The 144,179-nt window shown below is 41.4% G+C and overlaps 2 protein-coding genes across 7 annotated transcripts in view; one reads left to right on the top strand and one right to left on the bottom strand.

Moving 5' to 3' along the window:
- Window positions 1-15,874, bottom strand: part of CHCHD6 (coiled-coil-helix-coiled-coil-helix domain containing 6) — a 250,194-nt gene extending 234,320 nt beyond the window's left edge. For 3 of the 6 annotated variants that reach the window (XR_006891462.1, XM_046681054.1, XM_046681069.1), the window contains exon 1: window positions 15,714-15,874. Coding sequence is in view for 2 of the 6 variants with exons in the window: in XM_046681054.1 (XP_046537010.1) it covers window positions 15,714-15,800 (87 nt within the window). In the remaining 4 variants the exon portion in view is untranslated. The other 3 variants (XM_046681079.1, XM_046681089.1, XM_046681096.1) reach the window with 3 other exon arrangements.
- Window positions 15,875-59,650: 43,776 nt separating this feature from the next.
- On the top strand, window positions 59,651-135,065 carry TXNRD3 (thioredoxin reductase 3). Its single transcript, XM_046674053.1, has 16 exons — window positions 59,651-60,069; window positions 79,569-79,629; window positions 80,623-80,732; window positions 82,666-82,770; window positions 83,012-83,084; window positions 84,774-84,893; window positions 90,556-90,698; window positions 92,124-92,239; window positions 93,075-93,300; window positions 94,488-94,580; window positions 105,350-105,426; window positions 105,997-106,153; window positions 110,247-110,354; window positions 131,306-131,401; window positions 133,902-134,036; window positions 134,253-135,065. The coding sequence occupies exons 1-16, from the start codon at window positions 59,911-59,913 to the stop codon at window positions 134,313-134,315; spliced, it is 1,842 nt and encodes a 613-aa protein (XP_046530009.1). The 5' UTR covers window positions 59,651-59,910; the 3' UTR covers window positions 134,316-135,065.
- The last annotated feature ends 9,114 nt before the right edge of the window (window positions 135,066-144,179 follow it).

The raw sequence follows: 144,179 nt of genomic DNA, 5'->3' as shown, positions 1-144,179 counted from the left end.
TTTAAAGATTGGCACCTGCACTAACATCTGTTGCCAATCTTTTATCTTCTTCTTCTCCCCAAAGGCCCCCAGTACATAGTTATAAATTTTAGCTGTGAGTGCCTCTGGTTGTGCTATATGGGATGCCACCTCAAGATGACCTGATGAGCGGTGCCATGTCCACGCCTAGGATCTGAACCAGCGAAACTCTGGGCCACCGAAGTGGAGTGCATGAACTTAACCACTCAGCAACAGGGCCGACCCCTGAACAAGCTTTCTGCTCCACTTTCCTTCTCTTCTCCTGCTTGAATACCTATAATCCATATTCTGCATCTCCTAATTGAGCCAGATATTTCTCAGAGACTTTCTTCATTTCTTTTTAGTCTTAGTCCTCTCTCCTCCTCCATCTGAAGCATTTCTATATTTCTGTCCTCAATGTTGCTGATTCGCTCCTCCATGATATCAGCTCTATTGTCCAGGGAATCCATATTCTGCTTTGTCTCATCCATTGTGTTTTTCATCTTCAGTATTTCTGATTGGTTCTTCTCTATAGTTTCAATCTCTTTTGTGAAGTAGCTCCTGAACTCATTGAATTGTTTATCCACATTCTCTTTTAACTCGTTGAGTTTTTTAACGTTAGCTATTTGGAATTCTCTGTCATTTAGGTTACAGATTTCTGTGTCTTCAGCATTGATTGCTGGTGCTTGTCATTTTCCTTCCGGTCTGGGGATTTAATATTTTTTTTTTCATACTGCTAAAGGGCATGGATTTGTGTTTCCACATTGTGGTGGTATTTGATCAGTTTCCACCTGTTGCCACTGGAAGGGGGTCAAGAACTGCATATTCTGAGCCTGCTGGGATTTGCAGGACAGCTCCCAGGTGCTAGGCTGGGGCATTTGGGAGGAGGGAGGGGTGCTTTCTCTCTCCTGCATGATCTCAGGGACCTCTTGCCTTGCCCTATCTGCTCTCCTGGGATATTGGCTTGATGAAGACACCCCTGTGATAGCTAGTCACCTCTGTGGGTGACTTTCCCTGGGTTGTGAGTGACCTTGGAGATCTATGGCGTTCCCATGGAGGGCTGTCACTCTCTCCCTGCTTTCCTCCCAGAGGCTGTGTGCAGTCCCAGGTCACTGTCCTTCCATGAGGAAGAGAAGCGTTCTCTTACCTTGTTCCACTTCTTCAGTGGGGAGGCTCCAGCACCTCCACCTTCTGACATATGGCAGCATGGGTCTCTCAAACGTCTTTTGTGTTGCATGGATGTCTTCTGTTGGAATATGAATGTCCTTTTTGTTGTATCTTTGAGGGGAGAGTTTACAAGGAGAGCTCACTGCACTATGATGCTGATGCCACTGCTCTAAAAGGATAATTTTCTTGAAATTTAGTCTTCTCTTGACAAAAATGACTATGAAACATTTTCTTTGAGTAGTCTATCAGAAGGGTAGGGATTTTATGTTTTATCAAAATAAATGTCCTTTATTGTTTTTATCAGGTCTTTAATCACAGGTGCTAAGGTTTTTTCTTACAGCCATTTAATTCTCTGCATTCACTTGAAAAATTTTAAATGGTTAAAGATTGTTATCCATGGTTAAATAGACAACTAAGCACTTTTGTAGGGGCCTATGATATTATGTTGGTAAATGTTATTGATGTACGTGTTTTAAGACTTATATAACATTCCTAAAATTCTGATCTGTCCTGGTTATCAGTCATAATTCTAGTTGTTATTTTAGTGTTGTATGTCACAGAAATAATCAAGTTTGTTGACTGTCATTTTAAGTCTTTTATCATTTATAGAGAGTTATTGTTTTATTCTGATGCTTTTGCAAATGTTTCACCTTCAAAAGAAATTCATGGAAAGGACTCTGACACTCTGAAGTATAGGTTTCTGACAAACTTTCAGATCATAAAACTGACCTGAGTAAAACAAATTACAGAACTCTAACAGAGAAACCGACAACTTCATGAAGCTGCTAACAAAAGATCAAGGTCAAGGGGCTGGCCCTGGGGGTGCAGCAGTTAAGTTCACACATTCCACTTCAGCAGCCTGGGGTTTGCTGGTTCAGATCCCAGGTGTGGACATGTGCACTGCTTGTCAAGCCATGCTGTGGCAGTCATCCCACATATAAAGTAGAGGAAGATGGGCACGGATGTTAGCTCAAGGCCAGACTTCCTCAGCAAAAAGAGGAAGGTTGGCAGCAGATGTTAGCTCAGGGTTAATCTTCCTCAAAAAAACAAAGATCAAGGTCAACAGTTGATTACATGCTGCTAAATGAACTGATGAGGATGATTTTAATTTTTATGATGTTTTTGTTAAAAAAATTTTTTTGATGAAGAAGATTCACCCTGAGCTAACATCCATTGCCAATCTTCTTCTTCTTCTTCTTCTTCTTCTTCTTCTTCTTTTTTTTTTTTTTTTTTTGGCTTGAGGAAGATTAGCCCTGAGCTAACATCTGTACCAGTCTTACTCTATTTTGTACGTGGGATGCCTCCACAGCATGGCTGATGCGTGGAGTAGGTCCATGCCTGGGACCCAAACCCACAAACCAGGGCTGCTGAAGCAGAGCATGCAGAACTTTAACCACTTGGGCATGGGGCCAACCACAAAATATTGCCATTTTTTTTTATTCAGATTTAAGGAAACTTCTTTCTCTTTCCTCTTAAGGTAACTATGACAAAACAATTTGCTAAATTACACTTTTGTAAACAGAATTGAAGGATTTATCTTTTTCTCCCTATCTGATCCCACCAGAATTTGAAAACTCTTAGTGAGTATTGTTTTCATGGCAATATAGTTATTTGCATAAGAATCTGTTCTCCTTAAAAGAGGACACAATTGAAAATATTGTTTATATTACCAAAGCTTTGAGTGGGATGTCATATTTGAGAGAAACTGGCATAAACTCAGATATGACCAGACAGTTATTGAGAAATAAAGATTAGATTTTATGAAATAAAGCCACTTGGAAATACTGGCTTACTACCTCGTTTACAGGGTTCCCAGAAAATTTACCAGGTAAGTATGGAAGGTCACTTAACTGGGAAGTGCCTGGAACCTCAAAATATTTTGGGGACCTCAAGAAGAGAAGAATTCACCCAAATCTGTAGGTGTTACAGGCCTATTCTGATGACAAGTCATTGGTTTGGCTTTCCTGGCCTCAAGAGGCTTTTACATTTCTATCTGAGTTTCATTATAAAAAGTTCCAGCAGGGGCTGGCCTGGTGGCGCAGCAGTTAAGTTCGCACATTCCGCTTCTTGGCAGCCTGGGGTTCACCGGTTCATATCCCGGGTGTGGACATGGCACCGCTTGGCAAAAAGCCATGCTGTGGTAGGCATCCCACATATAAAGTAGAGGAAGATGGACAGGGGTGTTAGCTCAAGGCCAGTCTTCCTCAGCAAAAAGAGGAGGATTGGCAGTAGTTAGCTCAGGGCTAATCTTCCTCAAAAAAAAAAGTTCCAGGAAAGCAGATTTAAAAGAGACTATATCAAGGCTGGCCCCATGGCTGAGTGAGTAAGTTCACACACTCTGCTTCAGCAGCCCAGAGTTTCACTGGTTTGGATCCTAGGTACTGACATGGCACCGCTCATGAGGACCCATAACTAAAATACACAACTATGTACTGGGGGGATTTGGAGAGAAAAAGCAGGGGGAAAAAAAGAAGATTGGCAACAGTTGTTAGCTCAGGTGCCGATCTTTAAAAATAAAAATAAAAAGAGCCTTATATCGGGGCCAACCCCATGGTTGAGTGGTTAAGTTCACACACTCTGCTTCGGTGGCCCAAGGTTTCACCTGTTTCGATCCCAGGCGTGGACATAGCACCACTCATCAGGCCATGATGAGGCAGCGGCCCACATAGCAGGGCCAGAAGGATCTACAATTAGAATATACAACTATGTACTGGGGGGCTTTCGGGAGAAGAAAGAAAAAAAAAAGATTGGCAACAGTTGTTAGCTCAGGTGCCAATCTTTAAAAAAAAAAATTAAAAAAATAAATAAATAGAAGAGCCTATATGATCAAGTGCTATTCTTGCTGCTCTTATGTAAATAATTGGGCCAAGCTTATTAAAACTAGAGCTACTATACAAACCAGTTAGTCTTAATTTGGCTATCTTTGGGAAAAATGAAGGTGATTTTAGAGAGAAAAATTATGTTTCAGTAATAAAAATATAGTACACATTTGTGGATATTAGATTCTAGTTCTGTAAATTGTCTTCGAGAGTTTTGTTTTCTACCTATAAACTGGACTGGATCCTGAACTCTTCTAGTTTCCTGGAATATCTGGCTATAAATCTCCAAACTAACATTTCAATTTTTTTCCCATCATTTTCATTTGAAATCACTGAGAAATGAAACCACACTTTTTCCTAAAGCCCTGCAAACCAAAGCGGGACAATTCAATATAAACTTAAGGGAGATCATTACAATAGCATGCTTGTTACTGTGTAAGCCTCTCAAAAGATACCTGAACACATGATGACATCATCTGAGACATTTCAAACTGCAAAAGATGCTTTGACCCCGACATCTAGAAATCTTGACTGACTGTCCTCTGGACTCAGAAATTGGCTTATAATTTGCTCCAACCATTAACCTTGCTTTTCGTTTTGTTTCCATAGAAATCTTCTTATTAAATACCTGATTGCTTGCTTACATGATATAGGCCTAACTTTGGGAGCCCACCTGCATCCCTGCCTCCTGAAATGAATTTAACTGATTATCAGGACTAAGAAATATGTTCAGTGAGATGGAACAATCTACCAACTCAGGTTCTGGACTATGAAACTTCTTAAAGCTTCAGAGGTAGGACTGTGGGGGATCAGAATTGGCCATCCAAAATGTGTCTCTGCCTTGATTATTTTTAAGAACAAAAGACTCTGAAAGAAAATTTGACCTTCTTCCCCTTTGAAGTCCCAAACCATTACCCCCAATATCCTCTTTTGTCTTTAGCTGAAGATGATATTTAAGGTGGCACCCTTGGCCATTCTGGCAAGTTCCTCAGTTTCCTCAGTTTCGCCCACGTATACATGTTATAAAGCTTTGTTTGACTTTCTCCTGTTAGTGTGTCTTATGTCAACTTAATTCGTAGACCAGCCAGAAGGACCTAGAGGGTAGAGGAATTGTCTTCATCCCCTACACAAGGCTCTGAGCTAGGTGCATTCCCATTTTACAGATGAAGAAATCAAAGGCAGGAGGTGAAACAACTCGCCCCACATCACAGGAAGTCTGAAGTGCTGGGGCCAAGACTCAGATTCAAGCCCTGGTCACCTGACAGTGACCCTCACACAGTAAAGGCAGTAACACAGAGCCTCTCTGGGGTGACCAACAACCATGTCCTTTTAAAGGCCAATTCAAGAAAAAATAAAATGTTTGCAAGTCCCATTTCTCCCCACTTATGGTACTCTATTGAACCTGGAGCCAGCCCTGGTAGTCTAATGATTAAGATTCAGTGTTCTCACTGCACAGCTCAGGATCATTTCCCAGTTAGGGAATCCCACCATACATCTGTCAGTCATACTGTGGTGGCTGTGTGTTGCTGTGATGCTGAAAACTGTGCCACCAGGATTTCAAATACCTGCAGGGTCACCCATGATGGACAGGTGTGAGCAAAGCTTCCAGACTAAGACAGACTAGGAAGAAGGACCTGGCCACCCACTTCTGAAAAAATGGGCCATGAAAATCCTATGAATAGCAGTGCAGCATTGTCCGATACAGCACTGAAAGATGAGAGGATGGTGCAAACAGATGGGGTGGTGTTCTGCTCTGCTTTCCACAGGGGCGCTAGGAGACATAATTGACTCGACAGCATTAACAACAAAATTGAACCCCAGAGTAAGGGGTGGAGGGAGAGCATGTATGCACTCATAAAACAGACAGCCTACTTAAATTAAGAGAATGTCGACATGAAAATTAGCACTTTTTAGCCTTAAAATGTTACTCATCTAGACACGTTTGAGAAGCAGCAATGTGGAGGCAGCCTCCTAAGCATTATTCTTTCCATTAACGAATGCTTTGATGTTCACAAATGAGTTCACAGCATCAGCTTGCTTACAGGCAGCAAAGGCATCCTCTTCCTCATGTAAGGATGGAGAAGGTTTGGTACAGAGAAGCAGCTTGCCCAAGGTTACACGCTGAGCCAGCAGGGAGCAAGGCCTGCACAGCCACTCAGTGCAACATTTTCTGAGGACCCAGTGGATGCCAGGAGATAAACTGCAGCTCACTGCTCTCTCCCAGCTGGGCCTAGGGTTGCTCCAATCAGCCTGAGCACCCAGGGCAGTTTCCAGAAGAACCAGTTTGCAGGGAGTCAGGTCTGTCAGCAACTCACAGTGCCTGGACACGCCAAACCCCACAGAGGCACTGCGCAACCCTGTGACTCTAAAGAGATTCCTCTCCATGCCTCAGGCTGTTGCCTTGGAGATTCTGTTCACTAGTCCTTCAGTTTTCCATGAGCTGAAATTAGGTCCACCGGCTGCTTACCACAGACTTAAATCCCAGAATGTAAGAACAAGAAGAGCCCTTGGGGACCTCCTGAGCATGGCTACACAGATGGCCACAGGGTCAGGCAAGTGACAAAAATGAATAAAATGGTCCTGGTAGGTGACAAAAAACAGTGCAAGAAGAAAGTGGTGGGGACAGTGGTGAGAGCATATGCCCCCTAAAGAGGTCAACTACCTCATAACTCCAAGAAAGTGTCACCATATGGGTATGTGGATCAGACTTTCGATTTTTTGTCCCAAAAATGCTAAAAATTGAATTTATGTAAAGGCTTCAACTTTTAAGTGTTGGCAATTAATTTCAAACTAATTAATACCACAAAGTTTCTGGACTCATGCTTAGGGGCAAGAAAAACTGAGCCAGTGGCTTAAAATTCTGTCCAACAAGGATTTTGCTGACCTGTGTCCAGCTCTGGGCTAGATGCTAGGGACAGAGTTGAAGAGACATGGCTCCCACTTGTGGGGAAGTAAGGGAGTAAGTGAGGAAGAGATCATCTCGGCCCAGAGAAGTAAGCACTGTGATGTGAGCAGAGTCTTCAAGACCCAGGACAGTGACCATCAACGGGTGGGGGACAGACATGACAGAAGGCACCCTTCAGATGGTAACACTTGAATTGGTCCTGAGGATGAAGAGAAATTTAGCTAGTCAGAGGGAGACAAGATACTGCAGACAGAGGAGAACAGATCACAGGCGCAGGGCATGAAACAGCTTAGTTACAACTGGACCAGGCATCGTCCCTGCCAGGGTGCACAGTGACAGGCAGAAAGTGGCATCAGCAGCACACAGAGGGCCTCGTGAGCCAAGCCTGGGAATCTGCCTTGAACTTAGAGGCAACTAGAAGCATGTAAGGATGTGAAGTAAGGGAGTGACACAATCAGCTTTAACTCTTAACAATCACTGACACGACAAGCTAATAACAGGGCTGCCTCAGAGCAGGACTGACAAACAAGGTGGAAAGGAGATGCACCTCCTTGTGAACTGTCACAATTCTATTACCATTTGCCTGAAGCCTGTTCAAAAGTAAAATTTACCTTTTAAAAAAAATTACTCTGCTAGCAACAGGAGGTATAGATTTGTGGGAGGCAAGCCTATTGGGAGAAAGAACAATTTATCAGACGGTCAAGGGGAAGACAGAATGGGCCTGAACTGAGATAAAGTGTTAGTGAGGATAAAGAAGAGAGGATAAAACAGAGAAATGGTTGGAACGGAAAACTCAAGATTTGTCATTAAATGTAGAGAAAAAAGGGAATGCAGGATCCAGCTTTCTGGCTGAGGGACTGTCTGTATGGAGCCATTCACAAATAAGAAACAACAGTGATTTCTAGGGAGGCAGAGGAGGGGACAGGGGTGAGTTCCACTGGATGCAGTGAATTACATGCGCCCATGGGACACGCGAGGAGACATGGCCAGCCACGTTCGGCACAGCTCTGGGTTGGCTATTAAGAACCCAGAAATCCTCAGCTCACGAATAAGGATGAAAGAGAATGGCAAGGGACAGGGTGCAGAAGGGAAAGAAGGGCTGAACTAGGAAACATTCTGAAGCCTCTACCAGCCACAGAGAAACGGCAGAGACTGCAGGCTAGATCCCGGAAACCAGAGCTGTTGCAGCAGAGCATGCAGCAACCTCCCTCCGAGAGACAGAAAAGGCAGCACTGGACACCGAGGGACCAAAGAGGCCTTTTAGGGCAGCATCTTTACCTCCCAAATGAGGGACCAAGCCAGAAGAACTTAGTAGGAGCTACTGCTAACCGCTATCCTTATATTTACACTACTTTGTAGATTTATCCTTTACATAGAAAGATCTTCAACACTACACTGTGACATAGTTAGGGGATATTACAATGGAATTTCATCTATATGAGGGTTATATTCTAAAGTGAGAAGGCAAGGTGGAAATCACCTTAACTCTCACATCATTTACATTTTATTACTGATTACACCATAGTAGGATTAAGAGAAAATTTAAAGGATGTTCACATAACCTTTGCAAGTTGCTAAATCTGCCCCTAAAGTACAGCGTGGTTGTGCAGCCAGCCCTTTACTGTCCTCCTCCCACACAGTGAATCTGGGAACCCCTGAGCCAGATGAATGGACGGCACCAAGGGAGAGTCCACACACAGCTGCCTGGGTCTTCGTACCATCCCGTCTTCAGGATGACTCTCTACTCCTCAGCAGCTGAGGGGGAACGCAGAGAGACCTAAAGTACTCTACTTCCCTGCAGAACTGGCTCCATTTCATTTTCTGATATCTCATCATGTGTCAGAAGATGCGATGTTTGGGGACCATCAAAGAGAATAACACCTGAGAAAGCACCTAGCCCAGGACTGGCACACGGTGTGTGCCAGCAATGTGTGCTGGACTTGACACCCAGGTCCCCAAATGCCATTCACTAGAAAGCTGTAGAGAACTTGGCCCTCTGTTACTTGGCTTTCTAAGCTGGCATTTCCTGTTATGGCCCCACCAACTGCACTCACCCAAATGGCCAGGCAGGTGGAGCATTAAAGCTGGGGAAGAATGGTGAGGACTTGTGACCCAGCCCCTTCAAGCTCCCTACACTAAACAGGTGTACAGAGGTGCTGCCACATACCTCCATCTTGCAAATAAGAAGAGAAACTTATCCCTTTGAGTGTCAGGACTCAAGTCCAGGTTTTCTGAGATCTTTTGTTCACCACACTAACTCTAAACAGTCAACTAACATGAAGGATGTAATGTAAAAAGTATGATAAGGAACACTGATGTTCCCGCTGAAATATTCGAGAAGTATATTGCTGGACAACAGCAAGGTGAAAAAGGAAGTTTTCTGCATACATATGGAACAGGTTTGTATTAAAGCCTTGAAGAGTAAGAAGCAGAAGTGTAAGATTCTCACACACAGCTGCCAGAGATCACCAGCTTGGCTAAAAGAAAGATTGCCAATTCATTAACCCAAGCATGCAATCCAACGTGCACATACTAACGAGCCAGACTGTAACAAATAAGAGAGTCTCTGCACTCCAGGAGCTTACAAAAGAAAAACAGGATATAAGGGCAGAGAGGAAGGGGTGATGGAGAATATTAAAAAATAAAGTCATCAATCTGATAAAAGGCAACTATGAAAAAACTACAGCTAACATACTTAATGGTGGGAAATTGAACATTTTCTCTGTAAGTTCAAAAGCAAAGCAAGGACATTCACTTTCTATTCAATGTTGTACTAGAGATTCTAGCCAATGCAATAAGGCAAGAAAAAAAAAGAAAGGTCATTCAGATTGGAAAGGAAGAAGTAAACAAATGTGTCTTTATTTGCAGACAGCATGATCTTATCTGTATAAAATCCTAAGGAATCCACACACAAAAACTTAATAGAACTAATAAATGAGTTCAGCAAGGTTGAAGTATACAAAAGCAATATACAAAAGTCAATTGTATTTCTTTATATTAGCAATGAAGAATACAAAAATGAAATTAAGAAAACAATTCCATTCATAATTCAAAAATAATAAAAGACTTGGGAATAAATTTAATGAAAAAATGCAAGACTTGTATACTGAAAGTATAAAACATTGCTGAGAAAATGTTTAAAAAATCCAAATAAATACAGAGATTTCATATTCAGAGATTAGAAGACTCCACATTGTTAAATACAGCAATGCTCTCCCAAGAAATCTATAGATTCAATACAAACCCCATCAAAACCCCAATAGGGTTCTTTACAGAAGTTGACAAACTGATCCTAAAATGTAAATGGAAGTACAAAGGACTCAGAAGAGCCAAAACAATCTTTAAAAAAAAAATTGGAGACCTTATACTCCCCAATTTTGAAACTTACTACAAAGCTGCAACGATCATGACAGTGTTGTACTGGCATAAAGATAGACGTACAGCATACAGATCAATGGAACTTTCAAAGAATTGAGAGTCCAGAAATAAACACTTATGTTTATGGTCAACTAATGTTCACAAAGGTCCCAATTAATTCAATGGGGAAAGGATAGTCTTTTCAACAACTGGGTTTGGAAAAAATAGATATTCCATGAAAACAGGATGGATTTAGATCAGGGTTCAACAAACTCTAGTGCTCAAGCCAAATCCAATCCAGTACTTAATTTTATAAATAAAGTTTTATTGGAACATAGCCACATCCACTTGCTTACATATTGCCTATGTCTGCTTTAACTCTACAGTGACAAAGTTGAGTAGTAGTGATAAAGACCTTCTGGTAAGCAGAGCAGAAAGTATTTACTATCTGGTCATTTACAGAAAAACTTTGCCAACCCTGATTTAGAGCCTTGCCTCACAACATACACAAAAATTAACTCAAAATGGATCATAGACCTAAATATAAAAGCCAAAACTATAAAACCCTTAGAAGAAAACACAGGAGAAAATCTCTATAACCTTGGGTTAGGCAAAGATTTCTTGAGATATGACACCAAAAGCACAATCAATAAAAGAAAAAAATTGATAAAACTAAACTTCATCAAAATTACAAATGTTTGCACTTCAAAGACACCACTAAGAAAATGAAAAGAGAAGCCACATATTAGGAGAAAATATCTGCAGATCATAATATGATAAAGGGCTTATAACCAGCATAAAGAGATCTTATAACTCAATAATAAAGACAACCTTATTAAAAGGGGACAAAAGATCTGAATACACATTTCACCAAAGAAAATATATAGATGGCAAATAAGCATATGAAAAGATGTTCAACATGATTAGTTCCTAGGGAAATGCAACTTCAAAGCACAAGGATACCATTTCACACCCACTAGAATTGCTATAGTCAAAAAGACAAACAATAACAAGTGTTGGTGAGGATATGGAGAAACTGAACCCCTCATATACTGCTGGTGGGAACATAAAATGGTACAGCCATTTTAGAGCAGTCTGACAGTTTCTTAAAAAGTGAAACCTAACAACTCACCAAATTCATAAACAGAATAACCCAGCAATTCTACTTCTTAGGTATCTATCCAAGAGAAATGAAAACATATGCCTGCAAAAAACTGGTATGCAAATGTTCATAGCAGCATTATTCATAATAGTCAAGAACTGGAAACAATTCGGATGTCCATCAACTGGGGACTGGATAAACAAAATTAGTATATCCATACAATGAGATACTATTCAGTAATAAAAAGGAACAAACTACTGATACATGCTACAACATCAATGAACCAATACCAAAAACATTATGCTAAGTGAAAGGAGCCAAACATATAAGATGTATGAGTATATTTACATGAAACGCCCAGAGAAGGCAGAAGGATTAGTGGTGAGCTGGGAGTGGGAATAGTGACTGCATATAGGCACAAGAGATGTTTTTAATTCCTGTAAATGTGCTAAAATCCGACTGTGATGACAGTTGCTCAACTCTGTAAATTTGCTAACAGATCACTGAAATTGATGAATTTTACATGTAAAATACATCTCAATAAAACTATTTAAAAAAAAAAAAACAGAAAAATCACCATCATCAGATAAAATCTTTCCAAAGCTCTACTCCTGATCTGAGAATTGCAACGTTGGCCCCAGGGTAACCAGTAAACAGCCCTGGCTGGCAGTCAGCGCCCACCAGCTCTCCAATCTCATCACCCGGCCAACTTTCTCCAACATCCCACCCTGTGTGGCTGCCAAGCAAATGGGCTATGGAGTTGGGACATCTGAGCTTCCAGCTCTACCTCTAACCCCCTGTGACCCTGGGTTACTTCACCTCCTTGAACCTGTTTCCTCACCTCTGAGGAGGAGACAATATCTCACAAGGTCAGCATGCGGAATATCTGAGGCAGTGCTCTTCGAACACGCAGCACAGAGCAAATGTGTGCACTCTTCCCATGGCTGGCTCAGGCACATCTTCCATGTCACCTCCTCCCAGAGGCAGCATCCGACCATCCCACCACCAACAAGTAGCCCATTACTCTTTGCATGCTTTTTGTTTCCTTCATAGCACTTGCAGGTCTTTTTTATTTTTGCCTCTTTTTTCTTTCTTTTTGTCTGCTTCCCCGGCCTGGGCTGAGGTCTCCGTGGGGGTAGGGACCTTGTGCTTTGTCCCTTGTTGTCTCTGCAAGGCCCGGCCCAGTGCCTGGTAAGTAACTGGCCAACTTTGGTATTCCAGCTGAAGTTGGTTGCTTGTCAGCATTCAGACTCCTCACACTTCTCCAGCCTTTTCTCCTTCCAACTGCTTGGCTCCCTCCTACTCTCCCTGTCACTTCCCGAGCCTGCTGCTTTAGCTGTGTCCCCAAGCTTGTTACACCCTCAAGGCTGCTCACCTTTATACCTGTGATGCGAGTCTGGACCACTGCTGAGGGGAGGACCAAGGAGGATGTGGTAAGACACACAAGAAACAATCCCAAAACATGCCAGTGCCAGAGAAGCTGTATGCCCAAGCACTGCCCCCGTGACTGCCATTTATCCGTCACCTCAGCAGATGCTGTGAATGCTTACATGGGGCAGAGAAGAGGAAAAGTGGACATACACAGGACATTACTGCCATGTGTATACCTTCTCTTACTGGAGAATGAGGCTAAAGGTACTGGTTGAAATGAAATCTTTATGTATTTCACACACGCTTGCTCTGAAAACTGAAGTTAAATATAATTACAGCATTTTGCATTAATTAAATATCTTTTACCTTCCAAGGAATTAGAGTTTGGACTCAATACGTAAATTTATGCAAAAAAATGTGCAAACTAGCAAGGCCATGGCATTTAATTTTAAGGGAATTAGAGCACTTTCTAGGACTAGGCCTGGGGGAACTAATTACAAGTGGTCTTTAAGAATATTTAACTTTCTCTGAAGGAGCTGGGGCATTTTCTTCTTGGGCATCTACCTTCTATTAAACTAATTTCTCATTGGTTCATTCAGTGATCTTTTCTACTGATTTTTCACTTGTCTGGCTAAAGACATGGTGGACTCCTCAGCCTTCAAATAACTTTGCTAGCAGAAAAAGCCCCTACACCAAAGCACTTCACTGCAATCACCTCCTTTCTGTGCTCTCCCTCTCAGACCAGGCACACAGGTGGAAGGAAGAAAGGAAGGGGCTCTCAGAGCACGGGGCTGCCCACCCACTGTGTGTCTCTAGACAAGCAGTTATTCTCTCTGATGAGTTTGCCCAGCAGTGAGTCAGAAAAACTCCCTCAAGTTTATAGTGTCTGGTAGAACTAAGTGGGCGCCAGCACCTGCAGGCCAGGTAGAAGCTCTGTCACAGAAAGTTCACGCTGCCTTGCACGTCACTGGGGGATGGGAACTTGGAGTGATGAGAAAAGGCTGTTGCTGGAACACAAAGGTCTGGACGAAAGTCCCAGAAATTACTGAGGTAACATTTCGGACAAATTTCTTAACCTCTCCAGGCCTCATTCTCCATCTTAAAAGAGAATTTATACTTTGCAGAATTGTTAAGAGAACTAGAAATAAAATGCACCTGGTCTGATACACCCAAAAAAGATGATGTTCCTGTCAACTTAGAGGAAGTCACCTTCAAAGGGACTCTCCCCTCAACCTAAAAGACTCCAACTGACCTATCTTGCCAGCATCCCAAAAGCAGGACATCACGTGACAAAGGGGGGAGAGCACCCAATCAGAGCCAAGGGTGTCTTCCTAAATGCCAATTCAGGCTCTTGCCTCTCAACCCTCCAACACAAGCCACCTCCTCCCTATTTTGTCTTTGCCAAGAGCCAGGTCAAGACTAGATAACACCTAGCAAGCACCAAATGGGCTAAGTACTGTGCTAAGAATAGAGGCTCTCACAAAATAATCTATACTTTTTCTAAACACCTCCACACACATCATCTCATCAGGCAGCACCTAGGGTTATCACACCCTCCTCCCATTTTTTAAAAAAATGTGGTGATTGAGACTCAGAAGATAAGCTGCTAATCTTATCTTACACAGCTAATGAGCATTTCCTGAGGTTAGACCTCCTCATATCTTTTTCTGAGTCACCTCCCTAATTAACTAATTCACCTACATCCAGCTCTGTGCATTCCATTTAACCTTGGTCCCTGTTTCACTGGGTTCCTCCATTTAATTACTCAACAATTATTCACAAAGCACCCACTATGTGCCAGGCACAGGTGGAGGAAAGGAAGCATTTAATAAGCAAGTCCTGGACTTGGCTTATTTCAATTCCAGCTCTCCCACTTGTTACCTAGGTGACCTTGGATGAGTTACTTCATCTCAGTGCCTCAGCTGACCTTATCTGTAAAATGGACAAATAGAAATCTCCCTCACTTATAGGGCTGTGGAAAATGAGAGGATACCTGTAAAGAGTTTAACACAACTCATGGCTCCCACTGAGCACTCACATGTGAGCCGCTCTTATCGTTCTCCTAGGTTCCGGCGCTGGAGCCGGGAACCAGACAAGAGCTTGAGTCTCAAGGAGGCTACACTGTAGTAGGAAACACAGTGACCAGCTTGTTATCAACAGAAGTTTCAAATGGTGACGAGTACTACAAAAAAATTAAAGGTGTGACAGTGGGGATGGGAAGCTCCTTTAGACTGAGCGGTCAAGGAAGGCTATTCAGATAACATGTCAACTATAACAAGAATGGTAAGAGCTAGATATAAGAAAAGCTGGACAAGAGCAAACAGCGAATGCAGAGGTTCTGTGCTTGGAGCAAGCTGGCAACTTGCAGAGACAAGAAGGTCCTGAGGCCAGTGAATAGATGGGGAGTGGGAGTGAGGGTACTGGCATGAGCTGTGGTCAGAGAAGTCGGCAGCACAGCTTTGTAAAACAAGGTAAGGCGGTCCCTCTTCAGTTTAAAGGAGCTGGGGATCCAGTGGAGGGTTGTAAGCAGAGGGACGGGTATATGATGATTCACGACTTTCAAAGCGCCCCTTGGCTGCGGCGTTGAGAGGCTGTGGCAGGTGTCCAGGATTGGAAGCATCGCCGTACGCAGAACACGATGCGCGCACTAGGGCGGGGGACAAATTCAGGTCTGTGATAAGCCACCTGGCGCTGGAACATGGCCTCCCCACCTGTCCCGTTCTCCACTCCTTCTCCCCGAGGCCAACCTGATGCCAGGGTGGTGGTGAAACCTGCCGGGGACCACTAGCGGCCGGGGACCCCAGGCATCTCCGAGCCTCACCTCCCTCTTCTACACGGCGGAGGGACAGCCGCTCGCCACCAGGGAGTCGGGAGGACTCACGGGCGAGACCGCCCGCTCTCCGACCCGCACCTCCCTCACCGGCCCGGCCTCCGCGCCCGCCGCCCGCCGGCCCAGGCCGTGCTCGCTGGTCGCGCCCGCCGGCGGCCCGCTCACCCGGATGCCCTGCAGCACCCGGACCCGCTCCTCCTCATCCATGCCGAAGGACACCCTGCGGCCCTCGCTGCTCTCCGTGCTGCCCATGGCAAGAGGCGGGCAAAAGGAAGCCAACTGGCTCAGGAACACAGGCAGACGCCCAGCGGCGGCTCCCTGCGCGCCCTGCGCTTGCCGGGGGTGCAGGGACACAAGCCAACAAAGCCGCTCCTTATTGGCCGCCACTGGAGGCTCAGCCAATCATGTGGCGTGGGCCCGCGGGGCATTGTGGGAGTTGTAGTCTCACCAGCCCAGCTGCCCTTTAAGAACCAGGGATCGCGGGGAGGCGTGGTGCCTGAGCTGTGGGAAGCGTTGGAGGGAAGCTGAGAGTGGGTACGGGCAGAGAGCCTGGAGTGGTAGGCTAAGGAGCAGAGCAGAGGTGGTGAATGCTCACTCTGGAAACCCTGTTACCGGACCAAACGTGGGTCCCTTCTTGGGAGTTAAATTGTGCCAGAAATAGTTGTTTCACAAAGTCGAATTTTTATTTGTTGCATGCAGCAAAGATGATGGAGATCATAGGGAATAATTTCACTAGGGTATGCTTTACCCACCCCCCAGCACAGGGAGGTGGGTATCTTTATTTGGGGTAGGAAATGAATATTCAAAGGGGAAGTTTCCATATTACTTGCAGAGATGGGCATAAGCTTGCGCATGCGTGGTCTGAAATCATGCGTCTACATACATCACAAGACCTAAAAATGGCTGCTTGGCCCTTCCCAGAGGGGAGGAATTTAGGATGACGGCAGGTTACTTTAGTAGAACTCTCCGCCTATCAGTGCAGTTGCCAGTATTGTGGTTGCAGCCTGGGCTGACCTGGCCTGATTCAGCGCGGCTGGGCCCATGACAGTGGTCGCTTAGAGCTTCTTCCTGGAACATAGCTGAAAACCACATAAGCTCAACGCCCTGAGGTGTTAGATGAAGGAACACCGGCGCGTTTCAAGAAGACAAGAGAATTAGGTCAAACATAAAGGTTAGATTTTTAAGCAAGACGAGAGAAGCGGGTTAGGGCCCATGCCTGGTGACAAGACCACCCTTGAAGCAGAGCCATGGTGATGGTCTGAGGCCAGGAGACCACCGAGGAGGCTGAGCTGAGCATGCGGAGGTGCATTTCAGATGGTTCCCTGATTGGTTCACTCAGCAAACTTGCACTGAGCAGCGCTCACTAAGCACCGGGTAAGCATTGACCTGGCCACGGGGAACACAACAACAAACAAGCCATGGCCTGCCTTGATGAGGTTTAGATACAGTGGAGGAAGCAAATGAAAACAGAGACCAGCAAGCACGTAAATGAACTTACTAACACTGTGATAAGTGCCATAAACGGAAAGCTACAACATCATGAGGCTCTGAGAGAAAATAATAAGGGGGGGGGGGGTCTCCTTTACTTTGAGAGGCCAGAGGAATCTCTTTGAGGAAGAAGCATTTGAACTGAGCCCTAAGGACTAGTAGGAGTCAGCCAGGAGAAGATGGGGGAAGAACTTTGCTGGGGACCAACCAGTGCAAAAGCCCTGAGGCAGGAAAGATCTTACCGCATTCACAGCCCAGCTTCAGGACTGCAAAGTGAGAAGAGAGCAGAGGAGAGCCAGAGGCAAAGTGCTCACAGGAGCAGGAAGGGCCCAGATCATGTAGGGCCTTATAGGCCAGCATCAGTGTTTTATTTTAAATGCCTTGGGAGGACAGTGAATGATCCTAAACATTTAGGAGACATTGTCCAAGGAGCATACGCACCATGCATTGAGCGCAGCATGCCCGGCATTGTGTTCATGTTTCTTACATAGGATCATGTGTGTAATGGAAGAACACAACTGGTTGCTATTCACAGCCACAGCGACCTTGACTGAAGGCCCCTTTTGTACGTCTGACTTGCTGAATGGCTTTGATTTGCCAGAGTGGGCCTGGAGCTGAGTGTGGAATTTTGGAACTGGGGAACATTGGATTACTACACGAAATAGCAAGAATCATTTAGAGCTCCTTTTGGAAACCTGGAAAGGAAAGGGTGAGGAGGAGAAAGTGAATGAGAGAGACCAGTGAGATGCTCTGACGTGAGAACAGCTTGGGTGAAGAAGTCACTGAACACTCCAGAGGCACGGGGGCCAGAGGATTGTTACGAACAAGGATATCCGCTAGTTTCAATCTAAATACTTTTTTGCAACTCTCCCTCCATCCTTTCTGTCCTCCATTTCTTCTCTGTAAACAGAGCCTGAGGAGGTGATTCTGGTGCAAGTGATCACTGGGGGAGTGCCTCAGGAGAAAGGAAGTGAGGTGACAGAATACAGCAGGGGAAAAAGCTAGGTAAAGATGTGGTCAAAGCTAGAGACTGGTTTCGGCCTGATCCCACAGGGGATTCTGGAGCACAAAGTACATCCAAAATTAGTCCCACTTTGAGTCAAAGGGACAGGCCTTCTGTCCCCCCACAATAGTCAGTCATTGGCAGCCTAGGACATTTCCCCAGCAAAGGGGGCATCTGTGAGCTGTCAACAGCCCACACCCACAGCGGCTGGGGAATGGCCTCATCAGCCTGTAAAAAAAGCTGGGTGAGGCACTTTCAGCATTCATTACACGCTCCAAATATTTTTCATGGTCTCCTGGACACGTCTTCTGTGACCGTGTGTGGGGGGGGGGGGGGGGGGGGGGGAGGGTCGTAAAAATTTAGGAAAGGGCTGGATTTCACTTCTGGGTTGAATGCTGAAATAATTAACTCACTGAACTAACTCAGCAAAACAAGAGTCAGAGTCATGGGTGACCATGAGACTGTGTGTGGTCTCCCCCTCCCCCTACTGCGTGCAAAATCCTGGGAAAGATTTGGAACTCCACAAGACAGAGTAAGCGTTATACTGACAGCAGCATAGCTGAGCCCCATGACAACCCAACACCTTCTGTATCCTCATTTCTCAGACAAGAAAACTGAGGAGCAAACAGGCGAAGATAATGTGACATTATAAATCCAAAGTAGGATGAAGATTTGAATAAAGGTAGTGGCAGAGGAAAGGAGAGGAAGGGAAATTCATGTATTGGGAGCACCTTCTTTGTGCCAAGCTCTACAAAACAGGCACACATGCATTTCATGCAGTTAATCCATGGCGAATTCATTTAGTCCTGGAAATCATCCTGAGAGAGCTCTCACCCATCCAAAGGCCAGGACACTGAGAGTTTGGGGAGGGAAGTTGTTGTGACAGATCCACCAGTTACTGCCAGGTACCCATCTTCCCTTTCCTTACAACAGAAGCCTTATTCCCTTCAGTGCAACAACATGCCTGGTTAGAAAAATTGCCTCCTAAGCTCGCACTGGCCAAACTTGGGACAAGTTGAGCATTATAACAATTTGAGTTCATAACACATTTAATTTTTTTTTGAAATCCAATCATCCATGTGTTGAAAGAGAGAAACGATGGAAAAAGAGTGGAAAAATCTTATTTACAAAAGAATGCCAGCAAATAAATGTGAGATTTAAAACTTGCCATTTTGCAACCCTCGGTGAATTAACTGAATCAGGCAAAAATCATCAATGGATACTAAAGCTATTAGGTGAAAGGTGATTGGGAAACAGGATGTTCACCCAACCTCCCACTCTCACTACAGATGCCTTAATAACTGCAAAGGGAAAACTGTGCTACAATGACAGGACCTGGAATTCACTGCCTTAGCCAAATGGCCAAATTCAGCATCGTGAAAAGTGGGGACGACCTGACACAATGTCCCTCCCAATGCGATGCAGTAAGGAGCACACAACATCCCCTGTGGGGTGTTGTTCTCAAAAATGTGTGACCTGAATCCAATCATGAGGAAACAATCAGACAAATCCAGAATGTGAAACATCCTGCAAAATGACAGTCCTGGACTCTTCCAAAAGGTCAATGTCGTGAAAACCAAAACAAAACAAAGTTAGTTTAAAAGAGATGAAAGAAGCATAAAAATGAAATGCAACAGTGAATCTTGATTAGTCCTGGATTAAAACGATAACAGCAACAACAACAACAAGGGTGTGAAAAGGTAATTGGGACAATTGGGGAAGTTCGACATGTGGACTATTGTCCTAGATGATATTATTGAATTAATGTTAGTTTTCTTTTCTTGGGAGATGCATGCTGATGTATTTGGGCTGGAGTGTTATAGAGTCTGCAACTTGCCCTCAAAGATTCAGGCAAAAAATGTTAACAATAGGTGAATCTAGTGAAATATATACTGGAGTCCATTTATTATTCTTTCACTGTTTTTATGACTTTGAAATTTTTCAGAATCATAATTAGGAATAAAATAAAATTCTTCACTTGGGGAAAAAATACTTCCCTCTCCAGATTCCCTGGTCCTTTGCAGCTAGAAAGGACCCTGTGACCCAACTCTGGCCAAGGAGGCTCTTGAGCAGTGAGGTTCCCAGAGAACAACATGTTGCTGAAGAGAGCAGTAAGATGTGCCAATGTGAGATGGGGTGCAGGGCTGAGGGCTGCCTCTTTCTAGACCTCCACCTCTGGGCAAGTTATTGAATCTCCTTGCACCTCAGTTTTCTGATGGATGTAAGAGAGGTGCTGACATGACATGGAGTACCCAGAGCTTGGCACTTAGTGAACTCATTCAGTGACAGCTGTTATTAATGCCAGCCCTGATATCAGTTCCCCTACATGAAACCCAGGATATATGGGGTTAAAACCAAAAGCACCCATCCCCTCTCCCTGCTTCTCCAAGTTACATTCATCTGTAGATATCTGTTTCTTTAACCTTTGTATCCCTGAAGTTTATTACAGGGAAACTGATATCCAGAGACTGTCAAGAAACTGAAGCTTCCCAGACCTCAACTCCTTGGCTTCCTGGCACCAGAATCCACCATCCATCAATGGAGACAGACAACCAAGGATATCCACATCCAGATTCCCTTTTCTCGCCATCCCCTTTTCTGCAAGCAGCCTCACAAAGCCAAACACAGGCTGGTGGGAAGGCGCCAACCAGCAAGGCCACATACTCCCCCTCCCCCACCTAAAACCTCAAATAAAAACCCCTACCTTTTTTACTTCAAGGAAGTGGATTTGAGTTTTAGGTCCAATCTCCGAATCTGGCCGCCTTTCGATAAAACCCATTCCATGCTATGAGCCTGGGGTGCCAGTTTTTACTTCGGCCCATCTTGGTGGGTGGGTAAAGAACCAGTGTATTTAGCAGACAACACTTTGGGGAGCCAGCCAGGAGGCTCTTTGCCTGTGGATCCATGGCCCCAGGCCAGCTGGGATTTCCTGGGAAGCAGTCTAGCAGCTGCCTAGGTGATTTGCCTTAGGCACTGTCCCCACTACTTTCCATGTGACCTGGCACCACTAGCCTAGACACATTTTCTTGTCACAAGGAAACAGGCTCTAGATTTCTTTGTTTGTTTATTTGTTTTTGCTTCTGGTGAGTCAACCAGTTCAGTCTGGAATAAGGTAAGTCACCTTGGGGATGCCTGTGAACTCCCTTCCCCTCCATCTGGGGTCCTTCCATTTATGGCAGGGCCATCTGGGGTCCAATAAGACCATCTGGGCGTGCACTTGGAGTGGGAACAGTTGTAGGACTTTCTACCATAAATCTTGGAACTAGTTCACTGGTGTTTGGTTTTTCTGGATCTGGATCTGTGTGTCTGTCCATTTCTGTGTGTCAGAATGGAGAACATGTTGTCTGTCCCCAAGCGCAGCCCACTGGGACTGATTCTGAGTGGTCTAATTATAGTTATAAGCCCAATGCTTAAAAAAGTGTGATTTTCTTTTGTAACACCACATGGCCACAATATTCTTTAGACTCTGGAGAGAAAATGGCCAAACACTGAATCCTTAAGTTGGAAAAATTTTTAGAGAGCTCTGATCATAAAGAGCTGTTTTATTGGTACCTATTAAAAGACCAAATTAAAAGGAAAATACAATGACTAGTCTTGAGAACTTAATCAAACTTGGAGTATCAGCTTCTTCTCATGGTCTTACAGATGCTAATAGAAACAATAAGTTAACAAAGAATCAAAAGAAGCTGAGGAAAAAATAAAGGGACTCTTCAACAAGGTGGAAATTTTTAAAGGACTTTTACATAATAATAATAAGGTAAATAAGACAAATATTAAAGGAGAAAAAAAAAAACAGAAAAATCAGAAAGGGAAGAGTCACAGGACTCATCCCAGCGAGGTGGAAATCTTTAGCTAGTCATTGCAATGGACACTGGGATAAACAGGACAGACCTGAGTGAAGTTAAAACAAAGGTGTTAACAAAACACTGCCTAAGGTTGGGTGGGCTGAAGGGACCCCCTATGCCCCCCCTCAATATTAGAGGACCTCAGACAGGCCTGTTCTATTCACCCCAGTTCAAGAAAATTTAAAAAGCCAGGAGGCAGAAATCACAATGAGAAACCTGACCAACAATTATTTGGGGCAACAGCTAGGCTACAAAGGTTGATAAGACTATAAAGATTTAAATGTTTAAACGAACAAAATGTAAAGAGGTTATGTCAACTTTGCCTGAATGTTTTTATAAATAGATGTTATGTCTGGCTGGAAATGCTTCCCCTACACAATATTATAATATTGAAACTTGTTAATGGAGTACTAATAAAAATTATAATTTAAGGTATGAGTTGAGAAAATTAAGACAAACTTTTGTAAAAATTGGTATATTTAAATAGACTTTATATAAAATTATTACATCTCTTTTGCCTGATTGTATTGTAAGTTATCTTATGGGGATAAACATTGTGTCTTCCTGGGGAATGTTTCCCCTGCCTGATTATAAGACAACATATAAATCTGCCCTTCAGACAGTGTTAATTAAACGTACTAAACGGAAGATGATAAAGTTGCCTGAGCCCACACCATGTGAAATAAAACTAGAAGCTAATATCAGGTGCTAAAGGTGCTAAAAAGATAATGAAGGCCCCCTGACACCAGGGTAAATTGGTCTGGGGTTAAATTGTGCACTTAGAAAGTGGGCCTTTGTTAAATGCTTGGTGCAAACTTTTAAAGGTGGGGTGCATTGTCCTAGAGTTTTAAAACAATAACTGTAGAGTCTTTGTGTGTATGTCTGTCTATATATATATGTTATATACATATATATATGATATTTTATGTCTGGATGGTCAGAATTAAGGGCTCTGCTTAATTGGCTTAAGATAAGCACTTACATAAATTATTTTTAAATATAATAGAAACCAACCCAAATGTCTTACAATTTAATGTGATATAAAATAATCTTTGGTAAATAACAACTTAAGTTTACTGGTTTGATTAAAATAGACATGTCCTCATGATTATCAGCATTGGATATGATGCAGACATACAACCTGAATTTACTAGTCAAGCAAGCTCATGTTATCCCTGTTATAAATTTGTCCGCAAAATAATAGTTTAGAATGATAACTATTTTGTCTGATGTCTCAATGTCTTCATATGCAATCTAAATAATTACTGAAAACAGGTAAACTAAAGAAATGTAAAAAAGGTAAAAGTTTTTTGGGAAAACTTTTAAACAATGATTATGTATTACCACGCATGTACTTAAAACAACTTCAGATGACTGCTAACTGCTCTAGTGTCACAGGAAGTTTTTGTGAGTAATCTAAATATGACTGTTACAAGCAAACGGTCTAAATGTAGGTGACATAAGAGTTTACAGATAAACTTTTAATGACAACTATAGTTTATGACATGAGTACTTAAAATAGCTTCCAAAATGTCTGGTAACTTGAAACTTTAAAGTTTTACTAGGTTAAATTGAATGATAAAAATTCATTGAGTATCTAAATCATTTCCAAATAAAATAAAATGTTAGACAATTATTAGATCTCGTCTATCTACTTTTGGGTTCTCATTACAGAGAAACTTAAATATATTTGTCTATTAATTAATATGTCTTGTATTTTATTAATGATGGTACTGTAAAGTAATATTTCTAGAAATTATGAAAACTGTTTATAAACTTGCCAAGCCACAGAGTACTAATATAAAGACAGTTTATAACTTACTTCTTAGTGTTCACTAAAAATTAAGGTCTGTATGGATTAAAAATTCAAATTAATAAATGTGATTAAAACTACTAAAATTTAATATGGAAAACATATTTTTATTCAAGAAAAATAAGATATATGTTTTTAGTAAAGAAGGTATAAAAATGAAAATTTTTTTTATTGAAGTCATAATAGTTTACAACATTGTGAAATTTCAGTTCCACATTATATTTTGTCAATTACCATATAAATGTGCCCTTTCACCCCTTGTGCCCACACCCCAACCACCTTCCCCCTAGTAACCATTAAACTGTTCTCCTTGTCCATGGGTTTGTCTGTCTTCCACATATAAGTGAAATAATGTGGTGTTTGTCTTTCTCTGTCTGGCTTATTTCTCATAACATAATACCCTCAATGTCCATCCACGTTGTGGCAAATGAGATGATTTTGTCTTTTTTGATGGCTGAGTAGTAGTCCATTGCATATATATGCCACATCTTCTTTATCCAATCATCAGGGCACTTGGGCTGCTTTCACAACTTGACTATTGGGAATAATGCCGCAATGGACATAGGGGTGCATAAATCTCCTTGAACTGTTGATTTCAAGTTCTTTGATAAATACCCAATAGTGGGATAACTGGGTCATATGGTATTTCTATTTTTAATTCCTTGAAGAATCTCCATACTGTTTTCCATAGCGGCTGCACCAGTTTGCATTCCCACCAGCAGTGTATGAGGGTTCCCTTTTCTCCACAATGTCTCCAACATTTGTTGTTTTTTTTATCTTGGTGATTTTAGCCATTCTAATGGGTGTAAGGTGATATCTTAGCACAGTTTTGATTTGAATTTCCCTGATTAGTGATGTTGAACATCTTTTCATGTGCCTGTTGGCCATCTGTATATCTTCTTTGGAAAAATGTGCGTTTGTATCCCTTTCCCATTTTTTGATCAGGTTGTTTGTTTTTTTGTTGTTCAGTTGTTGTTGTTCACAGACAAACCCATGGACAAGGAGAACAGTTTAATGGTTACTAGGGAGAAGGTGGTTGGGGTGTGGGCACAAGGGGTGAAGGGGCACATTTATATGGTAATTGACAAAATATAGTGTGGAACTGAAATTTCACAATGTTGTAAACTATTATGACTTCAATAAAAAAATTTTCATTTTTATACCTTCTTTACTCAAAACATATATCTTATTTTTCTTGAATACGAAGATGTTTTCCATATTAAGTTCCTTATATATTATGGAGATTAACCCATTGTTGGATATATGATTTGCAAATATTTTCTCCAAGTTGGTGGACTGTCTTTTCATTTTAATCCTGGCTTCCTTTGCCTTGCATAAGCCCTTTAGTCTGATGAAGTTCCACTTGTTTATTTTTTCTTTTGTTTCCCTTGTCAGAGTATACATGGTATTCAAAAAGATCATTCTAAGACCAATGTCAAAGAGTGTACTGCCTATATTATCTTCTAGGAGTTTTATGGTTTCAGGTCTTACCTTCAAGTCTGATCCATTTTGAGTTAAATGTTTACGTATGGTAAAAGATAATGATCTACTCTCATTCTTTTGCATGTGGCTGTCCACTTTTCCCAACACCATTTATTAAAGAGACATTGCTTTCTCCATTGTATGTTCTTAGCTCCTTTGTCAAAGATTAGCTGTCCATAGATGTATGGTTTTATTTCTGGGTTTTCAGTTCTGTTCCATTGATCTGTGTGCCTGTTTTTATATGAGTACCATGCTGTTCTGATTACTATAGCTTTGTAGTATATTTTGAAGTCAGGGATTGTGATGCCTCCAGCTTTGTTCTTTTTTCTCAGGATTGCTTTTGCTATTTGGGGTCTTTTGTTGCCCCATATGGATTTTAGTATTTTTTGTTCTATTTCCATGAAGAATGTCAGTGGGATTCTGATTGGGATTGCATTGAATCTGTAGATTGCTTTAGGTAGTATGGACATTTTAACTATATTTATTCTTCCAATCAATGTGCATGGAATGTCTTTCCACTCCATTATGTCATCATTGATTTCTTTCAATAATGTCTTACAGTTTTCATTGTATAGGTCTTTCATCTCCTTGGTTAAATTTATTCCTAGATATTTTATTCTTTATGTTTCAATTGTAAATGGGATTGTATTCTTGAGTTCTATTTCTGTTAGTTCATTACTGGAATATAGAAATGCAACTGATTTTTGTAAGTTGATTTTGTACCCTGCAACTTTGCTGTAGTTTTTGATGATTTCTAATAGTTTTCCGATGGATTCATTAGGATATTCTATATATAAAACCATATCATTGGCAAACAAGGGGAGTTTCACATCTTCATTGCATGTTTGGATTCCTTTTATTTCTTCTTCTTGCCTAATTGCTCTGGCCAAAACCTCCAGTACAATGTTGAATAAGAGAGGTGAGAGTAGGCACCCTTGTCTTGTTCCTGTTCTCAGAGGGATGGCTTTCAGTTTTTCCCCATTGAGTGTGATGTTTGTTGTGGGTTTGTCATATATGGCCTTTATTATGTTGAGGTTCTTTCCTTCTATACCCATTTCATTGAGAGTTTTTTTTTTTATCATAAATGGATGTTGGATCTTGTCAAATGCTTTCTCTGTAACTATTGAGACGATCATGTGATTTTTATTCCTCATTTTGTTAATGTGGCGTATCACATTGATTGATTTGTGGATGTTGAACCATCCTTGAATCCCTAGTATAAATCCCACTTGATCATGGTGTATGATCTTTTTAATGTATTGCTGTATTCGGATTGCCAATATTTTGTTGGGATTTTTGCATCTGTGTTCATCAGCGATATTGGCCTGTAATTTTCCTTCTTTGTGTTGTCCTTGTCAGGCTTTGGTATCAGGGTGATGTTGCCTCATAAAATGTGTTAGAAAGTGTTCCATCTTCCTCACTTTTTTGGAATAGTTTGAGAAGAACATGTATTAAATCCTCTTTGAATGCTTGGTAGAATTCTCCAGAGAAGCCACCTGGTCCTGGACTTTTGTTTTTTGGGAGGGTTTTGATTACTGTTTCACTCTCTTTGCTTGTGATTGGTCTATTCAGATTCTCCGTTTCTTCTTGATTCCATTTTGGGAAGTTGTATGAGTCTGAGAATTTATCAATTTCTTCTAGATTGTCTAACTTGTTGGCATATAGTATTTCATAGTATTCTCTTGTAATCCTTTGTGTTTCTGTGGTAACTGTTGTAATTTCTCCCATTTCATTTCTAATTTTATTCATTTGAGCCTTCTCTCTGTTTTCCTTTGTGAGTCTGGCTAACGGTTACTCAATTTTGTTTATCTTCTCATAGAACCACCTCTTAATTTCATTGATCCTTTCTACTGGTTTTTTGTTTATTTGTTTCAATTTCATTTATTTCTGCTCTGATTTTTACTATTTCCCTCCTTTGGCTGACTTTGTGCTTTCTTTGTTTTTCTTTTTCTATTACTGTTAGGTGTAGCTTAAGATTGTTTATTTGAGATTTTTCTTGTTTGTTAAGGTGGGTCTGTATTGCTATGACTTTCCTTCTTAGCACTGCTTTGGCTGCATCTCCTATGACATGGTATGGTATATTTTCATTTTCATTGGTCTCCAAATATTTTTTGATTTCTCCTTTGATTTCTTCAATGATCCATTAGCTGTTCAGTAGCATGTTGTTTAGTCTCTACATCTTTGTCACTTTCCCAGCTTTTTTGTTGTAGTCGATTTCTAGTTTCATAACATTATGGTTGGAAAAGATGCTTGATATGATTTCAATCTTCTTCATTTTATTGAGGCTTGCCTTGTTTCCAAACATACAGTCTATCCTGGAGAATGTTCCATGTGTACATGAGAAGAATGTGTATTCTGCTGTTTTGGGATTTAGTGTTCTATATATATCTATTAAGTCCATCTGGTCTAGTTTTGCATTTAAATCCACTATTTCTTTGTTGACTTTCTGTCTGGATGATCTATCCACTGATGTGAGTGAAGTATTGAGGTCCCCTACTATTATTGTGTTGTTTTAATATCTCCTTTTAGTTTTGTTAATAGTTGCTTTGTGTATTTTGGTGCTCCTGTGTTCAGTGCATATATATTTATAAGTGTTATGTCTTCTTGGTGGAGTGCCCCTTTTATCATTATATACTGCCTCTCTTTGTCTCTTGTTACCTGTTTTATCTTGAAGTCTACTTTTTCTGATGTAAGTATGGCAACATCTGCTTTCTTTTGTTTGCCATTATCTTGGAGTATCATCTTCCAACCCTTCATTCTGAGCCTGTGTTTGTCTTTAGAGCTGAGATGTGCTTCCTGGAGGCAATATATTTTTGGGGCTTCTTTTTAATCCATTCTGCCACTCTGTGTCTTTTTATTGGAGAATTCAATCCATTTAAATTTAGAGTGATTATTGATATACAAGGGCTTAACGCTGCCATTTATTTTATTTTATTTTATTTTATTTTATTTTATTTTTGAGGAAGATCAGCCCTGAGATAACATCTGCCACCAATCCTCCTCTTTTTTCTCAGGAGGGCTGACTCTGAGCTAACATCCGTGCCCATCTTCCTCTGTTTTATGTGGGACACCTGCCACAGCGTGGCTTGACTAGAGGTGCATAGGTCCCCACCTGGGATCCAAACTGGTGAACTCTGGGCCACCAAAGCAGAACATGCAAACTTAACTACTGTGCCACTGGGGCAGCCCCTAATGCTGCCATTTTATCACTCCTTTTCCAGTTCTTCAGCACTTTCTTTGTTTCTCGTTCCATGTATTTCAGACAACAAATTTACTGTGGTAGTTCTCTATGATGGTTTTCTTAGTTTTCTCTTTATTTGTCATTTGTGTCTCTGTTCTGATTATTAGTTTAGTGGTTTCCATGAGGTTTGTATAAAAAAATCTCATAGATGAGACAGTCCATTTTCTGATAGCCTCTTTGGGACTAAGTCTGTTCTCTCCCCTACCTCTTCCCCTTCTATGTTATTTTTGTCACAACTTATTCCATCTTGTGTTGTGGGTTTGTGGTTAAAACAATGAGATTATATTTATTTTGGTGTCTTCCTGCCCTTATCTTTAATGTTACAATTAAGTGTTTGCTAACCTTTTCTGATAAAGAGCTGCAATTTTCTGATTGTGTCTACCTATTTATGTCCTTGCTCAAGGCTTTGTAACCCCCTTCTTTTTTTTCAGGTATGAGGGCCTTCTTGAGCATTTCTTGTGTGGGGGTCTGCTGGTGATGAACTCCCTCAGCTTTTGTTTATCTAGGAATGTTTTTATTTCTCCATATCTGAAGGATATTTTTGCTGGAGAGAGTATTCTTGGCTGAAATTTTTTCTCTTTCAGAATTTTGGATATATCATTCCACTCTCTCCTAGCCTATAAGGTTTCTGCTGAAAAATCTGCTGAAATTCACATTGGGGTTCCTTTGTAATTTATTTTCTACTGCCTTGCTGCCCTTATTATTTTTTCTTTGTCATTGACTTTTGCCAGCTTTAGTACTATATGCCTTGGAGAAGGTCTTTTTACATTGATATAGTCAGGAGACCTATTGGCTTCTTTCACTCGTGTTTCCAGCTCCTTCCCAAGGCTTTGGAAGTTCTCAGCTATTATTTCTTTGAACAAGCTTTCTGTTCCATTCTCCTCTTCTCCATCTCGAATACTGAGAATCCTTATGTTGCATTTCTGAATTGAGTCAGATATTTCTTGGAGAATTTCTTCATTTCTTTTTACTCTTAGTTCTCTCTCCTCCTCCATCTTAAGCATTTCTGTATTTCTGTCCTTCAGACTGCTGTTTCACTCCTCCATTATATCAGGTCTGTTATTCAGGGAGTCCAGATTTTTCTTTGTCTCATCCATTGTGTTTTTCATCTCCAATAGTTCTGATTAGGTTTTCTTTCTACTTTCAATCTCTTTGTGAAGAAGTTCCTGATTTCATTGAACTATCGGCATTTTCTTGTAACTCATTAAGTATTTTTATGATAGCTTTTTGAATTCTGTCATATAGATAATAAATTTTTGTGCCTTCAGAATTTCTTTCTGCGTGCTTGCCATTTTCTTTCCGATCTGGAGATCTAATGTAGTTTTTCATGGTGTTTGTTGGCGTGGATTTTTCCCTCCGCATAGTGATAGTGTCTGGTTGCAGCTTCCACCTGCCACCAGTGGGTGGGGGGCAAGAGCTGTGTATTCTAAGCCTGCTGCAATCCATGGGTCACTCTTGGCTGCTGCTTTTCTTTCTGTGCTGTGCTCTGGCTGACCAGCTGGGCTGGAGCACCGAGTCAGGGGTGGGGGGGCTCTTTCTTTCACCTGCACAATCCCAGCTCTGTTCTCGCTCTCCTCTATCTGATCTCCTGGAGTGCCATCTTGATGAAGACCCCCTGACGATAGCTTAGTCACTTCTGAGTGGGGCTTCCCCACAGGCTTTGAGGGAACTTGGATAGCACAGATGTTCCTACAGAGGGCTGCCCCTACCCTCTCTTCTCAGGGAAGTCCCAGGGTCGCTGCCATTTGGAAGGAAGAGGAGATTCCCTTTACCTCCTTTCCCTTCCTCTGGGGGATCCAGCATCTCCTTCTTCAGATATATGGTTGTGTCGGTTTATCATACATCTTTTGTGTTGTGTGAATGTCTCTGTTGGTATATGAATGTCCTTTTCATTGTATCTTAGGGGGGAGAATCTAAGGGGAGGTCTCAATCTGCCATGATGCTGAAGTCACCCTCCTTCTTTCCCTTTTTCACTTGCCAGGATATCCATTAACACTTCAAAAGCAGCTGTCAGTTTAAAGAAGTACCTGGTCATCATGAGCTCTTTGGGACACTTTCCATTTAGTCATACCTGCCACCATGCCCAGCATCTCTCCTCAGTGGGCCACCATCCTTCAGCACCTCAGGTCCTGGAGCCCTCCAACTGTGTCCTCTTCCCTCACCTTGTGGCTTGCTGCTGGCAGGCAGGCTGGGAGGCTGGCCATGAGCAGGAAGGGGAGGTGGGAAATAGTGGGGAGGCCTGAAAACATTTTTATTTATTTTGTTAAAAAAGATAAATTTGTCCTATAGTACTAGGGGAAAGAAAAGGAAAGAAGACTGAGGCAAATTCTGAATCTAAAAAGTAAGTGACAGAAGGTTGGAAATAAAACCTGAGGAGTTTTTTACATGGTCAAATTGGCTAAAAGTGAAATAAATTTAATCAAGTAAATAAGTTTAAATATCAAAAGTAAGCTGGTACAAAATTAGAATTTGACTTTCTCTCTTAAAAAGATAATTTTCTTTAACTTTTTGTCTGCTCTTGATAAAGAGGTTATAAAGGTTTTCTTTATTTTTGAGTAAGCCTACCTGAAATACAGAAGATCTATGTTTTATTAAAATCATTTCCTGTGTTCAAAAGTCTGAGATCTCTCTATTATGGTTGTTTTGGACTGTTTTAACTCTCTGACATCTTTTGTTGTCACTTTGATTGAATAAACAACTGAGCACTGTTTCCTATTTAATCAAGTGTTTAAAAACTTTTTGATATTTTTGGTGAACTTCTCCCAAAATTTAAGTCTTTCTTTTGACTAAAACAAAAAAAAAGGAACTTTAAGAATTTCCAGTCAGCCCTGGGACTTCTCAAAGAATTTTTACTCCTTCTATGAAGAGAAAGATATTAAACTAATTAGGCTTATTTTGTATATTAAATTATGTAGGAAGCATTGTGAAATAATGATAAACTTTTCTAGGTTATACCTTACCTAGGTTATAATGTGTGGATAAATATTATTAATATAACTTGGAAAAAATTATATAATATTGAAAAATTCTTATCTTTCCTGGTTGTCAATCATAATTCTAGTTATCTCAAAGTGTTGTATGTTACAGAAATAGCCAAGTGTCTTTGTCAATTGCCATTTTTGAGTGTTTTGTTATTCTCAGACAGTTGTTTTACTCTGATATTTTTACAAATATGTTTCATCTTCAAAACAATTCATGGAACGAACCATGACAGTTACTTTAAATACAAGTTTCTGGTAAACTTTCAGATTATGAAATTGAGCTAGATAATAAATTACAGAACTGCAATGGAGAAACTGATGGCCTCATGAAACTGCTAACAGAAGATCAAGAGTTGACATCCTGGGACTAAATAAACTAATAAGTATGATTATAATTTTTATTACTTTTGTTTGAGACATTGCTGATTTTTGCTGTTTTGTTTTTCCAGATTTAAGGAAAGTTTTCTCTCTTTTATCTTAAGGAACTATGACTTATAGCAATTTGTAAGAAGAATTGAAACATTTACCTTTTTCCCTCTACCTTTTCCCTCCAGAATTTGGAAACTCTTAGTGATAATATTATTTTCATGGCAATATGGTTATTAACATAATCTGTTATCCTTATAGCAGGACACATTTGGAAACATTGGTTATACTACCAAGGCTTTGAGTGGAATTTCATATTTGAGAAAAACAGTATAGACTCGGATATGACCAGACAACTTTTGAGGAACAAAGATTGAACTTTATGGAATAAAGCCGCTTAAAAATATTGGCCTGGTACCTTGTTTAAAGGGTTCCCATCAATCTTACCAGCTGAATAAAGAAGGTCACTTCTCCCGCAGGTACAAGGAACTCCAGAATATTTGGGGAAACCTAAAGAAAAGAGAGGAATTCACCCAAATCTGTAGGTATTGCAGGCAGAGTCTGATGAAAAGTCATTGATCTGGCTTTCCTGGCCTTGAGAAGCCTTTAAATTTCAATCTGAGAGTGCTTATTAAAAGTTCCAGGAAAGCAGATTTAAAAGAGCCTATATGATCAGTCATCATTCTTGCTGTACTTATGTAAATAATTGGGCCAAGTGTATTGAAACTAGACTTATCTTGCAAACCAATGAGTCTTAATTTGACTATTTTTGGTAAAAATGAAGGTGATTTTAGAGAAAAAATATGTTTCAACAGAAACTACAATACACGTTTCTAGTTCTGTTAATTGTCTTTGAGGGGTTTTTTTTATACCTGTAAACTAAACTGGATCCTGAATTCTTCTACTTTCCTGAAATATCTGGATACAAATATCCAAACAAACATTTCCAATTTTTTCCATCATTTTTCATTTGGAATCATTGAAAACTAAAACCACCCTTATTCTTGAAGCCCTGCAAACTGAAGCTGGACAACTTGATATAAACTTTGCAGAGATCACCACTGTAACATGCCTGTTGCTATGTTAGCCACTCAGAAAGATACCTAAACACCCAATGACACCATCAAAGTCATTTCAAACTACAAAAGATGCTTTGACCCTGAATTCTAAAAATCTTTTTGACTGGCTGTCACCTGGGCTCAAAAACTGGTTTATAATTTGCTCCAATCATTAACCTTTTTTTTCTTTTTACTTTTCTAGAAATACTTCTTATTAAATACTTGGTTACTTACTTGCACAAAATAGACCTAATTTTAGGAGCCCACCTGCATCACTGCCTTACTAAGAGACTGGTTCAAGGAGATGAAACAACTTACACCCTTTACTAGCAGATATCCCCAGAGATACCAGGTCCAGACTGATTTTCAGGGGTGTTTTCTTGGATTCCCCAAAGGATTAAATCTATTCTTCAGGAACTGTTAAAATTTGGGTTGCTTATACTTCTTCTCCTTCTGGTCAGACAACTGATTATAAAGTGTGCCTTTAGACATTGTTCCCAAACTGTTAGACAAGGTACAAATATTCTAATAATACAAAATGCAGACCTAAAGCCAGGAATGAGGAAATATTTCCAAGTCAATACTAAATAGTCTCATTCCTCTAACCCACATCTATGCCCCAATTCAGCAGGAAGTAGCTAGATTGGTCATTGCCCTGAGTCCCTCAAGATTGAGGAATGAACATAAAATAGGGGGGAATTCATGCCAGCCCTGATATCAATTCCTGTACATTAAAGCCAGCAAATATGGGGTTAAAACCAAAAGCACCCATCCCCTTTCCCTGCTTCTCCAAATTACGTTTATTTGTAAATATTTGTTTCTTTAACCCTTGTATCCCTGAAGTTTATTATAGGGAAAATGATATCCAGAGAATAACAAGAAGCTGAAGCTTCCCAGACCCTAATTCCTCAGCTTCCTGGCACCAGAATCCACCATCCACCAATGGAGGCAGACAACTAAGAACATCCACCTCTGGATTCCCTTATCTTGCCCTCCCCTTTCTTGAAAGCAGCCTCACAGGGCCAAACAAAGACTGGCGGGAAGGCACCAACTGGCAAGGCCATGTGCTCCCCTCCCCCACCTAAAATCTCAAATAAAAACCCCTATCTTTTTTCCTCCAAGGAGCTGGATTTGAGTTTTAGGTCCCATCTCCTCATCTCGCTTCCTTTTAATAAAACCCATTCCTTGCCGTAAGCCTGGCATTCCAGTTCTTCCTTGGCCCATCTTGTGTGGCAGGTAAAATAACCTGAGTTCATGTCCCGTGATATTATTATTGAAAGATTTGGTTTTTGTAAACAACACTTTCATGACCAGTATTGAGGGTGGGTTGGAGGGGGAGTTGTGTGAGGTGGCTTCTCTTACACTGGGTTCTCCAGAAGCAGATAAGAAGAAAAGAAGGGCTGGTAGAGCAGAAAAGTAAGAAAAGTAATTTGCTTTGTCCATGTTAAAAGCTAAAAGGAGGCTCTCCCCCAAGATCAGGAATAGGCCAAGGATGGCTGCTTTCACCACTTCTATTTGTACTGGAGTTTCTAACAGCGCAGTTAGACCAGAAAATGAAATGAAACTTATCCAGATTGCAAAGGAAGAAGGAAAACAATTTCTATTTGCAGATGAAATGATCTTGTATGTAGAAAATCCTGAAGAATTCACACACACACACTCACACACACACACTAAAGCTAATAAGCAAGTTCAGCAAGATTGCAGGATATAAGATCAGTATACAAAAACACTTCTATTTCTATACACTCTCAATGAACAATCCAAAAATGAAGAAAACAATTCCATTTATAATAGCATCAAAAGGAATAGAACACATGCAAATAATTTTAACCCCAAGAAGTACCAGATTTGTACCCTGAAAACTACAAAACATTGTTGCCTAGGAAGGGGGATGAAAATTGACAGGAAAATAACTGGTTTGTGGCTATGTGAAATATACATTTATCAATGCTCACCCAACTGTACACTTAACATTTAAGCAATTTGTTATATAAAATTATACCTCAGTAAAAGTTTAAAATATTTTGGGGGGGTTAACTTCAAAATATTTATTTCTCACTCAGGCAAATGTGGGTGGGTGGGACTTAGCATTCCTGGCTACCAGAGGCTTCAGCATGCTTTAAATGCACCATCTGGCACACATGGCTTCCTCAGTCAACTCAGCAGGGCAAGAGTGGGCCTCGGAGACTAGAGAACCTAACCCCATCTTTTCCCTGCCTCAGTGACTCTCACTTCCATTCACATTCCACATGTTGTCACACAGCCCTACCCAGCTGCAAGGGATGAGAAGTGCTGTCTTAGGCTCTGAATAGAAGGACAGAGGAAACTGCTATCTAAGCACTATGAATGTTGCACACAATTGGTGAACAACTCATCAACCCCTTATTGTTTTCTGACAAGATTCATACAATAAAAATAGATTGATAATAACTGATAAATTTCTGATGCTGAAATATCACATAGACACAAAATCAAAGTCCATTTTTTGAACAGATGTGTTGTGATAAAAGCATTTATGTGTCTACTGTACAATAACTATATTCCATGGATCTTCCACCTTAAGAACATGTTTCTTGGGTGCTAAAATTGTCACTCAGCAATGCTGGCATGTATATACTTTGAAGGCAAATTGTTTTTGCTGCTCTTCACGTGCCCTTACTTTTTTCATTTCACTGTGCACTAGGCTAAAATTTGGAAACCACTGGTGAGGAATGGAACTCCATCAGAAAGGGAGGAGGTAGACTAAAGGATGTTCACATATAGGCCAGCAGAAGGCACCTGCTGGAGGATTGGGTGGACCCAGGACCCAGGAGCTACCAGGAGGAGTCATGGAAGGAGCAGGGTCCCAGTGGTGGGGGTAGCATCTCCTACCTTTCTGTGACTCTTCTTTCTGAACCTTGGGCTCCTTGTACATAGGATGGGAATTTGAGCTCCTTCTTTCCCCTCCCATAGGCCTGAAGAATGAGAAGCAGCTGGATTTGGGGGTGTTTGTACTGTTGGGACTGTTCAGGCTAGCCATTGAGGCTTTTGTTGAGAAGGTTGCAAGCTGGATGGGTTTTGAGAGGTGGAGGTTGGGGGTGGGGCAGTGCCAACTTGGTTGAAGGAGAGTATGGTTTGGAGTGAAGGAAGAAAAAAAGACAGAAACCTGGTAGGAAGAGGAAATTTGGGAAAAGAGGTTATGGTTAAAAGTGGCAGATTAATAGGTTTTGTTCTGAGATATGTGATAGAACCTTCTCTTCCATCTCTATGTAAACTTCAATAAAAGGTATGCCTGACTTCTAGAAGAAAATGTAGGCAGTACACTCTTTGACATCAGTATTAAAAGGATCTTTTCAGACACCATGTCTTCTCAGAGAAGGGAAACAATAGAAAGAATAAACAAATGGGACTTCATCAGACTAAAGAGCTTCTTCAAGGCAAATGAAAACAGAATTGAAACAAAAAAACAACCCACTAACTGGGAAAAAATATTTGCAAGTCATATATCTGACAAAGGCTTAATATCCATAATATATAAAGAACTCACACAACTCAACAACAAAAAATCAAACAACCCGATCAAAAAATGGGCTGGAGACATGAACAGACATTTCTCCAAAGAAGATATACAGATGGCCAACAGGAACATGAAAAGATGCTCATCATCGCTGATCATCAGGGAAATGCAAATCAAAACTACACTAAGATATCACCTTACACCCATTAGAATGACAAAAATATCTAAAACTAATAGTAACAAATGTTGGAGAGGTTGTGGAGAAAAAGGAACCCTCATACACTGCCAGTGGGAATGCAAACTGGTGCAGCCACTATGGAAAACAGTATAGAGATTCCTCAAAAAATTAAAAATAGAACTACCATACGACCTAGCCATCCCACTACTGGGTATCTATCCAAAGAGCTTGAAGTCAGCAATTCCAAAAGTCCCATGAACCCCAATGTTTACTGCAGTATTATTTACAATAGCCAAGACATGGAAGCAACCTAACTGCCCATCAACAGATGAATGGATAAAAAAGATGTGGTATATATATACAATGGAATACTACTCAGCCATTAAACAGAACAAAATCGTCCCATTTGCAACAACATGGATGGACCTTGAGGCAATTATGTTAAGTGAAATAAGCCAGTTAGAGAAGGACAATCTCTGTATGACTCCACTCATATGAGAAATTTAAAAATGTAGACAAAGAGAACAGATTAGTGGCTACCAGGGGAAAGGTGGGGTCGGGGGTGGGCACAAAGGGTGAAGGGGTGCACCTACAACACGACTGACAAACAATAATGTACAACTGAAATTTCACAAGATTGTAACCTATCATTAACTCAATAAAAATTTTTTTTTAAAAAAGGTATGCCTGAGTCCTGAGAACTTTTGAATTGGATTAGGTGGTTCCCTGAAAAAATGTTTGGGGGGCCTGGCTTCAAGTAATCTAGGTGGAACTCCCCCAAATTCATCCTTGGACCATTGTTAAGAACGCTCTTCTTAGAGAATGGTTGGCCAGTGGTAGACCTAGGGAAGGTTGTGACGGGGCCTAGAGTACTGAGAGAATGAGGAGTGGTGCAGGAAAACTCTAGAAAGTGTGTTTGGATCAGAAAGATGGAAGCCTTGCATGACAGGTCGAAGACTTGCATGCCTTGACCCCTGAGGTGGTGGACAGTGAAGAACTCTTGACTTGGGGGCTGGGGAGGGATCGAGCCCCAGCAGTGCTTTGGGAGCTCTCTCTGAGCCCAGAGTGGGGGATGGTCTGCAGAGTAGCCCTGGAGATGCTGGTGATGAGGCTCATCGCTGAAAGACAACCTGGTCAAAATGTGGAGAGCACCACAGGATCTTCACTCCATCTGAATTTGTGGGAAATCCACACCACCCTCCTCCCTGCCTGACCCCTAGAAGACATTGCGGGTTGGGGGGCCCTCCTTTCTCCAGCCTCGTGTTCCCACAAGAAGAGACATCATCAGTGTAACACTCTTGGCCTGTCTATGACGGGTAGAATTGCACAGAGGAACTGACCTGTGACACGTGGCCGCTCCCTCCTCTCTCTTTGAGGTCTGACTGCCAGCATGGAGCATGCGCCTCTCCATGAGGGGGACTTAGTGGTGAGAGTCTGGCTCTGCCAAGGATCGGGGCTCTTCTCATCTTTCTGCTCAGCATGTTGGTGACGCCTCCCCTCATGGTGTCAGGATGTCAGCCTAAGCTCCGAGAACTGCATCTGCCCGCCACAGTCTGCTGAGCTGGAAGAAGGCAGGTGCGCAAAGCATTTCTTGCAGCACAAAGGAAGTCTTTCCCAGAAGCCACCAGTGGTCTTCTCCTGGAGTCACACTGATGGGTCATGGGTCACCTGTCCCCCAAGACCAGGCCCTGGCAAAGGGGGTGGGATGGCCATGACTGCTTTAGACCAGCAGGATCATTCTTGGGGCCTGAGGCTCCTCCTGACAGAAGCAGTGCCACCCCACCTTGGTAAATAGTCCCTCTATTAAGGCCTCTTCAAGTACCCCAATTGAGAAGCCATCTGCTTCCCGCCAGAACTGGCCTCTTGCAGAGCCACTGCATGTGCAGTTCGGGCGTGCTGCAGAGGGTGTGTGTCGTGTGGTGCACACCGTGAATGAGTGTGTGAGTGTGGGTGAGTGGGTGTGTGTGTGTGTGTGTGTGTGTGAAGCACAGAAAGGGAGAGAGCAAACTCAGATGATGAAGCTGCTCCACCCATTGCTCCCAGGCCCGCACTCGGGTCCCCGCCTGCTCTCCCAAAATCCAGGGAGTCCCTGGCGGGAAACAAGGCCTCCAGATGGAAGGCATCCACTGAAAAGCATGAGTGGCTCATGCAGAAAGGCGGGATCAACTTCCTTGGCCCCAATTTCCTCTTCTGCTTCTCTGAGTTTTCAGCTCAGCTTCCGCCCTGGATTTGACTGTTCAGCCGCACAGGCAGGAAGGGGCTCCCTGCAGCCAGGATTCTCTGCACCTTCCCGTGCTGCAGGAACGTCCCCCACCCCCCCCCACCGCCCCCCCCCCCCCCCGTCACGATTCTCCTAAGCAGGGCTGGCTGACAGTGCAAGCCACAGGGAACATGGGTGGCCCAGGATGGCAGTGGGAAGAGACAGAAGTTGGCTTCACAAAGCCGGGTAGGCCACAGAACTCTCATCAAAATAGCTGCGAGCAGAGCTCGTTTCCTCTTTAATTATTCTCCCTACACACGCTCACAAACACACATAGACTCACACACACCACTGTAATCTGGAAGGCAGGCCCAGACTCAGGTGGAGGCTGGGCTTCCCACGGAGGCTCCAAGGCTGCTCCCCTAAGGCTCTCCAGCACATGGCCAGCGGGCCAGGGCGTGGCGCCCCGGCCCACAGAAGCTCACCGAGCCGGCTGGGGAATGGCCTGGAGCACTGCCAGGGTTCACAGGCACTGGGCAGGAAAGATGGGCCCAGACCAGAGCCGGCGGGGCCTCAGGGAGTGACCCCCTGGACCTGCCCTTGCTGCTCCTCGTCACCCAGGTCTCAGCTCAGGTGTCACCTCCCCAGCCAGGCTGTCCCTTCCCACCTCTCCTTATTGTGTTTTATTTTCTTTTACTGTGTTTTATTTTCTTCCCTTGTGAAAGAAAGCTCACTCCCTGGATATTTGAGGCTTATTTATTTGGTTTTGGTCGGCCTCCCACCAATACCACCCACAGCACACACACAGAGTTCCTGAGATGGAGGCTTCAGAAAGGAGGGCCGACATCTGTTCCATTCATCACTGAATTCCAGCACCTAGCACAGGGCCTGGCCCAGAGTAGGTACACAAGAAATCACTGAGTGACTGACTGAACGAATGATTGAATGAATGAATGAATGAATGAAGGTGGGCTCCTCTATGTGTGAGTTGCTCCACGTTTAGAGAGGCAGGAAAATGAGTGATTAAGAGTTAAAGCTCTGGAGACAGGCGACTGGCATTTCAATCCCAGCTGTGCTACCTGTGTGATCTTCAACAAGTGACTTCACCGCTCTGTGCCTCAGTTTTCCCATCTGTAAAACAAGGACAAGAATAGTACCTACCTAGAAGATCGATGTGGGATTTTGTGAGTTAATACACGTAATAGACCTAGAATAGTATCTGGCAAAGAGGAAATTATCAGTACTCAATTAAAAAGAGGAAATTAAACTACTCAATTATCAGTAGACATTATTATGCTATTCATCATCCCAGAAACCGGCCAAGTTGGATTATTTCCCTTTTCAGATGAGGAAACTGAGGCTCAGACAGGGGATGTGACTTGCCTGAGGTCACACAGCAAGAGGGTGGCAGAGACAGGATTTGAGTTCTGGTCCAAACAATTCAGAACGTGGAGGAGCCCTTTCTAGGGCCCCACCTGGCCGTGGTGCACCCCCTTGGAGTGTGGCCTGCCTGGCCCTTCGGTGTGGGACTGTGGGGCTGGAATGAAGGCAGCCTGATTATCGGCCCACAGGACCATGGCCATCAGGGCCTGAGGCTCAGGAAGGGGTGTGGGCGTGGGAGGGAGAGAGGGGCTGCTGGCTGGGAGGCCTGGTACACTGTCAGCCCGGGAGCCAAGCCCTGTTGGGAAAACCATCCTGGCACCAGGTCCCAGCCCCACACACGATCCCTTCCACCTGTGCAGCTCAAATGTGAAGTCACAGAGCTGCACCCCTCCCACCATGGGATTCTTACAGTTTGAGTTTTATGAATTCATTAAAATACGCATGCAAACTTTAAGGAAATAACATTATGGTGTAATAAGAGCTACAAATTGACAAGATTCCTTTGAGAGCTCAGTGGTAATCCTAGTTGCCTACTTGGCCAAATGGTTTCCCAGCCTTTTGCATCTATTAGCAGAGGAAGGGAGGGACCAACCTGTGGGTCCCACACGAGCGCTGAGCAGCTGCAGGAGCCTCACTCAGAGCAGCCTGTGGGATGGCCAGGCTGGAGGGCACAGAAAGAGCCACCTTCTCGGCATTCAAGGCCATGATCTGAGTCCCACATAGAGCAGGGGCCACTCCAGAGGGTAGCTGGAGGAGCTCTGCCCTCCCTCCGATGACCTCTACCACCCCTGCTCAGCCATGCTAAACAAAATGCCCCCCCAGCAGAGACGTTGGTGTGCACTGCCAACAAAGCTTCAAGACAGGCTTCCCACAGCTCCTCCCCATAAGCCACCGTGTGCTGGCACGGTTCTGGTCCTGCTTGCATTGATGTCTGTCCCCCAAAACATGACTACAAACTCCCAAAATCAAAATCCACATCCGATGCATGTCAGAGCCTGGAACCCGACAGGAATGATCTATGTTTGCTGAGTGACTTGCAGACACAGCCCCATGCCGGTGGTGGCCCTGCAGCAGAGCTGCTGCACAAGGGCCCCAGGGTCCCAAGGAGCATGAAGAAGGGTCTCAGGAGTGATGGCCTCCAGAAGATGGAGAGGGGACAGGCCAGACAGAGCACCTGGGAGGGTCAGGAGACGGGGGAGCCTGAGAAAGACCTGTGAACCAGGATGAGGAGTGGGAGGTTGTCTGGTGTTTTCTGGGTAGACTTTAAGCAGAAGTGAAGGTGGGCCTCTTACCAGACTCCTGATGGTAGTTGTAGTTATCATGATAATGGTAAGGCCAAAGGATAAGAACTGTTAATGTGGTTTTCTCCAGTCTTTCTGAGGACACAGGCCGAGCTGGCTTGAGCTCTCCTCTCATCCTGCTGATCTCTGAGGAGCATGCTGCCTGGCCAGACAGACCCTTTCCCAAGTCTTTCTGACGGAGACTGGGGAAGAAGAGAGGGGCGTGTTTGGGTGTGGTCTGGTTAAATCCTCAAACAATCTGATGCCGTACTGTTGTTATCATTCCAACTTTAGGGATGACGACCCTGGTCAGGAAGACCCAATCTGTCCACAGCACACAGCTATAATCAGCAGGGCCAGGACAAGCCAAGAGGGACCACCACTGGGAGCCAGCATGCTGGACACACCACACTCCAAGTGTGCTGGGACCACACGCTCCTCCACTCGCTGGACACACTGCCTACCAGTGCCCTCCTCCCGCCTTTGGTGGACGGTTGTGACTAGTACAAATGATGCTACAATGAACCCTCTCGTGTCTTTAGGCACATGTGCAAGTGTTTCTGAAGAACAGATTCCTAGAAGTGGAACTGCAGCTTCCAACCATAGCTACCGCTCAGTTGCACTGTATTAATACTCCTACCTACCACTGATGTCTAAGAAGGTTCATTTCCTCACACCTTTGCCAGCACTGGGTATTACGATTTAATTTTTGCCAGTGTGAAAAGGAAAAAAAATTCATTTTAATTTTCATTGCAATTCCCTAAATTAAGCATCTTTACATTTATTTCCTGGTAATTGATATTTCTTTTATCTGTAAATTACCTTTTCATATACTTTGCCCACCTTATTTGTTTTATTTCGTGTTTTTTTTTTTTAAGTCTTTTTGATTTGTAGGAACTCTTTATATGCTCTGGATGTTACCCCTCTTTTTGAGATGCTATAGCTATTTTCTTCCAATCTACCACTCTTAATTGGTATTCATGATATTTTTGACAAAGGAGTTTTAAATTTTTGTGCAAATCTCTAATTCATGCCCTTTTTTGGTTGTAGATTTTATGTATTAGAAGGAAGTTTCTCCTAAGATTGTAAAATAGTTGTGTTTTTTTTACATTTACTTTTAAAAATCATGTGTAAATTATTTTTGATTATGCTATGGGATTATACTTAATAAGATTTTCTTCATATAGATAGTTAATTGTCCCCCCTTATCATTTATTAAGTATTTCATTGTTTTGCCACTGAATTAAAAAGCCAACTTCATGGTAAACTATTTTTCCATATGTACACAATATGTTTCTGAATTTCCCTACTCTTTGGCTATTTCTATAACAATTCGCCACTGATTTACCTGCTGTAACTTTATAAGATATTTGGGTATCTGACAAGGGAAGTTATCTCTCTCTTTTTTTTTGTTTACAATTTTTTTTTACTACTTCTGGAAATTTCCCTCACAAGGGAAAGATATCATCTTATCATATATCATTAAAAGATTTACTGACATTTTGATTGAGATTCCATTGAATTTCTAGATTAATTTATGGGAGAACTGATATATCTAACTCTTCCTGAAGGCCATTCAGTAAATTTTGGTAGCTTTCTTTACATAGTTGTTAGACGTTTTTATTAGGTTTCTTTCTAGATATTTTATGGACTTTGTTGCTTTTAAGAATTAATTCATTTTTCATTTCATTTTCTAATTACTTTTTGCTAGTATGTAATTAAGCTATTGATTTTTCTGGGCTGATCTTATATCTGGCTACACTGCTAAACTCTCCTATTGGTTTGTCAATTGACTGTCTGCAGAATTTTCTAGGTAAACAATCACATGGTCCTCAAATAACCTCAATTTTGTCCCTTTTCCCAAATGTTAATACTGTTTTCTCCTCGTATTATATTATTGACTAGAATGTCCAATAAAAATGTTGAATAATGCAATAATAGTAGTATTGTTCCTTTTTATTTCATTATCAGTTATGATAGTTTCTGCAGAGTTCCAATGCCCTTTACATTAAGAAAGAACCTAATTTGCTAGAAGCTTGGCTTTTTATCATGAAAGTATGTATGTTGAATATTTTCAAGTGTTTTTGTTCTCTGTCAAAATTGTCACGTGATGGTGTTGCTTGTACTCTAGTAAAACAATGATTTCAACTGGTAAAGTTTTTTCTAAAGTTGAACACATACTTGCATTCCTGAGATTTTTCTAATATACTGCCAAATTGAATTTGCTAATTTTTAAAAAATAAAACCTCGATTTAATTTTAAAAGACAATACCGTAAAATGGTCTGTTCATCTTAACTTAAAATTAAGAATAGGGAGCACATTCAATTAATAAAATCGTAACACTTGCTTAATTTTGATACTTTTACCAATTAAGGGAAAGAGAGAAGAAAAAAGATAAAAACAAAAGCGGAAATACACTTTCACAGAAACATCTAGGTACAAAGAAAGAAACAAAAAAATGTAAAACTAAAGAAAAAAAGAAGATTACAAGAGAATGGCCAAGAGACTCACAAATAAGCATATGGAAAAGACACATCCAGAAAAAATGAAAAAGAGATGTATCCACAATCACAGAAAGAGGGAGGAAGAGATAAAAAGGGAGGGAGAGGGAGAGAGAGAACGGGAGAGACCGAAAGAAACAGAGAAAGACAGAGAGACAGAGATATTGAGAGCGAGAGGCACACAGAGACAGAAAACTACAGAGACTGAAACACACATGTATAGAATGATTCTTAGAGAGTGAGCTTTTGGGGTGACCCCCCATCCTCCGTGTGACCCTTCAGATTTCTGCTCTGTATGGTATTTTACTTAGGAGTCTTGCATCTATGTTTACAAGCAAGATTGGCATATAGCTTGATTTTCCTAAGCTGTCTTCTTTCGTCTCTTGAGGCAGTTATTTCATTGATCAACTGCATTGTTTTCGTCTGTATCTTACTAACTTCTACTTTAGTGTTAATTCCATCATCTTACTTTTTGGAATTTTTAAATGGTTTTTTAATAGTTTCTTGAGTTGAAAATTTAGCTCATTTATCTTCAAACTTTTTTTGTTTTCTAATAAATGCATGTAAGCCACACTTTCCCTTTGAGCAATGCTTTGGCAGGAAAACACGGATTTTGTGATATGGTGCTTCTGTTATCATTCAGACACAAATATTGTCCATTACATATTTTTATTTTCCTTTAAGAGCTATTAAAATGTTTTAACTTCGAATTTTACTGCATTTCAATCAGGGAATATGACCTAAATAATAGCAGCTTTTTGGAATTTATTAAGATTTTCTTTATGGCCTTGCACATGGTCAGTTTTTCAGAATATTCCATTTGTGGTTAAAAGAATGCATAATTTCTGTTAATTGAGCAGAAAGTCCTGTGTGCGTGTGATTAGATCAAGCTCATTAATTGTTTTATTCAAAGCCTCTTTCTATTTACTTATTTTTGTGAGAGTTTTGTCAAAATTGCCCAGTGAGATCTTGAGGATTGGTTTTTTTCTCCTTATGATTCTGTCATATTTCTGCTCTGTGTATTTTGAAGCTATGATTTAAGTGCAATAAAAAACCATTATTATTTGTTACCCTGTGATTGTTCTCCTTTTCAATATGACATATCGCTTTCTTTGTCTTACTAAACACTTTGACTCTGAATTTTATTTCATCTGAATTTAATATTACCATCTTTCTTTGTTTCATTATCATTTTCATTCCTTTGATCTTATTTTTCCTGGATTCTTTCTCTTAAATATGTCTCACATAAAAGGAATACAGCTGGTGTTTGTATTTTTATCCAACCAGAGTCTTCTCCTTTTCATTAATGAGTTCAACACATTCACATCTATTGTGATGACTGATATTGTTAGAACTATTCCTTCCATTTTGGGTGTTTTTTGTGTGTGTATTATGCTTTTGAACCATTTCTTTCCTCCTTTTCTTACATTTTGTTATACTGATTGAATTTTCTTTGTTAAATTTTTTTCACCTTTTAAAAATGTCAAATTAAAGTTACATTTAAAAAACACTATCTGTAGTTCAGTTACCCCCACAAAAGTCAACCAACACAGTTCTACTTCCCTCCGCTCCATTTACTGCTTCGCTAGAATTTTTGTTCCGTGATTAATTTATTTTATTTTTTTCATTAAAATGTAACACATATTTAGTAACATGCCCAAACCTTAAGTATACAACTTGATGAACTTTTCCAAGGTGAACGCACACCAGCGAACACTACCCAAAGCCAGATACAGGACATCAGCAGTACTCAGAGAGCCTTTGTCGAGCCTCCCAGTCGTCCCGCTCTCACAGGGAAAGCACAGTGCTGACTGCATCACCATAAATCCGTCTGTCCTGTTCCTCAACTCTATATATTCAAAACCACACTATCCATTCCTTTGTGCCTGACTTCTTTTGCTTGGCATGATGCCTCTGAGACTCATCCATCCACACAGAAGCACACAGCACTGGTGCTTTTCCTGTGCTGCTTAGTATTCCATTCTATGACGATATCACAAGTTACCTATTCTACTATTGACGAACATTTGTGTTGGTCCCAGTTTGTGGGGGTTGCAAATAATGTTGCCATGAACATTCTAGTACCTGTATTTTTGGTACAGATATCTAAGCATTCCTTTTGGATACTTACCCAGGAACAGAATTGCTGGGTCATAGAGTATGCATAGATTTAGTATTTGCAGATACCGTCCGTTTTCCAAGTAGACTGCCCGCATTGTTATTTAAAATTTCTTACTTTAAACAACCAATACTTATTTACTCTTAAAAAATAGCTTTTAGGGGCTGGCCCCATGGCCGAGTGGTTAAGTTCGCACGCTCCCCTGCAGGCAGCCCAGTGTTTCGTTAGTTCGAATCCTGGGCGCGGACATGGCACTGCTCATCGGACCACGCTGAGGCAGCGTCCCACATGCCACAACTAGAAGAACCCACAACGAAGAATACACAACTATGTACCAGGGGGGCTTTGGGGAGAAAAAGAAAAAAATAAAATCTTTAAAAAAAATAGCTTTTAATGTTTTATTTGATCACCACTGCTTTTTGTACCCTATTTTTTTTATGTCTTTGTTTTTCTTCTTGCTCCTCATCATCTAGTATTTCTTTTTTTTTTTTTTTCAGAGAGTGTCTGTGGGCCTGAAATATTTGGCTTCTTGCATGCCTGAAAACGTCCTTATTTTGCTCTCACAATGAATGACAGTTCTGTAATAGTTAGGCTTGGTTATAGGTTCCAAGTGATTTTTTCCCAGAACTTTGAAGATATTGTTTTATTATCATGTTGATCTCTTGAGGGGCCCTGTCAATCTCAGCATTCATGCATTTCTTCAGTTTGGAGAGAATTTCCTCTATTATTTCTTGGAAAATTTCCTCCTTTCCATTCTCTCTATTTTCTGTTTCTAGAACACTTATTTGATGGCTTTTGCAATTTTTCTATCCATTTTCCACGTCCCTTAACTTTTTATCATGCTTTCCATTTCTTTGTACTTTCACGATAATTCCTTGGTTAGGTTTTCCAGATTACCAATTTCATCTTCAGCTGTATTCATTCCATTTTTCAGCCCATATATTGAGCTTTTGTTTTTCCTAGTTTAGCAATCAAGCTTCTAATATCCTTACTTTTTTATGAATGCAATGTCCTTGTGCATCTCTCTGAAGCCATTAACCATACTTGTTCAAAATTCCTGCTCTGCTTTCCCTGTTGAATCTGATTCCTCACATGCACATTTTTGTTGATGGAATTTGGTGACTCACTTTCACCATGTTAATATTTATAGAACATGGTGGAAAGGCTTTCTCACTACTCATGCTCAGATTCTCAATCATCTCACAGATTTGCAAACAGATCTGAGCAGTCAGCAGCACTGGTGCTAAAATGGAGATTGATCAGAGATTTCACTCTAGCTGTGTCTGGGGAGAATAGTGGCAGCTTTGGAGGCCTACAATACCTTTTCCCTTCTACCCTCCTTTCTTTCCCTCTTCCCAGGCACCTCTTGCCACTGCTCCAAAATGGTAACTCATTGACCTCTCTTCTACAGGTTTGTTTGGTGGGCCCCATTAGGAAATCAGTTGGTGGGTTGTTGGGAGTCAAAGCCAGGTTGAGTTGTCCTCCCTGGGGGGAGAAGGAGGAGGAGGAGGAAAAAGCCAGGAACTGTGAAACTTCCTCCAAAGTGCCAAGGATTCAGCCAAGAAAATAAGATCAGTTGACCAGTCCAATATGAAGAAGTGGCTGAAAATGGAAAACAGAGACTGGGAGAAGAACCAGCATGGTGAATGTGGCAGGCAGGCGGGTCAGGAAGTCTGCTCAGGTGGTGTCTGTTGAGCGTTCATAACTGACCCTGCTGGGCCATTGGGAGACTGAGTGTGGATGGGTTGGGTTGACTCAAAGGTTCTTGGTGGGATGGATGGAAGCTTCCAGTACCAGCTCTACTCCTACAGGACAGGTCCTGGAATCCCACTCACTGGACTCTCGAGTCTTCCTCCTCCTACTCTACATAAGAATCAGGCTTTGTGTCTTTTATTTCCCTGTGACTTGGAAAAATACAGGATAATCCCAAATTCACAGACTTTGTAAATGGAGAAAACTCAAGCTCTTCCTCCAAGCCCAGCCTCGATACCTCTGCAACTTAGAATTTCAGTCTTGTGTGTGTTGTAAACACCTTGTCTGCCAAACGTAAGAAATTCACCCTCACTCTCTGGCTGGTTGAGTTTTCCTCCCTGAGTCTATAGATATCCTTCATCACAACTTGACAAAAGGGAGGTGCTTTAAAGCCTGTTTTATAGGTTTTCTAGTCTACAGGTTTGCTGCCCATTACTATCATCTGTCAGACTCATAAAGCAGTAGTCTGTGTGCATTCCTGATGGTTGATTTTATTTAGACACTAATCCTCATAGCTGTTAAAAGAAAGAAAGGCAAAGACAGGAGGAGCCCACTCAGACCTCCTCTCAGAACAGTCTCAGGCATCACAGTTTAGGAAGAGAAGTACAAATAATGCTGCAAGATAAATAAATAGATAAAACCAACAATTACTGGTCTCCCAAATTAGAAACTGGAACTTGCAGAAACCAGTCACATCTCCGATAATGATTACTCTGCATCTTTAACCAGCAGACAACACCTCTACAGTTGAGGGATAAAATAAATTCCTGTAGGTGAAATGGTTCTTGCAAGTGAATAGAAACCACACTGGAGAGCCCAGCTTGCTGGCTCCAGCTTCATGAGGCCATTTCCCAGTGCCTGGGAGAAGGGGAAGAGAGGAGACTCAGAGAGGGAGCCTTGGGTGATCTCCCCTCGTCTGCTGACCAGGTCCACAGCCAACTCTGTCACCTCCTGGTCACATCCCTGAGACAGCCGTTCCAGTGAAATAGGGTTGCTGCACTTAGATATTTCACAGCTGGAAAGCCGCTAAGGCCGCATCAGAAAGGATGTAGCCCCAAAGATATTGTCGATCTTGTTCACATTTTTCCTCTGAACACTTTGTACAACCAGTGAGCATCTCTCTAGCTCCTACATGCTGAAAGGACACATCAGTACTCTGGGAGAGAGGCAGAGAGAAGGAAGGGCTGAGATAAAAGAGACGATGGTGCAAACTGCACCTCCAAGGCCCCTCAACCCACACCCTCCTCAGGGTCGACCTTTCTGCTGTGTTTCATTTCATTCTTATCACTCATGAATGTCAGCCATGTGCCAGCATGTACTGGGGTGCTGATGACACACAGCATCCTCCCTGCCCTCATGGACATTAACAGATAGTCATACAAATACAGCATTATAAACCATGGTAGGTGCAAGGGCTCTGAGAACTGTAACAGTCTAGGCTGGTAGGAAAGTGTGGTTCAAAGCTGTCTGCAAAGGGGAAGGGCCCTGGGCCTGGCTCCCAGAGGGCACAAGGCCTCTCTGCCCAGGCTTCTGGGGAGAGGGCCACCCCATGATTGTGGCCTGTGGCTGTGGGCTGTGGCCGGCATCCTTTTCCCCCCTTTCCTACCCCTCTCTCACTTTAACTGGCTCCCTCCAGTGTCTCTTCCCGTCCTCCACCCCACCCGCCCCCTACTCCCACTCTGCATCCCTCTTGGCCACTTACTAAGACATAGGCTCCAGCAAGTCACAACTTCCCTGGTCCTCCGTTTCCTCGTCTGAGAAACTGGCATAATCAAAGCAGCTCCTGCAGAATCAGAGAGGTGTGGTGGGTTTCAATGAGTCAATACACGCAAAGTGGTCAGCATGCAGTTTTTAGCGTTCCCTCCTCACAACGAGGACTTCGGAACTTTTCGCTATTCACAACCGTCAACATGCCTTCCTGCCCAGGATGGGGTTCTCAGGAGATGACCCAGAACATTTCTCAAGAGTAGTGTGCCTCTCCTCTTCTTCTCAGTGTCCGCAACAGGCACCTCCCCCGACTCTTTAGAGTTCACACTCTAGCGCTCACATTCATTCGCTCGGTGAGCCCATGTCGGGCTCCCTACATCCTTTAAAAAGACATCAAGAGCGGGAGCGGTAGAGGCACTGAGTGGGGAGCCACTCTAGATAGGGTGCCGGTGCAGACCGACCCACAGTGGTCCAGAGGCACGTGGCCGCCCCTCCCCCGAGCGCCCAGGTGCGCAGCGGGGACGCACGCACCTGCGCCCAGGCAGCTCCGCGAGAGAGACCTGCGCGGCCCACCTCGCGAGCGGCCTATTGCCACCTAGTGGCCGACCTCGGAAGAGCAGGCCGGGACCCCTGGGCTCGGGGCTCTACTGCGTCTCCAAGAGGCTGCCAGACTCCACCGAGAGCGCATCCCTGTGAGGCTGCTCCGCCGGAAGGGGAGAAGGCTCTGGAGCCTGTTTCGGAATGCGCTGAATTCACGCGAGAATCTTCTAATGCTGCTAGGCCCTGGGCCCTGCTATGGGGGAGGGAGAGAGACGACTGGGGCCTTGTGGCAGGCAATAACAGCACCCACCTTAGCCCTAGGGGATTCCGGCAGACAGGGGTGAAGGGCAGACGGACAGCCTCCACGTGAGGCCCACTGTATCGAGTGCTGAAATCTGAATGGGAACAGCTCAGCCACTCCACCCACCGCACAGCTCTTGTTGTCCACTGACAAATAAAAATGGCAAGCAATAGGATATATTGGAGTATATGAGGAAGCCATTTGGTATAAACCTAATTCGGCCTGACTGTTTTTCCAATAGGGCCTGACTGTGGCTATTGAGCACGCATTGTATATCTGCTTAGACATTTTGAGACAAAGGTGCAACTTCCCTCCCCCTCCCAACATTGGCATATCCTTAAAGATTAAGCATCTTTCTTTAGGCTGGGAACTGATTGCAGCGCTCACCTGTGACCGCCCAGCTTGAGGCAACAGACCTGCCACCCTGAGGGGTTCACTGAGACAGCAGGCCTATCTGCTGTTTCCATCAGTCGCTGTGCTGACAGAGCAGCCTCATGACTATTGTAAAGGGACATTTCAATCATATGTGAAACATACTCTTTGAGGGTATATAACCACCCTGTATACCCTCACTTCTTTGGAGTGCTCTGTTCCTTTGTGGAAAGACTCTCCTGGGTTATAATCCTCAGATTTAAGCTCAGAATAAACTCACTCAAATTTTCTTTTACAGATTGGTTATGGATTATTTTCGTCGACACCACTGTTCTGCTTTACTCCCTAGCTTGCTTCAGTTGGCAGAGATTCTGCATCTCGGGCTTGAAACCTTCCCTCTCAAGTTGTTTGAGAATCCCCAGGGCTGTGCAGAGACAGCGCCTCCCAGCTGGGCTCTAAGATGAGAGCTCTTTGAATGTTCAGCTGCAGGAAGGGCCACAGTCCATTGAGGACCCTGTGGCTGGCATGGCTGGGCGGGCCACCTGACAGGCAGACTCTGCCCTTCTTTTGCAGAAAATTACCCTAGAGGGTCGTGGCCACCCTTTCCTGCTAGGGGACCTCAGGGAGGGCACACCAGTCTCTGTGAGAGGGTCTGGTTCCAATAAAAGGAGAGCTCAAGTCCCAAACCCCCTTTTCCTAGCAGGCTGGTGGAGCCTGTTCGGATTTGCCGCTATCCCCTCCCTGGCCTAGTATATTAAGGACTCTTTGGAGAGGTAGGCATTTCTGAACCAAAGAAAGAGGGTCCATTTACACTCTTTCTCAAAAAAGAGCAGTGCCAGCTTGCCTTCATTTATATAACTTAAGGAAAGTCAAAAGATGATAAGGCAAACCTGTTCCCAGGTGACTTAAGGTCTCCATTCATAGACAGGGGAGCAGCTGCATAATTTTCCGTTTCCGCCTGAGCAGGCACTTCCATTACCCTCAGAACCTCCATGTCTGGTCTCTGGAAAGCTCAGCTCCGGGAGGGAAGGGGGGCCCTGGCTCTTCCTTCTCTTGAGAGCCTCAGTCTGACCCTCTGCTGCCTCCATGCGTTGGAGGGGGAAAGCGAGTCTCCCCGTTCAATACTCTGCTCCAGTGGTGAACTGAATTCCACTCTCGTGGCGTCCCTTAGCTCAGGGGAGCCGTGTGGGGCTGTCCAAAGGCCTCTCTACATGTGGAATATAGGGAAATGAACACAGCAAAGCCTGAACTACACTGAACGCCTGGAGTTCTGAGCTGGGAAATGGTCCATCCATGCCCGGGGCACGGAGGAAAGGAAAAGAGATGCCATAGGAAAAGAGGTACCATTTTGCTACCTTTAAAAAATCCTTATTTTCATCTCTCTTGGTGGATTGATTGCAAAAGTAGCCCTGATTTTTCACCCCTCCCTGTGTCCCCGTCCTCAGTGATGTGATTGTGCAGCTCCTCCCATCAATAAGTGCAACGTATTTCCCAGCCCTTGAATCTGAGCTGGCCCTTTGGCTTCCTTCCATCAACAGAATGGAAGAAATGAAGAGCGGCAGAAATGAAAGTGTTCTCGTTCTGAGCCTAGGCCTCAAGAGGCCTTGCATGCTTCCTTTCTCTCTTGGATCTCTGGGCTAGCCTGCTGTAGGTGAGAGACCACCTGGAGCCAAGTGAGTGAGCCCAGTTGTCCCAGCTGAGTCTCCAGACACGTTATTTTATTTATTCAATATCTTCTTTCTTTAACAACTTAATTAAGATATAATTCACATACCATACAATTCTCCCATTTAAAGTGTACATTCAATGACTTTTAGTATATTCACAGAGTTGGGCATCAATCACCACAATCAATTTGAGAAAATTTTCATTACTTAAAAAGTCAATCAATCAATCTTCTTAGCCATCACTAAGCTAAGAAGTGATGCTTCTGGGCCATCACTCTCCATGCCCTCCTATTTTCTCCCCCACTGCTTAGCCTGAGACAATCAGGCTGATCTACTAATTATAATCTACTTTCTGTTGCAATATCTCCTTGGCTCTGTCTATCTGACTTCTTATATCTGTCTTCAATTAATTAAGAACTTATAAGGGATAAGAGGTGATTAATTAAACCATATCCTGTCCTAAAGACATATATAGAAGAAAAAGATAAGTGGAAAATATGATGATATGTTGAAAATAAAAGGATGAAAAATGACACATGTACAAATGAAAGTAGATTTGACCACAGTAATATTTGGAAAAAATAGAATTTAAGGACTAAAGAGTTAACTAGGACAAGAGAGTTATTTTATAATAATATTATATTATATTAAATATTATAATAATATTAAAATAATAATATTAAGAAATTAAGAGTCATGATTTTTTCTGCATTATAACCTTGAAATATTTTTATTTCTTAAGGTGCATTTCATTGCAAGTAACAAAAAACACAACTCAAGCTGGCTTAAATAATGAGAGGAAAAAATGTTAAGAGACAGGGCAGTTTTCAGGTGAGAGCTGGTCCAGTGGCTCAGTGAAGCTCCTAAAGACCCCATTTCTTCCTCTCTCTCATCCTCCCTTTCAGGGCATTTATTCCACCTAAAGCAATCTCTTCTCATGAGAAGAGGATGGCTGCTGGTAGCATCTGGAGTCAAAGATTTCATCATTAGCATCTAGTCTGAGGGGTATCTCTCCCTTCAACTATCCACCAAAAAAAAAAAAAAAATCCTGAGCTACTATATTCATGGACCAACTTAGGTCATATGATCATACCTGAACCAGTTCATGCAGCCAGAGGAATGACAGAAGTGATTGGCTTAGACTTGGCTTATGCAAAATTCTGAAAAAAAAAAAATGGAGCAAGGTGGAAAGTATTCTTCAGTTATCTGAGACCATCATGGCCCATCCATGGTGTGATATCAATTGTGTCCCAAACGCTGGAAAGTGACACAGTATAGAAGAGATGGGACAAATCCTAGGGAGCCAACCACATGTCCAAAACTTATATGAGCAAATGGATTGAATAAGTGACAAATTTACAATCACAGCGAGAGATTTTCAACATTCCTCTCGTGAATTAAGAAAGCAAAAATAAGTAAGGATGCTGCAGCATGAATTACACAATCACAAGCTTCTACTTTGTATACAACATACCAAAAAAGCACATTCTTTTCAAACAGTCAAAGAGCATTGGCCAAAATTAATTGCTACAGGCCAAACTATGAAGAGAATCTTAATAAATTACAAAAAGTAGAAATCAGAAAAGCCATATTTTGGGACCATAATATAATGAAATTGGAAATTTGCAACAAAGGGAAGTGCTAACAGTGACAAAAATCTCTTCATTTGCAAATGCTAAAACATGTCTCCCAAATAACTATGTCAAAGAGAAAATTAAAACCAAAATTTAAAACTATTTAGAAATAAATGACAATGACAGCAAACAGATTGAAACCTATGAAATGTTGCCAAAGCAGCATTTAGAGTAAAATTCATAGCTTTAAAATATATTTATCATGGGCAAAAGAAGAAAAAAGACCTTGTAGCTAAAGATGATAAAGTCAATTATACTCTCTTCCCTCCCTCAAAATCCACCAAAAATACTAGTACAATGTTACTTCTGGAAAGAGCACCACCCCAGAGGTAAATGAACCAGGATTCAAGTCTCAGTTCTTCCTCTTACATCTATGTGACTTTGGGAAAATCATGGTCTCTTCTTCATCCTTTCTTTTTGCTCCTGTGAGATGGAGAGAGTAATCTCTTTTTTATGGGACTGTTGGGCAGAGTCAATAATGAGATTTTCTGTATGTACTTATTCAATGCTAACCATATGCTGATGCTACCCTAAGCACTTTACGTGTATTGATTCACTTAAAATTCACACCAACCCTCGAGGTAGGAACTGTTATTAGTGTCATTCTACAAATGTTGCCTCAGACGACTGACTAGTAAGTAGTGAAGTTGGAATTTAAAGCCAGGCTGTGTGGCTCCAGAGCTTGCGCATTTTTAGACCTTTACAAAAATACAGAGTTTCCTCTAAACAGTGTCATGGTTCTGAATGGCTCATCCAATGACACTTTGATGGATCAACTAGATGTAAGGGCATGTGCAGGATGCAAAGTAAAACAAGAAGTACCCACAAGTGGGGGAGCAGACAGGGAAATGTGTTACCCTTTCTCTCAGTGACCTGGCCTCTGACCAAGGAGACTACCAGAGGGCAAGGATGGCAGAGGAACTGATGATAACTGCGTCCCAGCATACAAAGTTTCACGAAATACTGAGGCCTGACTGTGAGCTCTTGAATTTTGAAAACTAAGGTTAGATATATCCTCAGAGCCAAGAAGATAACAAATTTGGCACATGGGTACTGAAGACAATAAGCCTAAGTTGAAGCTGTGGGCAGCCCTTTCTCTGCTTCTTATTATAATATTTTACCAGCATAAAGTCAATTCCATGGAATGATAAGTGATACTTAGAAAGGAACCTGCAAAGTTCTGTGAGTAAATGGTTAACATCAGGCCTGGACTGGCCTTGGCTTACTTGGGAAAATGACCTCAGGTCTCTCATCTCTTGGTACCATCTCCTTGGAAATTATAGAGGGAAGATAAACACATAACGTTGTGTCTGCTTTCTTTGCTGTTTCTCCCTGATCTAGGGGTCCATACCTGAACTAAGGGAGCTGTGAGTTGGCATGAGGCTTTGGGCCTACGTGACCAGAATAATATAAAGAGTTGGTGAGAAACTGAGGTGACAGCTTTTGTGCAAGGTTGCCCATGTGCATTTTGTCTCTTGTCTGCAGCAGCTATACATGTCCCGTGTGGATACGGGAGCATCAGAAGCTGTGTACCTCATAGATGTTGGGACACTCAATAAGGTGAAGAGGTGGTACATGCTGACTATCCTGTCCTTATCCTTCTATAAAGCTATCTAAATTATAAAGCTTGTATTAGATTAGAGCTTATTGTGGCTTATGAATTTGAATGCCAATCTGAACCCCTTATAGCTGTTGGTGACACTACAGCAGCTATGCATAAAGGCTCCCAAAAAAGGGATGAGGAAAGGAGCATGTAAGCGAATTGTAGATGAAAAGCACATGGCACAGATGAATCAACCCAACTAGGCATTGGAAGAATTCATACAGAATTCTCTATAATTTCAAATAAGCTAGAGAAAACATGCCCCATGGGAGGAGCTGCATCCTGTCAACACCATGCGCAAGGCTGGAGGCAAAGTCTTCAGCCTCAGGCAGTAGCCTAATTGCAACCTCACAATGACCCTGAGCCAGAATCATCCAGCTAATCTGTTCCCAGATTTCTGACCCACAGAAACTGTGAGAGAATGTGTATTTTGTTGCTATCAGCTACTCAATTTTGAGATAATTTGTTCTACAGCGATGGTTAACTAATACACGGTACAAGAAGGAAAATGTTATTCTCAGAATTTTCCACATCCATGCTTTATTTGAGAAGATAGGGAGCAAAATCTACAAAGTTCGGAGGGAAAGAAAGTATGATCCGAGAATTTTAGACCTAGCTGAGTTGTTCATGCAACAGACTCAAATCCCCGAGCACGTAAAAACTCAGGGTAGACAACAACTGCGATCCTTTTGGAAAAAAAGTTACTTGAGGTAATTCAAACCAAACAATGAATAAGAGATTAAAATTCTAAAATTCAGGAATACAAGAGGCATGGCAATATTAGTGTTTGACATCAAATTCACTTAGCTATACACTTAAATAAATCAGACTAAATTGGGAGAGGTATAGTTACCACACAAAATGCAAATATTATAGACCTGACAATGTAAAAGTAATAATATAATTCGTAAAATTCATGAGTAAGAGAAGAGACAGGAGAAAACGTGTGTTCTAATTTCTTCATTTTTCTTACCAGGAAGTAAAAATATACAATTAAAAGTTGGAATTTGTTAAAAATTAATGAGCTCAATCTCATTATTCATAATCATTTTTCTTTAAAGAGATTTTTGAGAAACTAATATCTTCTCTGGAAAAAATGTCTGAATAATTCTTACAATTTCACTTCAGCTTTTTTCTTAAAGTTTCATTTACATTTTACTTTAACATTAGCATGACCATATATTATAAAATTATATATCTCTATATACTTTTATGTGTTTAAATGCCTACAGAGATATCTGGAATGATGGTTATGATATATTAAAAATAAATTTTTTATTAGACTTTGGGATGATTATTATCCTGTATTTAGTTTTATTATTTCTACTTTTATATATCTCTTGAGTTTTTTTGAAAAAACTTAATGAGAATATATTATTTTTGCTAAATTAATATTTATTTTTTAAAAAACAAGGAAAGATGAATGAATTAAATGTACACCTTAAGGAACAGGAAAAAATGAAAAATGAGCTCCAAGAAAATTTTTAAAAGGCACTGACAAAGGTTAAAGCAGTTCCTCCCCACAGGGACCTCACTATAGTTTTCTTGAGTGTCTAATGGTAAGTGACTCTGGATGAGCAGGGTAGGAAGGAGAAGGATTTGAGTTCCCAGCTTGTCTTGTGGGGACAAGAAAGGAAGCAAATTATGGTAATATATATGCTGCTAACTTGTGACATGTCTGAATCACTCATTCATTCATTCATTCATTCATTCACTCACTCATGTGTGCCAGCTATGAGGCAGGCACTGCCATAGACTCTGGGCATAGAGCTGTGAGAGAGAATGATTAAGTCCTTCCTTCATGGAGCTCACATCTTGGTGGTGGTTTGGGGGGAGAAGGGCACAGATAATAAACCAGTAACTATCGAAGATAATCGCAAATAGCAATAAATGTGTCCTGAAGGAACTAGAACACCTGTGATGTGACGAAGACAGGGGGCTACTTCATTTTGGGTGGATAGCAAAATGTTCTGTAAGAAGGTACCTCTTAAGCATCTACCTAGATGACAATGTCAACTTAAAAATCAAATTTACCTACTATATCTCAAAACGAGTTTGAGAATATCCAAAAGAATTGCTATTCAGGATGTGCATGCTATGGTGAATCACAGGCAAATCCAGAGAACAAAGCAGGGGAGCTGCTTTTATAGAGAAAAAGGGGGAGTGGGTGGGGCTGTTCTAAGAAAAGTCCATTGGGGGAAAGTAACAGTTTGGAGTGGCAACAGCTTCTCATTGGCTGAGCTGTGGTGTTTCTGATTGGCTGGGCTGTTGCTAGGTCGGGAGAGAAATCTTCCTTCAGTAATAAAATAGGTTTACTTCCCGGCAGAGAGGCAAGGGCTGTCTTTTCCTGTTTGGTGTAATTAACGGTGTGCCGTAGGGCATGACAGCTCTCCCTACAGGCCTTTCCAACTCCAATTTACTTAAGGTTTCTTTTCTTGATTTCCACAAGAAGGAGCTATATTTGCTGGAGGTGTGGAAATATCCTAGGCTGAGGAAGCAGAAAATGCCAAGACTCTAAGGCAGAAATGGGTTTGATATATCTGAGACACGAAGAGAAAGCCAGGGTGGCTGAAGCACAGTGATCCAGAGGGAGAGTCAGGAGATGACCCCTGAGAGGGACCAGGCCACGCCTGCTGGCCTTGTGGTTGAGCCTCTCTCTTTATTGGGTTTTTATTCATTCTGTGCAGAGCAGGGGGCTGTAAACCAAGTTCAGCCCTGAGATTCTCCACTCACCCACCCACCCAAATGATGGATACAGGACTCCGGTCTGGCACAGATGATTTCACAGTCCCTTTGTTAGAGGGGCCTCCAGAATTCCATGTAGTAGGGACTGAGGGGTAGCCACCAACGAAACATTTTGAAACTGTATTGCAATAGGAAACTGTTTTGTTTTGCGGGGTAAAATATGTTCAGAGACTGAGAGTGTCTTTGCCAATATTTTATTTCACACGGGTTCATTGAGGGATTTATAACAGTTTCACAGGCCAATAGCATACAGGAAAATGTCTCTTAACAAGCCAATAAAGAAATAATATAACATACTCCAAACTAATGATAGATTAATCACACTATTGTTCCAGGCAAGGGCAGATGAAAGGAATAAAGTTGACATTTAGTTCAAGGGGTACTTTTTTATACAAGTAGGCACTTGGGAGGGATGGCTTGACCAAGCGAGAGCTGATATCCACCTGCTAGCGCAAAACACATGTGAAAAGTGCCCTGTTGTCGGAGCACGTTGCCAGGGAATGACGCTGTCGGTGTTGGTGGGCATGATGCTCTTGGAGGGGCCATGGCAGGTTTCACCCCTGACAGTAAAAGAGTTGCCTTTACCCCTGCAGGAGCTAATGCCCCAAAGGTCTTCGGAGAGCTTATTTGGGTAAGCAGAGTCGCCTTGCCCAGACCGAAACTCTCAGATATTCCTCACAAACTCTGGGTATTTATTGTCTAAATGTCCCGTGCCATAGTTGCTTCTCTACATGTTCTTATCAGTGAGCCTCCAGCGGGGCCCTCAGTGGCTGGGCTACTGAATTCTTATCAATGACAACAGATAAGACGATGACATCCAGGCACAGCTTCATTCTTAAATCAAACAACAACTTCTTTGTTCTTTGTCATAAGTGTATTAAAACAATTTCACTTGGCATAAATAGATTTGAAATCCTATGAAACTAATACACAACAGAAGCGTAGTACTTTTACTTAGTTTTTGGGATATAAACTTTAAAAAGAGAGTCATCTTTCCTAAAGATGGCTTTATTTAGTCACACTTTGCATAAGATTGGGACATCTACCCTCATTAAAGAATATGTATCTTTTTAAGGTGGCTTGAGGGGCTGGTGGAGATTATAAAGCGTGGAAAGACCTCCACAGGGGGCCCTGCTGGGCGGCATCAGGGAGACTGGGCAGGCCCGGGATGGGCACACAAAGCTGGGATAACCGGGGCATGCACCTTGGCCACCACCCCTTTCCCAAGGGCAGGTAACGCGCCCTGGCTGGGGAGCAGCTTATTTCGCATGCGCCGGGCGGCGCCGGGGGCGGGGCGGCGCCGGGGGCGGGGCGGCGCCGGGGGCGGGGCGGCGCCGGGGGCGGGGCGGCAGTTCGGCGGGCTGGAGGCGGTGCGTGGGACGCGCGGTGTGGGGCGCCTCCGCCGTTCCTTTGCCGACCTCAGTCCGGGCGCCGCCGCCCGCCTCTCCATCGCTGAGCAGCCCCGGCCCGGCCGCGGGGCGACGCCGAGGCCCTGGCGCAGCCGCCGCCCCCATCGTCCCCGCCGCGGGCGCAGACGTCGCCCGGGCCGGCGAAGGTGGGCGCCGTCCCCAACCGCCGCCTGGGCAGCGTCCGCGGAGTGCCCATGTCGTCGCCGCCGGGGCGCCGGGCCCGCCTGTCGTCCCCCGGGACCGGCCGCTCGTCCTCCGAGACGCGCGAGGAGCTGCGGCGCCGCCTCCTGGGCCTCATCGAGGGCAACCGCGTCATGATCTTCAGCAAGAGCTACTGCCCGCACAGCACGCGGGTAGGCGGCGGGGCGCCGGCGGCGGGGCTCCCGGGGCTCGGCTGGGCCTCCCTCCCGCGCCCCCAGGCCCGGGCTTGCGCCACCGGTCCGCCCTCGGACGCGAACCCCGGAGGCTGAGCGAGCGCGCGGCGGGCGGGACTCGGACGCGTTCCCGGGGGTGGTGACACGAAGCCGGGCCCGGATTCCCTTGCTCGGCCCCTTGGGCACCGCGGGAGAGGGGGCCACGCGGCCGGCCCGCCCGGAGCAGCCCCACCGGGGGCCCCGACTGCCCCGAAGTCGAGGGGCCGAACCTGCGGGCTTAGCTGCTAGTCCTCTCCCTCCTGCCTGTGAGCCCGATGTTGGCTTGTTGATCAGGGGAGAGAAGAGGTTTCTGAAGTTTTCCCCGGGTTGGGAGTGGTGAGAGAAGCAGCAGCTGGGGGCGGGGCGGAGCTGGATTCCGACCGCGCGGCCTGGAGGAGGGTGTGGCGACGGTGCGAGGCGATGGGTCGCTTCACCTCTATTGCGCGCTGCCTTCACTTTTGGGGGCTACTGCAAATCCAGCATTATTTTTGTGTGCAGATTTGTTCTGAGTTAAAAATAACCCACTTAGAAATGAACCTTTGGAAGATAAGTCCATCTGTATGATGGGGACTTTCAATATTTTGAACTATACTTCACATTATTAGAAGATTGAATACATGGAATATGCAAAAGCATAAACTGTTGGGTTACGTTCATGAAATTATAGCCTATGTTTTAAAATTTATTTTTAAAGTTTGCTTTGCCTTATATATTGTTTCATAAAACATGTATATTATGCATATCCATTTTAAAGAATAATAAAAGAACACTAGTACTGTGGCTGCCTCTTTGGATGTCTCTCCTTGATTCCATACTCCTCCCTGCCCGCAGGGTTAACCACCACCCCAAATTCCTTGCTTTTCTTTACAGTTTTGCCAAATACATAAATATCTTTAAGCAATATTTTGTTCCTTTTGGCCTGTTTTGGTACTTTATGTAAGTAGAGTCATGCATATGTATTCTTCTGCAATTTTTTCTCAACAGTTGTGTTTTAGAGATTCACGCATGTTAGTATCTGCATTTGTGCTTTCTTAATTTTCATCAGTGTAATCCTAGGATGAATCATACTACGGTTTGTTGGTGTACTGTTTCTGGTGTTTTGCTCTTAAAAACAACAAGGCTCTGCCTATTCTTGCACATTTCTCCCAGTGCACTATGCAAGCCTTCCTTTAGAGTAGATGTCTTAAAGCTGAATTGCTGGACCATAGCGGATGCACGACTTCTGCCTTAACTGGGTGAAGCCAGAATGTTTTTCCAAGTGGTTATACCAATTACCCTCCCACTGGCCGTGTATAACACTTCCTCTTGCTTTGCATCCTTGCCAACAGTTGATATATTTAATTATTACCATTCTGGCAGTTATGAAATGGTATTTCTTGTGACCTTAATTTTGCATTTTCCTGATGAAATTTGAACATCTTTTCATGTGTTTATGGGTCACTTGAGTTTCCTCTTCTAGGAAACGTCTTGGTCTTTTGCTTATTATTCTATTAGTTTGTTTTACTTTTTTGTGCTGATTTGTAGGTATTTCTAATATATTTTGGATACTAGTCCTTTGGTATTGGAAAATCTCCCAGATTTGACTTTTCATGCTCTTTATGGAGTCTTTTGGTTAACTGAAGTTTCAAGTTTAATGTAGTTGAATCTGTCACTGTTTTCCTTCTGTGGTTTGTGCTTTTTGTGTCTTATTTAAGGATCTGTTTCTACTCTGAGGTCATAAAGATGCTCTCCTGTTCTAGCTCCTGAACATTTTAGAGTGTGCTTTTCACTCACCTGCCTTATTGCACCTGGCCCTGATGCTGGTGATCTGAGTCGGGATCTGGTTTGGTTTTTTTCTTCGTGACTTATCAGTTGTCCTTGCTTCAATTATTCAAAACCTTTCCATGCTGATCTGAATGCCCATGATCATCCATCAGGTTCTCACATATGTGTTGGTCTGTTTGCAGGCACTGTCTTACGTCTCTGTTTTTTCTGATGTTGTCCTTTGGAGCTTATAAAAAGGTCAAGAGATCAGAGCTGTGCCTGTCCACCACTGATATCACTAGTGCCTACGATAGTGTCAGGCATGTAATGTGAGTTGAATGAATAAATGGTCTTAGATCCTTCTAGTCAAACCTTGGCCCGTGCAGAAAATCTTAGGACAAATGGTTCTCCATCCTGTGTTTGTCAACATTTCCAATAATGTAGCCACTACTTTCAGTCCCATTACATAATTGGACAGCTCTGATTGTTAGACTTTTTAAAAAAAATTGAGCCAAAAATATGTTTCCCTGAAACATTTACTCAATTTTGGAGATGAGTGTTGCTCCAGTGCACAGAATTAAGAACCCTGCTTCTACCTGGATGACACATATTTTAGTATTTTCCCTGAGCATCTTTCTTTCCTGGCCAAGAAGCCTGGTTTTTTATGTGTTCATATCATTTATGTTTACGTGTGACCCTTCACTAACTTGATTGTGCAGTAGTTTGACCATGAACCTCTTAAATGTATCACCCAAAGTTAGACACCATATTCCACGTATGTCCTTACCTGCGCACAGTCAAGTAGAGAACTTTGTTCCTTGATTGGGCTGCTAATGTCATTCAATAAGCATTATTGCGTGCTTATGTTGTGGGGACACAAAAATGAATAAACTGTGGTCTTGCCTCTCAGGAACTCATGATCTAATTGAGCTGTAATGAGCCAGCTCTCATGGACCAAAAGAAGCGCCTGTGAAAAACAAGTACTGTGGGAATGAGACAAAGACAGTTGCTTCTGTTGGAGTTCAGAAAAACTTCAGGAAATTATATTTAAACTGGTCATTGTCAACCTTCAAAAAAAATCCAGTTATTTTGCCAGCAAAATGAGTTTATTCAGAAATAGCCAAAGAATTGCAATTTGGGATGTCCATGCTATTGCGGACTATAGGCAAATCCAACAAACAAGGGAGAGGAACGTTAAATTTTATAGAGAAAAAGGAGGGAGTTGGGAGGGGTTGTTTTGAATGAAAGTCCATTGGAGAAAAGCAAGAGTTCAGGGTGGCGATGGTTTGTCACTGACTGGGTTGCTGGGGTAGTCATTCCTCTTGGGTGTGCAATGTACATTTCTTCCTCTAAGTAAGGATTCTTTCTTGTTGCTTTCTATTGTGGTCTGTAATTGACTCTCTTTCCTGTAGTTGGCCTTGAGGTCGTGCATGGGAGCTCCCCCTGCTGGCCTCCTGACTCCATTTTAAATAAGGTGTATTTTTTATTTACTTATTTTTTTAAATGATTTTTTTTTTAAAGATTGGCACCTGAGCTAACATCTGTTGCCAATCTTCTGTTCTTTTTTCTTCTTCTTCTTCTCCTCCCCAATGCCCCCCAGTACATAGTTGCACATTCTAGTTGTGAGTGCCTCTGGTTGTGCCATGTGGAACACTGCCTCAGCGTGGCCTGATGAGCGGTGCCATGTCGGCGCCCAGGATCCAAACCTGCGAACCCTGGGCCGCCGAAGTGGAGTGCATGAACTTAACCACTCGGCCACGGGTCCAGGCTCGAGGTTTATTTTTATTAATTTTCACATCTTTGAGGGATAAGTTGGATGTCTGTAGGTAAGGAAGAGCATCTAGCTAAGGAATTATTATAAGCAAAGGTAGATGGTGATGAAAGGAAAATAGTGTGGCTGAACGTAGAGCATGTGAAAGGACATCAGGAGAGTAAATTGGAAAATAGCTCAAAATTTAGTTTCAAAGTCATATTGAGGAGATCTTAAAATGCTCGCTGGTAAGTGTGGACTTGATATAGGCAAAGAAAAGTCATCTGAGACTTTTGAGAAGAAGAGTGAAAGGGTTTGACCTGTGGTTTGCAGTCTGGTAGTCGTAGGAAGGCTAGGCTAAGCGTGGAGGCAGATGGACTGGTCAGGAAGTACTGTTGTAGTCAGAGCAAGATAATGGCCCAAACTAAGTAGTGAAGAAAAGGTCCTGATTTTTTAAAACCCCTTCCCCACATTAATTTTAAGCCGCGTTTCCCCAATCTTGAATTCATACACTGGTGGATTAAAAATTTATACTTCCATTTGTCAGCTTTTTTTCTATAGTAAAATATACGTAACATTAAGTGTACTGTGTTAACTTTTAAGTTCAGCAGCATTAAGTGCATTTACATTTTTGTGCATCCATCACCACCGTCCGTCCACAGAACTTTTTTCATCTTTCCCAGCTGAACATCTGTCCCCATTAAACACTGATTTCCCGTCCCCCTCCCCTCTGGAAGCCACCATTCTACTTTCTGTTTCTGTAAGTTTGGCTACTCTGCTTGCCTCATGTAAGTGGAATCATGCAGTTGTGTCCTCTTGTGACTGGCTTATTTCATTTAGCATAATGTCCTCAAGGTTCACCCATGTTGTAGCATGTGTCAGAATTTCCTTCCTTTTTAAGGCTGAACTCCATTGTATTTATAGACCACATTTTGTTTGTCCATTCATCTGTTGATAAAGACTTGAGTAGTTTTCACCTTTTGGATATTATGAATATTGCTGCTGTAAACACGGTTGTACAAATACCTATATGTGTCCCTCCTTTCAATTCTTTTGGGTATATACCCAGAGGTGGAATTGCTGGCTCATGGTATTTCTATTTTTAGTTTTTTGTTTTCAGTTTTCCATAGTGACTGTACCATTTTGCATTCCCATTAAGAGTGTACAAAGGTTCCAGTTTCTCCACATTCTTGTCAACGCTTGTTATTTTCTGTTTTTTGTTTTGTTTTTGTTTTGATAATAGTTATCCTAATGGGTGTGAAGTGGTGGCTCATTGTTGTTTGATTTGCATTTCCCTAATAATTAGTGATGCTGAGTATCTTTTCGTATGCTTGTTGGCCATTTGTTAATGTCCAATATCTTCTTTGGAGAAATGTCTATTCGAGTGCTTTGTCAATTTTTTAATTAGATTCCTTGTTTGTTGAGTTTTACAAGTTCCCTATATCTTCTAGATATTAGCCCCATATCAGATATGTGATTTACAAATATCTCTCTGATTCTTGGAGTTGCCTTTTTACTCAGTTGTTAGTGTCCTTTGATGCACAAGTTTTTAATTTTCATGAGGTCCAATTTGTCTATGTTTTGTTGCCTTTGGTGTCCTATCCAAAAGCTTGCCAAATCCAGTGTCATGAAGCTTTTGCCCTGTGTTTTCTTCTAAGAGTTTTAGCCCTTACGTTTAAGTCTTTGATCCATTTTGAGTTGATTTTTGTGTATGGTATTAAGTCAGGGTCCAACTTCATTCTTTTGCATATGCCTATGCCTTTTTCTCAGCACCGTTTGTTGAAAAGACTATATTTTCCCCATGGAGTGGTCTTGGCACCATTGTCGAAAATCATTTGACCTTACGTGTGAGGTTTTATTTCTGGGTTCTTTGTTCTCTTCTGTTGATCTATTGTTTATCTTGTGCCAGTACCACACTGTTTTGGTTACTGTTGCTTTGTGGCAATTTTTGAAATCAGGACGTGTAGACCTCCCACTTTGTTCTTATTTTTCAAGATTTTTTTTGGCTATTCAGGGTTCACTTGAGATTCCATAAGAATTTTAGGATTGATTTTTCTATTTCTCTAAAAGTCATTGTTGGGATTTTGATAAAGATTGCACTGAATCCGTAGATGGTAGTATTGATATCTTAACAATATTAAGTCTTCTAATCTATGAACATGGGATTTCTTTCCATTTATTTGTGTCTTCTTTCATTCTTTCAGCAATGTGTTGTAGGGTTCAGTGTACAAGTCTCCTCCTCCTTGGTTAAGTGTATTCCTTCCGAAGTGTTCTTCATGCTATTGTAAGTGGAATTCTTTTTTTAATTTCCTTTTGGATTATTCATTGTTAGGTTGTAGAAAAGCAGTGGTTTTTGTGTGTTGATTTTGTATCCTAGAACTTTGCTGAAATTTTTTATTCTAACAGTTTTTTTGTACAATCTTTAGGGCTTTATGCATGTAAGCTCATGTTGTCAGTGACAGAGATAATTTTACTTTTTTTTTCCAATTTGGATGCCTTTTATTCCTTTTATTTCTCATCTTATTTCTCTAGCTAGGACTTGCAGTACTATATTGAATAGAAATGGTGAAAGTGGGCGTCTTTGTCCTGTTCCTGATCTTAGAGGAAATGCTTTCAGTCTTTCACGGTCAAGTATGATGTTAGCTGTGAGCTTTTCATGTATGGCCTTTATTATGTGGGAGGTAGCTTCCTTATATTCTTAGTTTGTTGAGTGTTTTTATCCTGAAAGGGTGTTAAATTTTCTTAAATGCTTTTTCATCCATTGAGATGATCACGTGATTTTTTCACTTCAGTCTGTTAATGTGGTGTACTACATTAATATATTTGTATGGTGAACCATCCTTGCATTCTAGGAATAAATCTCATTTGGTCATGGCATATAATACTTTTAATATGCTGTTGAGTTCATATTGTTAGTATTTTATTGAGGCCTTTTGCATCAATATTCCTTACAGATATTGGTCTGTAGTTTTCTTATAGTGTCTTTGGTAGCAGGGTAATGGTATACTCATAGAATGAGTTTAGTAGTGTTCCCTCTTCAAGTTTTTGGAAGAGTTTGAGGAGGATTGGTTTTCACTCTTCTTTGTATGTTTGGTAGAATTTATCAGTGAAGCTGTCTGGTCCTGAGCTTTTCTTGTTGGGAGGTTTTTGATGACTCATTCAATCTCCTTACTAGTTGTAGGTCCAAACACATTTTCTATTTATATGTTGTTTGGTCTTTGTAGGTTATGTGTTTTTAGGAATTGATCCAGTTTGTCTGGGTTATCTGATTTGCTAGTGTACAGTTGCTCATAGTCCTGTCTGGTAATCCTTCCTGTTTCTGTTAAAACAGTAATAATGTTCCTTCTTTCATTTCTGATGTTAGTTATTTGAGTCTTCTCTGTTTTTTCCTTAGTCCTTCTAGCTAAAGGCATGCCAGTTTTGTAGATCTTCTTAAAGAGTTAACTCTTTGTTTCTTTGATTTTTCTGTATTGTTTTTCTGTTCTCTATTTTATTTATCCCTGCTTTATTCTTTATCATTTCCTCCTTTTTTCTAGCCTTGCCTTTTGTTTGTTATTTTTCTGGTTAAGGTGTAAAGTTAGGTTGTTGATTTAAGGACTTCTTTTTTTAATGTAAGCGTTTATAGCTATAAATTTTCCTCTTATCACTACTCTCATTGCATTCCATAATTTTTGGTATGTTGTTTTTATTTTCATTTGTCAAGATATTCTCTGATTTCCCTGATGGCTTCTTCTTTGATCCATTGTTTAAGAGTGTGTTTAATTTCCACATATTGGTGATTTTTCTAGTTTTTCTTTTGCTATTGATTTCCAGTTTCATTCTACTGTGATTAGAAAAGATCCTTTTATGATTTGAATATTTTTATTAAGACTTATTTTGTGACCTCGCCTATGGTCTGTCCTAGAGAATGTTCCATGTGTACTTGAGAAAAATTTGTATTCTACTTCTGTTGGGTGGAGTGTTATGTAATATGTCTGTTTGGTCCAGTTAGTCCATAGTGTTCCTCCAGTCCTCTGTTTCCTTATTGGTATTCTGTCTGGTTGTTCTGTTCATTTGAAAGTGGGGTATTAGTCTACTATAATTATAGTTCTGTCAGTTTCTCTCTTCAGTTTGGTCAGTGTTTGCTTCACATATTTAGAAGCTCTGAGGTTTGCTGGATATCTGTAATTGTTATATCTTTTTGGTAAGTTGAATCCTTTATCATTATGTAATGTCCTTTTCAATTTCTTGTAACAGTTTTGGCTTAAAGTATGTTTTGTTTTATATGAGTGTATCCATTCCTGCTCTTTTTTGGTTACTATTTGCATGGAATGTGTTTTCCATCCTTTCACTTTCAACCTGTGTTTATTCTTTGCTCTACAGTGATTCTCTTCTAGGTAGTATACTGTTGGATCCTGTGTTTATCCGTTCTCCCAATCTATGTCTTTTGTTTGGAGAGTGTAATCCCTTTACATTTAAAGTAATTATTGTTAGGGAAGGACTTACTTTTGCCATTTTGTTGTTTTCTGTATATCTTACAGTTTTTTGTTCCTCATTTCCTCTCTATTTCCCTTCGTGTTTAGGTGATATTTTTATTGACACTTTTTGATTCCCTTCTTGTTTCCTTTGTGTGTTTTTACTAGATATTTCTGTGGTTACCATGGGGATTACATATAACATCCTAAAGACATAATCTGTTTTAAACTGATACCAATTTAAGTTCCATTGCATAAAAAACTCTACTCCTTTACAGTTCTGCGGCCCTTTCTGTTGTCCATGCCACAGATTACATCTTTATATATTGTGTGCCTGTTATCATAGATTTATAGTTGTTTTATTTTTGTCTCTTAAATCCTAGAGGGGAATAAAAAATGTAATTATGAACCAGAATTACAATAATACTGGTTTGAATGTTTGTCCATATGTTTTCCTTTATTGGAAAACTTTGTATGTTCATATGGCTTCGAGTTTTTGTCTAGCATTCTTTCATTTCAACCTGAAGGACTCCCTATAGTATTTCTTTCAGGGCAGGTATAGTATTAACGTATTCCCTCAATTTTTGTTTATCTGAGAAAATCTTAGTTGCTCCCTCATTTTTTAAATTGGGTTCATAATAGTTTACATCAATGTGAGATTTCAGTTATACATTATTTCTTGACTGTCACCACATAAGTTCACCCGCTGTGCACCCCCACCCCCCGCTTCCCCTGGTAACCACTGAACTGTTTTCTTTGTCCATGTGTTTGTTTATATTCAACATATGAGTGAAATCATCTGGTGTTTGTCTTTCTCAGTCTGGCTTATTTTGCTTAGCATAATTCCCTCTAGGTCCTTCCATGTTATTGCAAATGGGATGAATTGGTCTTTTTTTCTGGCTGAGTAGTATTCCATTGTATTTATGTACCACATCTTCTTTATCCAATCATGGGTCGATGGGCACTTGGGTTGCTTCCATGTCTTGGCTATTGTGAATAATGCTGCAGTGAACATAGTGGTGCATATGTTACTTTGGATTGCTTATTTCAAGTTATCTGGGTAGATACCCAGTAGTGGGATATCTGGGTTGTATGGTAGTTCTATTTTTAGTTTTTTGAGGAGTCTCTGTACTGTTTTCCATAGTGGTTGCACCAGTTTGCATTCCCACCAGCAGTGTGTGAGGGTTCGCTTCTCTCCACGCCCTCTCCAACATTTGTTATTTTTAGTCTTAGTGATTATAGCCATTTTAACTGGTGTAAGGTGGTATCTTAGTGTATTTTGGATTTGCATCTCCCTGATGATTAGTAATGTTGAACTTCTTTTCATGTCTTTATTGGCCATCTGTATGTCTTCTTTGGAAAAATGTATGTTCATCTCCTCTGCCCATTTTTTGATTGGGTTGTTTGCTTTCTTATTGTTCATTTGTGTGAATTCTTTATATATTATGGAGATTAACCCCTTGTCAGACATATGATTTGCAAATATTTTCTCCCAATTGGTGGGTTGTCTCTTTGTTTTGATCCTGGTTTCTTTTGTGTTGCAGAAGCTCTTTAGTCTGATGAATTCCCACTTGTTTATTTTTTCTTTTGTTTCCCTTGTATGAGAGGACATCGTATTTGAAAAGATCCTTTTTAGTTCGATGTCAAAGAGTATACTACCAATATTATCTTCCAGAAGTTTTAGTTTCAGGACGTATCTTCAAGTCTTTGATCCGCTTTGAGTTTATTTTTGTGTATGGTTTGAGATAGTCGTCTACCTTCATTCTTTTGCATGTGGCTGTCCAGTTTTCCCAGCACCAGTTATTGAAGAGACTTTTTCTCCAATTTATGTTCTTGGCACCTTTGTTGAAGATTAGCCATCCATAGATGTGTGGTTTTATTTCTGGGGCTTTCAGTTCTGTTCCATTGATCTGTGTGCCTGTTTTTGTACCAGTACCATGCTGTTTTGATCACTATGGCTTTGTAGTACATTTTGAAGTCATGGATTGTGATGCCTCCAGCTTTGTTCTTTTTTCTCAGGATTGCCTTAGCAATTCGGGGTCTTTGGTTGCCCCATATGAATTTTAGTATTCTTTACTCTATTGCCGTGAAGAATGTCATTGGGATTCTGATAGGGATTGCGTTGAACCTGTAGATTGCTTTAGGTAGTATGGACATTTTAACTATGTTTATTCTTCCAATCCATGAACAAGGAATCTCTTTCCATCTCTTTAAGTCATTATCAATTTCTCTCAGTAATGTCTTATAGTTTTCTTTGTATAAGTCCTTCACCTCCTTGGTTAGATTTATTCCTAGGTACTTAATTTTTTTAGTTGCGATTGCAAATAGAATCATATTCTTGAGTTCTCTTTCTGTAAGTTGGTTGTTGGACTATAGAAAAGCAACTGATTTTTGTAAGTTGACTCTGTACCCTGCAATTTTACTGTAGTTGTTAATTATTTCTATTAGTTTTCAAATGGATTTCTTGGGGTTTTCTATATATAAGATCATGTCATCTGCAAACAGCAAGAGTTTCACTTCTTCACTCCCTATTTGGATTCCTTTTATTCCTTTCTCTTGCCTAATTGCTCTGGCCAAAACCTCCAGTACTATGTTGAATCAGAGTGGTGATAGTGGGCATCCTTGTCTTGTTCCTATTCTCAGAGGGATGGTGCTCAGTTTTTGCTGATTTAGTATGATGTTGGCTATGGGTTTGTCATATATGGCCTTTATTATGTTGAGGTAATTTCCTTCTATCACCATTTTGTTAAGAGTTTTTTATCATAAATGGCTGTTGGATCTTGTCAAATGCTTTCTCTGCATCTATTGAGATGACCATGTGGTTTTTATTCCTCAGTTTGTTGATGTGGTGGATCACATTGATTGATTTGCAGATGTTGAACCATCCCTGTCTCCCTGGTATGAATCCCACTTGATCATGATGTATGATCCTTTTGATGTATTGCTGTATTCGGGTTGCCAAAACTTTGTTGAGAATTTTTGCATGTATGTTCATCAGTGACATTGGCCTGTAGTTCTCCTTTTTCGTGCTGTCCTCGTCAGGCTTTGGTATCAGCATGATGTTGGCCTCGTAGAATGTGTTAGGAAGTGTTCCATCCTCCCTAATTTTTTGGAATAGCTTGAAAAATTTAGGTATTAAATCTTTTCTGAAAGTTTGGTGGAATTCCCCAGGAAAGCCATCTGGTCCTGGGGTTTTATTCTTTGGGATGCTTTTGATTGCTGTTTCAATCTCTTTCCTTGTGATTGGCCTATTCAGATTGTCAGTTTCTTCGTGACTCAGCTTTGGGAGGTTGTAAGAATCTAAGAATTTGTCTGTTTCCTCTAGGTTATCTGTTTTGTTGGCATATAGCTTTTCGTAGTATTCTCTTACAATCCGTTGTATTTCTGTGTGGTCTGTGTAGTCTGTTATTTCTCCTCTTTCATTTCTGATTTTGTTTATTTGAGCTTTCTCTCTTTTTTTCTTTGTAAGTCTGGCTAGGGGTTTGTCAATTTTATTTATCTTCTCAAAGAACCAGCTCTTTGTTTCATTGATCCTTTCTGCTGCCTTCTTTGTTTCAATATCATTTATTTCTGCTCTGATTTTTATTATTTCTCTCCTTCTGCTGACTTTGGGTTTTGTTTGTTCTTTTTCTAATTCAGTTAGGTGTAATTTGAGATTGCTTACTTGGGTTTTTTCTTGTTTGTTAAGGCGTGCCTGTATTGCAATGAATTTCCCTCTTAATACAGCTTTTGCTGCATCCCATATGAGTTGGTAAGGCATGTTATCATTTTCATTTGTCTCCAGATATTTTTTGGTTTCTCCTTTAATTTCTTCAGTGATCCATTGCTTGTTCAATTGCATATTGTTTAGTCTCCACATCTTTGTCCCTTTCTCAGCTTTTTTCTTATAATTAATTTGTAGCTTTGTAGCATTGTGATCAGAGAAGATGCTTGTTATTATTTCAATTTTTTAAATTTATAGAGGCTTGCCTCGTTTCCCAACATACGGTCTATGCTTGAGAATGTTCCATGAACGCTTGAGAAGAATGTGTATTCTGCTGGTTTTGGATGGAGTGTTCTATCTATATATGTCTATTAAGTCCAGTTGTTTTAGCTTTTCCTTTAGCTCCACTGTTTCCTTGTTGATTTTCTGTCTGGATGATCTATCCAATGATGTGAGTGGGGTGTTGAGGTCCCCTACTATTACTGTGTTATTTTTAATATCTTCTTTTAAGTATGTTAATAGTTGCTTTATGAACTTTTGTGCTTCTGTGTTGGGTGCATAGATATTTATAAGCGTTATTTCTTCTTGATGGAGTATCCCTTGGATCATTATATATTGCTCCTCTTTGTCTGTCTTAACCTGCCTTATCTTGAAGTCTACTTTGTCTGACATAAATATTGCAAAACCTGCTTTCTTTTGTTTGCTGTTAGCTTGGAGTATCGTCTTCCACCCCTTGACTCTGAGCCTGTGTTTGTCCTTGGAGCTGAGATGTGTTTCCTGGAGGCAACAAATTGTTGGATCTTTTTCTTTAATCCATCTTGCCACTCTGTGTCTTTTTACTGGAGAGTTCAGTCCGTTTACATTGAGGGTGATTATTGATGTATGAGGGCTTAATGCTGTCATTGTATCATTTGTTTTCCAGTTTTCTTGCATTTTCTTTGTTTCTCGTCCTGTGTGTTTTGGTCTACCCATTAATTGTGTAGTTTTTTGTGATGTGTTTCTTTGTTTTTTCCTTATTTGTTTTTTGTGTCTCTGTTCTGCTTTTTAGTTTAGTGGCTACCCTGAAGCTTGTATTCAGAATCTCATGTATAAGATAGTCCATTTTCTGATGGCCTCTTATTTCCTTAGTCTAAACTGATTCAGTCCCTTTCCTCCTCCCCTCCTGTTATTATTCTCATATCTTATTCCAACTTCTGTTGTGAGTTTGTGATTAAAGTGACAAGATTGTCTTTGTTTTTGGTGTTTTCCTAGCTTTTAGCCTAATGCTATAGTTGAATATTTGCTATCCTATTCTGATTCTGTCTGTCTCCTTACTCTGTGTTTTGTGGCCCCTTTCTCCCTTTTTTCCTTTTTTCATGTATGAGGGCCACCTGGAGGATTTCTTGTAAGGGGTTCTCGTGGCTACGAAGTCCCTTAGCTTTTGTTTGTCTGGGAAAGATTTAATTTCTCCCTCATATCTGAAGGATATTTTTGCTGGATAGAGTATTCTTGGCTGAAGATTTTTCTCTTTTAAAGTTTTGAATACATCATTCCATTCTCTCCCAGCTTGTAAGCTTTCTGCTGAAATCTGCTGAAAGTCTGATAGGGGCTCCTTTGTAGGTTATTTTCTTCTGCCTTGCTGTCTTGAGTATTCTTTCTTTGTCCTTCATTTTTGCCAGTTTTACTACTATATGCCTTGCAGTAGGTCTTTTTACATTGACAAATCTAGGAGATCTGGAAGCTTCCTCCACACATATTTCCCTCTCATTCCCTAGACTTGGGAAGTTTTCTGCTATTATTTCTTTGAATATGCTTTCTGCTCCATTCTCCTTCTCTTCACCTTCTTGAATACCTATAATTCTTATGTTGCTTTTCCTAATTGAGTCGGATATTTCTCAGAGACTTTCTTCATTTCTTTTTAGTCTTAGTTCTCTCTTGTCCTCTGTCTGGAGCACTTCAACATGTCTTATCTTCGATTATGCTGATTTGCTGCTCTAAGGTGTCTACACGAGCATTCAGGGAATCTGTATTTTGTTTTATCTCTTCCATTGTGTCTTTCATCTCTAATGTTTCTTCTTGATTTTTCTGTACAGTTTCAATCTCTTTTGTAAAGTAGCTCCTGAACTCGTTGATTCTCGTTGTTTGTCTATATTCTCTTTTACCTCATTGAGTCTTTTGATGATAGCTATTTTGAATTCATTGTCGTTTAGTTTACATATTTCAGCGTCCTCAGAACTGAGTTCTGGGTGCTTGTCGATTTCTTTCTGGTCTGGAGTTTTGATGAAGTGCCTGATGTTGAAAGGACGGGACTTTCCCCTTGTGATATTATTCGGTTGCAGTTACCACCTATCACCACTGGGTGGAGGTCGAGAACCACGTATTCTGAGCCCTCTGCCTTCAGCCAAGATGGTGCCACGTGGGTCGGGGGAGGGGCACTTTCTCCTGTGTGCAGTCCCCGGTTCCCCACCAGCTCTCGCTATCTGGTCACTTGGGGTCTTGGCTTGATGAGGTCACCCCATGTGAACGCTTTTGCCCCTTTAGAGGGCTTCCCTCTAGGCTGCAAGAGCCCTAGGGAGTCCTGGGTGATCCCACGGATGTGCGACCCCTCCCCCGCTCATTTCCTCATGGTGCCTCCAATGGCAGCGACCGCAGTCTTTAGAAGAGGGATGAAGTGCTGTCTTACCCTGTTCTAGCTCCTCTAAGGGAGGCCCCAGCCTCTCCACCCTCCGTTGTGGGGCTGCCATGACTCTCTGAGGATTTTTGTGCTTTTAGGGTGTTTTCTCTTGGAATATAGTTGCTCCTTCTTGTTGTATGTTGGAGGGGAGAGAGTCCCAGGCAAATTCAGTCCACAATGATGCTGAAGTCACCCCAATTTTACCCTCCCTCATTTTTGAAGGACAGTTTTTTTGCCAGCTATAGAATTCTTGGTTGGTAGTTTTTTCTTTCAGCATGTTAAACATATCCCACTGCCTCTGGCTGGTTAGGTTTCTACTGAAAAATCCACTGATTTTTTTTTTTTAAAGATTTTATTTTTTTCCTTTTTCTCCCCAAAGCCCCCAGTACATAGCTGTACGTTCTTAGTTGTGGGTCCCTCTAGTTGTGGCATGTGGGATGCCGCCACAGCGTGGCCGGATGATCGGTGCCATGTCCGCACCCAGTGTTCGAACTGACGAAATACTGGGCTGCCTGCAGCGGAGCATGTGAACTCAACCACTCGGCCATGGGGCTGGCCCCTCCACTGATAATCTTATTGAAGATCACTTGTATGTGACAAGTTGCTTTTCTCTTGCTGCTTTCAAGATTCTCTCTTTGTCTTTGGTTTTGACAGTTTGATTGTAATGTGTCTTGGTGTGAGTCTCGGGGTTTATCCTTGGAGTTTTTTGAGCATCTCATATTCGTATATCCACATTGTTCCTCATATTCAGGAAGTTTTTGAACATCATTTCTTCAAATAAGCTCTCTGCCCCTTTCTTCTTCTGAGACTCCCATAACGTGTATATTTTTCCACCTTAATGGTGTCCATCAAGTCTCTTACTCTATGTTCATTTTTCTTCTTTCTTTTTCTCCTTAGGCTTAATTATTTCAAATGGCCTGTCTTCAAGTTCACTGATTCTTCTGTCTGTTTAAGCCTGCTGTTGAACTCCTCTAGTGAATTTTTCAATTCATTGATTGTATTTTTCACATTTGGAGTTTGTGTTAGGTTATTTCTATCTTTGTTGATATTCTCATTTGGTTATATACCGTCTTGGAACAAAGAGCATATATCGCATATGACAGGAATGTCCCTTTTACAACAGTCACGAGATTGCTTTGCTAGCACAGCAGGTCAGTGGTGGTCACAAGGTGAGCACAGCCTGTCAGTAATTAATCCTTTGTTTCCAGGAAAAGATGCTTATCCTTAAGGAAATGCTGATGTGGGAGAAGCTATCCCTATCTTTAAGGACCTCGTTCTTGTCTTTGGGACATAGTAAATATTTAAAGCGGATGTAGAATGTGTGCTCAACAGGCCATGTCAGGCCTTTCTGGAAAAATAAGGTCAGGCCAAATTAGTTTTAAACCAAATGGCTTTCTCATATATTCCAATGTATCCTATCGCTTTTCATTTATTTTTATCAGGTATGAAGTCTATGTTTGTTCAGCCTTGTTTTGGAGATTTATTTTTTCCTTTGAATGGGCCATGATTTCTTACTTTTTTGTCTGCATATGATCTTTTCTTGAACACTTGACATTATAAAAAACAGCCTCCTCTCCCAGTCTTTGCAGACTGGCTCCGTCCTGGGGAAGACTTTCACTAATCAGTGAAGCATGAAGGCTTAAGGTCTTCTCAGGCCTTTTCTGGGCATTCATCTTCCTTGGGCCTGTATGTGTGCTTTTCACCCCTGGGCCCAGTTCTCCTATATATGTGGCTGCTTTAAAGCATCTTAAATTCCTTAAGAGTCTCTCCCCTGCTGCTTCTTGGGCCCTTGGCTGTTACAATGTATTCCTCTGCCTATAATCTCTCGCCCCTAGGTAGGTGTCTATAGATTTGTAGCCCACTTTGGTTTTCGTGAGCCACACCCCCTGCTTCTCATGGCTTCCTCTAGCCTTAAATTCTGGCTACTTTGGCCATTTGAGCTCTGAGTTAGATATTACAGAGACCAGTTCCTCAGGCAGCCCTGAGACAGGTTAATAGAATGTTGGAAATTCCATCCTATCTGCTCTCTTCATTGTGTGGAATAGAAGTGGGGCCCGGGCTGCTGCTCCCCTCTTATTGGGCCATGCAGCATGAGGGAGTGGGTGGGGCAAAGGAGGGTAAAAATGCTGCCATTTCGAGTGTGGCATTTTCCTGATTGAGTGTTCACTTCGTTGTTGTAGATTTTTGATCAGTTTCCAGAGCTCCGATTAAGTCGTCTTACTTTGAGATCATTTAGCTTCTTAGATATTACTGGTTTTCATCAAATTTGGGACATATTTTGGATATTTCTTCAATTATTTCTTCTATTCGCTGCCTCTTTTTCTGGTGTATACACCATGCATATGTTGATATGCTTAGTGGTGTCCCATATTTCTCTGCAGCTCTGTCCATTTTCCTTCAGTCCATTTTTCTTCATTCTTTTCTCTTTGTGGCTTGAGATTATGTAATCTCTATTGGTCTAGTCTCAAGTTTGGTAATTCTGTCAGTTCAAATCTGTTAAGATGCTTTACTGGACTTTTCACTTTGGTTATTGTACTTTTCAACTCTATGATTTCTATTTGGTTCCTTTTTATAATTTTTATCTGTTTATTGATATTTTCTACTGGATGAGACATTGTCATCTCCTTTCCTTTATCTCCTAAAGCATAGTTTTCTTTAATACTTTGAATGTATTTACAATGACTACTTTATTATTTAGCATGACATATGGGCCCTCTCAGAGGCAGGATCTCTTGCCTGCTTTTTTTCCTGTGTCTGGATCCACTTTCCTGTTTCTTTGTATGTCTTGTAATTTTTTGTTGAAACCTGGGCATTTTAGGTAATATATTGTAGGAATTCCAGATACTGATCCCCTCCTTCTTTGTGGCTTGTTTTTCTTTGCCTGTATATTTCTTTATAGTGAGTTGGCCAGATTCCTTGAGGGAAGTTTATTTCCCCCTTAAGATGGAGCCTCTGATATCACTCCTCAGAGGGTGCAGCCTTGGGTATATGCACAGTAACCCTGGGATGACAGGGATGTTAGCAGGGCTCTCAGTGACTGTCTGTATTATATTGTCTCACTGTTGGTATCACACCCAGATCTTAGGCACCACTAATTGCAGGCTGGTTGCTCTGTAGTTTTTGTCAATGCGCTGGGATGTAAGCTGTTCCATACTCTGATCCAATTAAATCTGGGCCTCTTTGCAAGAGTATCTTTTAAGGCAAATTTGAGGTTTGTCCTGACCCTAGAAGGGCTATCCTTAGGTATCTCCTTCCTTGCTTCTCTCTGGTAAACTAGCTGGCTTACAGTTTAGCTTGTCACTTTAATGGAGCTACCAGCCTCCTCTTAATTGCTTACCACCAAAATCTCTGTTGTTTTCAAGAATGTCTTTAGACTTAGATTTCTTCCCAGTCTTTCAATAAAGTCAGTTCCTTTGAGTAGAGCTTTGGAGCTTTCTGATCTAATGGTTTACCTCTTCCTCTGAGAAAAATCTCTGAGACCTTGCTTCAGAGCTAGGGGTGGGGACAGTGCCCCGATTCTCTTGGATTGACAGCCCTGCTTTATGAGCAGGGCTCTGGGTGGGGGCAGTAGCCTCTGGTCTTCGCGGCGTGCCTCTCCCAGCCTGGAAGCTCAGGTGGGTTGGGGTGAGGATAATCAGGACCCTAATATTTTTGCTTATTAGTTGGGGCTGGGTGGAGGAAGGGAGCCTCTGTGTTGCTACATTCACGAGGAACTTAGCCTTTGCCACTCAGAGCTGTGGGGGAATTGAGAAATGATGGGGGCCTGCCCCTATGATCCCGGGATTTCAGGCGCGAGGAAGCGTCCTTTTCTTAGCCACTCTCACATGAGGTAGAGCTTCCATCAAGCTGACCTAGGGCAGGGGAGGGAGAGGGCAGGTTATGGCTTCAGTGCCTCAGACTCTCCCTGTTCTTGGTGACGTCTAGTAGATTTTCTTGAATAATTACATTTCTTAATTTGCTTTGTGCCCTCAGGACAACTTCCAGAGCCTTTAAATGGTTGCTTTTTAATAATTTTCACCAACTGTAGGTGTTTGCCATGGAGCAGGTCTGTGAAGCTCCTCATGCCTCCATCCTGGCATTGGAACCTCTGGGCTTTATCTTGAGGGTTGAGGGCATTGAAGGGTTTAAGTAATCATGAAAAGTTGGCTTTGAAAAACCATTTTGGCTGTAATTTAGAGAACTGGAGGGGACGAAACTGGATGTAGAGAGAACTCTTAGGATGTAACAGAAATTCCAGTAATAGTTGCTGGTGGCTTAAATTAAGATAGCAACTGTGAGGAACTAGAAAGATGAACTAGTTCAACACAGAGAGTTGTTAAGACTTAGTAATTAATCAGATGGATGGGGAGTTAGTGTGGGGTAGGAGGATGTTACAAGAGAGAACATTAGAATGACTCATGATCAGTGCTTTGCAGACTTGTCAAAATGCAGATTCTCATCCAGGGCCTGATTCTGCATGTCTGACAGCCTCCTAGGAGATGCCCATGCTGCAGGTCCTCCATGTCCTATTTGAGTAGCAAGGTCCTAGGGTTTCGTGTTCTGTTCGGGCAACTGGTGAATGGTGGCAGAGTGAAACTGTCAGTTTACTTGTTTGTTTCCCTAGTAGAGGGCAGGGATTGTCTTGTTCATTGTATCTTTAGTATGTAGAACAATGGATGACCCATAGTGGGTGTTTAATGGATAAATATTTGTTTAATGATGTATTGACTGTTGAAAGGAAACACAGAAAGAGGAAAAGATATGTGGGAAAAGATGAATTTCATTTTGGGCATGTTTAGGCAAAATTTGGTCATTTGGGCAAAATTTAGGTCAAATTAAAGTACATATGGGTGGATGTGATGTGAGATGCCTGTGGACACTCAGGTGGAGAAATATATATTGCCTGTCTTGAGTTCAGAAAAGAGATTTGGGCAAAAGCTGTAGATTTGGAAGTTAAGGATACAGGTTGTAAAAGAAGGGAAGAGATGGGCTGAGATTATCCTGGGAAGATACTTAGAGAAAGGGAGAAAAAAAACATAGGCCAGAGCTCATATTTCTGAAGAATATTTGTTTTGGACCTCCCTTATTACCATGCTCAGATTTCATAACTCTGTTGAATCTTTGTGAGAGTAAAACTTAGGTAAATTTTTGTTCCAGGTTAAAGAACTCTTTTCTTCCTTGGGAGTTGAATGCCATATCTTGGAACTTGATCAAGTTGGTAAGTACAATGGTTAGTACACACTGTTGTTTGTACTAAGTGTCAGCATGATTGACTTCTGTCCATTTGCTTTGTTCAGTTCAGCTCACTTTTGTCTCTTGGGTTAGATGAGCTGTTTTCGTTTACATTCACCTATGCAGAAAATGAACCTCTACATGACAAAGGATTTGGTGTAGATTCTTTTATTTACATATTTCTTGTATTTGAAGGGAGGGAGTGGGAGGAAGATGTATAAGCTGGTGACCTTGGAGTACTTCAGGCATTTCAGATGTATCTTCCAACTTTCTAGCAAAATAGACTAAGCTGTAATAAATGAAGAGAATCCTCTCCTATTTCCTGATTGTATTACCCATGAGGCGAACCACATTAGTTTTTTAGCTTTATACTTTTGAGTTTTTATCATCCATGCATCCACCATCTAATATTAATTGAGCACTTGACATACGCATGAAGAATGTGATCTCTGCCTTCGTGGGGCTTCACCAACTCCTTTTAGCCAAGTTGCTTTAATAAGTGAAATGTTCTCGCACCTTTGAGACTTTTCTAAAGAATATACCAAATAGGGTAGTCTTAAGTAGTCATTGCCTGATTTTATTTTTAGAGATCGGGGATAAATTGTGGACTAGGGTCATAAAGATTTTTCAAATGTAATTGTAGGAAATATTTTCTGAGTTATTACTGTTGAAGCAGATTTTATCTTGATATTTGCTCTTCAAGGAGGATTCTTATTTATTGTCTCGGTATAGTCATTGAATTGTAAGTCAAAATCTAATTTAGAAGAGTTTATTTTAAAAGGAATCAGTAGATTGGTCTTTATTCTTTGAAAATCTGGGTGTTTTTCTCTCTTGAGTCACCATTTCAGAAAGTTATATGACACTGACCTTCTGTGGGTGTGTCCATGTGAGAATTTGAGAGTTGTAACACTTTAGTTCAACTCACAAAAGGTTTGGATCCCTTTGAGTGTTCTTCTATATTTAATATTTTATTCTTTAGATGATGGGGCCAGTGTTCAAGAAGTGCTGTCAGAGATCACTAATCAGAGAACCGTGCCCAATATTTTCGTGAATAAAGTACATGTGGGTGGATGTGAGCAGACTTTCCAGGTAATAATAGTATTATATGTTCTTTAATGCTGCTTGCCCAGATTTTGTTTTTAAATAGTTAAAAGGGGAGAAAATGGTTTAGAATTCTGTTCGTTTGTCTTTTGGAAGTTGTAAAATCGAAAAGCATATAGGATGGTTATCAGATCATCTCGATTACTTTAAAGGAAATTAGCTTTTCTACCAACTCAAACTTCAGAAGCTAAAAAGGAGAAGGTTTTGAATGAGGTTGCCAGGACAAACAGGTGGGCCACGGGGAACCTCTCTGGTCTCTTCCACCTCTTGGGGAGAGAAATCTCTTTAAGATTTTGTAAAATGAGGTCAACGCTAACATTCTGGTGTAGGGTAAGTAGAATTCCTCTTAAGGATGTTACCCCTGGAGCTTTACCAAGGCCCATGGGCTTTGATTTTTTGATTCCTAAAATGCAGAAATGAATAGGAATCATTCAGTTAAGTAGTGACAGATAAAAATTTATATTTAGTAAATAAGGTCCTTATTTTATAACTAGTTATTTACTTTTACTAAAATTCTGCTCTTGTACCTTTTATATATGTATACAAATGGTAGTAAGCAATGATTGATTAAATACTTTGAGATTTTAATTAAGAACTATGTTTTTATTGAGAAACCATATTTTGTTGTATATTAATCTATGATTAGCATCGTTATCTAGTAACAGCCTGCTTTATTAGTCCTAGGAGCTATAACCTTATTCACCTGGTGGTGAGTACATAATTATAACCCCTAAACATCTTTGGAAGTGCTACTCTTGCCAATCCTAACCTGGAAAGTGATGTCAGAGGATGAATCTGGAGATACAGAATTATCAATTCTATTTCAAGACTGGAAGGCATTTCTTTGGATGGCAGATGTTTAGGAGAAAGATTTCCCTAAGGGCACCTCAAAGTAAGGAGGCCAAAGGAGTCATTTTTAGAATGTGCGGAAAGCCTCCACGAGTACCCATTCTTTGGTGGCCCACGTGACATTTGCTCAGCCCCATAGTTACGTAGTGCTTCCACTCTGCTTCCCAGGATGAGCTGGTTCCAGCCTGGTGTCTCTAAAGCCACCATAATGGGATTGAGCAACCAACTTTGCATAAAGAGAACTATTGTTAAATCGCATTTCTTTTTTTCTTTGCTTGAGAAAGATTGTCCCTGAGGTAACACCTGTGCCAATTTTCCTCTATTTTGTATGTGGGACACTGCCACAGCATGGTTCAATGAGCAGTGTGTAGGTCTGCACCCGGGGTGTGAACCTGTGAACCCAGGGTGGCTGAAGCAGAGCGTGCAAACTTAACCACTGTGCCACCAGGCTGGCCCCTTAAATCACGTATTGAACCTCTAGCCTCATCTAAGCTACTTCTGATCACAAGTGAACAAGAGAGTATGGTGCAGAGCCAGCCTCATGACCACTGCTGAAAGAAAAAGCAAAATGTTTGTGTTGTATAGGAAGCTCACCAGTGAGCTGCAAAATTTAGGTCAATTTATGAGAAACTATGAAAGTATTTGAAGTGCATGTCCTGCTGATGATGGGTGAGGATTGTTTTCGAAATGAAGCCTAGCTCAGGTGAACAAGATAAAGAGGATCTTGAAAAATGACACTTAGTTATTTAACTGCACTTGGTTATGATATTTTGATGATTAGACCAAGGAAAATGACCTCGTCTGACGTAGATGTAAAGCCGTGAGCTCTGGGTCATTTGACACATCCCTACCTATTGGGTGATAAACAGAAATGTATGTGCTTTGCCATGTGTTTTGAGTAGTTGGCCCTTATTTGAATAACATCCAGATAAATTTGCAATTTCAACTTACATGAATTAGTATAGATTGTTTCTAAGATTTTTTAAAAGAAATCCATGCTGATGGAGGTAGCATGCAAAGAAGCAGTTTTAAAATAAGTCATACCGTATTCTCTCCTTTCGTTAAACCATAGGCACATCAGAGTGGTGTATTAGAGAAGCTCCTTCAGGGAGATTCAGCATATGACTATGACCTCATTGTCATTGGTGGTGGTTCTGGTGGCCTTGCATGTGCTCAGGTAGGAAAAAAATGAAACTTGAAGGTAATTTTCCTGGTGATTGCCATAAGCATTTCTTCTGCTACTTAAAAAAAAAAAAGCCAATTTTGATGTTACAGTCTAAGCTTTTATTGTGATAGTTGATTTTAATAAAGAGAACGTCTGTGTTTTGACACAAACACAGTCTTTTCATCCAGGAGAAAGAAAAGTTAGAGGAGTGTCAGGAAAATGACAGCATCTTTATATGTAGCTTTTTTTGTAGGAAGCTGCCGTTTTGGGAAAGAAAGTTATGGTGCTAGACTTTGTGGTGCCGTCCCCGCAGGGCACGTCCTGGGGTAAGCTGTTTTCTTCGTTGTTGCGATTGTTGTTACCCTCTGCTCTTTACATGCTTCTTTGGCTTTGCTGAGTCTCATTTAATCCTCACAACAGTCTCAAGAGGTATAACCAGCCTGTTTCACAGTTGGGGAGACTGAGTCTAGTGAGGTTCCGTAAGTGGCCTAAGATCGCATAGTTAACAAGTGGAGAAGTTGGAAAGATAATACAAAAATAATTAAGGAAGATTTTGCGAAAAGTAGAAAATTCCATGACCCCAGGATTCTGACACTTATGCCGTAATTATTTTGCACACATGCACTAATGGTTTCACATAGTTGTGGTCACAGTGTATACTGTGTCCTTCTCACCTAAGTTTGCCATTCTATTTTCCTGTTTTTCTGCATTGATTTCATAACTGACTCTCCTGGCTACATGATGGTCTGCCAAGTTAGCGTGTGTGTTTAATAAAATGCACAGTGAGCTCCCAGCCCTGTGACTTTGCTGTAGACGAGAGTGCTCACCTTTCCATGTTCTTTTCACTATAAAATAGAACACATAGATTTTTGTGCTGGATATTTTCTGTTTATGCTTCAAGTCCATTCTCCTTGCCTCTACCCTGCTTTATGCCCAGAGGCTGATGAATTGGCAGCCTTGCCCTCTGGCTTCTGGTTGGGCTTGGCCAGTTTGGGGTAATAGGAAAAGAACAGAAGGAGGCAGGAGAGTAGCGGTAGGGTCTTCATCCCCTTGGCTCCTGCTGCTGGTCGCTGCAGGCTGGGTCCCTCTCCTTGTGGAAGGCCACAGCCCTTGTCACGGCGGTCCGCCTTTGGGCTGTGGCACTCACTCAGTATGCTTGCCCCTTCACGTGGGGTTGGTGATGGCCCCACTGTTCTATCCCTCCTTCTCTTCCTGCCCGCAGCCCTGTAATAATTTCTCTACAAGCTCTCCTCAGTTACCCAGCCCGAGTGTCATCTCTTTCCTGCTGGAAAATGATTTTTTAAAATTCAAACTTACTCAAAAAAATTTAAGGCTGGAATTTCACATAATAAACCTCACCTACCTTGATTTTTCTCATATTTTTATGGTGTGTGTACACTTGTCTTTTTTCTTCCTTCCTCCTTCCCTCTTCCTCTCCTGCCTTCTTCTTCTCCTGTTCAGAAATATCCTACTTATCTGGATTACCAGAAGAGACTGATCAAAGAGGGAACCTGTGGACTCATGCTTTGCACAGGGGCACTTACATATGACCTGTTGCATGTTGTTCAAAATTCCGAGTAGATGTTACCAGGCAGCTTGCAGTGGACCTGCTGTTGGCTCGGAGAAGGAGTCAGAGTTGCAGAGAGTAAAGGCTGGAAGCTGGGGTTCTGGCCTTTGGTGTAGTGCGTATCTAATTAATCTAATACAGTTCTGATCCCTTTGTAGGTCAGACTCAGATCAAAGTTTTGGACTCTGTCCCCAGAAAACCATTCAAATACACATCTGCATTTTTGCTTATCCTTGGGCCTCCTTCATGAGCCCTTCTTAAACAGTTTGGGTTAATCATTTGTGTGTTATTGTAGGGTGTGATGTTGACCCCACAACCATTCAAGTTTGTTGGTTCCACGTTTTAATAAGACCCACTCCGCATGTAGGTAAAACCATCCACCCGCCCACACACACACACACACACACACACACACGCAAAATGTTAAAACTGTTATTTTATTTCTCAGGTCTTGGTGGTACTTGCGTAAACGTAGGCTGCATTCCTAAGAAGTTGATGCATCAAGCTGCCCTTTTGGGGCAGGCCTTAATTGACTCAAGGAAATTTGGCTGGGAGTATAATCAACAAGGTGGGTAATGGTTTATAAAAATATAGACTGGGAGAAAAGAAGAAAGAATGAGTTTCTTTGAGAAATACTCACTATAGTTGAGTTTGAAATTTGTTTTCTAAACTCTCGTCAGGAGCCCACTCTGTGCCAGCTCCTGAGTGGCTGGGCTGAAGACTCGAGGGAGGATGTTGGGAGACATGAGATTAGAGAGGAAAGGAGGTCACGAAAGCTCTTCAGTGCCGTGTTAAGGAGTTCAAATTTACCCCCAGAGGTGGTAAGAGAGCTGCGGAGAAGTTTCAGCGGGAGAGGAACACGGACCACAGTTTGCAATCCGGATCCCTCTGATGGCGCCAGGGAGCTTAGAAGGCTAGAGGTGGGGGGAGTCAAGTCCAAAGACAGGGAAGTGAGGTGGGGCACTGGTGTATAACTCAGAGAAGAAACGACGAGGCCTGAGCAGAGACCGAAGCGGGACTAGAGAGTACGAGATGGATTTAGAGGAATTCAGGCATAGAATTGACAGGTTAGATGTGGAGTGGTGATTCCGTACGACCAGAATAATGTGTGGAGTTTTTAAAAAAGTAGGACTTTTTCTCCAGAGATTTTGATCCAGTAGATCTGTGTGTGTTTAAAGTTTCGTAGATGATTCTGGTGCTTACAGGTGATCCCGCCAGGCCGTCGATGTCCTCAGTAGGGTAGAGGTGAGGGAGAGGAATGAATCCGGGCAGGGAGACTGGGTGAGAATGTAGTGCATTCCTTGAGATAGAGAACACAGGCAAGTTTGGGATAGTCGCTGGTGTGGGGGACATAATGAGTTGAGGCTGGACAAGTTTGCCCCGACAGTCAGCTCCATGGTGAGCTTTCAGTGAAACTGCAGACTGGTTGTAGGTAAAATGAGGTCTCTTCACTCGGGAGTTTCACTTCTGGGTGGTCTTCACTTTTAAGAATCCTTTTCCTGACTCTTTCATCTTGTGTGGATGTTCCATTTAAAGTCCTTTCGGAACATCCTGGTGGAGATAGATATCTGGAATGGCTTTTGCTTGAGAGAGGTCTGGGCAAGGCCTGGGTTTCGAGTCAGCATGGAGGTGAGAGTTGGAGTCTTAGGAATGGCTGAGATGGTCCGGGGAGGACCTATGGATGGAAGAGAATAGAAGAGAGAGACAGGACCCTGGGCTGTGTTAATAACCCAGATAAGTGGGTGAGGAAAAGGAGGAGAACCAGGAGACTCATTCACAGAAGCCAGGAGGGGTTCGATTTTTAAGGGCAAGATTAGGACCTGAGGAGTCTTAAAAAAGAACTAACTTGAGTGAAATGTTGCAGAAAGACTGAATGGAATAGGATTTGAATTATGTACTTTTTGGTTTGGTAGTTAGGTAGTTAAGGAGTTGCTCTTTAAAATTAAAAATGTTCAAACCCTGTTTCTAAAATAATCAACTCCAAGATGGGAGAAAACATGGAATGCCACTGTGGTTGGGAAAAGGCCACAAAGGACAGAACTGCACACTCGGCCTGTGACAGAGGGGACAGCCAGGCAAGGTGACGTGTGGATGACCAGACACAAGGTTCCCCGTGAGCTCATGACTTCTTGATGCGTCAGCCTCGCTGTGCCCACTGCCTCCCATTGTTGGGACCCTGTGCTTCCGGGGAGGGCACAGTGGGCTATATGCTTGCCCCGCTCTGCCGCACCTGGGGGACCAGGTGACGTTCTTGAACTCTTCTGAGTGCTTAATATTTCTAAATACTTTTTAATTTCTTTCAGTGGGTAAAATCTTATGTTAGATTCCTCGAAGGTCCCCATATACAAAATGCTTCTGAGTTAATTTTGAGGTGGCATACCAAAAAATGCCAAGCCAGCCATCACATGGAGTTTGGGGCTTAGCAAGTTTAGGTGTAGGCTCAGTGAACAACCAAGAGAAGTCAACCGAATCTGAGAGGCAGGAGAAGGGAATAAAAGCAGGCTGAAATCTTGTTCTTGGAGAATGTTGTAGATACTTTCCTTCTTGATGCTGATAGAGAAATAGAGATTAAAATAAATTTAAAATGTGTACATAATTTCCAGATTAGAAATTGAATGTAAAACTTCCAAGTAAAAGAAAGGGAAAAGGGAAATGTACAAAGAAATAGCATGACGCTGTAATTTAAAACAAATAAATTTTAAAAAACAGGAAATAAGATGCAGACACAAGAGCGGTCTTTTACATATTAGAAAAAGCTGAATGGGTCAGATTCTCAGGTTGGGTACACAGCAAAATTCTTCCATGTGCTCTTTACAAGACATACACCTAAAACCAAAAGAGGTCATTGCTGAAAATATAGGAATTTTTGAATTTTAAATAGATGGGAAAAGCTATATCAGGGAAATGCAAACCAAAGCAATGGCAGTAAATAGCAGATGGTAGACCACAAGGCAAAAACCAACAAATCCTAGGAATTAAGGAGTTAGCACCTGCCCAAAATAGAATTGATAAACAAAACCGAGAGTATATTCGAAAATACAAAAAAGGTAGGCAGACCTTTGGCAAATCCAATCAAGGAAATAAGGGGAGAAGGTTCTTATAAATATGCAACATTAGTTCCGAGAAAAGAAATATAACTACAGATAGAGAAGAGAGAAAACAAATTCCATATACAAATTAGTGGTAAGAATTTATTTAAATGTCTCGATGAAAAGGAGTATCTTCCAGGAAAATATGAATGACCAGAATTGACTTGAATTATCAAAGAAAGCATTGTCTAAGAGCAACCTCTTCCCCAAAAGACACCATAGATATACAGGTAAATTTTCTCAAATCTTCAAGAAACAGACGCTTTCTCTATAATTTAAAGTGTACTAGAACTCAGAAAAAGATGGAAAAGTTCACTTTTTTTTTTAGTCTTGACATGACAATAATACAAAAAGATAGTGTAAAAATAGAAAGCTATAGCCCATAGAGGTACCAAAACTCTAGAGAAAGCACTAGCAAATCCTCTCCAGACTGTACTAGAACGCACTGTGACTGAAGCGGGTTCATTCTGAAGATGCAAGAGTGTGTCAGTGTAAGGAAATCACAGGAGGAGCACACCAAATCCATGTGATGACCTGGATGGCAGCTCCAAAGGCAGTTGCTAAAAATCCCACAGCCGTTCCTGCTTTTTAAAAAAACTATCAGGGGGCTGGTCCGGTGGCATAGTGATTGGGTTCGCATGCTCCACTTCGGTAGCCGGGGGTTTGTAGGTTTGGACCCCAGGTGCAGACCTACATACTGCAAATCAAGCCATGCTGTGGGGGTGTCCCACATACAAAATAGAGGAAGATTGGTGCAGATGTTAGCTCAGGGCCAATCTTCCTCACCAAAACAAAACAAAACAAAACAAATCTGTCAGTAAATGTAAGCAAAGAAATGAACCCTTCCTTTACATGATGAGAAAAAAGAAGCAAGTATTTAATGGAGAAGAGCTTGAGGCGTTTCCATTAACGTCAAGAATCAGACAGTGCCCATGTCCACTACTAACGCCCTGATTGTTCTGGTGCTTCTGGCCTGTGCACAAAAAGGAAGAAGAGGAAAGAAAAAGTACATATTTGAAAAGGAGGAAGAAAAAGATGTTTTAAATTTATAATGAGTTATATACAGTATACCTATAATATGCAAGAGATTGAAGTAAAAATATTAGAACTAATAAAAAGTTCAATATGTTGACTGCTGTTAAGGTAAATGTGCAAAAATCTATAGATTTCTTACATAACAGCAATAACTAATTAAAAATATAATGGAAAATTACAACAAAAATGATAGAATAACTTGGAATAAATTAACTAGGAATGTACAAAAAATATAAGGAAAGACTATAAAAGCATAACAAAAAATATACTATGATCTTGGAGGGGAAATCTCAATATTGTTAAAACATTATCTCAAAATTAATTTGTAAATTTCACATAAGTCCAGGAAAAATCTCAATTAATTCTTTTTCTTTTTGGAACTTGACAGATTATTCTAAAGTTGTTTTGTTTTGTTTTGTTTTAGGAAGCTTAGCCCTGAGCTAACTGCTGCCAATCTTCCTCTTTTTGCTGAGGAAGACTGGCCCTGAGCTCACATCCGTGCCCATCTTCCTCTACTTTACATGTGGTCGCCTACCACAGCATGGCGTGCCAAGCGGTGCCATGTCTGCGCCCGGGATCCGAACCGGCAAAACCTGGGCTGCTGAAGCAGAGCGTGTGCACTTAACCGCTGCGCCCCCCAGTTTGTATTGAAAAACAAACGTGTGAGAATAGCTGTGCTACCTCTGAGAAAATGTAGACAGGGGCTTTTTCCATCAGTATTTAAAACTGTGATGCTGTTGTAGAAGTAAACAGATTAATAAAATGCTAGAGCACGTGATTCCAAAATGCCAGTGCACAGACTTGCAGTACGGGTCCGTTTTTTACCTGTTTGGGCCTGAGGCCCCACTCCTGACTGGAGGTTTTGTGGCCTATCCTAGGATTTGTATATTTCCACACAGTTCTCAAGGGATGCTGATGTGCGGCTGTGTTTGGGAAGCTCTGATACAGAATGTCTTTCACAACAGGAACCAGAAACAAAAGGACACGTGAAGTGTGAATTTAACTGGCAAGGTCCTTGGAGTAAATAGTTATTTAAGGGTTGGAAGAGTAGCTTTTCTGGGGGAGTGGGGAGGCTGTATCAGGATGTGAGGGTCAGTGCCGTGAAGAGAGGGTCATCACTGCTGGGCCATAACTTCTGGGGTCACGGGGTGGGCAGCGTAGTGACGAGAATGACCCCTCTGGATTGAGAGTCTTAGGAGACTTCGTGGTATCTGGCATCCTAGAAAGGGCGGGCAGGCCGCAAGCCTTGACACTGGCTGAGCCTCTCAGCGCGCTCTGACGGCTTTCCTTTTCCTGCACTGTAACATCTCATGTCCCTGGTAAGCAGTGGGGCTCATCACTCCTGGAGACCGCTAGGTGGGGTGAGTCTCCAGATGTGACCGGAGGGCGAGCTGTCAGTTGGCTGGGTTAGTCTTTGGGCGTCCAGCGTCAACAGACATGGTGAATTCCAGGAAACAAATCCCACTTAGAAGATACAGGGATGATGAGAGATCCTGGCGTCATCGAATCCCACCCCAGCCTCAACAGGAAGTGGGTAAACATTGTGGGTGAACTATAAAGCAGGCAGCAGTGAGCACCAACCACATTTTTTGTAAAGAAATGTAGGATATTGACTATCCTCCAACCACCGCCAGGTGAACTGGGTGGGCGTGGACCGCAGTGTGGTGAGGCAGATGCGCAGTGCTCGCTCACCTGAGACCTGCTTCCCCCGTGAACCTTCCCTTCCCCCCTCCCCCGAGGCCGCTCGCCTGCGGCAGGCCCTCAAGGGGTGAAGGTGTCCGGGGTGCTCCGAGCGGAGACGCTCTTCCTGCTTCAGAACACTGCGGCACCGCTGTAGGAATGCCGGTTTTCCCCATCCTCTCCTCCTCGGGTTGTTTTCCCAGTTTCCTTCTTTTGAGCACTGTGCTTTTTGCATATGTTTTGTTTTGTAATATAAAATAAGAAGCATAAACCGTAACTTCATAAAAAAGATTTAAGTTGCTGATTATTTTGTGTTCACTTCTTGATTCTTAAAGAAATATATAATATGGGTCATGTTTAGTTATATATAATTGACCCTTAAAATAAAATTCCCTTTGTGCCTCCACTCTGGTTATTTGTTTTCAGTGAAGCACAACTGGGAGACTATGACAGAAGCCATTCAGAACCACATCGGCTCTCTCAACTGGGGCTACAGGTTGTCATTGAGGGAGAAGGCTGTGGCCTACGTCAACTCCTATGGAGAGTTTGTCGAACATCATAAAATAAAGGTACTCTTTGAATATTTTGTCTTATTCACTGCTTTTCCTTACTGTTGCTTGCGCTTGCCTTAGCTGTGTGTGTGTGCACATGGCTGTGCACGCACGTGTGTTCTCCCATTGGTTGTTGATTCCATGTCTGGCTAAATTGAAGAAATTGCCTTTTAAAGAACTTTTAAAGTTATTGTGTGCCTTTTGATTTCATTGCCATCTTAAAAGATGTTTAGACTAAAGAGTTCAAAGTTCAAAAGACTAAAAAGCGAAAAATTTCAGCAGTGTAATTCTTTTTTAAAATGAAACCTTAACTAGACCTTTAATATATATCATTCATAAAAACATTACTAAAAGTCTAATATAAATTAATGTATTTTATAAACTTCTATTTGTAACGTTTATGTATCATAAGATCAAAACGTAGGGAAAATGAGACCATTTTGATGAACCCAAAAATGCAGAATTGAAGTTATGAAAGACAGTCAAATCCTGTCTTCAACATCAAATTTATTTTTGGGCTGTTTTTGTAGCACAGTGTGCGATGATCTTGACAGGGTTTGAGGTTGTTTTGTAGCCATTTGTTATCTCTAGGAGGGTGTGAGGTGGTCAGTTGAAAGCTGCCCTGTGAAACCCTCCGTGGGCCGATTTGAATTACGTCATTCACATGAAACATAATAGAAGCACAAATCAGTTAGTTTTAATTCCCGAATTGTAGTATGCCCGGCACGGTTGGTTCCTGGCCACACGTGCCTCTTCTGAGTTTCCGCATTTGCTGATGGCAGTGTCTCCTCAGTCACTCCGGCTGGAACTCTCTGGTTCCTCCCCTTCAGCCCCACAGTCTGTGCTTATTTGTCTTTTCAGGATCCTCCTAAACAGGGTCCTGTCTCCAGGCTGCCTTCTTTCCATCCCACTGTTTAAACCACCCTCTTATTTAAACACCTTCATTGGGTTTTTTTGAATTTTTTAAAATGAAAATGTATTTATGATTTACTTGTATGATTGAAAGTACACAAACAATGAACAGCCTTTGTTAGTTGCCCATAGACTAAATTTTTGGATGGCATCTGTGGCTCTTTACATTTGGCTCTGATCTGTCTTACTTCCACGTGACATGTACCCTCCTTTCCTGTCACTTCCTGGCCACTTGCTGTCCCCAGACACCAGCTACTTTCAGGCCTGTGTGTCTCTGTATGTCCTGTTCTCTGTTAGCTTTCCATTCCTCTCAAGTCGTTTCACTTTTCTCCTCCCCTCTTGAGATGTCACCTTCTTGGTAGCTGTCCCTGGCTGCCTCCCTGGTCCCCTGCTCCACCCGCAGTGTTGTTATTTTTGCGTGTCTGTTCCTATCGAATGGAAGCTCTGTAGGGGTAGTAGCTAGTTTGTCCAGGGTGCCTGATACTCTGTAGTGTTTGCTGAAAAAGTGAAATTTACTTTTCTCTTTTCAAGGCAACCAATAGAAAAGGACAGGAAACTTGTTACACTGCTGCCAAATTTGTCATCGCAACAGGTGAGAGGCCACGGTATTTAGGGATCCAAGGAGATAAAGAATACTGCATTACCAGGTGAGATAAAATAGCCTGTTTTAACTGTAAATTGCTGTGTGTTTATGTTTCCAATTTATTTATTCCCTGTCTTGTTTCACAAAAGATTTGAATTGATGATGAATAAAAGTACATACAGGGCAAGAAGCTAAATAATTAACATAATGGAGCAAAGAGAAAGTAAGGCTAGGTAAATAATAAGGTCAGATTTACGCACAAAAGTATGCTGTGTGTTTCTAGGTACCTGCTCTGGGAATCGGTCTGGGAATTTGGCTCTAACCTTCCTAGAGGCCAAAGCAAAGAAGTGAATCCGGTTAGCTTTTGGTTTTCGTGTCTGTGTGGTCATGGTGAACTGGTTGATCGGGAGAAGCATGGCTGCCCCGAATGCTGAGGTTTGGCGGGGATTTCCTGGGCAGTTAGGAAGAAGACACTGTGTAACGTGGTGCACTGACCTTCAAACGTTTTTGACCAGATGCTCAGTAAGAAATACATTTTTCATTGTGCCGCTGTTCAGGTGAACACACACACACACACACACACAGACACACACTCACAAATCCAAGACAGACAAAACAGTATTTTTTCTTATCACATATAATGGAGTCAATATGTTATATTCTATTTTATTTTTTAAAAAACTTTGCTTGTGAGCCACTGATTTGACTCTGAAAACACTGAAGTATACTTCTTACTCCACTGTAGACACTGTCACAACCTCCAGCAGCCTGTTTGTTTTAGTGTTTCTTCGAGCACTAGATAGCCATTCAGCCAACAAAAGGCTATTACACGTGGAAACCTAAGTAACGCATTCTGTTTTCATTACCTAGGCATTCTTTCCTTTATTTTTATCTTTCAGTGATGACCTTTTTTCTCTGCCTTATTGCCCTGGCAAAACGTTAGTAGTGGGTGCATCTTACGTTGCTCTGGAATGTGCAGGGTTTCTGGCGGGCCTCGGCTTGGATGTCACGGTTATGGTGCGCTCAATCCTTCTTCGTGGCTTTGATCAAGAGATGGCAGAGAAAGTGGGTTCCTACATGGAACAACATGGTGTTAAGTTCTTAAGAAAATTCGTGCCTGTGATGGTAAGTCTGGGCGACATTTGGAATTCCTTTTATTTTCTCTTTACTCCCTCTTTAGCTTTTTCTTTTATCCCTCCTTCATTTCATTAAATAAGTTAGTCTGTACTTAATAGGAAACTTTAAAGATAGTGTTCCCACCCCAGATCTATGAAACTGACCCACTTGTCCCTCTTCCCCTCTGATATGGAGAAGGTGTCCTTGTTCCTCTCAGGCCGAGTTCTCTCTTCTCTCACTGTCCTGTCACCTTTTCAGGGACGTCCCATAGTCGTCTTCTTTCCCCCTTTCTCACTCCCTTCTGGGTCTCTCATCTTTAAATAAATAAGTTCTCCCTTCCCCTCTGCCTATCTGGCTGGGTCCCCATTTTTCTTCTCCACTTTACAAGAAAACTTCCGTACGTGCTACTAATTTCTTGCCTCCATTTTACACTTCAGCTTCAGCGACTTCCATCCCTGCCACTCCTTTGAAACTGCTTGTCGGGGTCTGTAGCAAACTCCGTGTTGTCAAAGCCGATGATGACATCTCTGTCCTTATCTTCCCTGGGCATCTGGGCCCCATTAGGTGAAACTGACCTTCCTTCCCTTTGAAACACTCTCCTTTCTCGGCTTCTGTGGCCCTGCAGCCTGTGGTTACACATCTATTCAACTTGTAAATATCGGAGTACTTGGTCCTCTTCACTGCTTGCACTTTTCACCTGGGCAGAGTGCTTTAGGCCATACTTCATCATCTCAGTGCTCATGGCTCTCAGATTTATACGTCCTCTTCGCGCATCTCTCCTGAACTCCACACCCATTTATACTGCTGCTTATTGGATATCTCCACTTGAATTCCCCAAGAGCATTTCAAATTTAACAAGACAAAAATGAGACTCTTGGTGTTCTACCTAAGTGTGCTCCCCAGCTAGCCTTTCTGGCCTGTCCCAGTACTCAGTAAACGGCACTACAGTCGCACAGTTTATCAAGCCAACGCCCGGAAAGCATCCCTTCCTTCCTCCTTTTATGCTACCTCCAGCTAATCCATCAACTTCTTTCTACCTCCTAATTATACTGTGACGTCCTCTTTTCTCACTCTCGACTTAGTTCACAAACCTGAATCCAAACACACACGGATACACTCATGCACATGTACACCCCGTGATCCATTTATTTTCTGTCACCCTTAGATAGAATCATTACATTGTTTATCCTTACCAGATTCAGCAGTTGGAGAAAGGTTCCCCTGGAAAGCTGAGAGTAGTGGCTGAATCCACTGAAGGGCCAGGCGCTGTTGAAGGAGTATACAACACAGTAAGTTTCTATTTTGTAAGAGGTAAGTGGTTGAACACACTCATAAATTGGCACAAATAAAGCTTATGGGAAAATTATACCAGGCTTTACATTTTTTTTAATTCTTTGTAAGAGTATAATACAGATGGGAGCTAGGCTGTCAACATTTGATGATTTTCAGTGGTGTGTGAAGAATACTGTGGGAAAATAGATTTGCATATGTAACTGTGCACAGTACAAACTCTGGAAGCAGACCCATCCAGCTGATATTGGTGCTTATTTCTGGGGAACTAGACATCTTATACATTTCTGCATTGGAATATTTTGTCAGTAAACATTAAATATATCTTATAATCAAAAACAATAATAAAGGTATTTTCATTTTCTAAAACAAACAATATAAAATTTCCAAATAACGTGACTAGTCCGTGGACCGTTCCGGTTGGCAGCAGATCTAACGTAAACCAATGGGGTTTGGATACCAAGGTTTCTTTTGTAAACTATAGTTTATACTTTTAACATAAACCATACGTTTATATTTGAGATACTCATATACCTGATTTTTCTTTAATTAAAAGAAGTGAACAGTGTAGAGAGGATTAACAAAGCCAGAAAATATACAACAAAGCCAAAAGGCAGAAGTCACCCCCTGTTGCGATTTTGATTAGGATTGCATTGGATTTATAAATCAACTGGAAACACTTGACGTCTTTGCAATATTCAGTCTTAACCCATGACCATGTTCTGTCTCTGTCCGTTACTTAAGCCATATTCAGCGATTTCCGGCAAAGTTAATACATTTCTCTGTGGAGATCAGGAAGATCTTCTGTTAGATTTATTCCTAGGTACTTCTGTATTTTTATGTAGTTATAAATGGCAACTTTTTGAAAAATATCATTGTCTTTACCTGTTTGTTGCTACTGTGTAGAAATGCTGCTGATTTGTGTATTTCGATTTAGTATTCAGTAATCTCTGCTAAACTCTTATTGAATAATTTATCCTTAGATTATTTTGGATTTTCCTTACACATTCACCTCGTATGTAAATAGCAGCACTCCCGCTCCCTCCTTTGCACTCTTTTCCTCTCTCTTTCTTTTTCTTGCGTACGTGCACTAGCTGAGGCTTCTGCCGCGGTGTTGACAAGATATGGCAGTGGCAGGCATTCTTGGCTTGTTCTCAGCAAAGGGAAATTTTCAGAGTTTCATCATTAAAGAGTAACGTTTTCTGTACAGTTTTGGTAGATATTCTTAATCAACTTAAATTCTTTTCTCTTTCTTTTTTGCTAAGTAATTTTTGGTTGTTTTTTGTTGTTTTTAAAAAGTCATGAGTGGATGTTCAGTTGTAGCAATGTTTCTTTTGTAGCTGTTCATCAAAAATTTTTTTTTCCTTAATCTGTTAATATGTTGAATTACATTGATTTTCTAATGTTCAATCAACTTTGTGTTCCTGGTATAAATGCAACTTGATTATGGTACTTTTTATATATTGTTGGATTTGGTTATTTAGAATTTTTACAACTATATTTACGAATCATATTGGTTTATAATTTTCCTTTCACATATTGAATTTACCAGATTTTGGTATCAAGGTTATTCTACCTTGTGAAAGAAGTTTGAAGTATGTTCTGTTTTTCTATTTTTTGGAAGCATTTATTCAATATTAGAAGTAGTTCTTTGTATATTTGATAAAATTTACTGATGTAACCATCTGGGCCTAAAATTTTCTGTGGATATACATATTTGACCACTGATTCAATGTCTTTAACAGGCAAAGGACTTTTAAGGCCTTCTGTTTTTTTCTTGAGTTACTTTTGATTAGTTCTGTTTTTCCAGGGATTAGTCCATTTCATCTAAGTTGTCAAATCTATTGGTATAAAGTTGGTCACAGTATCTAAATTTGTAAATTATCTACTTATGTAGTGAGGTATAATTTCCATGCAGTGAATGCACAGATCTTAGATGTACAGTTCAACAAGTTTGACAAATACACATGTTCATGTAATCCACACTCCTTTGAAGGTAACAGAAAATTTCTGTGAGTTCACAAAGCTCTCTTATGTCCCTTCCCACACCCTGGCCCCAGGGAACCCTATTCTGATTCTGTCACCATAGACTAGTTTTGCCTACTCTAGATGTCACAGAAATGGAGCCACACAACGTCCACTCCTCAGTATCTGCCTTAGGGTACATCCATGTTGTTGTGTGGCAGTAGTTGGTCCTTTTTACTGTATGAATTGTATGCATATACCACAGTTTGTTTGCCGTGGATCGTCACATAGGCTGTTTGCAGTTTAGGTTATTGTGACTAAAACTGCTGTGAAGATGTCTCGCATGAAGCCTTTTACAGACATATATTTTCATTTCTCATCGGTAAATACCTAGGAGTGAAATTGCTTAGTCATAGGATAGTTTCTTTGTTTAACTTTTTCAGAAACTGCAAAGAGTTTCCAAATGATTGTATCATTTTATATTTCCACCTGCCATGCATGAGAGTTTGGTTGTTCCATATCCTTAGCAACACTTGGGGTTGTCAGCTCTTTCATTTAAGCCGTTCTAGGGCATGTGTAGTGGTATCTTCTTATAGTTTTGATTTACATCTTCCTGTGACTAATGATGTTGAGCAATTTTTCATGTGTTTATTGGCCATTTATATATTTTCCCTTATGAAGCGTCTGTCTGAGTCTTTGGCCCATTTTTGGTTGGGTTATTTGAAGTTTTATTCTTGAATTGCAAGAGTTCTGTATATATCTTGGATATGCTCCTTTTTAAGATATATGCATTATGAAGATTTTCATCCCATCTGTGACTTGCCTATTTATTTTTTTTGGCATCTTTTGATGAGCAATAGTTTTAAAATTTTTATGAAGTCCAATTTATCAATTTTTGGTTTTGTGGCTAAAGCTTTCTGTGTGCTCTCAGAAATCTTTGCTTACCCAGAGGTGGTGAAGGTGTTCTTCTATTTTTTCCCCCTGAAACTTTGTAGTTTTATGTTTTCTTTTTAGGTCAGTTCATCTTGAATTAATTGTTGTTTGTAGCATGAGGTAGGAATTGAGGTTCTTTTCCTTCCAGATGGATATCTGGTGCCATTTGTTGAAAAGACTTCTCTTTCTCCATTGAATTGCATTAATGTCTTTGTTGAAGTCATTTGACTGTTCAACTATGGGTCTATTTCTGTACTCTTTTTTTTTATTGTGCTAACATTGGTTTATAACATTGTATAAATTTCAGGTGTACATTGTTATATATTTTGATTTCTGTGTGGATTACATTGTGTTCACCACCCAAAGACCAATTACCATCCATCCCCACACATGAGCCCACTCACACCTTTCACCCTCCTCCCTGCCCCCTTCCCCTCTGTAACCACCAATCCGATCTCTGTCTCTGTGTGATTGTTTCTTGTTCTTTTTATCTTCTACCTATGAGTGAGATCATATGGTGTTTGACTTTCTTCCTCTGACTTACTTCACTTAGCATAATACCCTCAGGTTCCATCCATGTTGTCACCAATGGCCAGACTTCATCATTTCTTATGACTGAGTAGTATTCCACTGTGTATATATACCACATCTTCTTTATCCATTCGTCCCTTGATGGGCATTTAGGTTGCTTCCAAGTCTTGGCTACTGTGAATAAAGATGCAGTGAACAGAGGGGTGCGTATATCTTTATGCGTTCATTTTTTCATGTTCTTTGGAAAAATACCCAGCAGTCGAATAGCTGGATCATATGGTAGATCTATTCTTAACTTTTTGAGGAATCTCCATACTGTTTTCCATAGTGGCTACACCGCTTTGCACTCCCACCAGCAGTGTTTAAGGGTTCCCTTCTCTCTACATCCTTTCCAGTACTTGTTGTTTCCTGTCTTGTTAATTATAGCCATTCTTATGGGAGTGAGGTGATATCTCATTGTAGTTTTGATTTGCATTTTCCTGATAGCTAATGATGATGAGCATCTTTTCATGTGCCTGTTGGCCATCGGTATGTCTTCTTTGGAGAAATGTCTGTTCATATCTTTTGCCCATTTTTTTATTTGGGTTGTTAGTTTATGTTGTTGTTGAGATATATGAACTCTTTATATATTTTGGATATTAACCCCTTATCAGACACGTGGCTTGCAAATATCTTCTCCCAATTCTTAGGTTGTCTTTTCGTCTTGTTGATGGTTGCCTTTGCTGGGCAGAAACTTTTTAGTTTGATGTAGTCCCATTTGTTTATTTTTTTTCTATTGTTTCCCTTGCCTGGTCAGACATGGTACTTGAAAATATGCTGCTAAGACCAATATTGAAGAGACTACTGCCTGTTTTCTTCTAGAAGTTTAATGGCTTCAGGTCTTACATTCAAGTCTTTAATCCATTTTGAGTTAATTTTTGTGTATGGTGTAAGATAATGGTCTACTCTAATTCTTTTGCTTGTGGCTGTCCAATTTTCCCAGCACCATTTATTGAAGAGACTTTCCTTTCTCCATTGTATTTTCTTGGCTCCTTTGTCAAAGATTAGCTGTCTGTAGATGTGTGGCTTTATTTCTGGGCTCTCGATTCTGTTCTGTTGATCTGTGTATCTGTTTTTGTGCCAGTACCATGCTGTTTTAGTTACTATAGCTTTGTAGTATATTTTGAAATCAGGGATTGTGATACCGCCAGCTTTGTTCTTTTTTCTCAGGATTCCTTTGGCTATTTGGGCTCTTTTGTTGTTCCATATTATTTCTGTACTCTTTATCCCATTGATCATTTGTCTCCTTTCACCAGTACCACATTGTTTTGATTATTGAAACTTTATAGTAAATCTTAAGACTAGGTAGAGTTGATCTTCCAACTTTGTTAGATCCTTTCCATTTCTATATGTCTTAAAATAGCTTCCCAATGTCTACCAAAAAAAGGCCTGCTGGGATAATGATTGGGATTGTATTAATTATGTAGATGAGTGTGGAAGATCTGACGGCTTAATACTCATTTTTCCGATACATGAACCTCATATATCTTTCCACTGATGTGTTCTTTAGTTTCTCTCAGAAGTATTTTATTGTTTTGCTCTAGAGGTGTTTTATGTGTTTTGTTAAATTTATCTCTAAGTATTTCATGTTTTTTAAGCTATTGTAAATTATATTTTTAAAATTTTAATTTTCAGTGGTTAATTGCTAGTATATAGAAGTACAAATGATATTTGTATATTGATCTTGTCATAGCTTCTTAGGATTTATGTCTACATATAAAACTAGCTTTTTTTTTCTTTTCAACCTGCAGGCTTTTTGTTTTTTTTCTTGCCTTGTTATACTGGTTAAGACCTCCAGTACAATGTTGAGTAGAAATTGTGAGAGTGGCATCCTCTCTTGTTCATGTCTTAATATTGAGTCTTTCATCATTGCTTGCGTGTAAGCTGTAGGTTTTTTACAGGTGCCTTTTATCAGGTTGGGAGGTGTTCTTTTATTCTTAGTGTGCTGAGGATTCAATTAAAATCTGCTGCTGGTCAATGAAGAAATCAAAGGAGAAATCAAGAAATACCTGGAGACAATTGAAAATGAAAATACTACACACCAAAATCTATGAGATACAACAGAAGAGGTACTAAGAGAGAAATTTATAGCAATGCAGGCCTACCTCAAGAAACAAGAAAAATCTCAAATAAGCAATCTAACATTACACCTAAAGGAACAAGAAAAAGAATAAACAAAGCCCCAAATCAGTAGGAAAGAAATAATAAAAAGCAGAGTGGAAATAAATGAACTAGAGACTAGAAAGACAATAGTCAGTGAAACCAAGAGCTGGTTCTCTGAAAAGATAAACAAAATTGACAAACCTTTAGCTAGACTCACTAAGAAAGAAAGAGAGAAGATTCAAATAAAATCAGAAATGAAAGAGGAGAAATTACAATGGATATCACAGAAATACACAGGATTATAAGAGAATACTACAGAAAGCTATATGCCAAATTGGATAATCTAGAAGAAATGGATAAATTCTTAGAATTATACAACCTTCCAAAACTGAATCAAGGAGAAATAGAGAATCTGAATAGACCAATCACTAGAGATTGAAAGAGTAGTCAAAAACTTCCCAAAAGACAAAAGTCTTCCCCAGTGAATTCGAAGAAGATTTAATACCTATCCTTTTCAAACTCTTCCAAAAAATTGAAGAGGAGGGGAAGCTTCCTAACTCATTCTATGAGGCCAACATTACCCTGATGCCAAAACCAGGCAAGGACAGCATGAAAAAAGAAAATTACAGGCCACTATCACTAATGAAAATAAATGCAAAAATTCTCAACAAAATATTAGCAAATCTAATACAATGATATATTAAAAGAATCATAGAACATGATCAAGTGGGATTTATTCCAGGGATGCAAGGATGATTCAACATCCTCAAATCAATCAACATGATACACACCACATTAACAAAATGAAGAATAAAAATCACATGATCATCTCAATAGATACAGAGAGTGCATTCAACAAGGTACAGCATCCATTTATGATACACACTCTCAATAAAATGGGTATGGAAGGAAAGTACTTCAACATGATAAAGCCCATATATGACAGACCTACAGCTAACACCATACTCATTGGTGAAAAACTAAAAACTATCCCTCTAAGAACAGGAAAAAGAGAAGGATGCCTACTTTCACCATTCTTTTTTTTTTTTTTTTTTTTGAGGAAGATTAGCCCTGAGCTAACTGCTGCCAATCCTCCTCTTTTTGCTGAGGAAGGCTGGCCCTCAGCTAACATCTATGTCCATCTCCCCCTACTTTATATGTGGGATGCCTACCACAGCATGGGTTTTGCCAAGCAGTGCCATGTCCACACCTGGGATCCCAACCAGTGAACCCCAGGCCACCAGAAGCGGAACGTGCACACTTAACTGCTGTGCTACCAGGCCGGCCCCTCACCATTCTTATTTAACGTAGTATTTGGAAGTCCTAGCTAGAGCAATTAGGCAAGAAAAAGAAATAAAAGGGATCCAAATTGGAAAGGAAGAAGTAAGACTGTCACTATTTGCAGATGACATGATTTTGTATATGGAAAACCCTAAAGAATCCACCAAAACACTACTAGAAATAAAAAACAAATACAGTGAAGTTGCAGGGTACAAAATCAACATACAAAATCAGTTGTGTTTCTATACACTAACAGTAAAATAGCAGAAAGAGAAATCAAAAATACAATCACAACAAAAAGAATCAAATGCCTAGGAATCAATTTAATCTAGGGGGTGAAAGGCCTGCACACTGAGAGCTGTACATTATTGACCTAAACTGGAGAAGACACACAGAAATGGAAAGATGTTTTGTGCTCGTGGATTGGGAGAATTAATATAGTTGAAGTGTCCATATTTCCTAAATCAGCCTACAGATTCAATGCAATCCCTGTCAAAGTCCCAATGACATTTTGCTTGGAAATAGAACAAAGAATCCTAAAATTTATATGGAACAACAAAAGACACCGAATAGCCAAAGCAATCCTGAGAAAAAAGAACAAAACTAGAGGTATCACACTCCCTGGTTTCAAAATATACTACAAATAAGTAATCGTAACAGCATGGTACTGGCAGGAAAAACAGACACACAGAGCAGTGGAACAAAATTGAAAGCCCAGAAATAAACCTACACATCCGTGGACAGCTAATTTTTTACAAAGGAGCCAAAAACACACAACAGAGAAAGAAAAGTCTCTTCAATAAATGGTGTTGGGAAAACTGGACAGCCGCATGCAAAAAAATGAAAATAAACCATTGTCTTACACCATACACAAAACTCAAAATGGATTAAAGACTTGAATGTAAGACCTGAAACCATAAAACTCCCAGAAGAAAATATAGGCTATACACTCTTTGACATCGGCCTTAGCAGTGTCTTTTTTAATATCATGTCTTCTCAGGCAAGGGAAACAAAAGAAAAAAATAAACAAATGGGACTATATCAGAGTAAAAAGCTTCTGCATGGTGAAACCATCAACAAAATGAAAAGACAACCTACTAATTGGGAGAAAATATTTGTAAATCATATATCTAATAAGGGGTTAATATCCAAAATATATAAAGAACTCACTCAGCTCAACAACAACAGAAAGTAAACAACTGGATTTAAAAATTGGCAGAGGATCTGAGCAGACATTTTTCCAAAGAAGTTATGCAAATGGCCAACAGGCACTTGAAAAGATGTTCAACACCAATAATTATTAGGGAAATGAAAATCAAAACCATGAGACATCACCTCATGCACATCAGGATGGCTGTTATTAAAAAGACAACAAATGTTGGAGAGGATGTGGAGAAAAGGGAACCCTCATACACTGCTGGTGGGAATGTAAACTGGTGCAATCATTATGGAAAACAGTATGGAGAGTCCTCAAGGAATTGAAAATAGAACTACCATATGATACATCTATTCCACTTCTGGATATTTATCCAAACGCAGAAGCACTAATTTGAAGAGATATCTGTAGCCCTGTGTTAATTGCAGCATTATCCACAATAGCCAAGACTTGGAAACAACCTAAGTGACCATCAATGAATGATTGGATGAGGAGGATGTATATATACACAGTGGAATACTACTCGCCCATAAAAAGACAAAATCATGCAATTTGCAACAACGAGGATGCACCTTGAGGGTATTATGCTAAGCGAGATAAGTCAGATGGATAAAGACAAATGCTGTATGATTTCACTTATGTGGAATATAGAAAAGCAACCAAGAAACACATAGACACAGAGAACAGATTGGTAGTTACCAGAGGGGAAGGGGGAGAGGGGAGAGTGAAAGGAGTACACACCGCACACGTGTACGGTGATAGGTGACAGTTAGACTTCTGGTGGTGAACACAGTATAGTCTTCACAGAAATTGGAATATAATGATGTACACCTGAAATTTATGTAATGTTGTAAATCAATGTTACCTCACTAAAAATTTAAATAAACAAAATCCTCAAAGGGTGTTATGTTTGTCAGATGCTTTGCCACATGTATTGGGATGATTAAATTGTTTTCTTCTTTATTTAGGTAATGTGATGAATCACATTGGTTGATTTTTGCATGTTAAACCAAATTTGTATTTTTGGGGCAAACCCCACTTGGTCATGATCAATTATTTTTATATATTGCTGTATTTGATTTGCTAACATATTTTTAAGGATTTTGCATCTATGTTCATGAGGAGTATTGGCTTATAATTTTGTTTTAATATCCTTGTTTGATTTTGATGTCCAGTGTTTATGCTGGCCTCATCAAAGGTAGTTGGGAAGTGTTCCCTCCTCTTTTTTCTGGAAGAGTTTGTGTACATTAGTAGTATTTCTTACTTAAGTTTTGATAGACTTTACCAGTGATGTCATCTGGGTGTGGAGTTAATTTATGGGAAGTTTATGAATTCTGAATTCAATTTCTTGAATGAGTATAGAGTGTGTTAGTCTGCTAAGGCTACCATAACTAAGTACCCCAGACTGGGTGGCTTGGGCAATGAAAATTTAGTTTCTCACAGTTCCAGAGGCCAGAAGCCTGAGATCAAGGTGTGGGCAGAGTTCGTTCCTCCTGAGGCCTCTCTCCTTGGCCTGCAGATGGCCATCTTCTCCCTGTGTCTTCACATGATCATCCCTCAGTCTGTGTTGTCTGTGTCTTAATTTCCTTTTCTTCTTCTTCTTCTTCTTTTTTTTTCCTGAGGAAGATTCATCATGAGCTGACATCTGTTGCCAGTCTTCCTCTTTTTTGCTTAAGGAAGATTCACCCTGAGCTAACATCTACACCAGTCTTCCTGTATTTTGTATGTGGGTTGCTGCCACAGCATGGCTGCCAACAAGTAGTATAGGTCTGCGCCCAGGAACTGAATGCAAGGCACCGAAGCAGAGCACACTGAACCGAACCTCTAGGCCATGGGGCAGGCCCCCTAATCTCCTCTTTTTATAAGGACACCAGTCAGATTGAATTAGGGCCCACCCTAACAGCCTCATTTTACCTTAATTACTTCTTTAAAGTCCCTGTCTCCAAGCACAGCCATATTCTGAGGTGTACTGGGGGTTAGGGCTTCAGTGCGTGAAGGCGGGCAGGTGTAATTCAGCACATAACCTGGGGTTCTTCAGGTTTGTGTGTAAGTTTGGTAAATTGTGTCTTTCAAGGCATCTGTTTCAGGGGTGTAATGTAGAGCGTGGTAACTATAGTTAATAATACTGTATTGTGTACTTGAGAGTTGCTGAGAGAGTAGATCTTAAAGGTTCTCATCATAAGAATAAAAGCTGTAACTGTATGGTGAGGGATGTTAACTGGACTTACCATGGTGAGCATTTTGTGATATGTATGAATATTGAATCATTATATTGTACACCTGAAACTAATCTAACGTTATATGTCTGTTATATCTCAATAAAAAATAAAGAAACACATATTGCCCTCAAAAAAAGGGGACTCTAAGGGGCTGGCTCTGTGGCCAAGTTCAGCGTGCTCCACTTCAGCAGCCAGGGTTTGCGGGTTTGGATCCCAGGTGCAGACCTCCTCCACTCGTCAGCCACGCTGTGGAGGCGTCCCACATAGAAAGCAGAGGAAGACTGGCACAGATGTCAGCTCAGGGCCAATCTTCCTCAAGCAAAAAAAGACGAGGATTGGCAATGGATGTTAGCTCAGGGCAAATCTCAGTCACAAAAAAAAAAGAAAAAAAGGGAATTTGTTTCATCCAAGCTGTCCAATTTATTGGCATAGGGTGTTCATAATGTTGTTATCCTTTTAATGTCTGAAGGATCTATAGTGATGTTCCTTCTTTCATTTCTGATATTGATAATTTGTGTTTTTGATCTCTGTCTAAATACAGGTTTTGTTAGCAATTGGTCGTGATTCCTGTACAAGGAAAATAGGCTTGGAGAAGATTGGTGTCAAAATCAATGAGAAGTAAGTCCACATGCGGTCACTGCACTGTCGCCGCACAAAGAAAAGTGTTTCTGCAGTCTCCTTTCGGAAACTCTCATTTAATTACTAACATGCAGAATTTTAATGCTTTAAATTTATTTTACATTAAGTACTGGCCTGCTCTCTATCACCAATTTTTTCATTAATCAATAAGTAACTATTATGTGCCTTAAAGAGCTCATGCATTGAACAGTGATTTTAAAAAATAATTGTGGAAATATATTCACCCATTATCTGATTTAGAGTGAATTTTTATATCCTTGGTCAGGCAAGGAGAAAAATTTTAGAACTCGAAGTACAACTCTGGGGGGAATCTGGGGATATCCTCGGCATCCACAGAAGAGCCCGGTTTCACCTTCCTGAAAGGTGTCTTCTCTGGGAGCCACAGCAGCCCGTGTTATTTGAAGCCAGTGGTCTTCCTGACGGTTGATGACCCGAGGGGCATGCGTTCTTAGAGGGAGGGCTTTCTCTGGGTGTTTCGTCTTCTCCTCTTGGAATTGCGTTGTCATCTAGCAGGATGGAGTCCATCATAATGTATTTTTCTTCTAATAGGAGTGGCAAAATACCAGTCAACGATGTGGAGCAGACCAATGTGCCCTATGTTTATGCCATTGGGGACATTCTGGAGGGTAAACTTGAGCTCACTCCTGTCGCCATACAGGCGGGCAAGCTGCTGGCTCGAAGACTTTTTGGGGGCCGTTTAGAAAAGGCAAGTTTCTTACTGTTGTTTTTGAGATAATATCTAAATCAAAATTATGACTTAAAAATAATTATAAATAACACTTGTGCTTTTTTTTTTAAAAAGATTGGCATCTGGGCTAACAACTGTTGCCAATCCTTTCTTTTTTTGTTTTCTGCTTTATCTCCCCCTACCCGCCCTGTACACAGTTGTGTATCTTAGTTGCAGGTCCTTCTAGTTGTGGGATGTGGGACGCCGCCTCAACGTGGCCTGACGAGTGGTGCCATGTCCACACCCAGAATCCGAACCCTGGGCCGCCGCAGCGGAGCGCGCGAACTTAACCACTCGGCCAGGGAGCCGGCCCCACACTTGTGCTTGCTTTGCAAGTAAAGAGTTCCTCCCAGATAAATCATTTGCAGTTGACTATTTGCCAGTAGTTTTCGGTAAATACTTTTTGAGTATCTACAACACATAAGATGTTGTGCTGGATGATATACAAGGACGGGCATGGTTCCAGCTCCAAGGAGCTTCCCGGGTAGCTGGGGGTCATGAGCAAGACAGGAGCAGTTAATTCTGACGGAAGGGGTGGGAAAAGGTGTCCCAGGTGGACGGTGGCCATGTCCTAGGGTAGGAGGGGTGCTCCGCATGGATCGGGCTGCTGGCGCTGGCGTCAGTATCTGCTTGGTGTGTGAGGCTGTCAAGTCCTTTCACTTCTCTGGGCCTCACTTTCACCATCTGCAAAGCTAACGGTGTGAGTTGGATGACTTCTAGAGTCTCCACCTTTCATAGTCGTTGATCAAAGATTTGGGATGGACTTTGTAGGATGTGCATTCAAAACTGAGGAAGCACAGGGCTTTTCTGGTGAGCAGATAAGGCGGCTGAAAGCCCGGAGCTCTGCAGTGCTGGCCTCACTCTCAGGACTGTGTGTGGCCTCAGGAGTGTTAGCTGGGGGAGGTCATGCCTGCTCCATCGGGAGCACTGTGGACCTGAGCGGGTGTTGGCAGATGAAGGGCCACTGGGGAGATGGCTCTACCGAATTAGTGGGTGGGTGTCAGGAATGCTGACTGCACTGTCGTACACAGAATTGTCCTATCCACGACACTTACAGCATTTCGGGCTGCATTTAGGCAGAGCAGTCGGTGGGACAGGAGCACAATTGGGAGTGAAGTTGGAAATTTAATTCAGTGCCAGATCATCACAGATCCGTGATGCCACAATAGAGAATTGGTATGGCCTCCTCTAGCCAGCCCCGGCGGTCCAGTGGTTAAGATTCGGCGCTCTCACCCCGGCAGCCTGGGTTCCTTTCCCGGTCAGGGAACCACACCACCCCTCTGCCAGTTGTCATACTGTGGCGGCTGCGTGTTGCTGTGATGCTGAAAGCTGTGCCACCAGTATTTCAAATACCAGCAGGGTCACCCACGGTGGACGGGTTTCAGTAGCGCTTCCAGACTGAGACAGACTAGGAAGAAGGACCAGGCCACTCACTTCCAAGAAAACTGGCCGTGGAAACCCTGTGAATAGCAGTGGAGCATTGTCTGACACAGCGCCGGAAGGTAGAGGATGGCACAGAGGGACCGGGCAGGTTCGCTCTGCTGCACCCAGGGTCCCTAGGGGTCAGAATCCACTGGATGGCACTAACGACAGTGGCCTTCTCTAGGCAGTGGGAACTGTTGAAGACCTTTGTTTCCCCTAAGTTTTTGTTTAGAAAGAAGGTCAAACCACAGAAAGAGTAGCAACAGTCACCCATATTAACCTTTCACCCATATTCTGCAATTATTAACATTGTGTCATTCTTGCTCTCTCGTTTTCTGAATATATATGTGTACAATACATACATGGTTTTTTGCTGAGGTTTTGAAGTAAGTTGCAGACGTCAGTGACGTTCTGCCCCTAAATACTGTAGCCTGTATCTCCTAAGAGCAAGGATATTCATCTCCATAACCACAATTCCATTACTGTGTCTGAGAAATGCAACAAAAATGCAATAATATTCAGATTTCCTCAGTTGTCCATTAGGAGTGTGTGTGTGCACTTGTTCTGTTTCACACAATACATTTGGCTCCTTAGTCTCTTATTCTGATACAGCCCCCTGCCTTTACCTGTTTTATTTTTCATGACTGATTTTTTTATGAGTCTCGGCTACTCTTCTTGTAGACTGTCTCCCATTCTGAACTTCTTTGCTTTTGCATGATTAGGTTCAGGTGAAGCATTTTGGGCGCATCTTCTTCATAAGGTGTGCTGTGTGCTGCTTATTTCATCGCTCCGGGTAGCTCGTCAGGTCGCGAATGAAGACCTTGCGGACACGTGGAAGCGTTGGTGGATGAGGGGCGCCCGGGGCAGGGGGATGCTCTCTGGCATCATTGAGTGGGGCCAGGAATGCTAACTGTACAAGAAATTACCCCCTCCAGAGTGCAAATAGGAAATGTAGGTGGTGGCATCGGTTGCCTGAGGCTTTGAGATGTTCATCACGGTGCTGTGGAGTGGAGAGATTAGAAGACAGAGTACTGTGCACGAGAAAGAGAGAGGTTAAAGGCACAGGACTGAAAGGAAGGCTGCAGGTAGGGTGAGACGAAGTCACGTTCAAGGAGAGGAGACGGCTTAAGATGTGGAGAAAGTGTTTTAGGTGAAAGAGAGGAAAGCTGTGGAATTTGCTGTTGATTTTCCTTAATTGACATGAAACAGGAGACCAAGGCATCTGTTGAAAATGAGGCCTGCCCTGTAAGCCATGGGATATGGGGTCAATAAATGGATTGACGAGCATTTGAGGGCCTAAGAGAAGTCAGAAAATACTAAGGCAGTCCACATTGTTGCGTGATTTTCTTTAGCTGTGTTGGAACAAAGCAGACATGCTTGGCTCCCGGTGCAGTGCAGGTTAGCAGATGTGAAGCCGCGTTAGAGCCCGTTAGTTACAGAATCTGGGCTGATGTACGTTGTGTACAAATCACCTCACTGACGTCAAGACGGATACCTGGTAGCGTTGTGATTTGTTTTTCTTTTGGGTAACAAAAAATAGAAACCAGGCAAATTGAGGGAGTGTCTTAGGAGGGTCACATGGCAAGAATAGTGCTGGGGCTGGCTCTGCGGTTGTGGCTGCTCCGGGGGCCCGTGCACAGGGACACTCTTGCAGACTGTGCTTCCGTGAGCCGGCTTGGCCACAGCTCTGCAGGTGTGTCTCTTCCTGTCCCAGGACCACCTGGGGAATTCTTCCTTTGCTTCCAGTTCATTTTCCTCCAGAAGAAACAGTTTGATTGACATAGTTCATCTGTTTCTTTTTCATGGCTTTCTGGCCGGTTATGCATTGGCTTTCCTTGAGTGAGATGTCCACCCCTGACCTTAGCACCCGTCATGAGTTGGCGGGTTTGGGGGACATGTAGTGAGGGCTGTGGGCAGTGAAGCCCTTTGAAGGGGCTGTGGGTGGGCAGGCAGAGACCTTCACCTCTGTTGTAGCCTCCACCATTTCTCTGCCCCTGCATACCGCTTTCTCTCCACACAGTTTTAATGATGCTTCCGCCTGCGCGTTCCTACTCTTCTCCACAAAATCCCAAAGATACTCTCTCCTCCGGGAGGGACACACCTGCCTTCATACTCACTTTCCCACGGGCAGCTGCTGCAGCTGCTGGAAGACTGTGGGATGGTCTGGGACAGTCACTCAGTCCAGCACTGTTGGGCAGCTTCTTTGCCCATCCTCTCAGTGCCACAGTTACATGAAATGGCCAAGGGTGCCTCAGCTTCCAATGAAATGGCATAATTCTTGGTCACCTGGTTAAGGTGCTCCAGGGTGCAGAATCATGGGGATGGAAAGAAGACATTTTAGAATGTGTCTGTAGGGACAATGAAGTGGCGCCATCTCCACATCTCCCACTTGGTTTTCAGACCTTATGCCTGAAGTTGGGGCTCTGGGGGAGCCAATCCCATTCCTAGGTCACTGGCCACTGTGTGGCCTCTGCCCTGGAGGCGGGCTCACGTCACCTCCTGTGGTGTAACTTAGAATCCTGACACGATGATATGTAAGAATCAGTTACACCGAAGTGGGCTGACTTATTTTCCTTTCATAAATGTGTGTTATAGTTTTTCGCTGTAAAAATTGTCACAACTAAGAGAATGTAATTTGTTTATCTTTCAGTGTGATTATATTAATGTGCCAACTACAGTGTTTACTCCTTTGGAATATGGCTGCTGTGGATTATCTGAAGAGAAGGCTATTGAAGTGCATACGAAAGAGAATCTGGAAGTAAGATTGTGATTTATTGTTTGCTTTTTAAGAATTTCTCTTTTAATTAACTATTTGTCTTCAAAGTCACTCAAATAAATTATCATTTTGCAAGTTACTATTTATGGTTCTATTGTAGGACATCATATTTCTATTTTAGGAAAATTAGAAATTAAATAATTTAAACCCTGTCTCTCTAGCACACTAATAATAATGATAGAATTGAGGAGAGAGGGCCATACAATGTATGCCTTAGGACTTTTGAATTACACGTAACAAACGTCTACTTGAGGGAGCTTATACAAGGAAGCACAAGTTATTATAAGATCTTTTGGTAGTGCAGGAATGCATCAGGCCCTTAGGAAGGAATAAGAACCAGGAATTTGAAGACCATCTCAAGTCTTTCTTTTACTTGCTTGGGATTTATGTGTATGTGTGTGTATGCATGCAGTTCATTCTTCTGTTTCTGCCGACAGACTTTATTTTCCCCTGGAATGCACATAGCAGTCAAAATAAGGCCTTTCTTCTGCTACCGAGTTTATCCAATAGTTCTGGTCTTTAGAGGAACTGATGGACTCACTGTTCCTTAGTCTCAGTTCCAAATTGTGGGAGAGGGCATTTGATTCTTCTGAGCTGGGTCAGCTATCCACCCACTTCCATTGGGCGTGGAAGTGGCCAGGCTCCTCTCACATCAGTGTGGCTCTGGGAGCCTCTGCTGTTGATGGGCTGGAGGTGGGGAGGGTTTTCAGATCCCAGGGTTGAGGACCTGCTGTGGGCTGTGGCCTATCGGACTCCCCAAAAGATGTCCTCCATATACCTCTTCCAGTCATAACAACCTTATCAGTGTTTTCTTACGTTGTATTTTGGTAGATGGTTTCATTGGCTTTTTTCTGTACACTCTCCCAACATAGGAGGGATAGGGAGAAATAAAAAGAGCTGGAGAGGGGCCAGCCCGGTAGTGTAGTGGTTAAGTTCGCATGCTCCACTTCAGTGGCCCAGGGTTCTCAGGTTCGGATCCCAGGTGTGGACCTAGCATTGCTCCTCAAGCCATGCTGTGGTGGCATCCCACGTACAAAACAGAGGAAGACTGGCACAAGTATTAGCTCAGGGCCAATCTTCCTTAAGCAAAAGGAGGAAGATTGGCAACAGATGTTAGATCAGAGCCAGTCTTCCTCAGATACACACAAAAAAAATTGTTGGAAGATCAGTACTACTTGATGTTTTAAGCAAAAGAGAATTGAAATCTCACTTCTCTCCCTTGAAGATATTTTAATTTATTACTGGGAATTCCTTATATCCATAGTGCTGATATTTCTAGTTAAACAGCCTAATGATGTACTGAAACTCTTATTTACGTGTCTAGTGTTGGGAAAATGTATGATTAAAGCTTTGTAAAGTTATTTTAGATGGGTGTTTTCAATGAGAAATTTGTTTTCGAGGACATGACTTGATCAGTGTTTATAGTTAATTCCTCGTAATAACGAGCCGCCCTTTCTGCAGTGGGTCTCAAGCGCTTTTACTTGGGTCTTGGAAAATTGATGATAACAGTTATGGATTTAACACTTAGTTCTAAAACTTTTTGAAATTAATGAGAAATTAAGATAGAAAGGCAGCCTTGTGAGAGGAAGAAAGTGGAAGGCCATACCCCAGATAAAGGAATGGCTTTGTAAGAAAAACGTTCCCCCAGTGTGTGGGTTACTGGAAAGTCTTTTTCCTGAGGTTTGCTGCACATCCAAACCTATTTTATGTATTTATTTTTTGCATTTGAAAGGACTAAAAATTTGATCTATTAGTATTTTTAATATTCTTATTATAAAAGAGATTTGAGGAAGCCTCTCAAAAATATATATATAATATTTTTTTGAAGTGAGCAAATCAAGGTGATAAAAATGAGGTGGAAAAAATAAGGTGGTGTTAGCAGAAAAGTTAGTTTGTTGGGTCACAAGATTCGTGCTTTATGGCCCTATAGATTTGCTCTAGGATTAAGCTATACATTTAATTGAATTCCAAGTTTCCTATTACCTGACTGGAAGAGGGAGAATTGAGAGCTATTTCTTCAAGTTCTTATAAAAAGGTTACTGAGATACGGTGAATAATATCCTTAAAATCACCCTTTAGTAAATACAGTGATGGGTTTTATAGAGCTGTTTCTAGATCTGTTTCTAGAGCTGTTGCTAGATCCAGAAATGCAGCCCCATGCATAATGCCAAAGCACAGTATCGTAAAAAAGGAATTCCTGAAGGGGCCAAAGAGGGCTGCACCAATGTGCTGCCCTCTGGGGGCCGAAAATTGTTTAATAGAAAATTTTATATTAGAAATGAGTGTCTAGAACCAGAGTTTTAACCTGTTTTCGTATGAATTCCTTTGAGAAGCTAATGAAATGTTTGGTTTCCAGGAGAAAAACCCTATGCATGCTGATATGTCTGAGCAGCTCCCTAATTCTCCCCTGTTGTCACCATCAGTAGTCAGTTCACCAGGAAGTCCTATCACGTTTACCTTCAGAATATGTCTTCTGTGTATCTACTTATCTCCATTTCCGTCCTCACTCTCCTGTTCTGGTCTACCGTATCTCATGCCAGCACTACTGCTGTATGCTTCCTCCTGGTTTCCTTGTTTTCACTCTCAGCCCACTCCAGTCATCACACAGGAGGCAGAGAGAGCTTTTAAAAATACAAATCAATTATGCCATTTCCCCACTTAAAACTCTTTAGTGATTTTCCAGTGCTCAAAAAATACAATCTAAACTTCCTACTGTTTGCTGTAAGACGCATTACGTAATCAGGCTGTTCATGCTACGACACTCTGTCCTGCTCATAATGTCCGGTCACACTGGCCTACTCTTTGTTCTAAAAACTCACCATGTTCTTTCCTCTGGCACAATCTCTGGGCTTCTAGTTTCCTTTGCTTATCACTATGATATGTGAAAAAGCAAGGTAATCAACACACCTGCCAACACTAGAGAAAATGTTCCCCAAAGGAGACAGATAAGAAGTAGTGTTCTCCCTCCACTGTCGTAGTTCCCTACCAGAGACTGCTGCTTAGGAGAGGAGACAGAGAGGAGAAAAATAGAAATGTCAAGATTTCTCCTGAGTAAGAAAGCCCAGGCTCTCTTCCTAGTAAATACGTGTTCCGTGGAAGGAGTAGCCAGTGAAGAACACCATGCACTGATGAAGGCCAAATTGAGTATCACTGAACTAACAAATACATTGGAATCACAGAAGCACAGGACTGAAAATAAAGGTAGTTACATAGGGATACTAGGGATGATACATAAGGTGGAGATAATTACATTTTAATGTGGAAGAAAAAAAGACAAAGCAAAAAGATGATAGGTATGGGTAGACAAAGATGATCCAACATAAATATAATTCATACCCCTCAGTGGAAAACCTCACAAATAGTACAGAAATAGTCTTCAGAAATATGATAGAAGAAAACATTCCTAATATTAAAGAAGAACTGAATCTGAAGATTGAAAAAACATACCTTATCGTAGGAGAAGTTGATGTGGAGTGACTGACAGAGACGTGTGTGAGTGGAGCTAGTCATCTACAGTGGGGAAAGAGTCGGCCTGGCCTCAAGGTTTTTCATGGCACATTCAGTGCCAAAAACAATAGAGTGATGTCTATACTTTTAAGGAGAAGAGATCTGAATTTAAAATAAACTCTCAAGAATGGGGAGGATAGGAGAGGAGACAAACAGCAGTGCAATTTGGGGGATAAAAGACAGATGGGTGGTAATAACCCAGCAGATCAAAACAAAATTTCTAAGCAAGTATGGGAGAAAGTCAAGAAACCAACGAAGCTTTACACTGAAGTCATCAAAGGCTCAAAAATTAGTGACACCACGTACCTCTGGAGGAGGGTGTGGGAGGCAGTTAAGATAGACTGTTTGAAAGTCCATCTAAGAAACGGTGAGTCTCACCTCGCACCACTCTCCAGAGCACTTTCCACACACGGGCAAATGTCCGGACTAGGGGGCACTAGGTTCGTGTGACAACATGGGTGCTATGCCAGCACCGTATTTAAGTGCACAGATACATACTGAGTCCTGAGACCTCTTTTCCCACTCAGCTCCCAAAATTCGGGAAGCCAGCCCTTCACTCTCCTCTGGCCCAGGACTGGTGGAGCCTTGTTTCTCAGGGGACTCTGGCAAGCCCATAAGGAAAGACCTAAAGCTACTGAATAAGGGTCCCCAAATAAACTTCCAAGTTAGCTAATCTGACAGTGAAGCTCAAATTCAGTAAGCTCTAAACACAAGCTCAGAGCTTTCAAACTTTAAAAACATTTTTTTTTTAAATTGAGGCATCATTTACTTACAGTAAAATGATTTTTTTAGATATACATTTCTATGCATTCAAACATAGTTGTAAAACCACCATTATAACCAAGATGTAGAACAGTTTCATCTCCTCCAAAATCAGACACTTTTAAATGTCCAGCATTTAAGCTGAGCAGACAAAGATGATCAGACCTGAAAGAAATGAATGATGCCGCTATTGTCAGAGATAATGTATTACAATCATGAAAAGAGAATAGGACATACTGTCAAAAGTAACATTCAGAGAAACAAAAGACAGCTATCAGGAATACTAAATATGATAACAGAAATTAAAAACCCAGTGGATGAATATTTACCCCAGAGAAATGAAGACTTATGTTGATTTCTGTATGTTCACAAATGTTTATAGCAGCTTTATTCCTAGTAGCCCTAAACTGGAAACGACTGAAATGTGAATGTGACAACTGAAGGTGAATGAGTAAACTCATGGTGGTACATCCAGTCCGTGGAATACTACTCAGCAATGAAGATGGATGAACACAAGTGACAGTATGGAAAATGGCAGAAGGAAAGCTCTAGGAATCCACTCCTCCACCAAGACAACAATTGGACTGGCAATAAGTGTTTGAAGCAGTTCTTTTGGAATTCTGGAGTTTAGTCAAATACTTTCAGCATCAAGGGGGCAGCTTGATGAAGAGGCGGGGAAATTTCAGTGTTTCTAGTAGTGGATGACATCGTTTTAACCTCCAAAGCTGAAGTGGCTTACCTGCTGCAAGGGAGGTTTCACGAGACAGTTCTCCACCTCCTGCCTCCCCATTTTGGGAGTCAGACATTTAAGGAAGTCTCTATCAGGTCACTGGCTGACCACAGAAACAATGGAACAGAAACCACAGCAACTTCACACAACAGTGAATGTATGCTATGCAAAAATAGTTTGGAGAAGTCACAAACAGATGAATCTAGCCCTCAACAAGCAAAAATCAGCAATCTCTGAGACACGGGAATAACTGATTTCCAGAGTTACCACATTATACTACTTAGAATATTCAGACTCAAGAAAAACTAACAAAGCATACATATTAGTTTCCTAGGGCTGCCATAACAAAGTACCACAAATTGAGGGCTGAAACCACAGAAATTACTCTCTCACAGTTCTAGAGCCCAGAAGTCTAAGATCAAGATGTCGACAGGGTTGTTTCCTTTTGGTTTCCATGAGGGAGAGTCTATTCCATCCCCCCCCCCACCCCGCTTGCTTAGTAAGTTGTATCAGCACTTGTAAACTGAGTCATGAGTTTGATAGCTGGGTGGTTTCTATGTGCTTTTCAATTGAGCATATAAACAAATTCTTACAATCCGAATTTTCATATTTGTATGTTTTTTAAACAGAGTACAATGAAATACTCTTTTGAATTCTTTATCTTCTGGATTGTACAGCTATAGGAGGAAAAGTGCAATGAGGAATTTAATACAATGAATGAAATAAATCTAGCTTCTGATGGTTTGCTGGCAATTTTTGTCATTCTTTGACTTGTAGATCTCTACCTTTATCTTCACATGGCATTGTGTATGTGTGTGTGTGTGTCTGTGTGTGTGTGTCTATATCCAAAAACTCCCCTTTTTGTAAGGACGCCAGTCACATTGTATTAGGGGACCACCCTACTCCAGTATGGTCTCATCTTAGCTAATTATATACGCAATAACACTCTTCCAAATAAAGTCACATACTGGGGGCTATGACTTCAACAGGTGAATTTTGGGGGGACACAGTTCAACTGATAACAACATACAAAGAAACAGGAAAGTATGGCCCATTCACAGAAAAAAATAATTTGACAGAAACTATCCCAGAAGAAGCCCAGACATTGACATTATTAGTCAAAGACATTAAATCAACTGTTAAATCAATGTTAAAAATATGTTCAGTGAGCTAAAGGAAACTGGACAAATAACTAAAGGAAATCAGGAAAATGATATCAGAACAAAATGTGACTATTGGTAAAGAGTTAGAAATTATGCAGAGGAGCCAAACAGAGATCCTGGAGCTGAAAAGTACAGTCACTGAATTGAAAACTCACTAGAGGGGTTCAGCAGCATATTGGAGCAGGCAGAAGAAAGCATCAGTGAACTTGAAGATAAGACAATTGAACTTACCCAGTCTGAGCAGCAGAGGGAAGGAAAATGAAGACAGCCTGAGAGACCTGTGGGGCAGCACGAAGCACGTCAGCATGTGCATGAAAGGAGTCCCTGAAGGAGAGACAAGAAATACTTGAATGGCCCAAACTTCCCAGACTTGATGAAATACATGTACCTGCACACCCAAGCAGTGCAAGGAATACTAAGCAGGCTAAACTTAGAGATCACACCAGTAAACATTATAGTCAAATTGTTCAAGCCCAAAGAAAAAGATAATTTTGGAAGCTGCAAGAGAGAAGTGACTTGTTAAAGAGATCTTGAGTAAGATAAGTGGCTGATTTTTTCATTGGAAACCATGGAGGCCAGAAGACAATAGGATGACATATTTAAAGTCCAGGAAAAAACACTGTCAACCAAGAATTCTTCATCTGGCAAAGATATGCTTCAAAATGAAGCAGATTAAGGCATTTCCAGAAAATCAAGAGCTGAGTGAATTCACTACCAGCAGACCTGCCCCAAAAGAAATGCTATAAGGACTCCTTGAGGCAGAAATGGAAGGACACCAGACAGCACCTGGAAGCTGTAAGGAGGATCAGAGATCACTAGTAAAGGTAACATCACAGGCACGTATGATAACCAGTACTATTGTACATCTGGTTTGGTTTGTAACTCCTCTCTTTTGCCTATTTGATTTAAAAGGCAAATGCTTAAAAACAGTAATTATAAATCGAAGCTAATGAGCATATATTGTATAAAATGTGATCTGTGACAATAAGAACATAAAGGGGCTGGGAAGGAGATGTAGAGAAGCAAAGTTTTAGTACTATTGAAATTAAGTTGGTATTATTCAAACTAGATCATTAGAAATTTAAGACGTTAGTTGTCATCCCCAAGGTAACCACTATGAAAATAACTTTTAAAATATACAGGAAGGAAAGAAGGGAATCAAAATGCTCCACTGCAAAAAATGAACTAAATACAAAAAAGACAGTAATGGAGGAACTGAGGAATGAAAAACATGACTTACAGAAAATGAATAGCTAAATGTAAAAGTAAGTCCTTCTTTATCAGTAGTTAAAAGTAAATAGATTAAATTCTTCCATGAAAACACAGAATTTGTCAGATTTGATTTAAAAAACCAGGATTCACCTATATGCTGTTTAAAGAGACTCACTGTAGATTTAAGGACACAAACAGATTGAAACTTAAGGCATAGAAAAAGATACTCTATGCAAATAATAACGAAAAGAGAGCTAAGGTGGCTATATTATTGCCAGACAAAATAGAACTGAAGTAAAAAGAATTACAGTAGAGAAAGAAGGACATTATATATTATTTAAAAATTCAATACAGCAAGAAAATGTAAACATATAGAGCCCCAAAACATATGAGACAAAAATTGACAGAATTAAAGAGAGAAATAGATAGTTCTACATAGCAGCTGGAGACACTAAAATAGCCTGCCTTCCATAATGCATGAAACAACCAGACACGATAGGGAAACGGAGCACTTGAACAACCTATAAACCAGTTAGACCTAACAGGTGTGTACAGGACACCCCAATAACAACTGCAGAACACACATTCTTCACAGGTGTAGGTGGAACGTTCTCCAGGATAAACCATATGTTAGGCCACAAGACAAGTCTTAATACATTTTAAAAGACTGAAGTCATACAAAGCATCTTTTTTGATCACAGTGGAATGAAACTAGAAATCACTAACAAAAGGAAAACTGGAAATTCACAACCATGTGGAAATTAACACGTTTTTAAACAATCAATGAGTCAAAGAAATCACAAGGGATATTAGAAGTTAACTTGAGAGAAATGAAGAGGAAAACACAACATGCCAAAACTGCAACGTGTACTGAAAGCAGTGCTTAGAGGGATATGTATAGCTGTAAACACATGCATTAAAAAAGAGAAGGAGAACCTTAAAGCACACCTAACTGAACTAGAGAAAAAAGAACAAATGAAGCCCAAAGTCAGCAGAAGGAGAGAAATAATAAAACTCAGAGCAGAAATAAATACTATTGAAACGAAAAAGGCAGTAGAAAGGACCGATGAGACAAAGAGCTGGTTTTTTGAGAAGATAAATAAAATTGACAAACCACTAGCCAGACTTACAAAGAAAAAAAGGGAGAAAGCTCAAATAAACAAAATCAGAAATGAGCGAGGAGAAATAACAACAGACTCTGCAGAAATACAACAGATTATAAGAGAATACTACAAAAAACTATATGCCAACAGAATGGATAACCTAGAGGAAATGGATAAATTCCTGGACTCCTACAATCTCCCAAAGCTCACTCAAGAAGAGGCAGACAATTTGAACAGACCAATCACAAGGAAAGAGATTGAAACAGCAATCAAAAACATCCCAAAGAATAAAACCCCAGGACCAGATGGCTTTCCTGGGGAATTCTACCAAACTTTCAGAGAGGATTTAATACCTATCCTTTTCAAGCTATTCCAAAAAATTAGGGAAGATGGAACACTTCCTAACACATTCTATGAGGCCAACATCACGCTGATACCAAAACCTGACAAGGACACCACGAAAAAAGAGAACTACAGGCCAATATCACTGATGAACATAGATGCAAAAATTCTAAACAAAATTTTGGCAACCAGAATTCAGCAATTCATCAAAAGAATCATACATCAGGATCAGGTGGGATTCATACCAGGGACACAGGGATGGTTCAACATTCGCAAATCAATCAACGTGATACACCACATCAACAAACTGAGGAATAAAAACCACATGATCATCTCAATAGATGCAGAGAAAGCATTTGACAAGATCCAACAGCCATTTATGATAAAAACTCTGAACAAAATGGGCATAGAAGGAAACTACCTCAACATAATAAAGGCCATATACGACAAACCCATAGGCAACATCATACTCAATGGGCAAAAACTGAACCCCATCCCCCTGAAAACAGGAACGAGACAAGGATGCCCTCTATCACCACTCTTATTTAACATAGTACTGGAGGTCCTGGCCAGAGCAATCAGGCAAGAAAAAGGAATAAATGGAATCCAAATAGGGAGGGAAGAAGTGAAACTCTCTCTGTTTGCAGACGACATGATCTTATATATAGAAAACCCCAAAGAATCCATTGGAAAACTGTTAGAAGTAATCAACAACTACAGCAAAGTTGCAGGGTATAAAATCAATTTGCATAAATCAGTAGCATTTCTATACTCCAGTAATGAACCAACAGAAAAAGAACTCAAGAATACAATACCATTCACAATCGCAACAAAAAGAATAAAATACCTTGGGGTAAATTTAACTAAGGAAATGAAGGACCTATATAATGAAAATTACAAGGCCTTTCTGAGAGAATTGGATGACGACATAAGGAGATGGAAAGACATTCCATGTACATGGATTGGAAGAATAAACATAGTTAAAATGTCCATTCTACCTAAAGCAATCTACAGATTCAACGCCATCCCAATCAGAATCCCAATGACATTCTTTACAGAATTAGAACAAAGAATCCTAAAATTCATATGGGGCAACAAAAGACCCCGAATTGCTAAAGCAATCCTGAGAAAAAAGAACAAAGCTGGAGGCATCACAATCCCTGACTTCAAAACATACTACAAAGCTACAGTAATCAAAACAGCATGGTACTGGTACAAAAACAGGTGCACAGATCAATGGAACAAAATTGAAAGCCCAGAAATAAAACCACACATCTATGGACAGCTTATCTTTGACAAAGGAGCTGAGGGCCTACAATGGAGAAAAGAAAGTCTTTTCAACAAATGGTGCTGGGAAAACTGGAAAGCCACATGTAAAAGAATGAAAATTGACCATTCTTTTTCAACATTCACCAAAATAAACTCAAAATGGATTAAAGACCTAAAGGTGAGACCTGAAACCATAAGGCTTCTGGAAGAAAACGTAGGCAGTACACTCTTTGACATCAGTATTAAAAGGATCTTTTCAGACACCATGCCTTCTCAGAGAAGGGAAGCAATAGAAAGAATAAACAAATGGGACTTCATCAGATTAAAGAGCTTCTTCAAGGCAAATGAAAACAGGATTGAAACAAAAAAACAACCCACTAACTGGGAAAAAATATTTGCAAGTCATATATCTGACAAAGGCTTAATATCCTTAATATATAAAGAGCTCTCGCAACTCAATCACAAAACATCAAACAACCCAATCAAAAAATGGGCTGGAGACATGAACAGACATTTCTCCAAAGAAGATATACTGATGGCCAATAGGCACATGAAAAGATGCTCATCATCGCTGATCATCAGGGAAATGCAAATCAAAACTACACTAAGATATCACCTTACACCCGTTAGAATGACAAAAATATCTAAAACTAATAGCAACAAATGTTGGAGAGGTTGCGGAGAAAAAGGAACCCTCATACACTGCTGGTGGGAATGCAAACTGGTGCAGCCACTATGGAAAACAGTATGGAGATTCCTCAAAAAACTAAAAATAGAACTACCGTACGACCTAGCCATCCCACTACTGGGTATTTATCCAAAGAGCCTGAAGTCAGTAATCCCAAAAGTCCTGTGCACCCCAATGTTTATTGCAGCACTGTTTACAATAGCCAAGACGTGGAAGCAACCTAAGTGCCCATCAACAGACGAATGGATAAAGAAGATGTGGTACATATATACAATGGATACTACTCAGCTGCAAAACAGAACAAAATCATTCCATTTGCAATAACATGGATGGACCTTGAGAGAATTATGTTAAGTGAAATAAGCCAGCAAGAGAAAGATAGTCTGTGTATGACTCCACTCATATGAGGAATTTAAAACTATGGACCAAGAACAGTTTAGTGGATACCAGGGGAAAGGTGGGGTGGGGGGTGGGCACAAAGGGTGAAGTGGTGCACCTACAACATGACTGACAAACATTAATGTACAATTGAAATTTCACAAGATTGTAACCTATCAATAACTCAATAAAAAAAAAAAGAGAGAGAAGGAGAGGCCGGCCCGGTGGCATAGTGGTTAAGTTTACGCGCTCTGCTTTGGTGGCCCGGGGTTCGCAGGTTCAGATCCCAGGCAGGGACCCAGCACCGCTTGTCAAGCCACGCTGTGGCGGCATCCCACATAAAATAGAGGAAGATGGGCACAGATGTTAGCTCAGCAACAATCTTCCTCAAGCAAAAAGAGGAAGATTGGCAACAGACATTAGCTCAGGGCCAATCTTCCTCACACAAAAAAAAGAGATTTGAAATCAACAACCTAACAGCGTACCTTAAGGAACTAGAAAAGGTGGAGCAAACTAATCTCAAAGCTAGCAGAAGGAAGGAAATAATAAAGGTTAGAATGGAGAGAATTAAAATAGAGAATAGAAAAACAGGAAATAAATGAAACCAACAGTTAATTCTTTGAAAAGATTAATAAAAATGATACTCCTTTAGCTAGATTAACTAGGAAAAGAAAGAAGACAAATTTCTAAAATCCAATGAAAGTGAGGACATTATTTCCAATTTTACAAAATTAAAAGGATTATAGAAGAAATACTATGAACAATTTTTTACCAGCAAATTGGATAACACAGCTAAAATCGACAGATTTCTAGAAACACACAACCAAGACTAAGTCATGCAGAAAAAGAAAATCTGAGTAGACCTGTAACTAGTAAGGAGATTGAGTCAGTTTTGAATCAAAAACCTCTCGACAAAAGCCCAGGACCAGATTACTTCACTGGTGAATTCTGCCAAACATTTAAAGAACTAACACCAATAATTCTTAAACTCTTTCAGAAATTTGAAGAGGAGGGAGCATTGTCTTAACTTGCCATGAAGCCAGCATTACCCTTAGACCATGGACAAAGACACTACAAGAAAACTACAGACCAATATCTTTATAAATATTGATGCAAAAGTCCTCAACAAAATACTAGCAAACCAAATTTAACAGCATATTAAAAGGATTATATATCATGAGTAAGTGATATTTATTCCAAAAATGCAAGGATAGCTCAACATATGAAAATCACTGTAGTATACTATATTATTAGAGTTTAAGGGAAAAAAACATTTCAATTGATGCAGAAAAAGCATTTGGCAAAATTCAACACTCTTTCATGATAAAAAGGAACACTCAGTAAGCTAGGAATAGAAGGGAACTTTCTCAACATGATAAAGCCCATGTATGAAAAACAGAATTGGTTCAGGAGGCTGGAAATCTGAGATCACGATGTCGCAGAGTTGGTTCCCTCTGTGGCCATGAGGGCAGGATCTCTTCCAGGTCCCTCTTCTTGGCGTGTAGTGGATTTTCTGCTCCCACTGTCTTCACTTCATCTTCCCTCTGTGTGTGTCTGTGTCCACATTACCTTTTCTTGTAAGGACATTAAGATTAGGGCCACCCTAATGACCACATTTTAATTTATTTACCTCTTTAAAGAGACTCTGTGGTTACCTTCTGGGGTATTAGGGGTTAGGACTTCAACATTTGAATTTTTTTTTGAGGGAGTGACATAATTCAGCCCGTAACAGAACTACATGGATTCAGCATAGTTACAGGATGTGAAGACAACACACAAAAATCAGTTGTATTTTTATATACTTGCAAGGAGCTGTCTAAAAAAGGAAATTTTAAAGGATACATTTACAAAAGCATCAAAAAGAATAAATTTAGAGAAAATAAAATTAATAATCAACATAATTTGGGATAGTTACCTTTAAGTAGGAATCGGAGGGCATCATGTAGAGACATGAAGGAGGATTCAAACTATTGGTAACGGTCTGTATCTTAGACTGAAGGGTGGATAGATGCATGGGTACTCCTTCTGTGGTTCTATGTATATACTACAAACTTTTCAAATGTTAGCAATGTCAAAACGGTTTAAGACAAGAAAGAATTCTTAAGCTTTAAAAAAAAAAAGTATTTGAGAGTAAATTTACCAAGGAGGCAAAAGACTTGTTACTGAAAACTTCAAAATATTGCTCAGAGAAATTAAAGAGGACCTAAATAATTGGAAAGACATCCATGTTCATGGATTAGAAGATCTCACATTGTTAAAGTCTGGGATTAAATTACAACTGAGACATGGAAAATTAAGTCTATGACAAAAGAAAATACTCTTCAATTGCGTAGAAAATTAAAAGTTCATGAGAGTAAAATAATCATAGTTTACCATGGGACGCAGCTGTGACTAGCTTAATTTTTTGAAATAATAGCTTTACTGAGATATAATTCACATACCATAAAATCCACAACTTAAAAGTGTACAATTAAATTAAATTAATTAAAAGTGGCTTTTAGTATATTTTCACAAAGTTGTGCGACCCTTACCACAATCAATTTTAGAACATTTTCATCATTCCAAAATGAAATCCTGTTCCCATTAGCAGTCGCTCCCTCGGTTCCTCCACTCCCTCACCCTTGGCTCCAGGCAGCCACTAGTCTGCTTTCAGTCGCTATGAGTTTGCCTGTTATGGACATTTCATATAAATGCAATCATTCAATACATAGTCTTTTGTGGCTCACTTCTTTCCCTTAGCATAAGCTGGTTTTCAAGATTCATCCATGCTGCGGCATGTGCCACTACTTCATTTCTTTTTATTGCTGAATAATAGTCCATCATATAGATAACACCACATTTTATTTATTCATCAGTTGATGGACATACGGATTGTTTCTACTTTTTGACTGTCATGAATAATGCTGCTGTGAGCATTCACTTCCGGTTCTTGTGTGGACATAATGTTATCATTTCTCTTAGGCATACAGAGACCTAAGAGTAGAATTACTGGGTCATAGGGTAACTCTCTGTTTAGCTTTTTGAGGAACTGCCAGGCTGTTTTCCAAGGTAGCCACACGATTTTTCATTTCTTGCAACAATGAATAATGGTTCTAGCTTCTCTGCATCTTTGCCAGTGCTCGTTATTGTTAGTGTCTGTCTGTTTGGCTCATAGCCATCTGTAGCGGGTTGAATGGTGACTCCCAAAAAGATTCGTTCACAACCTAAGCCTCGGAACTGTGCATGTGACCTCCTTTGGACAAAGGGTCTTTGTAGGTAGACTTCAGCTAATAATCTTGAGATGAGATCATCCTGGATTTCCTGGGTGGGCCCTAAATCCAATGACAAATGACCTTATAAAGTACGGAAGAGGAGAAGGCCACGTGAAGACGGAAGCAGAGATGGGAGTTATGCAGGCAAAAGCCAAGGAGTCCTGGAGACACCAGAAGCTGGAAGAGGTGGGGGGATTCTCCTGCTAGAGCCTTTGGAAGGAGCATGGCTGTGCTGATACCTTGATTTCAGCTTTCTGGCCACTAGAACTGTAAAAACCTAAATTCTGTTTATTTTAAGCCGCTAGATTTGTGGTAATTTGTTAGAGCAGCCCTAGGAAACTACTGCATCCTAGTGGTATCTCATTATAGTGACTTACATTTCCCTAATGACCAGGGATATTGAGAATCTTTTCAAGTGCTCATTGGCTGTTTGTATATGTATCTTCTCTGGAGAAGTATCTATTCAGAGTCTTTACCCTTTTTAAAATTGGGTTATCTTTTTTTTTTGACCCATTTCAAAGTTTAATTTGCAGTATTTATCAAGACAAAATAACACGTTAAATTAAGCACAAATGAGTAGCATATGAGAGTCCGTGTGGAAGATCCTAACATAATGTTTACTGGATTAGTAGCCTACTGATATTGCTATAGAAATTCAGGACTCATTATGTTTAACCAGCACAGTCCCTGAAATCCATTTAAAGTATATTATTTTCTAAATTTTTATTGAGGTCATAATAGTTTATAACACTGTGAAATTTCAGGTGTACGTTACTATTTGTCAGTCACATAGAAGTGCGCCCCTTCACCACTTATGCCCACCTCCCAACCCCCTTCCCCTCTGGTAACCACTAAACTGTTCTCTTTATGCATGTGTTTCTCTTCCACATAGGAGTGAAATCGTGTGGTGTTTGTCTTTCTCTGTCTGGTTTATTTCACTTAACATAATGCCCTCAAGATCCATCCATGTGGTTGTGAATGGCACGATTTTGTCTTTTTTATGGTTGAGTAGTATTCCATTGTGTATATACCACATCTTCTTTATCCACTCATCAATCAGTGGGGACTTGGGTGGCTTCCATATATTGGCTATTGTGAATAATACTACAATGAACATAAGGGTGCATAAGTCTCTTTAAATTGTTGATTTCAAGTTCTTTGGATAAATACCCAGTAATGGGATAACTGGGTCATATGGTATTTCTATTTTTAATTTTTTGAGAAATCTCCTTACTGTTTTCCATAGTGGCTGCACCAGTTTGCATTCCCACCAGCAGTGTTTGAGGGTTCCCTTTTCTCCACATCCTCTCCACTATTTGTTATTTTTTGTCTTGGTAATTGTAGCCATTCTAACAGGTGTAAGGTGCTATCTCATTGTAGTTTTGATTTGCATTTCCCTAATGATTAGTGATGTTGAACATCTTTTCATGTGCCTGTTGGCCATCGGTATATCTTCTTTGGAGAAATGTCTGTTCATATCCTCTGCCAATTTTTGATCGGGTTGTTTGTTTCTTGCTGTTGAATTGTAGTAGTTCTTTATATATTTTGGAGATTAATCCCTTGTCAGATATATGATTTGCAAATATTTTCTCCAATTTCCTTTGGCTTGCAGAAGCTCTTTAGTCTGATGTAGTCCCATTTGTTTATTTTTTCTTTTGTTTCCTTTGCCTGAGTAGACATGGTATTCGAAAAGATGCTTCTAATACTGATGTCAAAGAGTGTATTGCCTATATTTTCCTCTAGGAGTTTTATGGTTTCACATCTTACCTTCAAGTCTTTAGTCCAATTTGAGTTAACTTTTGTGTATGGTGAAAGGTCATGGTCTACTTTCATTCTTATGCGTGTGGCTGTCCCAGCACCATTTATTGAAGAGACTTTCCTTTCTCCATTGTATGTTCTTGGCTCCTTTGTCAAAGATTAGCTGTCCATAGATGTGTAGTTTTGTTTCTGGGCTTTCAGTTCTATTCCCTTGATCTGTGTGTCTGTTTTGGTACCAGTACCATGCCATTTTGATCACTATGGCTTTGTAGTGTTTTGAAGTCAGGGATTGTGATGTCTCCAGCTTCGTTCTTTTTTCTCAGGATTGCTTTAGCTATTCAGGGTCTTTTGTTGCCCATATGAATTTTAGGATTCTTTGTTCTATTTCCATGAAGAATGTCATTAGGATTCTGATTGGGATTGCATTGAATCTCTAGATTGCTTTAGGTAGTATGGACATTTTAATTATGTTTATTCTTCCAATTCACGAGCATGGAATGTCTTTCCATTTCTTTATGTCATCATCGATTTCTTCAAATAATGTCTTATAGTTTTCATTGTATAGGTCTTTCACCTTCTTAGTTAAGTTTATTCCTAGATATTTTCTTTTCGTTGCAATTGTAAATGGGATTGTATTCTTTAGTTCTCTGTTTGTTCATTATTAGAGTATAGAAATGACACTGATTTTATAAGTTGGTTTTTTGTACCCTGCAACTTTACTGTAGTTGTTGATTATTTCTAATAATTTTCTGATGGATTCTTTAGGGTTTTCTATATGTGGAATCATGTCATCTGCAAACAGCCAGAGTTTCACTTCTTCCTTGCCAATCTGGATACCTTTTATTTCTTTTTCTTGCCTAATTGCTCTGGCCAAAACCTTCAGTACAATGTTGAGTAAGAGTGGGCACCCTTGTCTTGTTCCTGTTCTCAGAGGGATGGCTTTCAGTTTTTCTCCATTGAGTATGACTCTGTGGGCTTGTCATATTATGTTGAGGTACTTTCCTTCTATACCCGTTGTATTGAGAATTTTTATCATAAATGGATGTTGGATCTTGTCAAATGCATTCTCTGCATCTATTAAGATGATCGTGTGATTTTTATTCCTCACTTTGTTAATGTGGTGTATAACATTGATTGATTTGCTGATGTTGAACCATCCCTGTGTCCCTGGTATAAATGCCACTTAATCATGGTGTATGATCCTTTTAATGTACTGCTGTGTTCAGTTTGCCAATATTTTGTTAAGGATTTTTGCATCTGTTCATTAGAGATATTGACCTGTAATGTTCCTTCTCTGTGTTGTCCTTGTCTGACTTTGGTATCAGAGTGACACTGGCCTCATAGAATGAGTTAAGAAGTGTTCTGTCTTCTTCAATTTTTTGGAATAGTTTGAAAAGGATAGGTATTAAATCTTCTTTGAACGTTTGATAGAATTCTCCAGAGAAGCTGTCTGATCCTTGACTTTTATTTTTTGGGAAATTTTTATTACTGTTTCAGTCTCTTTACTTGTGATTGGTCTATTCATATTCTCTATTTCTTCTTGATTCAGTTTTGGGAGGTTGTATAATTCTAAGAATTTATCCATTCTAGATCCAGTTTGTTGGCATATAGCTTCCTGTAGTATTCTGTTTTATAATTCTCTGTATTTGTGTGGTGTCTGTTGTAATTTCTCCTCTTTCATTTCTAATTTTATTTATTTGAGCCTTCTCTCTTTTTTTTCGTAGTGAGTCTGGCTAAAGATTTATCAATTTTGGTTATCTTCTCATAGAACCAGCTCTTAGTTTCATTGATCATTTCTAATGTTTTTTTCTGTTTGTTTCTATTTCATTTATTTCTGCTCTAATTTCTATTATTTCCTTCCTTCTGCTGACTTTGGGCTTTGTTTGTTCTTTGTCTAGTTCTGTTAGGTGTAGTTTAAGATTACTTATTTGAAATTTTTCTTATTAAGGTGGGCCTGTGTTGCTATGAATTTCCCTCTTAGCACTGCTTTTGCTGCATCCCATATGAATTAGTATGGTGTATGTTCATTTTCATTTGTCACCAGATGTTTTTTGATTTCTATTTTAATTTCTTCATCGATCCTTTGGTTGTTCAGTAGCATGTTGTTTAGTCTCCATATGTTTGTCACTTTCCCAGATTTTTTCTTGTAGTTAATTTCTAGTTTTAGAGCGTTATGGTTGGAAAAGATGCTTGAAATAATTTCAGTCTTCTTAAATTTATTGAGGCTTGCCTTGTTTCCCAGCATATAGTCTAACTTAGAGAATGTGCCATGTGCACTTGAGAAGAATGTGTTTTCTGCTGTTTTTGGATGGAGTGTTCTATATATATCTGTTAAGTCCATCTGGTCTAGTTTTTCATTTAATTCCACTATTTTCTTGTTGACTTTCTGTCTGGATGATCTATCCATTGATGTGAGTGGGGTGTTGAGGTTCCCTACTATTATTGTGTTGCTGTTAATTTCTCCTTTTAGGTCTATAAATAGTTGCTTTCTGTACTTTGGTGCTCCTGTGTTAGGTGCGTAGACATTCATAAGCGTTATGTTCTCTTGTTGGACTGTCCCTTTGATCATTATCTTTACTGCTCATCTTGTCTTTCATTGCTTGTTTTATCTTGAAGTCTGCTTTGTCTGATGTACGCATGGCAAGGGCTGCTGTGTCTGATATATGCATGGCAATGGTTGCTTTCTTTTTTCACCCTTTGCTTGGAGTATCATGTTCCATCCTGTGACTCTGAGCCTGTGTTTGTCTTTAGAGCTGAGACGTGTTTCCTGGAGGCAACATATTGTTGGTTCTTATTTGGTTTTTTGTTTGTTTGTTTCTGTTGAGGAAGATTCACCCTGAACTAACATCTGTTCCCAGTCCTCCTCTTTTTGCTTGAGGAAGATTGTCCCTGCGCTAACATCTGTGCCAGTCTTCCTCCACTTTATATGTGGGTCGCCACCACAGCAGGGCTGACAAGTGATCTAGGTCCATGCCTGGGACGTGAACCTGGGCTGCCGAAGTGGAACACCTGAGCCTAACCACCACGCCATGGTGCCAGCCCCTAGAGACGGTAATTTAAATCAGTGGGAAAAGACATTCATCTTAGAGTGCTGGAATAAGTGGATAGCCATTCGAGAGAAGCATCAAGTTGGATCCATCCGTTACACCCACTCTGATCCAACAGGGTCAAAGACTTAAGTAAAATAAAATCTTCAGAGTACGAGGAGGGAAAGAACACACCTAACAAAAACCAGGGAAGGAGTGAGAGGCGGTGGGAGAGGTGTGAGTGCACTTCCTGTCCTCTGTAGCGAGACGTCCAGAGAGCAGCCGGGAGCTGGGAGTGAGGGACACATCCCAAACAGAAGCTCGCAGGTTTAGAAATCAAGTTTAAAAGCTCAGAGTTTTCACCATCTCTTTTCTTAGCCTTAGAGGTATATTTCAGAAAATAATGTCTTGAGGTAAAGGAAACAGTTATCTTCTATTCCTAATAGTCACAGAAATTGAAAAGTTTGCATTAAAATATGTGGAAGACTTTCTTTCTCTTTTGTTAAATACAAATTAAATCTCTTTTCTTTGGTTACAAGTAGCTGTGTACTATGATACCTTTTAAATAAAAATTTTGTTTTAACTACATATGCACCAACAATTGATACTTCCCTAACATTTAAAATAGTTATTTCTGGATGGTAGGATTGTTTTTTTTACTTTCTTTGTGATTTTATGCACTGCATTATTCTCCTAATAACCTTGTATCATTTTTATGGAAATAATAAAGACATTATTCAAAATGTAAAATATATAATCCTGTTAAAGAGCAGGAATCCATATTTAAATCCTTCCATTGCAGATTGTGGTTTAGAATACCTTTCTTATCTTGGCACCACGCAGTAATTCATCACCTTCTGTCTGGAGTAATTAGGGAGAACAAGACTGGGAAAACGTGGCCCCCGACCAGGACGGAGGGCTGTTGTGTTTTCTTCTGGTTCTTAGATGACGGAACCGGACTGAGGAGCCTTCGCGGTGCACACAGGGTGCGAGTGAGAGCTTTCAAGTAGAGACGTGGTGTTCTTAGTACCTTTGAATGGCTGGAACTCCTCTGTTTCTTCTGCTTTTCCTAGATTTGGAAATGCAAAGTTTTATTTGGTTTGAAAATGAACCTGCCAGGTTGTAAGCTCATCAAAGGCGGATGTGAGTCAGCCCACGCAGGGCCTAGTTCTCCAGCTCTCACAGGCTCTGGGTGGTAGTACTCTGTGCTATTTTTAAAGATTGGCCCCTGAGCTAACTAACATCTGTTACCAATCTTGTTTGGTTCTTTTTCTTCTTCTTCTCCCCAAAACCCCCTAGTACATAGTTGTATATCCTGGTTGTAGGTCCTTCTAATTCTTCTACGTGGGATGCCACCTCAGCATGGCCTGATGAGCAGTGCTAGGTCCATGCCCAGGATCCAAATGGGCAAAACCCTGGGCGGCCGAAGCAGAGACACGAACTTAACCACTTGGCCACGGGGCCGGCCCCCAGTATTATTTTGAAGTGTTTGAAAATTGACTTTAGTTAATACAAGAATTTTTTGAACTAACAGCAGAGCAAAGCAAAGGTCAGCACACCTGTGCAGCTGGCATTTTAGGAGCACTGGCCCAGATGCTCCCATGGTACATGGAGTTGGGAGCGTGGGACTTTAAGTTTCGGAAAGCTGTGAGAGAGATTCATCGTCTTTGTAAAATTGAAGAGTGCGTCAAGGAGTGGTTTCATGTGCACTAACCCTGGCCTCCTCTCTCTTCTTGTCTTCCAGGTGTATCATACTTTGTTCTGGCCTCTTGAATGGACGGTAGCCGGCAGAGACAACAATACTTGTTACGCAAAGATAATTTGCAATAAATTCGACAATGTATGTAATATGATTGGAAGCTGAAATGCAGTAATTTTGAAATGTAGCGTTTATGCTAGTATTTGGGTTTTTATAATCTCTTTAAAGATAGCTTTCAGGGCAAAGCAGAAATCCTTCAAACTGTTACCCAGTTAATGCATTCCAGAGGTTGAACAAGTGACAGCTTGTAAGAGAGACTTACCAACACCTTCTAGAAGTAATCCGTGAAAGGTATCCTTCCCCAGAGCTGTCCAGCTTGGAGGTTTAGAACTAGATGATGTATGAAAAAGTTTGCTCATCAACTAATAAAATGTAAGGTGTGTGTATTTTGTAAATAGACTGAATGTGTGTCCAGAGCCTTTAGAAGGAAATGCTTACACAACGTGAAAACTCTAGTCATTCACTAATTCCTCCAGAAGCCTTTCCTGAAGGCAGCGGTGGTGGGTGGACAGCCCATCGTCGGGCTTTCTGCCGTCCCCGTCAGGAGGTGAGTGTGCGACTGACAGCGACTCCCTCGTTAGCACAGTGTGGAGCAGCTGATTTGTGACTTGTTTCGTAAAGAACACTGAGTGTGGAAAACAGTGTTAGGACTTGGTTCCTCCCTTTTTAAGAATTTATAATCTGTCTGAGGAGAGAAACATATAATTAGATAAATATGAACAGCAACAGCGACATGTATATAAAGTTGACAAAGTAACACAGCTGTTATCTTGTGTAATTCTCACACGTCTCTGTGTCCATCATCTTCTCAGTATAACAGAAAACGGGGGCCACGGGCTCATGGCCAACTAGCATGTGCCCCGATGCCTGAGTGGTGAAGTCACCAGCACTCTAGGATTTAGTCCCCTGGCCGTTCCGCAGGTGTGCGGAGCAGTGATGGGGACATCGATCAGAATGCCCTGAAATGCCACAGAGCTGGATGGGTTCGCAGCTGCGCTCCTGGGGGTGGATGGGGGGTGTTGCTGGTCTGCCTCCTTGGAAGTGAGTAATCGGAGGGCACTGTCGTGGCAGCCTCTGCAGAGGGAGCCTGCAGAGACTGTGGTCGCTGCTGCCCTGACGTGAGCAGGAGCGGGTGGTCAGAGCCGCTGCTGAAAGGAGATGCGCAGCCTTCGTCTCTTGTCCACGCTCTTCAGGGACGTGCACTGGCTGTGGGGCCTCAGGCGGGACTTCAGTCTGTTTGCCCCTCTTTGGCCACCTGTTCTGTCCCTTGTCCCTTCCTGCGCTCACCCTCAGCTGTCCCCCATGTTCCCAGTTTGCACTGACAAAGCTCCACAGTGGAGCTTGCTCCTTTCTTTTACACCGTCTCAATGTCTGTTTCTAGAGTATCTCCTTAGTACTTAGGCAGTAGAAGTAGTACTTTACTACGCTATATGGTGAAAATTTGTGAAGGAGGCCCCTCGCTCCCAGACCCTGCCCTTGTGGTCCTTAGGAGGGCCCCCGCTTACGGACCCTGCCCTTGTGGTCATTAGGAGGCCCCCTGCTCACGGACCCTGCCCTTGTGGTCATTATGAGGCACCCCGCTCACGGACCCTGCCCTCGTGATCATTAGGAGGCCCCCCGCTCATGGAACCTGCCTTCATTGTCTTTTACATGGAGATTTTCATCAGACGTCCCCACTCTCTCTGGGCTGCCCCCCTTTTCCCACTTTGCTGCACCATGCACCTTGGAGATTCCAATTCAGTAGCCTTCCATGGGGCCTGGGCCTCCCCTTTCACCCACAGCCCCCGAGGCCTCTGCCTCCCCTCCGAGAAGCCCGCTCACGGAGCTCTCGTCTGAGCACCACGCGGCACCTGTGTGAGGTGGCTGCAATAAACAGCTGCTCTTCTCCAGATGTGGGTAGGCAGAAATTTCTGCCAGCCCGAGGCCTCTTCTGCCCTTCTACATTCTCTCTTTACCTGTTCCACACTTTGTTGATGAAAATGAAGAATAGAGTCTGATGTAAAAACATTGACAAAAGGACAGCCTGAAAGGCAGTGTTACCCTGGAAAGACACTCAGATCTTGCTTCCTTTCTCGATGGGTCTGCTAGCATGTGCACCTTGGAGTTCCCAACATGCAGTCCTGGGAGAAGCCCCATCTGGCCACCCCTTACCTCCACTCGTTCTGTTAGGAGCTGGCCGCCTGCCTCCTGGGCCAGGAGTCACTGCAGTTCCAGTAAAACCTGCTGCCTTAGACTCATTGCCGTGTTGGACTTTAATTCAGATTTGTTAGATTGCTGTTTAGCACTATCTCAGCATCATTTGGAAATTTACGTCATACTAATGAACTCCTCTGTTCAGTAGGTAAATTGCTTATTCTAGTAAATTTTAGTGCAAATTAACTCAGGATGTGCATTTACTGGCTCATTTAGCAGATTCTCATGGTGGCTCAGTTTCACGGTAATGTTCTCTGCTCAATTCTACATTAAGAGTTCTTTTTCTGTAGGAGACGCTGTAAATTTGAACTGTGTACTTGCAACAAATAGATTCCCATTCAGACCGTTAACCTCCTGGGCTTCCCTTTGTTTTGTTTCTGTATTAAAGGAGCGAGTGGTAGGATTTCACATTCTTGGACCGAATGCTGGTGAGGTTACCCAAGGATTTGCAGCTGCAATGAAATGTGGGCTCACGAAACAGCTGCTCGATGACACCATTGGAATTCACCCCACGTGTGGTGAGGTGCGGAAAGAGAAGACTTCTTTAAAATTGACTTCAGTTGATGTGGTTTGAAAAACTATTATAATGCACATTGTCAGAAAGATTTTGTATTAGTAACTACTTTGTATATTTTAAAGGATAATGTAGATTGTAGTATTCAGAATGTGTTTTCTTGAAGCAATACTGAAATGTTGATGGCTAAGTCTAAATTTGTCTTGTTTTCTTCTTTCTGAACAGGTGTTCACAACCTTGGAAATCACAAAGGCATCGGGACTAGACATCACTCAGAAAGGCTGCTGAGGCTAGACCTGCTGCTGTTTGGTTTCCTCGTCCTGTTCCCATTTCTCTGAAGGAAGATGCTCTCGGCTGAGGCGAGGCTGTGCTCGTGGCACCTGCCCTGGCGTGCAGGGACCGGCGCAGAGATGAGACAGTGGACGAGGAGACAGGACAGCAGCAGGGGCGGCCGCTCGGCAGGCTCACTGACTGGGAGAGGCAGGTGCACTGCTCCTTGACGTCTTCGCTCGCAGCCTCTCTGAGGGGAGCCAGGACCGATGCTCTTCCAAGTCAGAGCGGAGCCTCCCTCTGGCAGACCTTGTCCTCACACAACCACCCTAAGTTACTTTGCTGGTCGCCAGTGTTTTCATTCCCTTGCTTTATTGTTCCTCTGAAGATATTTCCTTGGGTGTGAAACTGACTATGAAGTGGTGATCCTCCAGGGCGTGGGCCTGGGATTCACACGCGGTCCTAGCGAGCGGCATCTGTGGAAATGCCCTCGGGTAGCTGGCTGCAGAGGACGGGCTGCATTGGTAGAGGCAGCACCCGCCGTGTGGAGTTTGGTCAGCCGTCTTCTCCCTTGAGTGCACGTGGACCCACTGTCGGAAACCTGCCTCACGCCTCACCCGCTCCTGGTTTCCTGATGCTCACCACCGTGGAGTCCTTCTCCTCTTAGTGTCTCTAGACCGTGTGGAATATCTCCTGTCGGAGAGATGTGCTTGAATTTCTTTTTCCTGTTGATCTTAAGAGTAATATTAAAAAGTTTTCAATACTGTATTATGTGAAATCTAATTTAAAACTGTTTAAAATGATTCAGTCCACTATCTAATTACAGTCAAGTTCAGTAACAGTGGTATTAGGAGATTCCATTTGAATTGCCATTTGATGGCAGCATCTAAAAGGCCCTTGAAGTGGGAGGCCTCTCTAAGGTCCTTTTACAAAACCTCTTTCTGGCCTCGGCTCGGTTAGGCAGCTCCTGCTCTCTGAGCAGGACACTAGGCATCAGCCACTGCCAGAAGATGGGGTAGTTCTGTGGCCAGAATTTCTAAGCATACATTTTAAAAGGAAAACTTGAAGCCAGCGAACAATTAGGGAGCACCATCTGAGGACGGGGCATTTTGCTCCCCTCTCTGGAGGCAGGGAGTGGAGCAGGGCTGGAGTGGGAGTGGCCACCCAAAGGGAACTGACATAGGATCCAGCTATTGAGTTGCCTTTTTATTGGGGAGAGAAAAATACAAATGTAACTGTCTAAAAAGTGAGGCAGGGTATGGTAACTGCTACAGCTGAGGCAGAAACAGTGCAGCGGGAAACAGGAAGATGTTATTAATTTCTACTGTTGGGGTAGGGGTGGGATAATTGATCAGAGTGTAATGGAAGCAGCTATATTTGAGCTGAATCATGAGGGATGAATAGGATTTCAAAGATTAGAAACAATACGGAGAGGCTCTGAATGATACTTTCAACAAATTCAACTAAAATACTAGATGAAATAATTTAAAAGAAATTTTGTTACTGTATTGCTGAGCACCACATACATACACACAACCAAGGGTTTCCAGAACCCCAGGTGAAGTGGAACCAGGAACTCTGGCAGCCTTGAGTTCTGTTTTGCATTGAGCACAGGGCAATGAACCTGAAGCCCAGGCCTGCCCCAGCTCTAATGGGGTATCTAGTGGAAAACCTTTCTGCCAAGCTCGGACCCCAGTGTGCTGTTCCCCCGTGGAAGGGTGCATGCAGACAGACTGTGCCTCACAGAAGGAGGCAGCAGAGAAGCTGACCTGTCTTCTCACTGGCTTAATCCACCCAGAGAATTTGTAGCCACTGTCCAGGTTACAGACCTGTGATTGGTTCCCTCGACACCCTTCTCCCCCGCCTCCTCCAGGTTACAGACCTGTGATTGGCCCCTCAGCACCCTTCTCCCCTGCCTCCCCCTGCATCCTTTTCTCCACCTTTCTCTTTTCTCCTCTCCTGGGGTAAAAATAGTGAGAGATTAGTTTTTCCTGGTAGTTAAAACTTGTATGCATCTAATAACATACACATGCATACAGATCTGCAAGGAAAAGTTGACATCCTCCCTTATAGTAGAGATTTTAAAATACCTCAATAATTTATTAGATCAAACACACGAAGAAATCAGTAAAGATACGGATTTGAATAGCACAATTAACAAGCTTGGTTTAATGAACTTATGAAGAATATTACATCCAACATGAAAACTTACTCATTTCAAGCACACATGGAATACTGATGAAATTTGCCATGTGCTAGGCCATAAAGGCTAGGCCCAATATATTTCAAAAGACTGGTATCATATAAGGATGAGGTAAAAGGATTTTAGCAGTGGGACTATCACTAAGAACCCAGAAACCTTAAAATCCAAACAGCATGATGGAATGTCTGGTAGAGGTGGTGTGAGATGAGTGAGGGATTAGTGGGAAATCAATCTGAAAAGAGGCAGGTTAGAGCCAGGAGCCAGTCACAAGAAGCAGGGAATTATGGAAAGCTGCTAGATTTTGAAGCATGATAGACTTGAGAAGGCCTGGTCCCGTAACTTGCTAGATGTGTGACAGAATAAATTGCTTAGCGTTTCCCATTCTTCGTTTTTTAGTGCAGACAGTATTGCCTGTTTCACAGACTTGGAACAATTGAACGCATTTATTAAGTTCTCAACACACAGCATATTGGTGTAGATTATCTTGGCTTCCGTGATGATGACTAGGGGCCTATTAAGGAAAGCTCTTCTAGACACACAAGAGCACAGCCAATAGACAGGCAGATAGGAGAAGTGTTGACAGGTCCTGCTTCAGCAGACTTCACTGTAGTAGGCAGCCCCCAAGTTGGATTCCCCAAGTGCAGGTAGTCGCATCCTTGTGTAGTCCCCTCCCACATTGTACCAAGTTTGGTCTGTGGAGCCGGTGCCATATGGCAGAAGTGATGGTGTGTCACTTCTAAGGTTAGGTCGTAAAAGAACTTGAGCCTAGGTTTTGCTCACTCTCATGCACTCTCTCGCTCGGATCACTTGCTCTGGGGGAAGGCAGCTGACACGTCTCAAAGATTCGGGAAGCCCATGGACAGGCCCAGATGGAGAGGAACTGAAGTCTCCAGCCAAAAGCAAGAAAGAGGTCTGCCAGCATCCATGTCGATGAGCTTGGAAGTGAATCCTTCCCCAGGCAAGCCTTCCGCTAGCCAGCAGCTTGACTGCAATCTCGCGAGAGACTGAGCCAAAACAGTCCGGTTCTTCCACCCCTAAAATCCTGACCCGCAGAAACTGTGAGATAATAAATACTTATTTTTCAAGACAGTAAGTTTTGGAGTAATTTGTCATACAGAAATAGGGAACTAATATGTTCACCAAGGAAAATTAAAAGTACAAACTCGATCAGATAACTAAAATGCTTTGAGGAACTTTTTTCCTCAGGCAGACAAAATAAAGCTCACGCAGATTTGGGATTTCAGTACAAAGGGATTGGATCTGAGCCTTAGCGCTGAACTTTGCTCATCATTGCAGGCAGGGCAGCTCCGGGGGCCTCCGTAGTCTTGGCCCTGAGTCAGGGGTCTTGGGCTGTGACTGTGGTGTGTCCCTGCTCTGCTTCCTTGGAGCATCCCTGATGGTCAAAGCTCACAAACAATCTTAGGAAACCTGTTCATCATACAAAGCCGGGCTCATCAAGCTGAGCGAGGGGAGAGCGCCCTTGATGACTCTCAGTGTCAGCTCAAATGGGAGGTGGGGGAGGATGCTTAGAGGATTTGGGGGGCTAGGGTTAGTCAAGGGGTGGTTACACGGCAGAGGCTAGTAAGTGGGTCTGGGCAGCAATTGGTCACAATTTGTAAACCAGGCTAGTTGCTGGGACAGTGTCAGTGGTCTTTAGAATTTGGGACATATGAGACCACACTGAGCTCCTGTTACTGTAGTCTTCTCCGGGAACGTATGGGTCTGATGAGCTAGTGTTAAAACTGTTCAAACTTTGATAGTTTTTTGTCTGATGTGCTTTAGTACACTTCATATGTTTTGAGTAGTAGTACAGTTTCCCAAGTTGTGGTTTATTTCCCAGTGGAGAACCATCCAATGTGTCTAGGCAGACGACCTGTTAGGAATTTATTGAAAGAGAACCTCAAATACTTATTGAGACCTATGCTTCCAACCATGCTGGAATAACAGGGACTAGACTTATCCCTCCAAAAACAAACTGGAGGGAACATCTACATTCAGACGTGGAACAGACAGCGCAGGACTGTGATTCCTGAGAGAAGGGAAGCAAATGAGGTGATCCCTACAATTGCCCCAACTTTCTGCATGGAGATAATTTCAGACTCTGGACACGAGGGAGAACCGAGCAGGCTGGCGGTCTTGCTGAGCTGGAGTGGAGATTACAGTTCCGGGAGGTCGAGGCAGGGAGTTGTGGGGGAGACACAGGTGCGAGCTATGCAGAGAAGAGCTCCAGGAATCTGCAACAGGGTCCCTTTGAGTCTCTGCTGAATACTAAGCCACACCCTCAAAGGAGAATTCTAAAAGGTCACTCAAAAATTGACGGGAGAGTTATAGGTTGAACAATTGCCACAGGTCTCAGCAGGTGAGGAAAAATTCCAACTGGCCAGCAGAGGAGAGTCCTCAGTAACCCCCCTAATTAAGTGACCTCATAAGGAGTCGTGCCATGGTGCTAGTGTGGAACTATCCCTGGAAGGAAGCCTGCTTAGACCCACGTTAACAAAGTTTAAAAATAGGACCTAAAGGGCTCAAGATGACCCAGGAGTCTCTGCCCACAAGAGAAAGCACAACACTCTAACGGAAGAGACACACTCAACAACAGAACAACCGTAAGGTCCAATATCCAGTCAAAAATAAAAATTACTAGACATGCCAAGAAGCAGGAAAATGTGACCCATAACAAGAAGAAAAATCAGTGAATAGAAACAGACACACAAATGACTACATGATTGAAATAACACACAAGGATATTAAAACCACTATTCAAACTATGTACACATATTTAAAAAGAAACATAAACATAAAAAATGGAGGATATTTAAAAGAACCAAAATAACTTGTAGAAATGAAAAATACAATGTCTGTTTCAGGGAGTCCCATGACCATTGGCTAGTTTGGTGATTTTCTGCAAGGACTGACATAGTAATTGTGTGAATATTCCAGGAATTTAGTTCTCATGGCTTGGCTAGAGATCACTGCCCTGGCTACAGAGTTAAGTAAGAGTGAGGAAAGTAGCCTACTTCATTAACCATTTGCTCATAATACCAGAAAAGAATGTTTCATTGGATATGGTCAACAGCAGATTATAGAAGAAAAAATTAATGAGTTAAAAACATAACAATGGAAACTATCCAAAGCGAAGGACAGGAAAGAGGCTGAAAAATATTAAAAGAACTTAGACTCAGGCCAGCCCTGGTGGCCTAGTGCTTAAGTTCAGCACGCTCCACTTCGGCAGCCTGAGTTCAGTTCCCGGGCACAAACCTACACCACTCTGTTAGTGGCCATGCTGTGCTGGCAGCCCACATACTGAAAAATAGAGGAAGATTGGCATGGGTGTTAGCTCAGGGTGAATCTTCCTCAGCAAAAAGAAAAAAAACCCGCAGACTCAGTGAACTCTGAAATAATATCAAATAGTTTAACATGCATAAGTAGAGTCCCAGAAAGGGAAAGGAGGCAAGGGACAGGAAAATATTTGGAGAATTTTGTAAATCTGATGAAAACTATAAACCCACAGATCCAAGCCTCATAAATGTAAAACCTCACACTAAAGGCTGTTTATCTCAGTTATTTTTACCCAGTACATCACGCCTGGCTTTCAACAAAAATTACAAGCCATACTAAAAGACAACAAAGTCTCAAGAGACAGAGCAAGCATCAGAATCAAACTCAGACATGGCAGAGATACTGGAATTATCACACCAGGAATTTTAAATGACTGTGATTAATATGCTAAGGGCTCTAATGGGAAAAGTGGACAACATGCAAGAACAGATGGGTAATATAAGCAGAGAGATGGGAAATATGTGGATCAAAAGGAAATGCTAGAAATCAAAACCACTATAACTGAAATGAGGAATGCCTTTGATGGGACCATCAGTAGAGCGGATGTGGCCAAGCAAAGAATCAGTGAGCTTGAAGATGGGTTGATAGAAATGTCCCAAACTAAAAGGCACATAGAAAAGAGAATGAAATCAAAACAGAACATCCAAGAACTGTGGGACAAGTTCAAAAGGTACAACATACATGTAATTTAATACTAGAAAGAAAAGAAAGAATGGAGCAGAAGAAACATTTGAAGTAATAATGGCTGAAAAGTTTCCAAAATTAGTTACTGACACAAAACCACAGATGTAGGAAGCTCAGAGAACACCAAGGAAGATAAGCACCACAAAAAACAACACCTAGGCGTGTCATATTCAAAATGTAGGAAATCAAAGACGAGGGGAAAATCTTGAAAGATGCAGTGGGGGTGGGGCGGGACCTCACCTACAGAGGAACAAGGATAAGAATTACAGCAGACTTTTTGTCAGAAACTGTAAAAGCAAGAAGAGAATGAAGTGAAATATTTCACATGTTGAAAGGGAAAACCAACCTAAACTCCCCTACCTATTGAAATTACCCTTCAAATACAAAGGAGAAGTAAAGACTTTCTCAGACAGTGTGAACCAACTTAGTGCCATTTGAAAGTTTAAACTCTGTATTGGAAACGCTAGGGCAATCACGAAATTTCAAAAAGAAATATAATTAATATGTAAAGAAAGGAGCTAAAATGGAATCATATAAGTGTTCAGTCAAAACCAGAGAAAACAGAAAAAGGGGGCAAAAAGAAACAGAATTAATGCAACAAAAAAAATAGTTACTAACATAGTGGATATTAATCCAAGTATGTCAATAATCACTAAAAATGTGGATTGAGAAATGTCCATTTTTTGATGTTTGCTGATGGCTTCTAAGCCTCTCCCCTCTGTCTCTCCCTTCTGCTCACATCTGGGCAAGCTGATGAGAAGGCCCCAGTGTTCTCTTCTTTGTTGCCACTGGGCAGTTCCAATGATGCAAGTCGCGGCCCCTGGATGGGAATCGTCCCCCCAAGCAACGCCTAACCCTGATGCCTCCTACCCTCCTGAGCTGTGTGCAGAGTCATCAGTCTCAACAACTGAGCCACATTTTGGGGTGGGGTCCATCCTGTCCCTGAGGTAACCACAGCAGCTGGCGAAGCAGGCAGGGTATCTGGACCGTGACTACAGCCCCTGGGGAGTTGGTTTGCTTCGGCCCCCTCGCTGGCCTTGTCACCTGTTGGTGAGCTTGCACTTGGAGCTGCTGCTCTGTGCCACCTTTGCCTGCATCTCCCAGGGCCTCTGTTAAAGGCCTAACTGACCTAAATCAGAAGTTTTCATACCTGGAATTTAGGCACAAGAGAGTGGGATTGTGACTCTCCTTAAAGTGGCCCTGGGTCAAGTGTCTTGACCTGGATGTGTGTATTTCACATTGAATCATATGTCTCAAGAATAAGCCATAACTGAAGCTGGACTCAGGAGAATGACTCTTAACTCGTGACCACTGGTTGTGTGTCTCAAGCAGGCCTTGGCCCCATTCTGTAGAGTGCCCAGTGGGGAGACTGATCCCTTTGCCGTATATGGGCCCAGGGATTGGTTGGTTGCTCCTGTGGAGGAAGAACAGTTCCTGGGTAGCATCTGAGGTCACACACTCCCAAAACCCCTCTGCTCCTGCTGCTCCTTTGCCGCTACAACCAAAAAGGGTCTGATCCTCAAGGTTATAGGAGAAAATCACCCATGGCACACCTGTGGCACAGCCAAGGGGATAATTCCTCCATTGCCATGTAGGAGGGCCCTAACCCTACTGATGCTGCCATGAGGCTCTTTGGAGGAAGAAATGCAGAAATATACACAGGACAGGGAGGACCCCATCACTGAAGTACAGCAAGTAACCACTAAAGAGAGAGAGAGGGAGGGAGGGAGGAAGTTGAAGGGAGGGACAGAACTGAACCAGAGCTAACAAAGTCTGAATCAATTGGCAATCTAAAGTTTACTTAAAGAATATACAACAAAAATATTAAAGGGCACTAATTGGCTTTTTTCTTTTACCATTTTAACAGTTTTTAAGTGTACAATTTGGTGGCATTAAGTACATTCACAATGCTGTGCAGCCATCACCACCATCAATTTACAGAACTTTTTCATCTTCCCAAACAGAAACTTTGTACCCGTGAAACAATAACTCCCCATTCCCCGTTTCTCTCAGTCCCTGGTAACCTCTATTCTACTTTCTGTCTCTATGAATTTGCCTATTTTAGTATCTCATGTAAGTGGAATCGTACAATATTTGTCCTTTTGTGTCTGGTTAATTTCACTCGGCATACTGTGTTCAAAGTTAATCACGTTGTAACATGTATCAGAATTTCATTCCTTTTCATTTCTAACTAATAGTCCGTTCTCTGGAGATACCACATTTTGCTTATCCACTCATCTGTTGATGGACACAAGTTGTTTCCACCTTTTGACTATTGTGAGTAATGTTGCTATGAACGTTGTCGTGCAAGATCTGTTTGAGTCCCTGCTTTCAGTTATTTGGGGTATACACCTCAGAGTGGAATTGCTGGATCGTATGGTAACTACGTGTTTACCCTTTTGAGAAACTGCCAGACTGTTTTCCACAATAGCTTCACCATTTTGCATTCCCACCAGCAATTCAGAAGTTTCCAATTTCTGCACATCTTCCCTAGCACGTGTTAGTTTCTATTTTTTTATAATAGCTATCCTAATGGGTGTGAATTGTTGTCTTATTGTGGTATTTATTTGCATTTCCCTAATGACCAAAAAATCTAATAAAAACATCAGATAAATTGCGATTGCAGTTGAACTACATTCTACAGAATGCCTGATCAGCGCTCCTCAAAACTGTCAAGGTCATGAAAAACAAGGACAGTCTGAGAAACCATCCCAGCCCAGAGGAGCCGTCTAAGGAGACATGGCAAGTGTACATAATGTGACGTCCTGGACGGGATGTTGGAGCAGGAAAAGATGTTAGGGAAAAAGAAAGAGATCGGAATAAAGTATGGGCCTTAGTCTATGCGAATGCACGAGTACTGCTTCGCGAATCGTAACGTGGACCGTACTAGGAAGGAGACTGAGAGGGTGGATGGGAACTCTGGACTACCTTCTCTTGTTTGAAATCTAAACTCTTCTAAAGTAGAAAGCTTTTTTAATAAAACAGATCCTACAGACATTAAAAAGATAATAGAATATTTTGAACAACTTTATCCCAGTAAATTCAACAACTTAGAGAAAATGGGCAAGTACCTGGAAAGACTCAAATTACCAAACTGATTTAAAAAAATGGAAAATCTGAACAGCACTGTATTCATTAAAGAAAAGGAATTTAGGGGCCGGCCCTGTGGCGCAGTGGTTAAGTGCACACATTCTGCTTCTCAGCGGCCCGGGGTTCACCAGTTTGGATCCCAGGTGCAGACATGGCACCACTTAGCAAGCCATGCTGTGGTAGGCATCCCACATATAAAGCAGAGAAAGATAGGCACGGATGTTAGCTCAGGGCCAGTCTTCCTCAGTAAAAAGAGGAGGACTGGCAGAAGTTAGCTCAGGGCTAATGTTCCTCAAAAAAAAAAGAAATGGAATTTATCATTTAAAACTTTCCTAGAGTGAACAATCCTGGACCACTTGGCTTTGCTGTCAAATTCTATCACAGATTTAAGGAAGAAAAAACAAATTCTACACAAATTTTTCATAAAATGGACGAGGGAACACTTCTCAACTCATTTTATGAGTCCAGCATAACGCTGGCACCAAACACTGACAAAGATTTTGAAAGAAGAGATAACTACAGACCAATACTACTGATGAAAGTCAATTCAAACCACCCTAACGAAATAT

This window comes from Equus quagga, chromosome 1 (genome assembly GCF_021613505.1).
Source record: "Equus quagga isolate Etosha38 chromosome 1, UCLA_HA_Equagga_1.0, whole genome shotgun sequence".
Taxonomy (NCBI): Eukaryota; Metazoa; Chordata; class Mammalia; order Perissodactyla; family Equidae; genus Equus; species Equus quagga.
Note: the sequence above shows the minus strand (reverse complement) of the source record. Positions and strands in the feature narration are given on the sequence as shown.

What these genes read in the sequence shown, in the direction of transcription:
- TXNRD3 (XM_046674053.1), top strand. Translation starts at nt 59,911, where the DNA reads ATGTCGTCGCCGCCGGGGCGCCGGGCCCGCCTGTCGTCCCCCGGGACC. An exon ending in AAAGAATACTGCATTACCAG is followed by an intron (nt 92,240 to 93,074) that starts GTGAGATAAAAT and finishes TTTATCTTTCAG; the next exon opens with TGATGACCTTTTTTCTCTGC. An exon ending in ATACGAAAGAGAATCTGGAA is followed by an intron (nt 110,355 to 131,305) that starts GTAAGATTGTGA and finishes CTTGTCTTCCAG; the next exon opens with GTGTATCATACTTTGTTCTG.